We start from the raw sequence: 144,179 nt of genomic DNA on the forward strand, positions 1-144,179 counted from the left end.
TACAGATGAATACAGTTCTTTAATAGATATAAATTTAAAAAATATATTTGCAGAAACAATTAAGCAATATGTAAAAATATAATTTTAAAAGGTCAAATTGGATATAGTCCAGGAATTCAACACTAGTATAACATTTAAAAATCTATGTACTGTTCCACTTCAAATTAGAGAAAAAAATGCATAATTTTTGCAATAAATTTAAATTACTTGATAAAATTTATATCTATTTTTGACAAACAAAAATATTCTTTAAAACTACAAACAATTTAAAAAGTCTTTATCTAATAAATTTAATGGAAAAATGATGAAAATTTATCCACTCTTTGAAATAAAAAATGTGATAAAGGGCTTCCCTGGTGGCGCAGTGGTTGAGAGTCCGCCTGCCGATGCAGGGGACATGGGTTCGTGCCCCGGTCTGGGAAGATCCCACATGTCGCAGAGCAGCTGGGCCCATGAGCCATGGCTGCTGAGCCTGCACGTCCGGAGACTGTGCTCCACAACGGGAGAGGTCACAGCAGTGAGAGGCCTGCGTACCGCAAAAAAAAAAAAAAAAGTGATAAAGCTACTTGTCACTTCCCTTCTATTAAGAATTGTACAGGAGGTAAAATCAATAAAACAAGAATGAAATAAGAAGAAATGAAGTATATAAAAGTATAAATTTTAAAGTCTGCAGATGACATATTTGCTTGTAAAGTCCAAAGTAACATGCAACTAAACTATTAGAATGAATAAGGAAATATTCAAGGTCTCCAGGAAAATGAAAATATGCGCAATTATTTCTCTGTATATTAACAACAACAAAAATAGAAAGCAAATGTTTTAAAATTAATGTCTTTTCAAAACATTGAAATTTAAAAAATAATATCTTTTCAAAACATCAAAAATCAAATACTGGGACTTTGTGTTTCTAGTTCTGCATGTAAGGATCTTGGAATTTACCACTCTTTCTAACAAGTAAACATCTGAACAGACTGAAAAATTAACAGTTCTTCTTGGATTTGTAAGAGAGAGCAAGACAAAGGGCACATCACTGCTCCCAAGACTGAAGAGACTCACAAGTGGAAACAGCCTCAAGAATCAGTGTCAGGGTCAAAAATCATGAACTGTAATTGACAGATTGCTGAAGACTCAGTGTGGACAACTCTGAAAGTTCAAAACCCCAGGTGAATCCGGTCAACAATATTGTGAGATTTACCTTGTAGAGCTCCACCAGGTTCCCACAGTAAATATAAGAGAAAAAAACCCTATCCAGTTTCAGGTAGGGGAGAGGAAAGAAACCATTTTGAAATATTCCAGAGTATTCTGTTCTTCTTAACAAGTCCTGTCCTCAGGTGAAACTAGTTACCTTATGTCTGAGTGGGGGAGGGGGGGTGTTATCAGACTCTGACCTCAGGGAAGGGAAATATTCAACTCCAGCCCACTCTAGTCATCCTGGTCCATCTAAGGGGTAGAAAAAAGAAAAAAAATGGAAAAACACTTGTGAAGTTCACAGTCCAGAGTCATAGGCTTACTAAAAGACTGAGACCCAATCTTAGGACTATAGAATGCTGTTCCTCCCCACACACCTCACCACCACATTACTAAAGATCTTTTTACAACATTTCCCTTTAGCCAGTACATCATTTTCCAATATCAAAACAAAACAAAACAAAAAAATCCCAAACAAACTAAAACATATGAAAATGCCAAAGGCACAGTTTGAAAAGATAGAGCAAGCTTCAGAAACAGACATGGCAGAAATGTTGTAATTATTAATCAAGACTTTTAAAGATCTATGATTAATATGCTTTAATGGGCTCTAATGGATAAAGTAGACAGCATGCAAGAATAGGTGGGCAATATAAGCAGAGGTGAAAATCCTAAGAAAGAACCAAAAAGAAAAGCCAGAGATAAAAAAAAATAGGGCCTCATAACAGAAATGAAGGATGCTTCTGATAGGCTTACTAGTAGAAAGCACACAGTTGAGGAAAGAATCTCTAAGCTAGAGAATATATTAATAGAATCACTGAAAACTGAAAAGCAACGAGAACAAAAACTGAGAAAAACAGAACAGAATATTGGAGGACTGTGGGAAAACAACAAAATGTATAACCTACATGTAATGGAAATAGCAGAAGTAAAAGAAAGACAAAGGAACAGAAGAAATATTCAAAACAATACTGCCCTTGAATTAATGTCAGATACCAAACCACAGAAGCTAGAACAAGCAAGATAAGTGACAAAAAAAAAAAAAAAAAAAAGCCACACCTAGTCATATCATTTGTAAACTATAGGGAATCAAAGATAAAGAAAAAAATCCTCAAAGAAGCTAGAGGAGGAAAAAAAGCTTATCTATAGAGAATCAAGGGGAAGGGATAAATTGGGAGTTTGGAATTGACGTATACACATTACTATATTTAAAATAGACAACCAACAAGAACCTACTGTATAACACAGGGAACTGCTCAATATTCTGTAGTAACCTAAATGGGAAAAGAATTTGGAAAAGAATACATATATATATATTTATAACTGAATCACTTTGCTGTATACCTGAAAGTAACACAACATTATAAATCAACTATAGTTCAACATAAAATAAAAAAAAATAAAATAAAGGTTACATCTGACTTCACTTTAGAAACCATGCAAGCAAGAAGAGAATGGAGGAAAAAATATATAAGGTGTTGAGAGCAAAATAACACTAGCTTAGAATCCTGTACCCTGGAAATTATCCTTCAATAGTGAAGAAGAAATAAAGACCTCAGAAAAACAAAAATTGAAGAAATTTGTTTCCAGCATACCTGCCTTGCAAGAAATGTTAAAAGAAGTTCTTTAAAGAGATGAAAAATAATATTGGTCAGAAACTTGGATCTATATAAAGTAAGAAAAAACATAGAAAAAGGAATAAGAAGAGGTAAATTAAATCTTTTATTTGTCTTTTTCTTAATTGATCTAACAGATAATAGCTTGTTTAAAATAATACCAAAAATGTATTCATTTATGTATACACATTCATTTATGTATACACATAATTTATGTATACACAAACATATATATATATATATGTATATATGACTATGTATGCTTACATTGTATTATTTTATATAAGTAAAAGGAATGACAGCAAGGGACAGGAGTAAAATGAATTTTTTGTTATTGTAAGGTACTCACAACACCCATGAGGTAGTATAGTGTTATATGAAAATGAATTAGCTGTAAATGGTGCAAAGTCAAGGGCAACCACTTAGAAAAGGAAAAAAAAAAGTATATATTCTAAGAAAAGAGGGAAGTGGAATTATATAAAATGCTCCCTTAAAACCACAAAATGAAGAAAAAGAATAGAAGAAAAAATAGGAACAAAGGACAAGAGCAACAAATAAAAAAGAGGAACAAATGTAGATATAATCCAACTATGCCAGGAATCACTTTGAATATCAATGTTCCAAATGCACCAGTTAAAAGAGAGTAGCAGAGTGGATCAAGAGACAAGATTCAACTATATGGTGTTTACAAGAAACTTATTTTAAATTTAAAGACATATATGGATTAAAAGCAAATGGTTAGAGGATAATATACCATGCTAAAACTACTTAAAATAAAGTAGGAGTATGTATATTAATTTTAGATGAGCAGAATTCAAAGTAAGGAAAATTATCAGGGATAAAGAAGGGCATTACATAATGATAAAGGGGCCAGTTCTCCAATAAAACATAATTTTTACATGTATGCACCTAACAACAGAGTGTCAAACTATATGAGGCAAAAACTAACAGAATTGAAAAAAGAAATATCAATAGATAAATCCACTATCATAGTTGGAGACTTTAGTACCCTTTTTTCAGAAATGGACAGATCCACCAAGCAGAAAATCAGTAGGGACATAATTAACTCAATGATACCATCAGTCAACAGGATATAATTGACATCTATAGACTACTTTTTGTCCAAAGACAGCAAAATATGTAGAGATTAAATAAAACACAGATCAAAGAAAAAATCTCAACAGAAATTTTAAAATATTTTGAACTAAATGAAAATGAAAACACAACATCAAAATTTGTGGAATGCAGCAAAAGCAGTGCTTAAAAGGAAATTCATAGAATTGAGTGCATATATTGAAAAGAAGAAAGATTTAAAATCAGTAATCTAATTTTTTACCCAGGAAATTAGAAAAAAAAAGACCAAATTAAATTTAAAATAAGCAAAAGAAAAGAATAAGAGCAGAAGTCAATAAAATTGAAAACAGAAAATCAATAGAGAAAATCAATGTAACCAAAAATTAGTTCTTGAAAAGATCAATAAAATCAATAAGCTATTAGGATTAGGTGAGCTCTTAAGAGTGGAGTCCTCATAAATGATATTAGTGCCTTTATGAGTCTTGAGAAAGTTGTTTTCTCTTCTGCTCTAATGTCATGTTTTCTCTTCTGCTCTCTGCTCTCAATACCTTGAGAGAAATTGTCATTCTCTAACATATAAGAGGTCTGTTATTAGAACCCGATCATGGTGGCATACTGATTTTGGATGTCCAGGCTCCAGAACCGTGAGAAATAATTGTCTGTTGTTTAAAAGCCACCGATATTTTTGTTATAGCATCCTGAGCTAAGACATGTAGTGAACATTATTTTTCTACTTCTCCAAATTGCTCAATTATACTAATTTTCCTCCTGTATGTGCTTTTTTTGAATTTGTTTTACAATTTATTTTCTATTTCTTTTCTTTAATATATTTTTATATTTTTAATTAAAATTAAGTTGTATTTATAAAAGCAGATTTCAGTATACTTAGTGAGGCATGTAGTTAAACAGTTTTTCAATTGCAATATTCCTTATCACTAGATCATATTATTCCAAATACAGTCTTTTTTTAATGGGTACCTATTGCTAATTTTATCTTCCCTGCAGAACAATTATTAATAGGGCACTGTGCTTTATTACATGACACGTGCCCTCAACCTCTTTCAATGGCCTTCATTTTCCTATTCTAGTAACTGGAATATGATTCAGAAAGCATTAATAGTTTCTGTATTATTATAAATTATATCTCTTCAAGAAATTTGACGATTATCATACCTATTATGCACAATTTATTTATAGAGAATGCATCTCAAAAACACAGTCAGAGCTACTTCACATTTTAAATCTACCATATAGATGTTTATGATAATACTTTTCCCCCAAGTACTCTGAACTGTGAAATTATTGTCACATACTTTCTAATTCTAGATGTTTAAAAGATTACTTTGTATTAAGTTATGGCTGAAAGTCTCACATGCTTAAGTGCTTAAATTAAAATTATTAAAAATATATTATTTTTCTATGAACATTTTCAAGTAATAAATATTTTAGAACATTTAAAATACTTAAACAATATTCAGTGATATTTTTCTAAATTTTATGTATTTCTAATTTATTTTAAAAATTTAAATGTATATTATCTTAAATAAGGAGATTCTTTAATAAGAAAATTAAAATGGCCTTTATCAGAAATGAAAATAAACTTATTTTCAGAAAAAACAAACTACTAACATTTTGGGCTATGTAATCTCAGGATTATTTCCATCTGTATGAAACCCCTCTCCCCACTACACGATTTCTATATTCATAGGAATATAATGAAATGTCTTCAGTTCTTTAATGTTTTAAACTTAGAAACAAAATTTGAGATTCTATCAACAGATGATGGAGTGAAGCAGATTACAGGCTTACTCTCCCAATTATTGTTGAAATGCATTCAAAAAAAAAAAAAGAAGTAGAAGAAAGAAAAGAAACAGCCAAATAAATAGGAACAAACTGCATGCTGTGAAATCTGAAAAAGAAAAAAAAAGCATGAGCTAAAAAAATAGTATTCTGGCAAAGAATGGCAAGGCCCCTAACCCTAGCTCTGAAAAGAAGATGGAGTGTTGAGTGAGAAAGAGAAACACTCAGAACTGTCAAAAATTTCTCACAACTTTGAAGAAAGTAGAATTGGAGTCAGGGAGGTAAAGTATGGAAAATTATGCCTCTTTCTCCCCTATGATTTTTGTTCTGGGTTCCGGTGAGATCTATTAATGGAAATATCTTCTTAAAAAGGGCATGTCAAACAGTCAATGTGAACAAACACAAAGGTTGCCCCTGAAAGTATAGGTACTAGGCTCCACACATCCACTCATTTATTCATTTATTTAACATATCTTTACTGAGTGCTTTCTTAGTAATAGCAACTATTCTAGACATTAGTACTAATGACAAAAATGAGATATCATGGGTTTAAATTCTAGCGGGTGAGAGAGATAAAGACTGAAACTATAGAATATAGATTACTTCATGGCATGGTAAATGATTGAACTAGATCATTAAGGATAATGTGATAGAGACTAACTAGGATGAGAAGGTGGGCACCATTAGACAGGGTGGTGAGGCCTCTCTGAGATGATAATTGTTGAACTGTAGCCTGAATGAAGGATCCAGCAGGGCAAAGATCCAGCAGGGAGATAGACTGATACACACAGAGGTCAGAGGAAGAAAAAGGGCCTGAGGGGAAAACAGGTTCATCAAGTTCCCTGACTAGATAATAAGACATCCATAGCAGAAGCTTCAAGAGGGGAAAGAGGTTAGATAACACACACCACAGAAGAGCTGGGGTTTTATTTGAAGAGGAATTGGGAGTTTCTCCCAATGACCCTGCCCCAGGATGCAGAAAGGCAGCACTCCCGCGGGATTTGGGGAGACAGACTGACCACAGGGTGGACATCAGCTCTCAGCTCACCAGGCAAGGGCAACTGCATTCTCGCTCCTTGGACCCTCAGCATCATCTTCCTGCTTTTTGTGAAATGTACAAGCCTTTAATATGCTTTAAGTAAATGAAGAAGCTAGAAATTCAGAAACATAACCAAACACATATGGAAACTTGATACCATTGTTTTCCATTATTAGTGGGGAAAATGTACTATTCTTATTATAAACAGGATATAAAATTATCTTTCCACATGAATTAAATAAGATGAAATTATAATATATATAACTCCATACACAAATATGATTTGTGGTGACTTAAAAATATAAGAAAAGAATGAAACTTTAAGTTTCTTGTATTTTATTATTTATAACAAAAATCTGTTTTATAGAATGAAAATGTAAACAAAGTTAAATAACAAACCACAGAGACTGAGTATGTTTCCAACAAAAGCAAATAAAATTTAAAAAGATAAATTGTAATATACAAAGAATTCGCCCATAAATAACTTTAAAACAGACTAATTATGTAAATGACAGTTTCTAAGAAGGGGACACAAGCATATGCAAATATATTCAATCTGAAGGACGTTGGCCAAGACGGTAGAGTAGGAAGACCTTGAGCTCACCTCCGGCCATGGGCACACCAAAATTACAACTATTCACAGAGCAATTATTGATGAGAATGACCTGAAGATAAGTATAAAAGATCTTCTACAACTGAAGATATAAAAAGGAATCACAATGAAACTGGATAGGAGGGGTAGAGATTCAGTACAGTCAACCCCACATACCTGGTTAGGTGACCACAAATGAGAGAATAATCACAATTGCAGAGATTCTCCCCAGGGAGAGAAGGATCTAAGCCCCATATTAGGCTCCCCAGCCTGAGTATCCTGCACCAGGAAGGTGATCTCCCAGAATATCTGGCTTTGAAAGCTAGCGGAGCTGGCATTCAGGAGAGCCAGAGGGTTGTAGGAAACAAGAGACTCCATTCTTAAAGGCACACACAAAATCTCATATGCTCTGAGACCCAGGGAAGGACAGTAATTTGAAAGGAGCCTGGATCAAACCCACTTGCTGATCTCAGAGAGTCTCCTGGTAAGGAAGGAGGCAACTGAGACTTACCCTGGGGACATAGATACTGGTGACAGTCATTTTGGGGAGCTCATTTTACTGTGAAAACACTAGTGCTGGCAAGAGGGGTTTTGGCAGCCTCCCTCTAGCTTATTAGCACTGGAACTCAGCCCTGCCCACTAGACAGTTAATGCATGAGTACTGCATTAATGAAGTCACTGTACTTAAAGGGCAATCTGGCATCCTTGGAAACATGCTGTTCCACCTGAGCACTGTGGTGGCCACTTCTTCTCTGCACCCAATCTGCTATATCTACTGAAGGGTCATTGCTAGCATTCATACCTGATCATAGGGCATCAGCTTCCTAATTGCTGAGGGGGGGCGGTTGTCAGTGATTTATTAGCTGGGACATTGAAAACAGTGAGGATTGCCTCAGGCACTTGCAGGTGAACCCACATGTCCCTCCACACATCCTGACTCCACAAGGTTCCACACGTGAATCATCCACCCCTTGGCTTCCCGTTGTGCAAGCAATACAGTTAACCTCTTTAGAACAGCCCAACTGTTAGTGCAAAGGATTAATGGCCAGTGCTCACGAGTGAACACTAGTCAAACCCACTGGCTGCTGTGATTTATTCCTTCCTGAGAGGCTCAATCTGTGTTTGCTGCTAGGAGATGTAGCTCTATGGGGGTATATCATGTTTCTTCTCTCTTCCATAGCTGGGACCAAAATCCTATGGATACTCTCTCCTTCTGCTGTCCTTGACACAGTGCCTGAACCATAATTTCTGGAATTCACAGATACATCCAACTCAGGGTGATAACAAGAGACTTAATCTACTTCCCTAGTATTTTTGTCTTCTCAAAAGTGGTTGCTGCTCAGACTCCCAGTCTTACATGTGCCATCTCTTTACCAGGCAGTATAAGGGACAGAGACACTGCAGCAGGTAGGGAATAAAAGTCTTCCAAAACCCCCAAATTCCTACAAAGACTTGCAATGATTTCATGTTCTTAGGAGTTGGACAGGCTTTCACAATATCAATTACAGCTTTAATGACAACATGTATCTCACCTGACAAAATGACTCCCCAAAACTTACAGAGGTGCTTCGGTCTTGAATTTTCTATGGGTTTGCTGCCCATCTTTTCCCTGGCAAATGTTCCAGCAACGTCTGCATAGTGTTCTGCAGCAGGGGCAAGTTTTCACATGTTAACATTACATCATCAACGTTATGGGCCCGTTTTTACTAATGTGGGAAGGAGAATAGGGACAGGCCTCTGGCTACCAGCCTACAACATATCGTAGGGCAATGCAAGCAGCTTTGGGGAAGGATTTGAAATGTTTATTATTGTCCCTCCCACATGAAAGCAAATTAATCTTAGCTATCAGAAGCCTGTACTTGTCAAAGTCTTTTCCATGTATTTCCTTGAAGATGAAATAGTTTTACAGGAACACATTTTGCCAAAGCATGAGAGTAAAATAATAACTATTTGCAAGTGACAAAAGATTAAAAATGACTATGGTTAAAGGACTGATGAGAGCTCATTATAATGCATTTGACAAAGGAATTTGGTTATTCACATACATATTAAAATCATAAATGTTAACATTATACCAGGACATAGCAGAGTTTTAGAATTTCATACAAATATACCCTAAAGAAAGTTTAGCATCATTTTTTTCTTGTTTTTTCTTTTTTTTTTTTTGTGGTGCGTGAGCCTCTCACTGTTATGGCCTCTCCCATTGCGGAGCACAGGCTCCAGACGTGCCAGCTCAGCTGTCATGGCTCACAGGCCTAGCCGCTCCGTGGCATGTGGGATCTTCCCGGACAGGGCATGAACCCGTGTCTCCTGCATCGGCAGGCAGACTCACAACCACTGTGCCACCAGGGAAGCCCTAGTATCATTTTTTATTTGACAGTGTTTCCCATGAAATTTAACATATGCAAAATGTTATATAATTGTAAAAACTTAGCTCTTTTAAATGAGAAGACTCTGTTTTCTTAAATAATCAAAAACCTGATAAAGACAAAACACAGAATCTCTGTTGTCTAGACAGGTTCCATTGAAAGTAAGGAAAAACCTATGTTTACAATGTATTATTAACAGCAGACCAATAATCTAAGACAACTTTATCCTTTTAATGGAGAGAAAACAAGATTCTAATTTTTCGTCAGTGTACTTTTGATACTATAATTCTCTTTTTTTCTTTTTAACTTGAATAAACCTATTCTAATTTTAGTTTGATACACATAAAATTCCTTTCTCAATATTCCTTTTTTACCTTACAAACCTTCCGTATAACTGTCTATATCCATTCAGTTTTTGTCCTATCATTTTTTTTTATTTTGAAACAATCATTTTACTTTCTTAAAGAAAGGACAAAATTACTTTCTTTTTTTCTTATCAAACACACACACACACACACACACACACAAAATCCTATGTTCTTTATATTTTTCCTTATCCCTCCTCAAAAAAAAAACAAACAAAAAATACACATTCTATTTCTCTTACCTACTTTTTACATAGTCATTTCCTATCACCCTTATTACTTCTAGTAGTTTTGGGAGAAAAAAAAACATTCAGCATTTTAGAAATCTTTTACAAATATTGACAATACCCTCCATAGGTAGTAAAACATCACATATGCACAACCTAGGTAGATAGGTAGATAGATAGATAGATAGATAGATAAATAGCTAGGTAGATGTACAAAAGTATACATACAGACACAAATAGAAACCCCATAGTTGTCATTCCATATATTATATATTTTGCCTAGCATCCATGCTTATATATAATTATTTTCTTTATTTAAAAAAATTTAGTGAGTGAGAGAAAAATCTGGGATGGTGCAGTAAATGCTGTCAGTGTCTCTGACTCATAGTTGTCCTAATACATTTATAGAACTGTTCCTTGAAGCTTGGAATAAGCAATGGGCTATGGCAGTTGAAATAAAAGTTTCATAATTGAATCCTAAGAAGTCTTAAATCCTAAATCCTTAGAATCCTAAAACGAAGTCTTTCAGAAAAGTCAGAGAATTTTTATTACATTAAAGCATATTATAATGAATTTATTAGGTAAGACTAGATAACCCACCAGATGATCATGTTTTCTTCATTAAAGTAATGAGGAGTATGCTAATAAGATCTGAATAATATTGGTAGATTGTTTCAATGTCCATATTTTGCTTGTAATATTGTACTACAGTTTTATAAGATGTTACTGTTGAAGTAAACTTTGTAATGGATACAGAATATCATCCTGTATTATTTCTTACAAATATATGTGAATTTATAATCATCTCAAAATTAAAAGGTTAATTTAGGAATAGAAATTAGCTCCTGGTATACTACAAGGCCTAGGTAGAAACTAAGAATATTATCGGGAGACATCAAATAATTTTGTGCTCACAGTTGCTCATTACGAGTTCGGTTTTATAAAGCTCCATGTTATTAAGTCAAGCAGGTGCAAAATAGTCCATAATACAATGCAAATAGTGCATATAAAATTAAGACCAAGCAGATCTGAGGGTACATAAATGGGTGATCAAGACTCCCATTAACCTCAGTTATAATAATGTCTCTTCATTGACTCATGTGTATAGATAGCCTCATGAGTAGTTTTCTTTAACCAACAGGTGAAAAAAGAAAAAAAATCGGTCCTGCATTACAGAAAACTCAACATGTTACTGTGAAGAGAAGATGGAAAGACCCAGTAGGGGTTACCTGAAAGACAGGCTGAGGTGAAATTGTTCCAAAGAACATGGGCATACCTTGCCATTAACTTGGTGAATGAATCACTGAGGCTAATGGTTCAGGGGTCTGGGAAGAGCAGGATAGGACAATCCAAAAGAGAAAACTCTGTGATAAAAAAAAAAAAATGAGGACAAACCTAAGAAAGTACAGTGCTCACCAGACAGCATATCCTGCAGAGGAGGTATTCAACAAACAGAAAGAAAGAATGCCTCTCCAGTGGACGTCCCTTTCTCTGACCTCAGCCATCCCAAATGTGTTCACAATAGCACATGGACATCATAGTTATGGTATCATAATTATGGTATCAGGGATGAACGCTATACATGGATCCAACAGCCTGATCTACCACCATCTGCAGCTGCTAAATATGCAACCTGTCAGCAGTAGGGATGGACACTGAGTCCCTGGATATAGGACCTCTCAAGGAAACCAACCAATTTCTTACTGGCAAGTTGATTATATTGAAATGCTTCCATCCTGAAGAAGATAGTAATTTCTATATTGATTCATGTTCTATTAAAATGGATTTGTTGAACCTGTCCTCACAACTCTACCAGCACCACCATCACCATTACAAACATCTTATTTAACAACATAAGATCTCATATAACCTCACCTCAGCCCAAAAGACCCAGTTTTAGATGTGAAAATTACCATTTGATCACAATCCACTGGATGTGCTATATACTGCATCACTTGGAAATTTATGGCCTGACAGCACCTTGAAATCGCCTCTTCAAGGGTCAGATAATACCACATTAAAGATGTCACCCTAGGGTTAGAACACCATTATTCAGTATCGGTATGTAAGTTATAGTACTATGTCCTTAGCATCATAAAAAATTGGATCCATATAACAGGTGTAGAATTAGCAGTGACCTCTGTCACCACTACTCTCTGTGATACACTTTGGTTTTGTGTTTTACTGCTTTTAAATTTTTAGACTTGGTAGAATTACAGGCATGGGATTAAAAAGGTAGAATGTTTTCACCTGTAGACATAGGTTGCACTGAACCTAAGCAATGATGTCAAAGGGTCACTTTGGACTCCTCATGTTAGTTTTCCTACAGGAGAAAAAATAAATCAATACATTTGTGAGGATAATCAACCCTGAATATCATAAAAATGTAGGATTGCTACTAAGTAACAGGGGAAGGAATGAGTAGATTTGAAACTCCGGAGATCTACTAGGGTGTCTGTTTGTGCTCCTATACTCAGTAAAATGGAAAATTGTAGTAACTGTAGCCTGATAAGAATGAGGAGATTAGGGATTCAGAATTCCACTGGATAAGGATTTAGCTAACCCTACCAGGCAAGCAGTCTAAAACAGGAAAAGTGTTGCCTCTTTTTTAACCATTTATTTGTACTTCCTAAATATTAACTTTAATAATCAATTGTATATAAAGTATAATAATCTTTTATCTGTAATATGTATGGCATATAACTTGTGTGCATGATTAGTATTTGTCTGATGTGCCAAACATCCTCATCTGCTTATGGCTCATTTCATCCCCTAGAGGAAAGCTCCACTGGTCTGTCTGCTGCCACTACTTAAATTGAGGACCCTACAGATCCACCTTCCAGTTCTGTGTATGCATAGTAACAATGGAGATCTTGAGAGGTCGGCTGTTAATTGTCTTATGATTTTCCAGACCCTATCACGTTTATTCATCAGTGTGGGGAAAGTCCCTCTAAGATTTTTCCCACTCCCCATACCAGAATGTTCTATGCTTTACTGGGGAGGAGATAAAATTATGAGAAGAACAGTGACTGCCTTCAGTTTCACAGGTGATTATTACATTAATAAAAATGTTTGTAACATATTAGCACTGTACTGATGTATTTCCCTTACTTTTATAACCTTGTAGTAATTTTGAAACATATCTAGTAGCCACTGGGAAAAGGAGAGAGCTTTGAACTTTATAAAAAGTTTTTCATGAATTGGGAGATTGGGATTGACATATATACACTACTGTGTATAAAATAGATAACTAATGAGAACCTGCTGTATAACACAGGGAACTCACTGCTCTGTGGTGACTTAAATAGGAAGGAAAACTAAAAAAGAGGGGATATATGTACATGTATAATTGACTCACTTTGCTGTACAGCAGAAACTAGCACTACATTGTTAAGCAACTATACTCCAATAAAAATTTAAACAAATTTTTTCATATTTCCAAAACATTTCAGATTTTCTTGTTTATAGTGCATATCAATCTTGGATGACTTCCTTCGTATTTTTTAATAATTTTGTTGATATATAATTTATATACCATGAAGCACACTCATCAAAGTGTAAAATTCGGGACTTCCCTGGTGGCACAGAGGCTAACAATCCATCTGCCAATGCAGGGGACACAGGTTCAATCCCTGGGCCAGGAAGATCCCATATGCCACGGAGCAACTAAGCCCATGCACCACAACTACTGAGCCTGTACTCTAGAGCCTGTGAGCCACAACTACTGAGCCTGTGTCCTGCAACTACTGAAACCCGCACGCCTAGAGCCCATGCTCCGCAACAAGAGAAGCCACCGCAGTGAGAAGCCCGTGCACCACAACGAGGAGTAACCCCTGCTCGCAGCAACTAGAGAAAGCCTGTGTGCAACAATGAAGATCCAATGCAGCCATAAATAAATAAATAAACAAATTTATTTAAAAAACCCAAAGTGTATAATTCAATGATGTTAAGTATATTTACAGAATACATCACAAGAATCTAATTTGAAATGGTTTTCATCACCCACAAAAGAAACTTCATACCCAGAAAGAAACCTCATGCCCATTTGTAGTCACTCCTGTGGTCCCTCACAGCCTTAAGCAGTCACAAGTCTACTTTTTATCTGTACAGACTTAACGTTTCCAAACATTTCATGTAAATTAAATCATACAAAATGTACAATGTATGGTCTTTTGCATCTGCCTTCTTTCACTTAGCATAACGTTTTGAGATTGCTAGACATTTTATGAAAAAAGCAAGGAAAAAAACTACACTAAAATATAGAGACTCTTTGAAAAGGTTGATGCAAAAAATATAGCATAATGAAGAACAAAATTTAATTTAAGATGTCTCTTTAATAATTACATTTCTAATTTTATGGCAACACTACTATGAAGAAGAACATGGTGCTGTTATATACCAACCCAACACTATCATCTCACCAAAAAAGTATCTCATTTTATTTTATGAAATATTTCCAAGGTCCAGAATCCACTAATCATATATGTAAAAAAAATGACAGGCATTTAAGAAATGAAACCTGAAAAATATTTTATAATCAAAGGCCTTGAGAACTACCTGCACTCTAGAATAGCTAAGTAATGTAATTTACAAGTGATGCAAAGGACAATTATCTTTATCTACATCTAGTTAATGATACTTAAATTTGAAAGAGTGCTAAAAACTGTCAAAAATCTTCACAATGCAGTACTGTCCTAGGTCTTTTTTGACACCTTTGTAGAAGAGTATAATTTTGTATAATTTTTCATAACAGAATTATCAGGATGAGACTATTAAGTATAAAATCTAAAATGCATAAAGAAGGTAAGATTATAAAACACATAATATGTCTATGCTGAAATATTTTACTTTTTAAAGATATTCCCCAAGTTAACATTAACAGAATTACCTCCAAAATTACCTTTATTCTATACCTTATACTATACTTTCCCCAATATGTATACTGCAATGCCTGGCCTGCGGACTGATGTTTTGCTCCCTGACTGTGGCTAGTGCTAGCAATTCAGAGTGAATAGCTGTGCAATGAGCCCAGGCAGGAAAGAAGGAGCTGTAGGTACTTAGACTTGGCAGATTCCTGTGACTGAACTAGACTAACCAGAGCTGAGCCACTGCCCTTGTGGAGCCATGTGAACTTGGGCATGAAACACAACAGAATAGTAATGAGACACTAAAGCCTTGTGACCTGCACTCTTTTTTTGGCCTCAATCTTAGGATAAAAAAATATAACACATATAGAACAAAGATCAGGAATAAGTAACACAGTCAGCAAGAAGCACAATTAAATAAATACACAATAACAAATTCAAACAGCATATATGAATTTTACTCCACGGACGTTTTTGTACAAAAGCGTCAAATTGGCATATTTTCTTGTATCAGATAAAATCGTAATGGTCATTGCCTTAAATAAATGTGTGAAATTCAGTCATTGAATTGTTTTCTATTATGATTCAAGCAAAAGTTCATACAAAACCATAAAGTTAGAAAATTATAGAAAATCAACGCAAGATTTCTGAAGATAAAGATTGTCTCTGTAAACCATTTATCATGGGAAAATACCTTGATAAGAATTCAGCCAGGGCTTCCCTGGTGGCACAGTGGTTGAGAGTCCGCCTGCCTGATGCAGGGGACACGGGTTCGTGCCCCGGTCCGGGAAGATCCCACATGCCGCGGAGCGGCTGGTCCCGTGAGCCATGGCCGCTGAGCCTGCGCGTCCGGAGCCTGTGCTCCACAATGGGAGAGGCCACAACAGTGAGAGGCCCGTGTACCACAAAAACAAAAACAGAACAAAAAAAGAATTCAGCCATCTATTAGGTAATAAATTCAGTAGTCTACTGTTGTTTTAAAACATTAAATTTTTATCTCACCATGAGAAATGTGGAAATTATCCTTACAAAATGTCAAAATGTATTTAAGCAGTGACTGTGCTACTCTGAGAAGAATGAAGTTACCACAACTGTGTTAGCAATTACTAATGCAAAATGTGCTAGTTTCAACTGTATAACCTTGTTAATGAAGTCTGAGAAGCACAAGACAAAAAAAAAAAAACAAAAAAAAACTTTTCTTTGGATAACAGAAGGTAATAGAGGCAAACATATGTGTCTTATTGCTAACATGTTGAAACAAGAAAATATTTGAACTGCATATAAATCTCTGTCATACACTTTGTTTCTCTTAAGGAAAAGGGGCAAGCAAATTAGAGCCATTTGGATAACAAACTAAAATTTTGATTTTAATTGAGTCATGTATTCTTTCAACAAATATTTTATGAGTGTCTGTTATGTGGCATAGTAGTTTGGCAATGGGATTATAATATTCCAAATGTTGGAAGAACTTATATTCTAGTACGAGAGACAGGCAAACATTCATAAAATGTTAGTGCATAAGACAGTGCAATAAGATATTACAGAGAATACCAAAATTGAGAATATCATACTATTGAAACGAGTGTGGATTAGTACCAGTTACCAAACCAAAGGAAAATGTAGTGAATTTTCAATAACTAAAGGCATTCAACCTAGACAAATGACTTTTATCATTAAATTATGTTTCTAATTTGTGTTAAAGTATCCTTTGTTTTATGTGTAAAATATTAATAAATAGAAACCTCAATTAAATAGAGTCGGAGACCAGAAGGGGGAGCTCTCACACCCTGGAAAGATAGCAGAGCCCAACAGGCAGAAGAAAGACTCCTCTAATTCCTGGCAAGGACTCAGGCAATGAAAAGCCGTGCCTTTCTTAACTACAGTCCTCCCAGCTTCCCTTTTCTGTCTATAAAAGCATTTTCCTTCTTTGCCATGTGGGGATTTGCACATGGCTCGCCATGTTTGCAGACCTCAAATTGTAATTCTCTACTGATCCCAAATAAAAACATCTTTGCTGCAGAAACATCTGGCAGTCTATTTGTTTTAGGTCAACACCTGAACCTAAGTTAACTATGAATGATGATATTTTAATAGACTTACATGAAAAAATAAAATGTGGGTAATCTTCTTTCACCTCCCATCCTTCTATTTTTCATATATAAAATTCAGGGAAATACTGATTTGACATACAGTGTGTGCACTAGTTAATACCAAAATCATCCTCTCCCAGGAAACTTGACAGTATGTAAGTACCTGTGAGGAAAAACTCTATTACTGTTGAAGAGTAAACCATTAGACTTTAACCTTTTAGGTTTAAAGAAACTTTGTAGCAGATGATGTTTGTCCAGACTCTCACCACTCAGCAAAACACAGGTGGAGAACTGGACTCACTTCACAGATCACAAAAAATCTCTGCTACCAAGGACCATCATCAACATTTCACTTCCACCACTAATGAGACAGTTGTGAAAATGGCAGTGGAGCATAATGTCATCCTCAAAATTCACCTCCTTGTACACATATGGCCTGGAACTACATGTACAGCTCTGACTGAGGTGTTGAATTCTTACCAAGTCTAATTCATGAGCATATGTAATTATACCTGCATTTCCCAGAGGTTTTTGGAAATTTTGGAAATTTGTAGGAAATTCTGTAAAATTCCAAGTTAATATATAAGTGAAGGACAAGAGAACACAGATAGATGGGCCCTCCTTTAATAGGACTTCCTGAAATGAGACTGATAGTTGTAGTGGAATTGGGATATCAACATAAATGCCAACATAACTATATCACTGACTTTCCCACCCCACTAAATGACATTTCACACATTTTTATTTTTCTGTAAATGTTCCCACTAATAACCTTGTCTTATACTCCACTGAGAAAAGAGCAGTAACCTTAAGAAAATACCTTAATCTGAAAATTAGAGAATTTATTGATCTACCTTGTTTTCAAACTTTTCTCTCTGCCTTGTCTCCTGTTATAGAAGTAGCATTGCTTCTATTAAGTAAATCACCCTCTCCTAACTTACCCAGTACTTCCTAAGGACTTCACTTCTACTATACTCTTTCTATATCTACTTCATCATCAGTTTTTTTTAAATTTTTTTTAGTTCATAAGTTAATCATTCTATTCAGAAATACAAACATTCTTTAGAACCTCTACCATTGCAAAAACAAAAACAAATCAACCATAACTTGACATCTGCTTCCTGTTTTTCTGATCCCTTTACAAAATGACTTATCAGAAGAAATCCCTAAGCTCATATTTCCCCTGTCTCATTCTCATTCTTTCAGTCTCAACTCAATCGTCTATAATAAGGGTTTGGTCTTGTACATTTTGTTAAAACTTCTGGGTTTTAGGTCACCAATGATTGGATTAACACACTTCCCAATTTTCATGAGGCAGCTTGCTTTACACTTATTGCTCTAACTAAAGGTTAATAGTATCCCTTTTTATTCTCAAAATTACCTAGTTGGACAATAAGGTATATATGTAACTCTACCATGATATCTATGTTGTCATATAGAGTTTATTTTTGACCGTAAGTCAGTAGCAGCCAGCAAAGATGAACCTACGTTCTTTTAAAATTTTCTTTCCTTTGTTCCTATGACATCTCATGCTTCTGGTTGGTCGATTGCAGTAAAACTTACCAAATTTTCCCTCTGCTCTGTTACACTTTCCATGTTCTTTCAATTAGTGTCATGTAACAGGTTCTAGACAATAAAATGTGTGGAAAATAATGTGAGTCACATATATGACTCTTCAGTCCTTTTCTTATTAAAAAATAAATTCTTCAAATTGTGCATCTATGAGATGTTTTAGCATCCATCAATGAGGTTCCTAAGTGACTATATGACCATCACCTGATCACCTAGGTGGGACAGAAAGCATGAATGAGAAATAAGTTTTAGATGTTGAACACTGATATATTAGAGTTGTTTGTTACAGAAATAAACCCTGGCCTATTCTGAATAATATACCTAACTTAATTTTTTTTCATTTTCAATTTTTATCCTGGGTCTACCTCCTTTACTTGACATTAAATATATCACACTATCACATTACAGGATTTGATTTTCTTCCTAACACTACTTATCAATTTGTTTGCTTCTGTGATTGTTTAATCCCTACTTAGAATGCAAGCTTCATCAGAGATTAAAATGTATTTGCCTTGTTTATCATTTGATCATCAACTTTAGAACATTTCCTGTCACAAAGTAGTCACTTCCTATTTTCAACTGAATGAAAGAATCTGAGACATATAATTCAAAATACCTAAAATATTTTTATTTGTGTAGCTATTTTTAATTTTGAAAAGTTTTGACTAGAAAATGTCCAGCTCTTGCAATTTGCGTTAGTGGGTCAATAATTTTCATCCCAGGAAAGATTCCTCCCAAAGTGGCCCAATATGGATAATTTATTATTCCACTTGTTTTAACCTGTTTTCCAGGGCTACTAGTTAACTATATGCTATGATTTGAAAGTGTCTCCCCACTCCCCGCAAAATTTATGTGTTAAAATACTAACCTCCAAAGATGACGGTATTAAGAGATGGGGTCTTTGGGTGAGGCTTAAGTCGTGAGAATGGAGCCCTCATGAGATGAATTAGTGCCTTATAAAACAGACTCCAGAGAGCTCCCTAGCCCCTTCCACCACAGGAGGACACAGCAGAGGACGTGCTAGCTATGAAAAAGAGAGTGGGCTCCCACTCTCTGGGGAGTATTCTGGGGTTATATTCCCCAGAATATAACCATGCTAGAGCCTTGATCTTGGACTTCTCAGCCTCTAGAACTCTGAGAAATCAATTTTTCTTGTTTATAAGCTCCCCAATCTGTGGTATTTTGTTATAGCAGCCCTAATGGACTAAGACACCATAGTTACACAAAGATACCTTGAACATGTGTTTTCCAAGTTGCTAAATATCTGAAAACATCTTTATCTTTTATCATATATTATTGACAACCTAAGTTTAATATGGCTGGGTCACAACACTTTTCTTTCAAACCATTGTAAACTTTGCTTCATTAGCTTCTTTTTTTGTATTAGTACAGAAAATAATGAAGACACTCTGATTCCTATTCTCCTAAAATAAGCTCATAATTTTAATATTTTTATTTTAAAATATTTTATGTGTGAATTTTAAAAAGTAAAAATAATTTTGTCTAAATATGGATCTCTTTTCATTAAATTTGAGAGATGAAATGATATAAATTCTCATTGGTAGGAATAGGCTCTTTTTTAAAGAATAAACTTTTTTTTCCTTTGATTATACCTTTTATATGCCCTAATCAACTGAAAAAAATGCACAACTAAAAGTTGAGAATTATGTTTTATTCAGTGGGATTTCTGAGGACTTCAACCCTGCTAAGCAGCCTCTCAGACAGCTCTGAGGGACTACTCCAAAGAGATAAGGGAGGAACCAGGATATATGGGAGTTTTGCAAAAAGACCAGGTAGTCTGAACTTCAAAATATTACCTTTAATTTAAAAAAATCCAGACATCTCAAGTTAATGGATTTAGTGTTTTTCTACCTATGGGAAGATGCAAGAGTCTGAACTCATTGAAATCATTCATTTGATATGCACCTCAGCTGGCTAGTTGCAAAGAAACCTGTTATTTTCCATCCTGAGTCCCCTCAGAGTGCACTGTTGGGGGTGGCTGCAGTGGCCGAGGACTTGGCAGTGGGCAGCCCATTTGTCTCCATCCTGGGTTCCCTCAGTGCTCACCATCCAAGGTGGCTGTAGTCACTTGATGGCTGCAATATCCTTTGTTTATTGATATGGCAGGCAACATTTTTCATTCACACCCTCTAATCTCTTTTTAATATAGAAACTATTATTATGTATAGAACTCATTTCCATTTATCTTAACATTTTCCATATTTTATACTTTTATCATTTTCATATATGTTTATGGGAGATTCTTCTAGATTTTCTCCTCAGTCCAGGATTCAATTGTATTTATTTCCAACAGTCTTCATTTTCCTAAGTGTATTTGTTTGAAGACAATGATTATATTTTTTAATCCCAAAGCTTTCTTTTAATGCTTTCTTTTAACTTTGGTAATAAAGGCTTTGGTAGTTTCACAAATATAATGTAGACTTGCAATTTTAAAAGGTGAATAGGGTGTCATAAAATATTATCACTTTTCAGTCAGTAAATTTGGGAGAAACTATGCTTTAGTTATTCAGAAAATGTTAGTCCTCTCCTTTTCTACCACAATTTATTTTCATACATTGCTTAATGTTTACTTTTGTTAATTACTGCAAGAAGAAACTTTACTTGTATGAAATTGGCAGTTTTCTAAAAGCAATTTCTAATTTACATCTGTGTCTGTGTATGCCCAAATCTTTCACAGAGATATATGATAGTCAGGAAAATGGTAGGGAGATGGGGAGTTGCAATGAAAACAAACAAAAACAAAACAAGAAATAAATAAAAAAGAGAAACTAGACTATAACTGCAGAGTTCTACCAGTCTGGTGTGGAAATATTACTGTATTAGTATTAGTAATAAAAATGTGTTTTGTTTGTTTTGTTTTTCTTTTCTGCTTATTTCCATAGATACTCAAGATCAAGTGGCTCTCTGACAAATCAGATTTTCTGGTTAGTGAGCCATTTAGCAGAAGTATATTCCAAGGCCTCCTGAGAGTATGGTTGTGATTTTTGCACAAATCAGACAAATGAGAGAAAGGTCATGTGTGTGTCCATCTTTAGTCTTTTAAACTGTTCTTATTTTACAATCTGTCAACCAGAAGTTAATGGGGGGATGGTTCCCCTGCCTCATCTCCAAGCAGGCAAAACTAAAAAGGATGGTTTTCAGGGCTTCCCTGGTGGCGCAGTGGTTGAGAGTCCGCCTGCTGATGCAGGGAACGCGGGTTCGTGCCCCGGTCCGGGAAGATCCTACATGCCAGGGAGCGGCTGGGCCCGTGAGCCATGGCCACTGAGTCTGTGCGTCCAGAGCCTATGCTCCAGAACGAGAGAGACCACAACAGTGAGAGGTCCGCATACGGGGTGGCAGGGGGGGCGGGGGAAGGATGATTTTCAGACCTTAGGGAGTTTAGTTCTTCAGTACTCTATCTATTAGAGATTCCCCCAATTTTCAATCGAGAAAAATTATCAATTATCTTCAGTCCTTTTCTTCTGTTTGTATAGTATATGTTTATTTTAGTATAAACGGTTCACAAGCTATTTAATTCCTAAAGATAGCATGATTTTTCTTTACATGAAAGCATGATCATGTCACATAATTCAGTGGCTTCTCATTGCTGAGAATATCTACCCTATTTATGAGGCTGCTTTATTATTACACCCCTTTCTTTCATTCTTTGTCAATTTCTTTCTTTATTTTTTATAAATGTAGCATTTATCATTCTGCTCTTCTATCTTCCTCAGCACAAAATTTAGAAAGGTAAACACTAATCCATGGAGGAGTTAAATTTGGGGAATATTGGAATCTACTTCTTGGTATTTTGTCATTGAGAAACGTACATGTGTGTAGTTAGGAGTGAAAAAGTGACTACCGTAGAGTTAGTCTTTCAGGAGGCTCTGGGTTATTTGTGATTTTCAGCATTCTATAATTGTAAAATGTAGCTAGTTTTTGTAAATAGTTTTTATAGTTGTACAGTTTGCTCTCATTTCTATGTGACTTTAAGCCTTATATCACACAGGACGTGGGAATTTTTCCCCAGTGGGCCATGGAATCCTATGCTGGTTTTAAACACATCAGAGTGACTGTACATAAATAAACCTTGCTGGCTTTAAGGAAGTCTAAATGAGATTAAGAAAGTTTAAAACAGGAGAGTTCCATGAGCTTCAGCAAATGTATGTGGGCCTGGCATGGGAGTGGTGTTTTTTATAGAGGCTGGGACAACCTGATAAAACCACACAGAATCAGCAAGGAGGCAGAAGTCCAGCCTTGAAATGTTCAGACTTCAGGGTGTTCACTGTAACACTGTGCGCAAGGTGGGGCTGTTGCAACCTGGTATAAAGGACCAAATATTCCAACCTAGGGAAAAGTCTTCCCATACACATGTCTTTGATTTATTAAAGAGATGAAGTAAATATTTGCTTGTTTAACTTTGTTTTTTCAGCAGGCATGCAGCCTAGGATTTTAAACTGCAGTTAAGTCCTATCTATAAAGAACAAAAAGAATACACAAGAAAAATGGATAAACAACTTGAACAGGTACTTCACAGAAGAAATATAAATGGCCAATCAATATATCAAGATGTGTTTAATATCGTTGATGGCCAAGAAAATGAAAATCAAGACCACAACAAAATAAAATTCTAGATCCGTTTTATCAGCAAAAATTTAAATCCAATATTACCAAATGTTAGAGAAATGGTTGCAAACCATGATTTACAGTTTGCTGATAGGAGTATGAGTTGTTGCAACACCTTAGAAAAGTTTAAGATGATCATTCCATATTTCATACACTGTAGTCGATCAATGCTGTCCCTTATAAAATAGCAAAAGAGATATGATAATAGTATTATTAGTCTTTTCTTTCTTAATTGTTGACAGTCTTACTTTATATATTCGATATATAAGTCCTTTGGTTATTATAAGTATAAACAAAATTGTTCCTGCCATCCAGGATCAAGTCATTTGTTACTGGTCACCCAACAACAGTGTACCCTAAGCGGAATTCAAGATAGAAAAAACAGGAATATATGGACCCCTAGGTAGTTAATATGCATATCTAAGGAAGAATTTCAATGACCTCAGGTTCTTGCATTTTCCCTAATAGAGAAAAGCATTAAAATCACTACCTTGAGATGTCCGTTCTTCATGATTAGCTGGAATACTTCTTTGCTTGACTACATGTATTTCCCAGCCAAAATATTCATACATATACTGGCTTCTCCCCTACTTCTTCAGAGCAGTTCCTCAGAGCAATCTGAGAGGATGTCTCCTGGGCTACAGTCCTCAGTAAGACCCTGAATAAAACTTAACACACAACTCTCACATTGAGCATTTTTCCTTCAGTTGACTTAAGTATTGCATATAACTTCTTACACACTGTAGCTGGCTTTTCACTTATTTAATGGTTTATTTAATGACCAAACATCTCTAATATTAATATAATAATAGTGATTATTTTTTGTGGATAAGGCTTTCTGTGTGCTTTTCAAGATATATTTACTTTACCTATATAATAAATATATTGTATATTAATATGCAATTATGTAATTTATAATGTATATGTAATAAATTACATATAATTTATGGTTTCATTTGGTCATTTATAGACATAATCTACCAAGAATTGATTTTATGGCATAATTGATTTTATGGCATATCAAAAATTCATTTTGATAGAGCACTACATTAAATAAAATATCCTTTATTCTTATTATGTACATATTCTTTCAGTCTTTTTAAATGAGCATCCTTGTTATTTCCCTATTATTTCAGTATTATTTTAGTGGGTACCCTAGGATTGCAAAGCATATCCTTATTTTATTAAAGTTTAATATATATTAGAATTTTACTGAAGTGTTTTGACAATATTAATGCTATTCACTTCCCCCCAACTGTTTTTTAAAATTTAATTTTACACGATATTTTTATATAATTAATCAACATGCAAGACATAATTTTGCTTAATATAATCAATATTTAGATTGTGTAATATAGTCTGCTATTCTCTATTTTTCTTCTCTTCCCACTTTTATCTTATAGTTGTTTCAGCACACAACTTTTTTTTTCTCATACATTTGAGACTTTAAATACATAGTATTTTTCTTGCTTTTTCTCCTTGGAAAATTCATATTTCATTTTTCAGATATCAGTTCCTTAATTAGTTGCTGTATATTCTTTGATGGTTTTCAATAAGAAACATATTTCTCTCAGATATACTTACCATACTCTGCCAAATTTCCATTAGTGTAATAATTATATTGTATTTAATTATGTATTTTCCCAATTGTTTTCTCCCTAGGTATTTGAAGGCAAAGAATGCATGTTTCATGTTTTTATCTCTACTGCCTTGTGCATAACAATTATCTGGTAAATAATGGTTAGATCCACAAGTAAATTAACTCTCTGCCACAGATAATGCCCGCCACTTTATAAAGGATATCAAACAAATCCAGCTAACAGCAATGTAAAATTCACATTTTAGCCTTTCATTTTATCTAAAATTCTAGACTTGTAAAGAAGCAGTAAAATAGGAGAAAAAATTCTTGATACAAATAGATCAAGAATAATGAAATTAGCAGACAAGGATTTAAACCAGCTACTCTCAATAGTATAAGCAGACAATTATTTGAAGCAAAACATCAACATAATATATGCTATTAAAATAACACTTCTGAAGATAAAATTTTTAATATTTTTAGTTAAAATACATCAGATGAAACTAAAAGCAGATTAAAAAAAAACTGCAGAAGAAACAATATATATGTAATGTACCTGATGGTATAGCAATACTATCTATTCAAAATGAAGTACAAAGAGAAAAAAAGACTAAAAAACCATGAACAGATCATCAGAGATGTAGGGGACAATATCAAGCAATCTCTAGAAGAAGAGGTTTGTTGGTTGGTTGGTAGAGGGAATAAAAAACTATTTGAAGAAAAAAATAGCCAAATATTTTCTAAATTTGTCAAAACAATCTAAAGCTAAAAATCCAAGAGATTAAAAACCCTAAAGACAAATAAACTTAAGAAAATCAAACCAAGGCAAGTCATTCTCAAATTGCTGAAAATAAGTGATAGAGGAACATATTTCATACTGAGCAACATTGTTAAAGACTTCGTCAGACTCATCTGAATTTGTGCAAACCTACAGACCGCAGTACAGAAAGGAAAAAAGCAAATCAAAACTGTGTTGGTTGGCAACCTCAGGAGTTCCTCCAGATGAAATATGAAACAAACCCCCATACTTTGAGGGCAAGGAGAGACCCAAAAGAAAGGCAGGCCACTCCAAACTTGTAGGTGACAGGTTTAATAAGCAAGGGAACTTACATAAGAGGCTTGTTTTGGGCAGCTGCAAGAAGAAGATCTCCATACTCACATACCAAACCTTAAAATTTATATAGAGAACTTAACTGGGTTCAGCCAGGTATACTGTCCAGGGGGTCTCAACAGCACATTGCTCTCTCAAGGCTGTGTCCCTGAAACAGCTCTCAGCATGGGAATGGTGGACAGAACATATATGCTAAGGACAGGGGAAGGGGGAAGAACCTCCAATTGCCTGAGTCCAGCTCACAGGTCAACTGGCAATCACACTCTCTCTATGATATCTTCCAATAAACTATCTACTTAGAATTCTAGATCCAGTAAAAAATTCAAAAGTAAAAGTAAGATTTTTTAAGCTAAAAGTTGAGAAAATGTATCACTATTAGATCTGCATGACAAGAAATGTTATAGGAGGTTCTTCCACCCAGAAAGAAAATGATACCAGATATATATTTAGATCTACGCAAATCAATGAAGTGTGCCAAAAAATGTTAAAACAGGAAGAATGACACCAGTTAACACAACACTTTAAAGTAACATACATGGAGATGTTAGAAAAGTTTAGAAAAAAGGTGGACTAAACTTTTAATGAATTGATCTCTATTATAAGTACATTTCAAAGCAGGAATGTCATTCTTTACCAGAAGCAATAGGGAAATAAATAGACAAGAGTGACTGCCACTGTGTAATTTTCTAAATGTTTTATGAATTTTAGCTACAGTCATAAAAAGCCCTCCCTTTCTCCCTTTCCCCTTTCCAATCTTTACTTCATGTTGACATCATTGTAGCCTTAGTATATGCTACAAAAAAATCACCATGCTAGGCTTAGACCAAATAGTTGGCTACTGTTGTGAATGAATCTGGTATTATGGTCATTTTAAGACAAACTTAAAGAAAACTTTAATGCTGCCTCTATGATTATCTGATTTCTTTCCAATTAAATCTACATGTGCAGACACTTTCTTTTTTAATAAATATAATTTATATTTACTACAGAAAAATTAGTTTTAGAACTCAATATTTTTGACAACAAAATCATATTTTTAACAAGTTTCTTTGAATGGAAAAACAGGAAATATTTTTAATCTGCATGTTTCCTCATCATTCTTCATTTTTTGTTAACCTAACTTTATATACACAATTAAAACTACAAAAGTGAGACACCTCAGTCTGTCACTGACACCAAAACTTTTATTTTCCAAGGGCCAAATAGTAATATAAACTATATTTGTGCATGCAAAACTGGTTGTAAAGTATTATGACTACTCCTGCTTCTCAAGACAATGTACAATTTGGCTAACTGCTAGGGCTCATTCTTAGGAATTTCAGTTTTTTGGCTTGTTTTTTTCCTATATAGATTTTTTTAGAGTCATATTGAGAATGAGAATTAATCACTTTTGTCTTTCTTTTCAAATACTTCTGAATTATGTATAGCTAAAATTGTTCTTTTTCAGAAATATAAATTATTAAATTGATCTTTCCAGGGTCAGCAGAGATTGTCTTTACTTTGTACTTTAATCATGTTCTTAACCAAACTACTTAAAAATATTTTTTATAAATTTGTGAGGAATATGTTTTCAGAGAACATCTTTTTATAAGTCATAAAATTTGCTCCTATAACTTATTTCTAACTGACCAAAAGAGAAAGAATATAAAACTGCAGAAAATGTGGTAGAAATTTTATTGTCACTTTGTTCTGGTTTTACACTCCACATAATATGGAGCAACTTAGAGCATAAGAATCTAAAATCACCATCAATATCCCTTCTTAGAGATTGACTTTTATGTTTAGTATTGACTACAAAAATTTAAACTGACAGACGAATAAGTAGAGAAAGAGAGACAGATGGGAGGGGGGATGAGAGCGGGAGAGGAAGAGAGAATATCCATTGAATGAATAACAAAATTTACAACAAGGACATGTAACAAACAGAAAAATCAGTAGAGGCAATGGTGTGTGTGGGTGTGGATTGATCTTCAAGAAAGGATTATGTAAGCTACCAGAGTAGCCAAATTAGTGTATCATATATTAAATATTGCCTTGTTCTATGATAAAGAGAATATAGCAACAATTGAACAGCAAGTTTTGTTCTGATAATTTTGGTTTGCAAATATGTAGTATGTAATACTAAAGAAGCAAATATATTTTCTTTATTAGACTAAGTGTAAATCACCTTGTAATCTTGGGAATTCAGAGTTTTCAATTGTACTTATTTACTCGAAATCAATTTTTCACTACAAATCAATCAATTATTAAAACAAAAATATGATTATTTTCTCATAAATCAATTACTGGTATGTATACTAATAAGTATTGTGTTTTAGCTTGTTATTTGCATCTTAATCTTTTAAGACACATTTCAGAAAAATTACATTTCCCCCATTGTATTATTGCTAGACTCAGTAATATCTTCAATTTTAATACCTGTGTTATTTTGCAGCATGTTTTAAAAAATCCATGGCAAAAACGACGTTATTCTTATCTTTTGTTGATCAAGCATTCTTTAATGTAAATTAAATAAGTATTCAGTTTTAATATATACTAAATTTAAATAGCTCTTGTTAATGCGGAGTACTATCCTAGGCCATCAAACTAACAGATTAAAATAAAATTATGATTAGCCCTATAAATTGTTATGTTATATCTTTGCTTATTTAATTGTCTTTTAAAAAATATTTATCAAAATTTCAAGAATAAATGATGAATTCAGAGTTTATATTTCTCATTATTTTTAATAAAGTTGGTAATCATTTATCAAATAAACCATTAGATAAAACTCAACCAAATCAGTAGAAATCTGCTAATTTTCAACTGTTGACAAATATTAGCCAGTTGATGTATTTTTGTCAATTTGACTGGAAAAATATATTTGCCACCTTTTTAGCTAATAACAATGCAGATTTTCAAAAAGTACTTCATGAAAAAGTTGAGTCAGTAATTTTTTTCTTTATAGTTGGAGAGTTAACTTACTTACTGCCATAAATATTTCAGTTCATACACTGTGTATATTAGCACTTCAAAATATCCCTGCCCTTTGAAGTAATGTATATCCTCACCTCTTACAACTCCATCAGGAAGAATGAGACAAGGGTTCACTTTTAGTTCTGTGTTTTTTGTTTGTGATCTTAGGAGTTATTAACATGAGAAAAATCTGAATCCTAGTTTTGTTACCCAGAAAGTAAGGGGCTATATTATATGACTCTTCTCATTGTTTGATTTAATGATTAATCTACTAAGGTATGTTCTCTTTTCACTGAAATATAAATTATGATATATGAATGATAATACACTTTTTTTTCTGTCTGACTTTGAGAACACTTCTTATTATAATGTCTTTACATGTACAACAAAATTAAACATGGACTAAGTAAGACATTACTCTGAGTTATAAAGCTATATGTCTATCATGAAATCCTAGTAATATCATAAAAGATAAAAGCATGCTTTATTTTTATAGACTCACTATGACAAAAGATTAAATTATAGCCTAATAATTCATGTTTCCTGGCTGTTATGTCATTTATGTGGCATGCAATTATCAGATGTATTTTCAACATATTTTTGGTTCTTTTCTAATTTTATGAATGCTATAAAGCACTATTTTTGAATATGGAGGTCATTAACTATATATTAGAATATGAAGCTACTATTCACTTGCCAAAATTTAAAAGGCATGTAAAATAAATATGTACTGTAAGAAAGGATGAGTTTTGTTGATAGGCTCAAAATGATAGAAGGAGCATACCTTGAATTCATAACCATACAAAAATATTCAATACTTTCATTTAAATTATATCTACTGGGATCTGAGGCAGTTTGTGTTAAAACTAATGTAGTAAAAACCCTATATTTCCAAAGAGAAGATGATGTATTATATAGATTTCATTTTAGAAATCTGAAAATCTCCTAAAACATACCATAACACACACACCAATAAAATAATGTCATTCAACAGCAGTATTTAATAAATAGAAGCCACTGGGGATTTTTTTTTTTCTTTTGCGGTACGCGGGCTTCTCACTGTTGTGGCCTCTCCCGTTGCGGAGCACAGGCTCCAGACGCGCAGGCACAGCGGCCATGGCTCACGGACCTAGCCACTCCATGGCATGTGGGATTTTCCCGGATCGGGGTACGAACCCGCGTGCCCTACATTGGCAGGCGGACTCTCAACCACTGCGCCACCAGGGAAGCCCCACTGGGGATGTTTTTTAACCTCAGTTACCCACTGGTGAATACCTGCTCCCTGGTAAAGAAACATGGAAGGCTACTTCAGTCATAAAGCTCATTTGGAACTCATCTAAGACAAGTCAGGACATATGTGAATCAAATGTAAATTTACCTTAGGCTCAAACTGAAATCCTAGTTGTATAAGGAAAAAGAAAAAAAAAATTCTAGAAATAAACTCAATTTTGAGCTTTCTAAAATTATAAATATAGAAAATTGACACTTTTTTTTCTCACTTACATATTAGAGGTCTAACTTCAACAATTTACTAAATCTTAATGTAAATTGGTACATTCATCACTAAAACAACAGCAAATAATCCCTATCTCACGTGAATGTTGCATTCATTGAACCAAATTTACAAACACTTTAGCATCATTATTAGTCATAATTAAATGTTAATATATACACTGTCTTATGCATGTTATAGTTTCATTCCTTTCTTACATCAAAACTGACTATATCAAAGTTAAGAATGTCCATTCATCTTAAGATACTATTAAGAGATTGAAAAGAAAAGCTACCAAGAGGGAAAGATATTTATAGTATGTACATCCAACAAAATGCTCAAATCAATAACAGAACCACCAACAACCTTAAATTGGACAAAATTTTTGGGGAAAAAAAAAACACTTCAAAAAAGAGGATATCCAAAGAGTAATTAAACATATGAAAATGTTCTCAACATCATTGGTGTTCAGAGTATTTTCAATTAAAACCACAGTGAACTACCAAATGCACCATCCAGACGGAAAATCCCAGATGTTAGCAGCAATTAGAAGCAAATGGAAATCTCATATTCTTCTGGTGGATCTATTTATCAGTATAAAACAGTTCAAGAGTATCACATATAGTAAAAATACACATACACTGTGACAAACAATTTTATGCCAAGGCATTTATACAACAAAAATGTTTACATATATTTAAAAAAAAACATGGTAGCAGTATAAATAATAGTCATAATAGAAGCTACCTGAACCTACATCAATAAAATGAATAAATAAATTATAATGTAGTCTCATAATGAAACATTATACAACAATGCAAATGAAGAAACTTTTACTATATACATCAACACTGGATGAATCTCCAAAACAGTACTTGGAGTGAAAAAACTGAGCACAGAAGACTATATACTGTATGAGTTAAATTTTATAATATTCAATAGCAAGCAAAATTAATCTATGCTTTTAGAAGCCAGGATATTGTTTACATTTGGAAATGGAGATCATGTAGTGACTAAAATATTTCCTGAATCAAGATAATATCACTTGATCTTGTAACAGGTTATATAGATGAATTTTCAGTTTGTAAAAATTGTGTGCTCTATACTTATACTTTGTGTACTGTTATGTTTTTATATATTATGAAAAATGTATAAGAATTATAATAAATGGAATTAAATCTATTAAAAAATAAAGAGTATAGTCTTGCTTATCAAATATGATATACTAAAAATACAGTATAATTTTAAAGATATGGTACTGGCATAGGACTAGACAAATAGACAAATGGAAAAGAACAGAGACCCCAGAGACAGTTTTACATACAAAGGAACTTGAGATATAATCAAAATCATATGGCAAAATCATAAAGATAAATTAACAGCTTTAGCATTAAAGAAAAACTCACTTTTTAAATTTTGTTTTATTGTTTGCTTTTAGCAAATCCATCAAGTGAAGAATTTGATTCCTACCTTACTGCACCAAATGGATAAAAGAAAAAACTGGAAAGTAAGATTATAAATCTAGTGAAAGAAAATACTGGAGAATATATTTGTACCCTAAGGATGGAAGTAAGCTCAAAACACACAACAAAATATAAAAACAATTGGTATTGACAAGAATTTTGTCCTTGACCAAACTTTAGTCAGGTTTCTTTGAGCTCTCTTCTAGATGAAACCCGACTTTTGGCCTTCCATGTCTGTCTTTTTTTTTTTTTTTTTTTGCAGTATGCGGGCCTCTCACTGTTGTGGCCTCTCCCGTTGTGGAGCGCAGGCTCTGGATGCAAAGGCTCAGCGGCCATGGCTCACAGGCCCAGTCGCTCTGCGACATGTGGTATCTTCCCAGATCGGGACATGAACCTGTGTCCCCTGCATTGGCAGGTGGACTCTCAACCACTGCGTCACTAGGGAAGCCCCATGTCTGTCTTTGTATCACCCAATTTTAGCAACTATCTTGTTAAGTTGGTTTGTGAGAATTCCCCATCCTCAATATCTGATTATCCCTGATATCTGATCAAATTCCTAATCCTCCACCATCCCTCAGGTGATATCTGATCACCCTGGCCTGCTTTCAGCAATAATTCTATGAGATGTGTTTAGCTAGAATCTTCTCTTTCCCCTGATGTCTCCTCTGAATAATTTTCCATTTACCAACCCCTTACCACAATCTTTGGCTATAAATCCCCACTTTTCCTTGTCATATTTGGAATTGAGCCTAGTTCTATACTGAGATTTATTTGCTTTTATTACAATAGATCCTGAGTGAAATCTGTTTCTAACCATTTTAACTACTGTCAAGTTCTAGTTTTTCATTGACAGGTAGCATGATTAATTTTATCAAAATTTAGGTGATGAAGGACATTGGCAGATAACAGATTGAGCAAAGATATTTGTAACATTGAAAACTAAAAAGAGACAAAAATCCAGAAATGCAAGACATCCTAAAACCGAAAAAATATGCAAGGGATGTAACCAGGTAATCAACAGAAAGAAAACACAAATGGGTAACTATACAAAAAGAAGTACTCATATTCATTAGTAATAAGGGAAATGAAAACTAAACCAATATAGATACCAGATTCTACTCAAGAGATTAGTAAACATTTCACAATTTGGTAATGCTAATTTGGTAATGCTAACTGGAATAGAATTAGGACTAAACATGTCAGCCCTGCACAAAAATATTTGGAAGTGCTTGGGCAAATTGATCATTTTTATATCCTATTATATAGAAAGCCTTCTCCTGGGAAAAAATATCTTGTGAAATGCTTAGCAGATCTCTGATGGGACACACATTTATCTATTCCTTTTTGCACTGCTTTTTTGATGGGAAAATAGAGGGAAACTTGGTGTCCATCACTAGCAGAAGATAAAAGTACAATGCAACTTATACATGCCATGGAACACTTGGCAGACGATTAAAGCAATAAAACTAGATGCACACAGTAATATGGGTAGATTAAAATCTCTTGTTCAGTAAAAAAAAAGAAGCAGAATTTCACTTTCTGTATACTGAAAACATTCAAATATAACATATATTTTATACTACACAATATATACAAATTACAAAGGAATACACATTAATTCAAGGCACCAAACCAATCACATTAAAGTGGTTGTTTTTGAGAGGGTAAAGAAAGGAGCGAATGTTGTTATGAAAGAATAAATGAACAAAATAAATGGAACCCTCTATTGATCAATAATAATAGTTGCTCAATAACAAAGCAAGAATGAACTCAAAATTTTTAAATTTACATATAGAAGAGGACATTGATTTGACAGACAAGCTCTGCATGAAAGAAAAGCACTGAAAGAGGATGTAACAAACAACACAATCAAAAAATGGGTGTAATACCTAAATAAACATTTCTCCAAAGAAAACATAGAGATCACCAAGAAACACATGAAAAAAATGCTCAAATCACTAATTACTAGAGAAATGCAAATCAAAACTACAGTGAGATATCACCTCACACTGGTCAGAAGGACCATCATCCCAAAATATACCAACAAAAAATGCTGGAACGGGTATGGAGAAAAGGGAACCTTTTTGCACTGTTGGTGGGAATGTAAATTGATAGAGCCACTATGGAGAACAGTATGGAGATTCCTTAAGAAAATAAAAATAGAACTACCATGTGACCCAGCAATCCCACTACTGGGCATATACACTGAGAAAACCATAATTTAAAAAGACTCATGCACCCCACTGTTCATTGTTCATTGTAAATGTTCATTTACAATACCCAGGACATGGAAACAACATAAGTGTCCATTAACAGAGGAATGGATAAAGAAGATGTGGCACATATATACAATGGAATATTAGTCAGTCATATAAAGACTGAAATTGGGTCATTTGTAGAGATGTGGATGGACCTAGAGGCTGTCATACAGAGTGAAGTAAGTCAGAAAGAGAAAAACAAATATCATATATAAATGCATATATGTGAAATCTTAAAAATTGGTATAGGGCTTCCCTGGTGGCGCAATCGTTGAGAGTCCGCCTGCCTATGTAGGGGACATGGGTTCGTGCCCCAATTACACTCGCAATTTTATATTATATATACACACACACACACACACACACACACACACACACACACATATATAGTGTGTTGTTATGAATGAAGAGTACCAAGTACCAAAGATGTTATATAATAGGAATAAAATTAAAGATATCAAGAGAAAAATTAATAAATTAAGACCTAACAGCAGAAAATTTGTTACTCAATGCATTTGAATTAAAACTTTATTATTACTAATTTATAAAACTTCATAGCATACTTATTCAAATCTTTACTCGTTATAACTTTTTTCCTATCATGAAACAGATTTTCCATTCTTAAGATTCACTGAGCTAGAATCTTTAGAAATCTTAAATATAAATTAAAATTTTTAGAATTTTTTTAAAGCAGCCATTTGGTAAAATAAGATTATTTGCAACCTGCTACCAGTTTAGGATGCAGTCAATTTAAATTAAATTTAAAGCAATGTAAATTTAAACATGAATCAATATTTATAAGCTTACAGTTACATAATTATTCAAAATTTATCCACGAAAAGTCATATTAAAAATGAATCCCATATTTTACTATAATATAACAAAAATAAAGAACACATTGTCATCATTTTTAAGTGGTCAATAACTAAAAATAACAAACCAGGTTCCAATATACTTGAATTCTAAACATTTGTTGAGTAGATGTTCTGTGAAAGTGGTTCCACATGTAGATATATTTTTGATGTATCAGTGGAGAGAAGGTGAGCTCCACATCCTACTCCTCTGCCATCTTGATCCACTCCCCTAAACATTTGTTAATATTTCTGTGGTAATATTAGAAAAGATGGACATGCTCAAAGCTGTACACTTGACATATAAACCTTTACTACAGCCTTTACTTTTTAAAATGTTTTTCTTATTATAATTAAAATTTGTTCAACCCCCAAAAATTACTCAAGCAAAAAACTAAAACTACTTTTAGTATGGTTCTATAGTATGGTAGTAAATTGTGCATAAAGTGCTATTCTTTTAATTACAGGATGAAAAAATAGCCAAATTAGCCTCAGAAACAAGTTTGAGTAGATTCTTGAAATGATAACATATTTTGCTTTCCCTTCAGACATGAATTTATGCAAAAGTGAAAAGAGATCACAGTTACTACTTGCTTCAGGAGGCAGTAACATGTTCTACTAAGCTAACATCAATAGTTAAAATATTTTCTCGGTTTCAGTTAATTTACAGGAAGAAATTGAGCAAGTCTCAACTAATCTACATTAACTAAAATAACATTTCTATTTTATAGGATTTACTAGGGAAAAATTTAAAAGTTAAATCACATTAAGTGAATTTATCATGACATAGTGTTAATATAAAAGAAATGTAACAACATATATATGTATCATATAAAAGCAGTCCTAGAATACCACTTTTAACAAATGTATTATTTTATTTAGATATGATGGTAAGCTGGGACGAAGTGAGAGAGTAGCATTCACATATGTACACTACCAATTGTAAACTAGATAGTTAGTGGGAAGCAGCCACATAACACAGGGAGATCAATTCGGTGCTTGGTGTCCACCTAGAGGGGTGGGATAGGGAGGGTGGGAGGGAGACGCAAGAGGGAGGGGATAAGGGAATATAGCTGATTCACTTTGTTATACAGCAGAAACTAACACAACATTGTAAAGCAATTATACTCCAATAAAGCTGTTAAAAAATAAAATATATGTAACGCTAAAAAAAAAGATGGTAATTTAATTAAAAAGAAAAATGTCATACTCTGTTAATATTAACTTGTATTCCAAGACTAACTCACATTCAAATAATTGTAACATTCAAACTTCTTAATTAGCATATGTGATATCAGATAGATATTTAAAAACAAATGGTTAGAATTACATAATCGGAAAGAGCTATTTACTATTGAGTTCAGGAACTATTGTTTTTAATTACTAGATTATAACCTATGAGATTTGAAAAAATATCTAAGCCTACTCAGTAGGCAACAAACCCAATTCTAGGTAAAGAGGAAAGTCTATAAATAGTTCTGTAGAGGACTATACCTAAAAGAGACTGGAGTATTGGGTATATTGCAAATTTTATACCTCAGGAACATAATTGTTCTGGTGTTTCATGCAATCTAGAAAATCTATTCATACCATCCAGAGTTGATCCAGTAGATTTTGCCATAATCAAAAACAGTGAAAAGTGAAAGTAAAAAGCAAGGTCTTTAGAAGCAAGAATTAAATTGATACACAGAATGAAACATTTATAATAATAGAGAATTTTTTAGCCATACTTAAAAATATATGTGTTATGGAGTGAATATTTTGTGCCTCCACAAAATTCATGTGCTGAAATCTTAACCCCTTGGTGTGGCTGTAATTTGGAGATAGGACCACTAAGGAAGTAATTAAGGTTACATGAGGTCATAAGGGTGGTTCCTTGATACATTACAATTAATGTTCTTATAAGAAGAGACACAAGAGAGCTCACAAGAGCCCTGTGAGGACATAAAGAAGAATGCAATCATCTGCAAGACAAGAAGAGAGCCCTTACCCAAATCTGAATTGACTAGAACCTTATGCTTGGACTTCTAGCCTCTAGAGGTGTGAGAAAATAAATTTATGTTTTTTAAGCCACTCACTCTATGATATTTTGTTATGACAGCCGGAGTTGACTAATACAATGTCTGCTAATTGTGCATTTCAGATTTATGAGAATCTGTGAGTTGGTTAGATATATCCAATGAACTTGGAAATGAACTCAAAATGTTACTCAACATTATAGAAATTTTTAAAAAGAATGTTAAATATCTTAATTAACTTATTCAGTATGCCATTTTAAAATATAAATTTTTTAAAACAGGCATACTGAAAGCAACAATCACTCACTCACCAAAAGTGCTTTAATCTAGGTTTGGGGAAAAATAAGTAATCTAAGTAATCTTTGCCATCAGAAGTGCACTTTATATTTGGGCGCATAAATTTACAACCCAGGCTTTGGAGGTAGAGAGAGGAAATCAGGGGAAAAAAGCTTCTTTAAAATATTTTAATGCAAAGGACTTTGGGATGATCTTGCAGATATTGAGGAGACTATAAAGAACTTTAAGAAAAGGAGCAGCATGATAAAATTTGTGCCTTAAGACTCCTCTGACTTCAGAGAGAATAGACTGAGAGAGAAAAACCAAAACCAATAGCAGAGAGGCAAGATAGAACAATAATAATATCTATGTGTAAGAAAATGAAGGCCTGACACCATGCAACTGCCTATGTATTGAAGAAGAAGTGTAAGTCTTGATATATATTTAGCTTTAGAATCAATTTAATAGGCTCTATGCCTGAGTATATTTTAGAGAGATAGTTAATTAAAAGAAATATTTCTGGCTACTATGACTAGGGACTTTCTGGGACTGAAAAACATGGCAGATATAGTAGTAAATATATTAAATTAAATTTTAGAATTATTGATTTTAAGTTGTCAGATGTAAAAGTGGACATATTCATTACACATAGATATATAAGGTTAGAGCTCAGACTGGAGAAAATTATGATCTAGAGATTCATGTGTGGCTAAACACCAAATACAGTTGTACTTCAATATCCATGGGGTATTTGTTCCAGGAATCCCCACACCAAAATCTGAGGATGCTCAAGTCCCTCATATAAAATGGCATAGTACAGTCAGCTCTGCATATCCCTGGGTTCTGCATCCATGGATTAAACCAACGGTGGATCAAAATCTGTGCTTGGTTGAATATGCAGGTGAAGAACCATTCGAGACCAAGGGAGGACTGTTCATCAACTAGCAACATCTTATCTAGTGTGATATAAAGAAGAAAAAGTTACACTTCATAAGCTATTCACTCCATATTTATTAAGTATCCATTTCTGCAAATGAATAAGCCCAAAGTTACTGGTTTGAAACAAAAATAAGCACTGATTATTTCTAGTTTCTGTAGGCCATGATTCAAATAAGTCATATGAGTATGAAATATTTTATTGACAAAGTCTGTGGCACAACTGTAATATATGAAAGCTAGATCTGGAGTAATTTAATTCATTCACATGTCTGATAGATGACGTTGACTATCACCTGGGGGCCTAGCTAGGATTATCAGGCAGAACACCTGCATGTGACCTCTGTATATAACCTGATCTTTCTCAAAATATTTTGACTGTATTACAGGAGTAGCCTATCAGAAAAAAGAGTGTTTTTTTTGGGAGGAAGCCATGTTATCTTTTATAATCTAGCTTTGGAAATTAAGCAGTATCGTTCTATTTGTTTTAGTTACAGAGGTCCACCAAGTTTAAATATTATATCTTACTATTTGGTGGTCAACAAAACAATGAAAAAAAAGCATTGGGATATGAAAAAGGAAATAAAGGTGAGACCAGATATTGATGAAATTCAAAAGAGAAAAAATGTTTTAAAAACCTATGAGAATATGCCCAGTAGTGAGATTGTTGTGTCGTATGGTAGTTCTATTTTTAGTTTTCTAAGGAACCTCCATGCTGTTCTCCATAGTGGCTGTATCAATTTACATTCCCACCAACAGTGCAAGAGTATTCCTTTTCTCCACACCCTCTCCAGCATTTATTGTTTTGAGACTTTTTGATGATGGCCATTCTGACAGGTGTGAGATGATATCTCATTGTAGTTTTGATTGGCATTTCTCTAATGATTAATGATGTTGAGCATTCTTTCATGTGTTTGTTGGCAGTCTGCATATCTTCTGTGGAGAAATGTCTATTTAGGTCTTCTGCCCATTTTTGGATTAGATTGTTTGTTTTTTTAATTATTGAACTGCATGAGCTGCTTGTAAATTTTGTAGATTAATCCTTTGTCAGTTGCTTCATTTGCAAATATTTTCTCCCATTCTGAGGGTTGTCTTTTGGTCTTGTTTATGGTTTCCTCTGCTGTGCAAAAGCTTTGAAGTTTCATTAGGTCCCATTTGTTTATTTTTGTTTTTATTTCCATTACTCTAGGAGGTGGGTAAAAAAGCATCTTGCTGTGATTTATGTCATATAGTGTTCTGCATATGTTTTCCTCTAAGAGTTTGATAGTGTCTGGTTGATTTTTGTGTATGGTGTTAGGGAGTGTTCTAATTTCATACTTTTACATGTAGCTGTCCAGTTTTCCCAGCACTACTTATTGAAGAGGCTGTCTTTTTCTCCACTGTATATTCTTGCCTCCTTTATCAAACATAAAGTGACCATACGTGCATGGGTTTATCTCTGGGCTTTCTATCCTGTTCCATTAATCTATATTTCTGTTTTTGTGCCAGTACCATACTGTCTTTATTATTGTAGCTTTGTAGTATAGTCTGAAGTCAGGGAGCCTGATTCCTCCAGCTCCATTTTTCATTCTCAAGATTGCTTTGGCTATTCAAAAAGAGTCATGTACCAAAATGTTCATTGCAGCTCTATTTACAATAGCCAGGACATGGAAGCAACCTAAGTGTCCATCAACAGATGAATGGATAAAGATGTGGCACATATATAGAATGGAATATTATTCAGCCATAAAAAAAAGCAAAACTGAGTTATTTGTAGTGAGGTGGATGGACGTAGAGTCTGTCATACAGAGAGAAGTAAGTCAGAAAGAGAAAAACAAATACTGTATGCTAACACTTATATATGGAATCTAAGAAAAAAAAAAAAAGGTCATGTAGAACCTAGGGTAAGATGGGAATAAAGACACAGACCTACTAGAGAATGGACTTGAGGATATGGGGAGGGGGAAGGGTAAGCTGTGACAAAGTGAGAGAGTGGCATGGACATATATACACTACCAAACCTAAAATAGCTAGCTAGTGGGAAGCAGCTGCATAGCACAGGGAGATCAGCTTGGTGGTTTGTGACCACCTAGAGGGGTGGGATAGGGAGGGTGGGAGGGAGGGAGATACAAGAGGGAAGAGATATGGGAACACAAGTATATGTATAACTGATTCACTTTGTTATAAAGCAGAAACTAACACACCACTGTAAAGCAGTTATACTCCTATAAAGATGTTTAAAAAAGTAACATTAGAATAAAAGGTGGTTCTTTGAAAAAAGTTGATAAAATTTATAACCCTCTAGGTAAAATTGCTAAGAAAAAAGAGAAAAGACGTTCTCAATATCAGGAAAGAAAATGAGGGTACCATTACAGATCCAACAGTCATTAAAATAATAAAAAAAGAAATACTTTTAAAAAAATTAAACTCATAATTTTGAAAACTTAGATTAATTGGAACAATTCTTTGAAATAAATTTTAAAAAATTATCAAACTTAACTAAAAAAGAAACAGATAACCTGAATAGCTCTAGATAAATTAATAAAATTAAGCTTGTGGTTAAATCCTGCCAAAGAAGGAAATAAAGACCTCAAAATAGCTTCACTAGGAATTCTCCCAAGTGTTTCAGGAAGGAATAATTGCGATTTCACAAAATTGCTTCCAGGAAACAAAAGAAAAAATAATAATATATCCAAACTTTTTTATGATGTCACAATAACCCTGCTACAACTATCAAAGATATTACAGGAATTGTTAACTAAACACCAATATGTCTCATAAAAATAAACACAAACATTCTTCCAAAACATTACCAAATTGAATCTAGCAACATGTGTAAAGGATACTACATAATAGCAAAATAAGGTTGTCCCAGGAATGCCAACATGGTTCCATTACAAACTCAGTCTAAGAAATCATAATAAGAAGAGAGTAAAAAATAAAAGTCATATGAACATCTCAGTAAATGACAAAAAAGCATTTCACAAAATTCAACAACCATGCAGGATATACACTCATCAAACTGCGAATAACATTGAATCTATATAACCTTATAAAAAAGCATCTACAAAAATCCTACTACTCACATCATACATGTATGAAAAACTGAATGCTTTCCCCCAAGATCAAAAATAAGATTGTCCACTCCCACCACTTCAAAACAATGATGTAGTGAATGTCCCAGTTAGTAGAATAAGAAAAAATTAGTAATAATAAAGGGCATAGTGCTTTAAAGGGAAAAAATAAACATGTCTCTATTCTCAGATGATTTAAGTATCTATGGAGAAAATCTAAAGGAATCTTAATAATGTTTTAAAAGCTCCTGAAGTAATAAATGAATTTAAGAAAGTTGCAAAATACAAAGTCAACATAAAAAATCAATTCTATAACTGCACTATAAACAATTAGAAAATGAAAGGTAAAAGTATCATTTAAAATAGTTTCAAAAACATGAAATATTAGTTAAATATCTAATAATATATGCAAAATACGTATGCTGAAAACTGAAAAACCATGATAACACAAATTAAAAGATACCTAAATCAATTTCAGGGGCATAATTTGCAGTATTTTTGGTACATATTCATAAACTGAGTCCAAAATTTCCATGGAAAGGTGAAATAAATGTAATTTATTCTGTTTAGCCAAAACAGATTTGAAAAAGAGGAACAAAATTAGAGAACTTGTCCTCAAGAATTACTATAAACTACAGTAATCCTGACAGGGATTACTACTCCCATGTACTTGAAAAATACACATAAGAAAGAGTTGGCAGGTAGGTTGGACTCTTTTGGATTCTAATCCATTATAACATGAAGGTACTAAAAGTTTGTTAGAGGTTAGTTTTTTCTTTTTTTTTTCCTTATTCCCATCTATAGTAGATTTTTCTTCTTCCTGTTTTACCAGTTAATATATCAGCTGTAGGTGTTTTAAATCCTAGAGTTTTATTTAGGTGGCTTTAGTTCTGTTCTCTATTGAATTTTAAAGATTGTATTTTTGTAATTCACTCTTTTCTTTTTAATGGAGAGGGTGGCAGGTTTATGGTTTTTCATGCTGTTGTTGTTTTTCATAATGTTTTTCATGAATTTATGTATTCCAACCAGAAGTACATAATGCACTATTAGTCCGAGTTTTAAATTAAAAAAGTAAAACATGTTTCTCAGAAAGAGTATATTGAATTTTCTACATGCCACTGAATAAAGGTAAAATAAGGTTAGTAATGATGTTCTCCACATTTATTTAATGCTTACTCTGTGTCAGGCACTGTCATAAGCATCCCTAGTTACTCATGCACCAACTCTTACAGTATCTATCAAATGAAAAAGATGATGTTAATTTTTTTCCTCAATGTTACATAGTTTGTAGTTGAACACTTGTATTCTAATTACTGAGAGAGGTTTCTCTTCCAAGTTTCTGCTCGATCAAAATCTGGAAGTTGAAACAATAAACACATTTCACAGTCAATTTCATAACATTGAGCCATATTTCCTTCTTTTTGGTTGTTTTTACTTATGGAAGTAATATATCTTTACATAGTTACACTTAGGTAAAAATGTACTAAGGCAATCTCAGAAAAATACATCTTCATCATCTTATGGTTCTGTTCCTCTAACAATAACATTACAAAGCTTAAATATTTTACCACAGTCAACAGACATTCTGTCAAGCATTTGTGTGTGTCTGCATTCATTAATTTCACCTCACCTCCATTTACTAATTAAATATACAGCAGAATTTGTACTTATGTTCCTCTCCTTTGACACTTTAATGCCAGTAGAATGTCATTCCATTCTCATCCCTATAAATTCCAGTTCCAAAAATGTCATTTTTAAAAGGTCATTTCTGGTCTGTCACTCTGGGTAGATGTACCTCCTTTCTTGAAAAGGGAAAGTTAAGTAGATTTCTTAAAGGTATAATGATTCATTTTTTTCTTAAATTCTTATATGCAAAACATGGTCAAATGAATCGTTTGAAAAGCTTAGATATTCTCATTAGCCTTGAAACATGTAATATATAAGAAAGTTTCTATAATTTATTATTTCATAATTTTCATGAATTCTTATGTAACTTTCTTGGTGAAACCCTAAGCTGGCAAATTGTACTGAAAAGTACTATGAACTCAACAACAAAGATATGTTCAAAAAAAGTTGTCAGTACTAAATCAGAAGTTCTGAAATTTTGCCAAAATTATTATTCAATAGTCTCCTTTCTTTAACAAGGTTATAATTTTAGTTTTAAGGAAGCAAAAAAAAATTCATCCTTTGACTTTCACTATACACAGCTTTGGATATCCTTGTTTATGAATGAATAATTATGTTATTTGTTAAGATTTTTGGTATTTAATGACATTAATGTATTTAAAATACTTTCAAAGCATAAGCAATTATGTCATCCAAACTACTAATTCCACTGAGAATTCAATGAATAAAGTCATCAAAACTGTTTTAGGTTTACATATTTATGAATGCCTTATGTCCACCTTCACATTCTGATCAATTCAAAATTACTTCTCTCTCTGCTCAGTTGTAGCCACTACATTTAAGCTAACTATATAATGGAAGAAATGTGTATGATATCTGTGGTAGGCAGAATTGTAAAATGGTTACCTAAGATTCCTGGCCCCTGGTTATTTAATCAAACAATAATCTAGATACTTTTGTAAAGGAATTTTGCCAATATAATTTAGGTTACTGGTCAGTATTTGTTTGAGAGATTATTTCTATGGGTCTAATGTAATCACAAGCAAAGTTCTCTCCAAGTGGCAGCAGAAGAAGTCAAAGAAATTCAAACATGGAAAGGATTTGATATGCTGCTGCTGGCTTTAAAGATGGAAAGTATCACATGCAAGAACTGGAGAGTGACCTTCAGATGATGAGAGCAACTCCTTGAGATTGCCAGCAAGGAAATGGAAACCAGAGCCCTACAACTGCAAAAAACTAGATTTTGCCAAAAGCCTGAATGAAGTAGATTTTTAGAAGTGGATTTTTCCCTGAGCTTCCATGTGTGAACCCAACATTGCTGACACATTAATTTCAGCCTTGTGAGGCTCCAAGTGAAGAAATGTCAAGCCCACCTCTACTTCAGACCTAAGAAACTGAGACTAAAACAAAATGGGTGTTGTTCTAAGCTGCAAAGTTTTTGATAAATTTGTTATGCAGCAATAGAAAGCCAACAATATATTTAATTCCATCAGTGTGACACAGTAGATCACAAGGCACAAGATAATTATTTAAACATTTTGCCAGTTCTTCCATCAGTTCATTGTAATTTTGTACTTATTGTGTTCTTCTCTTCCAATTATTATTTGGAATAATTTGGAGGTCAAATAATAGATTTTAATTAGGTTGAACTGGAATGTTCTAGATGCAATGGAAGTCATTATCTATTGTTCATCTTATGCAAATTATTGTAATTTTTAAAGCATGATAGGCATTTTATCTTATGTATTTATTATGACTATTGGTCCAATAAATCAGAAACTTAGATATTTATATTTTAATACTAAGTTAAGTTATTCAAAAAGTATCTGTTCTCTAACTAGAACCCTCAAAGCACTACAACAGGTACTGGACTTAAAATGTTGAGCACAAAATATAAGGTCCTGAATTAAATCATTCAATAAAGTTATTATAAAAATAAATATATAACTATAATTGTAAGAACCCCTATGAAGAAAAAGAATATACTGCTGTGAAAGTATATAATATTGAATTGTTCCTAGTTTAGGGTTTTAGGAAAAAGCTTCTCTGAAGAAATATATATCAAGCTGACATTGGAAAGATGAGGAAGAACCGTATAGATGAAAAAAGGGGGAAAATTATTCCAGATAGAGAGAACAACGTGTGCAAAGCTTTTTGGTGGGATAAAGCTTAATTCCTTTAAGAAACTGTGAAAAGACCATTGTGCTGAAGTGGTAAGAATGTATTGGGTTGGCCCAAAAGTTCGTTTGGTTAATGAATACATTGTTCAATAAAGTTCTTGGTGAAAACGAAAAATGTGTCTTCTATTTTTTACTTAAAACCAAAGGAACTTTTGGGCCAACCCAATCCCTGGGGATGAGACTTAAGATTTATAAGCAGGAGGCTAATCATAGTGTATTGGAGGTTTTGTTAAGGATTTTGGTGTTCATCTTAAATGAAATTGAGGGAATCAAATCAGAATTATTTGGCAAATTCAAAACAGAATTTTTAAAATTCTGCTTTGGTTTGTGATTTGATACTATGTTGGAAGGAGCTGGTTAGAGAATGAAAGAGTGGTAGGAAGAAATTAAAGTATTCTAGGCAATAGATTATGCTTAACTGGATTAAGGTAGTAACAGTGAGTGTAGAAAAAAGTACCTGAGTAATTAGAGGTACTCAAAAGTTATATATATATATAACTCTTTGATATATTGAATGTGGAAGCTCAAGGAATTCTTTATGATAACTTATATATTTCTTTTTTAACAACCTGGATATACAGGGGTGACATTTCATGAGACAGATAACGTAGGAAAGAGTCTATCAAGAGAGAGAAAGATTATGAAGTGACCTAGGGTATATTAGATTTGTTGTTTTATTTGGGACATCTAGATAAAAATTTCAAGTAGTGAGTTGGCTGCATTGTTCAGAATTTTAGAGAAGAGTTGAAAGTCTATGATGGGAATCTTGAAGTCCTTGACATATGTATAATATTGGGGACAGTGTACATAAATGAGGAAATAGGACTCTATTTCCCTCTAGTTCTCTACATTCAGGGAGAGATATAAGAAGCTAAGAGGAACTGAGACTTGTTGTTGAATATACACACTGTTTAATGACAGAATAAAGAGTGAGACTAAAACAGATTTACAAAAGAGATGGGAGAAAACCCAGCAGAGAGTAGAGTTGTGGAAATCCAAGAGAGTACATGTTTCCAAAAGGAGCAGGAGAATAACACTGTCAAATATTTCTGAGAGTGCAAGTGAGATTATATATATATATATGGAAACTATGCTTGGAACCACCATGATTGAGAATTCTGTTATTCATCTTTTAGAAAAGCTATTTAATAGTTACGTATGGGGGATAGCTTCAAGATGGTGGAGGAGTAAGATGTGGAGATCACCTTCTTCTCCACAAATACATCTACATGTGGAAGAGCTCCTACAGAACACCTACGGAATGCTAGCAGGAGATCTCAGACTTCCCAAAGCCAGGTGGCAAACAGAGTTTTGGTGTTCCAACCGGGTGTCAGGCCTGAGCCTCTGAGGTTGGAGGGCTAAGTTCAGGACACTGGTCCACCAGAGACCTCACAGCGTCACATAATATCAAATGGTCAAAGCCGTCTCAGAGGTCCCCATCTCAATGTTAAGACCCAGCTCCACTCAATGACCAGCAAGCTACAGTGCTGGACACTCTATGTCAGACAACTAGAAAGACAGGGAAACAACCCCCCCCCTTAGCAGAGAGGCTGCCTAAAATCATAATAAGTTCACAGACACCCAAAACACACACCGGATGTTGTTCTGCCCACCAGAAAAACAAGATCCAGCCTCATCCACCAGAACACAAGCACCAATCCACTCCACCAGGAAGCCTACACAACCAACTAAATCAGACTTACCCACTGGGGGCAGACATAAAAAACAGCAGGAACTATGAACCTGCAGCCTGCAGAAAGGAGATCCCAAACACAGTAAGTGAAGCAAAATGAGAAGACAGAAAAATACACAGCAGATGAAGGAGCAAGGTAAAAACACAACAGATCAAACAAATGAAGAGGAAATAGGCAGTGTACCTGAAAAAGAATTTAAAGTAATGATAGTAAAGATGATCCCAAATTTGGAAATAAAATGGAGAAAATACAAGAAACGTTTAACAAGGACCCAGAAGAACTAAAGAGCAAACAAAAAATGATAAAAAGCACAATGAATGAAATTAAAAATTCTCTAGAAGGAATCAATAGAAGAATAACTAAGGCAGAAGAATGGATAAGTGACCTGGAATATGAAATACCGGAAATAACTAGTGCATAGCAGAATAAAGAAAAAAGAATGAAAGGAATTGAGGACAGTCTCAGAGACCTCTGGGATAACATTAAATGCCCCAACATTCGAATTATAGGGGTCCCAGAAAGAGAAGAGAAAGAAGAAAGGAGCTAACAAATATTTGAAGAGATTGCAGTTGAAAACTTCCCTAATATGGGAAAGGAAATAGTCAGTCAAGTCCAGGAAGCACAAAGAGTCCCATACAGTATAAATCCAAGGAGAATTACAGCAAGACATATATTAATCAAACTATCAAAAATTGAATACAAAGAAAAAATATTAAAAGCAGCAAGGGAAAATCAACAAAAAACATACAAGGGAATCCCCATAAGGTTAAGAGCTCATCTTTCAGCAGAAACTCTGCAAGCCAGAAGTGTGTGGCAGGACATATTTAAAGTGATGAAAGAGAAAAACCTACAAACCAAGATTACTTTACCCAGCAAGGATTTCACTCAGATTCAACAGAGAAATTAAAACCTTTATGGACAAGCAAAAGCTAAGAGAATTCAGCATCACCAAACCAGCTTTACAGCAAATCCTAAAGGAACCTCTCTAAGCAGGAAACACAAGAGAAGGAAAAGATCTACAATAACAAAACCAAAACAATTAAGAAAATGGTAAATGGAACACAAATATCAATAACTACCTTAAATGTAAATGGATTAAATGCTCCAACCAAAAGACATAGACTGGCTGAATGGATACAAACACAAGACCTCTATATATGCTGTCTATAAGAGATCCAATTCAGAACTAGGGACACATACAGACTGAAAGTGGGGGGATGGAAAAAGATATTCCATTAGAATAGAAATCAAAAGAAAGCTGGAGTAGCATTCTCATATCAGGCAAAAGGGACTTTAAAATAAAGACTATTACAAGGGACAAAGAAGGAAACTACATAATAATCAAGGATCGATCCAAGAAAAAGGTATAAGAATTGTAAATATTTATGCACCCAACGTAGGAGCACCTCAATACATAAAGCAACTGCTAACAGCCATAAAAGGGTAAATTGACAGTAACACAATAATAGTAGGGGCTTTTAACACCCCATTTTCACCAATGGACAGCTCATCCAAAATGCAAATAAATGAGGAAACACAAACTTTAACTGACATACTAAACCAGGTGGACTTAATATATACAGGACATTCCATAAAAAAAAAAAACAAAAACCAGAATACTCTCTCTTCTCAAGTGCTCATGGAACATTCTCCAGGATAGATCATATCTTGAGACACAAATCAAGCCTTGGTAAATTTAAGAAAATTGAAATCATATCAAGTATCTTTCTGACCACAATGCTATGAGACTAGATATCAATTACAGGAAAAAAATCTGTGAAAAATACAAACACATGGAGGTTAAACAATACACTACTTAATAACCAAGATATCACTGAAGAAATCAAAGAGGAAATCAAAAAATACCTAGAAACATATGACAATGAAAACACGATGATGTAAAACCTATGAGATGCAGCAAAAGCAGTTCTAAGAGGGAAGTTTATAACAATACAATCCTACCTCAAGAAACAAAAAACATCTCAAATAAACAACCTAACCTTACACCTAAAGCAGTTAGAGAAAGAAGAATAAAGAAACTCAAAGTTAGCAGAAGGAAAGAAACCAAAGATCAGATAAGAAATAAATGAAAAAGAAATGAAGGAAACAATAGCTGAGATAAATAAAACTAAAACCTGGTTCTTTCAGAAGATAAACAAAATTGATAAACCACTAGCCAGACTCATCAAGAAAAAAGGAAGAAGACAAATCAATAGAAGTAGAAATGGAAAAGGAGAAGTAACAACTGACACTGCAGAAATACAAATGATCATGAGATGTTAATACAAGCAACAATATGCCAATAAAATGGACAATCTGGAAGAAATGGACAAATTCTGGACAAAATGGACAAATTCTTAGAAAAGCACCACCTCCTGAGACTGAACCATGAAGAAATAGAAAATATAAATGGACCAATCACAAGCACTGAAATTGAAACTGTGATTAATAATCTTCCAACAGGGGCTTCCCTGATGGTGCAGTGGTTGAGAGTCTGCCTGCTGATGCAGGGGACACAGGTTCATGCCCCGGTCCAGGAAGATCCCACATGCTGTGGAGCAGCTGGGCCCATGAGCCATGGCCACTGAGCCTGTGCATCCGGACCCTATGCTCTGCAACGGGAGAGGACACAACAGTGAGAGGCCTGCGTACCGCAAAAAAAAAAAAAAAAAAAAAAAAATCTTCCAACAAACAAAAGCCCAGGACCAGATGGCTCCACAGGTGAATTCTATCAAACATTTAGAGAAGAGCTAACATCTATCCTTCTCAAACTCTTCCAAAATATAGCAGAGAGAGGAAAACTCCCAAACTCATTCTATGAGGCCACCATCACCCTGATACCAAAACCAGACAAATATGTCAAAAAAGAAAACTACATACCAATATCACTGATGAGCATAGATGCAAAAATCCTCAACAAAATACTAACAAACAGAATCCAACAGCACGTTAAAAGGATCATACACAATAATCAGTTTGGGTTTATCCCAGGAATCTAAGGATTCTTCAATATATGCAACTCAACCAATGTGATAAACCATATTAACAAATTGAAGGAGAAAAACCATATGATCATCTCAATAGATGCAGAAAAAGCTTTTGACAAAATTCAACACCAATTTATGATAAAAACCCTCCAGAGTGCAGGCATAGAGGGAACTTACCTCAACATAGTAAAGGCCATATATGACAAACCCACAGCCACCAGTGTTCTCAACAGTGAAAAATTGAAACCATTTCCACTAAGATCAGGAACAAGACAAGGTTGCCCACTCTCACCACTACTCTTCAAAGTAGTTTTGGAAGTTTTACCCACAGCAACCAGAGAAGAAAAAGAAATAAAAGGAATCCAAATTGGAAAAGAAGAAGTAAAACTGTCACTGTTTGCACATGACATGATAAAGTACATAGAGAATCCCAAAGATGCTACCAGAAAACTACTAGAGCTAATCAATGAATTTTGTAAAGTAGCAGCAAATAAAATTAATGCACAGAAATCTCTTGCATTCCTATACACTAATGATGAAAAATCTGAAAGAGAATTTAAGAAAGCACTCCCATTTACCATTGCAACATAAAGAATAAAATACCTAGGAATAAACTACCTCAGGAAACAAAAGACTTTTATGTAGAAAATTATAAGACACTGATGAAAGAAATTAAAGATGATACAAATAGATGGAGAGATATACCATATTCTTGGATTGGAATAATCAACATTGTGAAAATGACTATACTACCCAAAACAATATACAGATTCAGTGCAATCCCTATCAAACTACCACTGGCATTTTTCACAGAACTAGAACAAAAATTTCACAATTTGTATGGGAACACAAAAGAACCTGAATAGCCATAGCAATCTTGAGAAAGAAAAATGGAGCTGGAAGAATCAGGTTCCTTGACTTCAGACTATACTACAAAGCTACAGTAATCAAGAGAGTCTAGTACTGGCATAAAAACAGAAATATAGATCAATGGGACAAGTTAGAAAACCCAGAGAAAAACCCACAAACATATGGTCACCTTATCTTTGATAAAGGAGGCAACAATATACAATGGAGAAAGACAGCCTCTTCAATAAATGGTGCTGGGAAAACAGAACAGCTATATGTAAAATAATAGAATTAGAACACTCCCTAACAACATACACAAAAATGAACTCAAAATGGATTAAAGATCTAAATGTAAGGCCAGACAGTCTAAAACTCTTAAAGGAAAACATAGGCAGAACACTCTATGACATAAATCACAGCATGATCCTTTTTGATCCACCTCATAGAGTAATGGAAATAAAAACAAAAGAAATAAATGGGGCCTAATGAAACTTAAAAGCTTGTAGAATCAAAGAAACCATAAACAAGACATAAAGACAACCCTCAGAATGGGAGAAAATATTTGCAAATGAAGCAACTTACAAAGGATTAATCTCCAAAATACACAGGCAGTCCATTCAGCTCAATATCAAAAAATCAAACAACCCAGTCCAAAAATGGGCAGAAGATCTAAATAGACATTTCTCCAAAGAAGATATACAGATTGCCAACAAACACATGAAAGGATGCTCAACATCACTAATCATTAGAGAAATGCAAATCAAAACTACAATGAGGTATCACCTCACACGAGTCAGAATGGCCATCATCAAAAAATACACAAACGGTAAATGCTGGAGAGGGTGTGGAGAAAAGGCAACTCTCTTGCACTGTTTGTGGGAATGTAAATTGATACAGTCACTATGGAGAGCAGTATGGAGGTTCCTTAGAAAACTAAAAATAGAAATACCATACGACCCAGCAATCCCACTACTGGGAATATACTCTGAGAAAAGCATAATTCAAGAAGAGTCATGTACCACATTGTTCATTGCAGCTCTATTTACAATAGCGAGGACATGGAATCAATCTAATTGTCAATCGACAGATGAATTGAAAAAGAAGATGTGGCATATATATACAATGGAATATTACTCAGTCATAAAAAAATGAAATTGAGTTATTTGTAGTGATGTGGATGGACATAGAGACTGTAATACAGAGTGAAGTAAGTCAGAAAGAGAAAAACAGATACCATATGCTAACACATATATATGGAATCTGAAGAAAAAAAAAGATTCTGAAGAACCTAGGGGCAGGAAAGGAATAAAGATACAGACATAATGAATGGACTTCAGGACATGGAGATGGGGAAGAGTAAGCTGGGATGAAGTGAGAGCATGGCATGGACATATATACACTACCAAATGTAAAATAGCTAGTGGGAAGCAGCCCCATAGCACAGGGAGATCAGCTCGATGCTTTGTGTTCACCTAGAGGATTGGGTTTGTGAGGGTGGGGGAGAGTCGCAATTGGAAGGAGATATGGGGATGTATGTATATGTATAGCTGATTCACTTTGTTATACAGGGGAAACTAACACGCCATTGTAAAGCAATTATACTCCAACAAAGGTGTTAAAAATAATAAATAAATAAATTAAATTAAACACAGGGAAAACAATAAAATATGGAATGAGATAAAAAATGTCATTGGTAATCATAGAAAAAATTAGTTTTCTATAGGATGGGATGGGAAATTATATCAGATGAGTTACAAAGTGATTGTAGAAGGGGAAAAGTTTCAGTGATTAATGCCTATACTAAGTAGCTGTTTGTGAAAAAAAATGTGTAGAAAATATGCATAGTAGCTGGCATAAAATATGTGGTTAAAATTTACTCTCTCCTTTTTTTTAAGGTAAGATTTCAAAAATTTAAAATGTTTTTTTAAGATATTCTAGGAATGTCATCAAAAAGAGATATTGAATATAGAGAACAATGATGTAAGAGTTCACTTATGTAAGATAAGAGTCCATTCTTTTGCATGTGGATATCCAATTTTCCTAATATCAATTACTACAGAAACTATCCTTTCTCCATTGTGTATTCTTGGCACCCTTGTTCAAGATCAGTTGACTGTATATGTGTAGGTTCTCTATTCTGTTCCATTGGACTACAGGTCTGTTTCTATGCAAGTACCATACTTTTTTGATTACTGTAGCTTTGTAATACATTTTGAAATCAGGAAGTGCAATGCCTTCATCTTTGTTCTTCTCTCTCAAGATTGCATTGTCTATGTTGGGTCTTTTCTAGTTCATATGAATTTTAGGATTTTTTTTATTTCTGTAAAATATGCCATTGGGATTTTAAAAGGGATTTCACTGAATCTACAGATAACTTTGTGTACTATGGATATTCTAACAATATTAATTCTTCCAATCCATAAATGTGGGTTTCTTTCCATTTATTTGTGTCTGATTTAAATTCTTTAATCAGTGTTTTATAATTTTCAGTGTACAAGTCTTTCACCTCCTAGGTTAAGTTTATTCTTTTTGATGTTATTGCATTGCTTATATATATATATTACTGTTATATTATTTTTATTGTTATTGTTTCTTAATTTCTCTTTCAGGTAATTTGTTTTCAGTGTATAGAAACACAATTGATTTTTGTGTGTTGATTTTGTATCTTGCAAATTCGCTAAATGCCTTTATTCTAACAGTTTTTGTGGAATCTTTAGGGTTTTCTGGGCTTCTTGTTACATGGTGGCTTCAGGGAAGTCACATTGCTCACCTGGTAGCTACTTTCCAATGAAGATTAAGGCAGAAGTTCCAGTAGTCTTACAAGCAACACCCATAATGAGCACAGTGTCACTTCCACTGCACATTATTATTCAAATTGTTCATCAGCCTGCCCAGCCCATGTAAAAATATACATGTTCATTTAATATATATGCAGATGTGTATATGTGTTTTTCACATGCATGTATGTACTCACACACTACATATATAATCAATTTAATTGCATTTTATGCACACTTATCTATGTCTTATTTTCATTTTACTTAAGAATATTTTGTGGAAATCCATCCACTTTCTGATATATTTATAATTAGTCTTTTTTAAAGCTACATAATATTCCATATTTTGGATGCCATAATATATTCAGACATAATCTTATATTGAACATTGACTTTGGTCTAAGTTTTCCAATTGTGTTTGTGTGTTTTTTTATCACTACAGATGATGTTACACCAAACATTCTTTACATAGGACTATCATACTTACTTTGTAGGTTGTCCTGTGGATAAGGCTCCTTGCCAAGGAAACGAGTGAGGGCTGAAACACAACCCATGTTCTACTCTGTAAATCATGAGGTTGGCATCTGCTCTTGGGGGTGGGGAAGAGGGTAGGCATTATTTTCTGACAAAACTCATATTGCTAAAACAAATTGCTTCTATATAATGTGGTACGCAGAAATAATGGTCTCCCATCCCTGACCTCCCCTCTTGCCCAAATCTAAAATGACCACATTCTAATACCTGGTACCTGTGAATATGTTACCTTACATTGCAAAAGCAACTTTGAAGATGGAGTTAAGTTTGTTAATCACCTGACCTTAAAATAGAGAGTTTATCTTCAATTATCCAGATTAGCCCAATGTAATCACAAGGGCCCTTGAAAGTAGAAGAGAGAGGCAGAAGAAGAATGAGAGGGAGACATAACTGTAGAAGAAATGAGCAGAGACGTAATGTTGCTGTCTTTGAAGAAGGAGGTAGGGGTCGACTAGACAAGGAATGAGAGAGCCCAGTAGGAGTTGGAAAAGTAAAGGAATGAATTCTTCTTTCAAGCCTCCAAAATGGAATGCAGTTCTACCCAAACACCTTGATTTTAACCCAGTGAGATCCATTTCAGATTTCTGACCTACTGAACTGTAAGATGATATATTTGCGCTGTTTTAAGCTACAAAATTTGTGGTAATTTTGTATGGTATCAATAGAAAATCAATCCTATACATCTATACTTAATAGTGCTTTTATTTTTATGAGCCATATTCACAACAGTGGGATTGCCTGTCCAGAGTATTTTTAATTTATTGACTAATTACCTAGACTTTGATTCCAACAACTTTCAGGACTCCTGGCTGAAATATGTCCCTAAAGAACTGTGTTGAAAGAACTGAAAAACCATATGTCCTTCACTGACATTATAAAAGATGTTCCAGGAGATCTGAAGCTGATAGAGTATAATTGGAATGAGAAAACCCACTTCTGAGTCAGCATTCTCAGATAGCTGTTCACTGACCTGTGTTAACGCATATGAGAATTCCTTGTTTTTCTAGAAAGAAAAAAATCACTGTCCTTGTATGTTACTTGAGAATGTTATAATTAACACATTTAAAAATAAAATTTTAAATAACATAGCTGTTTGTAACTGTTGACATGGTAGGAATTTTAAGAAATTTTACCTCAAATTTTATTTACTTTAAAATGTGAAAATATCTCAGTTACCAAAATATATGTACTATTGTATAATTTTATAGTGATGCTATTCTTAACAATGACCAGTGCTTACAAATGATTATCTCTATAGTATTTATTGTGTATTCCTAAAAGTAAAATATGAAATACATCTACTTTGCACAAATAAAAATTATATAAGTATAATTTGTGATGTGAAATTGACAAAGTACCATTTTTAACATTTGTGGATTTCATATGTGAGACAATTAAGAGAAACACTGAGAATCCTTCGTCATTGTGACATTTTTTTTTCAGGCTCCAATGATGTGAAAGTTTTATTTTTATTTCACCTAAACATTTTGAGATTTACAAAACACAACTCATGTTTTTACCTGTATATTTATATCAAAGGTGAGTACTCATAAGTGGATGCTTGTTTTGCAGCAATTAATGATGAAGCACTATGTTCTGCTTTCCTTCATAAATGTGTTTACTTGTACACAAAGGGCAATACTAATCTCTTTTGTAGTGTACTATTTTTCTATCCCAAGAGTAACTGATTGTTTCTTGGTTCACAGGTTTCTCCTCTCACTATGACAGTTTTAAAACATTGATGCATTGATGTGCTTAAGACAAACGTATGTGGGCTTCCCTGGTAGCGCAGTGGTTGAGAGTCCGCCTGCCGATGCAAAGGACACGGGTTCATGCCCCGGTCCGGGAAAATCCCACCTGCCGCGGAGTGGCTAGGCCCGTGAGCCATGGCCACTGAGCTTGCGCGTCCAGAGCCTGTGCTCTGCAACGGGAGAGGCCACAACAGTGAGAAGCCCCCATACCACAAAAAAAAAAAAAGAAAAAAAAAAGATAAACGTATGCTATTTTTCTTATTTTTACATGTTTTCAGTGTTTAGGGTTTTTTTCCCTCCATGGATATGTGATTTTATGACTAGATAAGAAAATTATGTTCCCAAATTCACAAGCTACATGATTAATAAAGTTCTGAATGATGTTTTCATTTAAAACTTTGCCTTAGTTATTTCTTTAAGGTGCAAATAAATAACTGGGGAATATTTTGATATTGATTTATATACTTTAATTTTGTGTCTTTAATTGTGTGTATGGTGTCTGTCTCTGTTCAAGATGTTTATATGTGTGACTATAACTTGTTATTAGATAGTTGAACTTTTCAACACATCACTGAAATTAGTATTTGAACCATAAAATACCACAATATTTAGTTCTAAGATCCACTATGATCTTCTTGAAATAACATGGGTACATAGTTTCTCTTCTTTTATTAATTCAGAATTCTCTCATTCTTAAATAAAGTTTACAGTTCTAAATCAAAATATTCAATTAAGTATGAAAACAAAATCTGAGATTCAAGTACTTTAGTCTCTTTCTTATGCCAGAGGTAAGGGCATGGTTACCATTTTCTTGTTTTAATTACTACTTAAGTACAAAAATTTTGTTATTTAGGGTTAATGGTTTCACTGAATTAAATTAATATAGATTTTTCTTTATTTATATTTAAGCTACTTTGACATCAAGTCCAAATATATTTTTGCAAGGAGGAAAAAAAATCAAGGCTCAGCAAAATTTTTTGACTTGCCTAAGTTTAGTAAATAGAAACATTCACAAAGAATTGATTTACCTCTTTACTTTTACATGTGAACCTTAGGCAAATTTAATATAAGAAGTACTGAAAGAATAATGAGTTTAGAGAATTGTTATCCACTATACAATGTGTGTGTATAGCATTTAAAATTGAATTTCATATGTACCCAACTTTTCAGGCACCCAACATTTTTTTTTGTTTCAGGTACAAGTCTTTCAATTAGATCCATTATTTTTTTAAACTAATTTTGTAGCTTATTGAAACATGAATATTATTTATTTATAATATTTGTGGAGAATTCTACAGAATGTGATAATGTCATTCTATTTTATTTTGATTTATTAACCTTTTGATGCATATGCTATGAACTTCTTATTTCTAAAGCTAGCAGTCTGCGAGTGTTTGTGTGTGTGTGTGTGTGTGTGTGTGTGTGTGTGTGTTTAGGAATGGCAGTGTGCATATATTACATGGGCAGCATTTGCATTTAGGTAACTCAGGCTAAAGAAAGCAGGATCATGAGTAAGCACACACTAATCCTTAATCAAAATTTTTATAAAGCTCAAAGCAAATATTTAGATGTCAGCCCCAAAGCACCCAGGACCATAAACCAAATCCTCCAGAATCCTAGCCTTAGAAAACAGATCTCATAGTCAGGAGAAATGGGAAACTCATTTAGGAATTAAATCACAATATATTTTCCAGTTCATAGCTTTCTAAACAAAACACAAAGTATCTCCAAATGTGGTTCACAGGCTAAAAAAGAGACAGAGGCAACAACCAACAAATTAGCTGTTATCTGGAGATAACAACACAGTGTCTAATAATGAAAGATACACTGCTATATTAAATTTCCTAGTGTCCAAATACTGAAGGAAATATCTCCTAACAAGCACTCAACATTTAAGGGAATATTATTTCAAAGTTTCAAATTGTGAGAAATAATTAATATAATTATAATACTAAAATTCCAAGAACAACAATCACCACAAAACCTCAAAAACAATGTTAGCATATGGTCTTTGTTATTAACCAAGGATATTCATTTCAACTATTTATTAGTTTAAAGGCTATGTAAATTTTGAAACACAAAACATGCCCAAAATACTCAATTTGAATAAGATTAGTAAAATGCTTAACCTCTTTCAACCATATTTTGCTTATGCTCTAGCATCAAGGAAAAATATGATAGAGGAATATTACGCTGACCAGAGAGTCAGAAAAGGGGAAATTAATGGCAAACCAAGATCTGAAACATGCCATTCTTCAGAGAAAGAATCGAACACCCTTGACAATGCTTGATAGAGATTTTTTCTATGCACAGAGTCGCTGCACAGATAGACCTATTTTGCTGTTAGCTGCCTGATGCTTCAGAATGAAGAATGTGGCTGCAGGATGAAACAGCTAATTCTGGGAGAGTGGCCAGAGGGAAATCGAATTTCCCTCATGGGAATTGTTGGTAGTGCAGTCCTGGATATATAAAGAATTATTTAGGTAAAACTTCTCTTACAGCCAGTCTTTTGCCCTTACCCTATAAATTTAATTTTCTACATTAAACACATTTACACACTAAATAGTATTGTAAGTACATGTGTGGTTTTCTTCTAAGAAAAAGTAAGGAATATGCAATCTTATTAAGCTTCCAGGTTGCAAATTCTATCAGTGAAGAAAAGAAAAAGCACTTGTTAAAAATATGTGCTATTGTTTAAGATCTAAATAATGTGGATACTTAAAATACAAGTGCTTTTCTAATTGTTGACTTTGGCAAAACTCTCTCATTAACAAAAAAAATGTAGCATGGCCCCAGACAGAAAATTAAAATTTGTTTTTGAGCTTCAACCTCTAATTAGTGCCAAGATGCTGTTTGTGACACGGCACGTTCATATTAATAGTATGCAAGATACTTAATTTTGAAATAAGTGCTTACTGTCAGTGTATCAATGTGACATGTACAGGCTGCATGTACGTTTGCAGCAAGAGAGAAAACTTATAAGCATTACAGTCTTTCCCTGAGAAATGAGTGCAGGACAATGCATATCTCTCTTGAGTAAAGCTTTGAGAAGTGGTAGAAGACTAATCTTCACTCATCTAATTGCCTAATAAGAGGACTTTTTGATATGTTACCTACATGTGAATATCTTTCCTAACTACTTTAGGCAGCATTTTGTTGCTTTACACAGTTCTCCAAGACAACACATGACTTGCTAAAGAGTGTCAGATTCTTGCCTGAAACAAGTTATAGCTATCATATTAAATAAATCACTGAACAATTATGTTCTACAGGGAATGAAAAAAGTGATGCAATTCATGCAGGCCTGCTTCTACCTGAATCCAGGAATTGATGGTTTGATGTGTATTCTTTAGTTCAAACAGAAATAAAAATCTTAAGAGGAAGTTTATAGTCACTGATATAAATAAAGGAATTATTTCTCTTATCAGTACATTTAAAGCATACCATAATGAAATATAAACACATGAAGGAGTTAAAGGCTTGCAGATGACCAAATTACAGCCATATTCCATGGTAGCTTAGCTTCTGTGTTCTGCAAATGTGGAAGTAGTAATAGCACATGAAGTTTAACAGAAATATTTCCCATAGACATAACACAGACAGAAGTTAAATATTGTCTCCTGCCATGCAACTGACTACATTATGGGCTTGTTTTAAATAAAAAGAAATTCATTATGAATGTTTGTCACTTTTAATTCAGCAACTATGAACAACTATAAACAATTCTGTTTAAAAAACAAGTTTCAAAATCTGTCTGTATGATAACACACAAAATTGCTTGGGACATAAATTAAAGAGAGCAAGTATGTCCCATCAGCATACAGTAAAAAATGCAATAATGACAATGGCTAATTTTTTTAAAGTCAGAGATTCATGCACTAATTCAAAGTTTTAAATTTGCTAATTTTTCATAGTATCATCTTGAATTACCATACACCATACACTTTCTACTGAAGTATTTGATTTATGCCTAACTAATTTCATAATTTATTAAAAATTAATGTAATAAATCTAGATGATAATTTATAAGCACATTTATATATATTAATTTTTTGATTTTCATCTTCACAATAGCCATGTGACAAAATCATGTATGTGAATTTGATCATGGAAACTGAACTCTGAGGCTTGAACTGTTCCATCTTTATACCCATCAACAATCTCTCTCTTCCTTATCTCTCTTTCTCTATGTCAGTCACACACACGCGCACACACACACACACACACACACACACACATTTGTGCAGAATAGATAATAATGAAAAAATCTTCCAAGTTTAAAAAGCAACCATCTATTTCCACACACACTCTTGTAAAGTTTTTTAGTCCAAATTTTGGTAGCTTCTAAAACAATTTATGGAATCAAAGAATAGTTACAAGCCCACACCAGGTGCTAACTAGGCAGAAATGGAAGGATTTAAAGCAAATGATAAGAAAACAGCACAACTACAAGCTCCCAATTTGCAGTGGGATGATGGTCTAGGACCAGCATAATGAACAGGGTCCTGCTCCTTAGCGAATCAGGAGCCAACTTTGGAGGGCCATGTCCCTTCTTTCTGGATCTCAAAGGCAAAGAGCTTGAGCCTTTTAACTAAGTCATATATTTATAGTTGAGAAATATTTGAAATATTACAGGGTGGTCCTTGGAAATCTCTAGATACACTTTTTCCTTTGGTTCTGTCTAAAAATTAGACTTTCCTTTAAATACCTGCTGGTATAATTTACTGATGTCATGAGCAAAATTTGATGAAAACTATCTCCATTCTACTCCCTCATTTTAAGTGTTTCTCAGAAAACTTTCATCATTAGTATTAAAATTTACTCCATATTATATAATATGTTTGCTCTAAGTGTAATAAGAAGCACTATGATTATATAATGAATTTTTGTTCTTTTTGAAAGTTATGATGGCATAAATTCTAATAAAGCAAAAGTTGATTTTTAACTCAGAGAAACCTGTTTGTTCTCTGATTATTGTGTATTGTATGAATAAGTATAACTTCTGACAAAGTAAAATTTCTTCATTTGTAAGGTGAGCAAGAGTATTGAGTGCCAAATATCTCTTAAAACTACTAATAAGTGATTAAGCAAGAGTTTTATCTAGAAACTTATGTAGATACTTCAAATATTTGTGGTGTCCTACAATTAAGCAGTCATTCTACACTTTAGGATTTACATGTTGATTAATATGGAAACTTTATTAATGAAATTAAATTTTGGAATATGAAGGTTATTTATGTGTAAGAGACAGCATCCTGTCCCCTAGAATTCATTTATCCTCTCTTTGATTTGGTAATAGACACCCTCTGCCTTTGAGTGTCAGCTGGATACTTGATGATCCAGCTAGAGTGTACATTTTCCAGCCTCCCTTTCATTAGCTGTATCCTTATGGATAAGTTTCGAAGAGTGGAATGTGAGCAGAAATAATGTGTATTAATTTCATATTTAATTAATAAAATTGATTATGTTCAACTTTTTCCTCTTTTCTACTACAGGAAGTAGCAATAATTGGAGTAGCCACCTTAAGTTCAGACATGGAAGCCATGTGATGAAAATAAAGGACATTCTGCTAACCTGGATGCCTGAATGACCATGTGAATAAAAGTCACAAATCCACCCAGGACCACTTACTTACCTCTGGACTCTTGAGGGAGAAATACAATTCTGTCTTGTTTAATCTCATTATTATTGGATCTCTTTGTAATGGCAGCCTTACTAACCATACATTGTCCCAGATTTATTTACTAAAAGCACATTTTCTAAAGTCTTTTGAAGTCAGAATATTCACCATCATCATCAACACTCATTATTTAGATATGCAAACATAACAAGTTGAAACAAGACTATGAGTAGATTACTGTGCATATAGCAAAGACATGTAGCACTAACTTATCAAATATTTTATAAACATTAAAATATTTATAAAATGATCTTTAATAATATCTTGTGTATGCTATTTATAATTAAAATTCCCTTCAAATGCAATTCTTAATGAAATCTGACATTTTAACAACAGACTAAATGCCTATTCAGGAGATTAACTATGTATCTCAGACCGTAATGAACTTTTAATAAAATTATGTCTGTAGTAAGGCAGAATGATATTGCCAACAGAATTCATATGGAGATGTGTAGAAGAGCTAACAAGTAATATTTATGGAATACCAGCTTTGTACCAAACATCCTTCATATGATATTTTATTTAATTCTCAAAACAAAATCCTCATAAGGTTTTTATTATCATGGATGCTTTGCTTCTAAGGAACTCTCAGATGTAGATGGCTGCCTCTCTCCCAACCTTTATCAGTTATCATTGTCCCAAAGCCTGCTCTTAGAGTAGAATATCTCAAATGGTTACAGCTTGAGCAGCCCCTTAACCTATGCCTTCTCTTCTTCTTAAGTAAAGGGTGTAATTCAATTGGAGGTTGAGGGAGACAATTTTTTCATCTACTCAATGTTTCTGCATTATCAGTTGCAGGATAGTGTAACAAAAGTGCTGACTTCAGGACTACCTGTATTATAAGGAAACAACTTTCTTGATGGTGAATATACTAGGTACATGCTTGACTCTCCTTTTGACTTTATTCAGATCATGACTAATAGTGACAGAGCTCAGCTTGGGGAGTGAAGGAAAAGTAAGTATTATTTCTTAACAGTAATCATGTTATCTATGAATAAGTATATTTGACAAGCACTCAATCACTGACTCTTGGAGGAGGAAAAGGGTGAACTTATTATAAAGGGTTGGGTAAGTCATTAAACTTACCTTCACAGCAGATATAATTTTCCCCTAAAGCCATGGTCTTAGGGTAGGTAAATATAGTAGCTATTAGGGAGAAAAGTCAGTTAAGTTCATTTTTATGAAGTCTGAGGAAATTTCTATAACAAAAGAATAATTATCTCTTTTTTCACAACTTAAGTCCTAGTAGCTCACTCCTGAGCAAAAGGGAAAAGTCGCAGTGAATATAGATTATCTAGTAAATCCATGAAAATTGCTTCTGAATTTTTTTTTTGATATTGCAATATCAAACAATTGAATCCAAGTCATTCAAAATGTGAAAAGATTTTCTGTAAACATTACCAAACAATCCCTTAGATCACTTTCTTAGAAAAAGAACACACATAGAGGGGTGTCACTGTCATTTTAGCTGAATGTAAAGATTGTACAAATTAACTTTTAAATTAGTTAATTTAATAATATTGTTTTGCTATCTCTCATAAACCAGTGTATTGTTGAGATTATAATTGCAGGAATATGATTCAATGGTTCATTTTGGATCATTGCTATACTTTGGTATTTTTCACAGAACTAGAACAAAAAATTTCACAATTTGTATGGAAACACAAAAGACCCCGAAAAGCCAAAGCAATCTTGAGAATGAAAAACATAGCTGGAGGAATCAGGCTCCCTGACTTCAGACTATACTACAAAGCTACAGTAATCAAGACAGTACGGTACTGGCACAAAAACAGAAATATAAATCAATGGAACAGGATAGAAAGCCCAGAGATAAACCCATGCACATATGGTCACCTTATTTTTGATAAATGAGGCAGGAATGTACAGGGGAGAAAGGACAGCCTCTTCAATAAGTGGTGCCAGGAAAACTGGACAGGCATATGTAAAAGTAAGAGATTAGAACACTCCCTAATACCATACACAAAAATAAGCTCAAAATGGATTAAATACCTAAATGTAAGGCCAGAAACTATCAAACTCTTAGAGGAAAACATAGGCAGAACACTCTATGACATAAATCACAGCAATATCCTTTTTGACCCACCTCCTAGAGAAATGGAAATAAAAACAAAAATAAACAAATTGGATCTAATGAAGCTCCAAAGATTTGCACAACAAAGGAAACCATAAACAACACCAAAAGACAACCCTCAGAATGGGAGAAAATATTTGCAAATGAAACAACTGACAAAGGATTAATCTACAAAATGTACAAGCAGCTCATGTAGTGCAATAACAAAAAACAAACAACCCAATCCAAAAATGGGCAGAAGTCCTAAATAGACATTTCTCCAAAGAAGATATACAGACTGCCAACAAACACATGAAGGAATGCTCAACATCATTAATCAGAGAAATGCAAATCAAAACTACAATGAGATATCATCTCACACCGGTCAGAATGGCCATCATCAAAAAATCTAGAAACAATAAATGCTGGAGAGGGTGTTAAGAAAAGGGAACACTCTTGCACTGCTGGTGGGAATGTGACTTGGTACAGCCACTATGGAGAACAGTATGGAGGTTCCTTAAAAAACTACAAATAGAACTACCATATGAACCAGCAATCCCACTACTGGGCATATACCCTGAGAAAATCATAATTCAAAAAGAGTCATGTACCAAAATGTTCATTGCAGCCCTATTTACAATAGCCAGGAGATGGAAACAACCTAATTGTCCATCACCAGATGAATGGATAAAGAAGATATGGCACATATATACAACGAGATATTACTCAGACATAAAAAGAAATGAAATTGAGTTATTTGTAGTGAGGTGGATGGACCTAGAGTTTGTCATACAGAGTGAAGTAAGTGAGAAAGAGAAAGACAAATACCATATGCTAACACATATATATGGAATCTAAGAAAAAAGTATATCATGAAGAACCTAGGGGTAAGACGGGAATAAAGACACAGACTTACTAGAGAATGGACTTGAGGATATGGGGAGGGGAAAGGGTAAGCTGTGACAAAGTGAGAGAGTGGCATGGACATATATACACTACCAAAGGTAAAATAGATAGCTAGTGGGAAGCAGCCGCATAGCACAGGGAGATCAGCTCGGTGCTTTGTGACCACCTAGAGGGGTGGGATAGGGAGGGTTGGAGGGAGGGTGACACAATAGGGAAGAGATATGGGAACATATGATTATGTATAACTGATTCACTTTGTTATAAAGCAGAAACTAACACACCATTGTAAAACAATTATACTCCAATAAAGATGTAAAAAAAAAATAGCTTAACTATACATGTGTATGCATGTTGGGTGTTTATATATCACAAACACACAAAGAGACACAGTGAGAAAGGGGAGTTTTTGTTTTTGTTTTTACTTTTAACTTTTAAAGGTCATAAATCTCAACATCTACTTGTGAGTTAGAGGCTTGATATTTTGAAACTAACTTTTACAAATAATGTGTAATGGTTTCCGTGGGTTCATGGTTAACATTTAAGTAATATTTCCATGCATTTTATTGGTACTCATATCAGATGTTTACTTCAAACATTTAAACCAGAATTCTTGTTTAGAGGAACAAAATTATTGCATTAAATAATACTTAATATATTTTTCTCATACTTATTTTTAAGAAATAAATAAAATATTGTATGCCACTAAAAAGATCAAGAAAATGAATACGATCCATGTTTTACTGTATTGAGAGGTTTATATTTCCAACAGTAAAATTAGAATTTCTGTTATATTTGGTGAAAACTGTAGAGCCAGTAATATTTTGCTTTTACGATCTGAAAACACACTGATTATTTTTTAAAAGAGATATTTTGTACGTGAAATTTAATTCCCTTGGCTCTTTACCAGTTGCACTGATGATAACAGTACATAGTGTTTCGCTAAAATTGAGACTTCATGAAAAATGCAAGAACTCTATGCAGAAGTCACTTTTTATCCATACACAGATTTTGATGGCAATCACCTTATTTTGTGATCATTGGGGTAAGTATAAGTAGAATTATATTTTGCACAGGTTTAACAACAGTTGATCCTTATACATCAGAAAATGAAAAAATAGAAAATTAGCATCTTTTATCACGTATCTTTTGAAGATGAGTAAATTTTTTTTTTTAGCATTTCTGTGGTCCTTGAAATTCTACAGTGCTTGAGAAAAGCACAGCTAGATAGAATTCTAAGTGTGTGGTACCCAATTCCAACCTTGACCTTACAATAACTAGGGACATATAGTTAGTGAATAAATTATTATTTTTTCACAAAAGCAAATATTTTGAGATCTGAAATACCTGGGCGTAGCTGCAAAGGTGTACAATTAGATGTTTTTAAATTATAAAAGCACTGCTAACAGATCTGACATCTCCTAACAATTCTTATTATGCTGTTATCATCCAGTTCTCTATCATTCTTCTTATTTCTTGCTACAATAGATCAGAAATATGGATTTCTAATTTTATTCTAATGACAATGTTAAAACAACATTTTCAGATTTGTGAGTGATAAAATAGGATTTAAATTTTAGAAGAATCTCTCTGCTTGCATGTTAGAAAATTGACTGTAGTTGGAGAAAATAATGAGGAAAATCAATTGAGAGGAAATTCAGTAGTCAAATGGTAGGAAAGATGGTGATATGGACTAGAGTCATAGCAGGAAACCAAGAAGTAAAAAAAATACTTAAGGTACATTTGGAACAAAGATGAAAATATATGGTGATGAATATGGTTTAAGGGAAAGAGAAGAATGAAGGATGATTCCTATGATGTTTTTGGTTAGGAAATCTAGACAGATTATGGGCTTATTTTCTAAATGAGGAAGACTCAGGAAAAAACATTTAGGAGAGGAAGCATATGAACCCAACAATTCTGTTTTAGACAAGATCAAATTGAGATGATAATTAAATATTCACTTAAGGTATAACTGAAACAATTGAATATAGAAGTCCAGCCCTCAAATAGGAGGGCAGGGCTAGGGAGACACACTAAAAGGTCAACATTATATGGGAGATATTAGGCTTGTTGATTTGACTGAAAAAAATTTATGGTAATAATGTAAATAGAGGGAAAAAAATCAGAGGAGTAAGTTATGGGGATACAAACATTTTAGGGATCATATAAAAGGGCATTTGTATAAAAACAGACAAAAAGTGTGAGGTGTCATGAAAGTCAAAAAAGAAAAGAAAAGTCAAAAAAGAATAAAATTAGAAAAGGAAATCTACTGTGTGGAATAAAGTGAATGGTTGAGTAAAATGAGGATACAGTGGTATCCATGGAAAAGGCAAATGGAGGTCATTGTTGATCTTAACAAGAGCAAATTCACCTAGGTGAAGGTTTTTAGGGGATATAAGCCTGACAGAAGTGGTTTTAATAAGTGGAAGATGAGAAAGAAAAATAAATGAAGTGAGGAGTATTATAGAATTATATATAATGTTTTTTTAATGAAGGATGATAACAGTACATTTTTGTGAAGAAATGTAAGTCTACAAATAACAGGTGTATTTTTCAGTCACTCTTTTACTTGGTGGTTGACAATGATGCTTTTACTATTTCTGATTTTTTCATTGTGTATGACGAGTAATCATCAGCTAAATAGTGGGAGAGGGCAGAAGGAGATCTGGATAAAGAAGAAAAACATAAGATAATTTTCTCAGAGAGTAGGGAAATTATATTGGAAAATATATGGGACTGACAGGTAGTATAATATGACAATGTAAGTCCTGTAATCATAACTTTAAATTAATCTACCTAACTAACAGAGGAAATTTTCTGAGATGGATTTCAGAAGAAATCCTCCCAAATGCATGATCAGTCAGATCTACCACTCTTAGCTTTGACAATTCTATGAGAAAACTGACCATTTCTACAGCCTTTAATTACTTCATCAGGTATTTGTAGACAAGCTAATGGATAAACAATAACTTTACTTTTTAAAGCTGCATCAGAGTTTAATATTATAAAGACATTTTAAGCAATAATGAGACATGGGCTTAAATTCATGTTAGTCAAATGGTCAAAAATCATATGAAAAGATACTCCACATTAGCAGTTGTCAGAGAACTATAAGTTAATAACTCAAGGCAATATCACTATATACCCACCAAATGGCTAAAAAGAAAAAGACAGAAAAACAACTATTTTGGTGAGCATATGGATCAATTGAAACTTAGAAACATTACAGGTGGGAATGTAAAATGGTAGTATCACAATGGAAAACTATTTCAGCTAAGATTTTTGGTAGTAGTCTTACTTAACACATCCCAATTTCAAAAGTATTGTTACTGTTAAACATGCAATTTAAGATTGAGAAAATAAGTTAAAATAAATTATATTTGCTGTTATGCGTAAACCAGCCATATCTGGAGAAGCTACCAAGCTCATAATGCTTTTTTTGGTTTTCTAGCAATAGATCTTTACCTAGATACACACAGTTAATTATGGGCTACCAGCAGTTATTTTATTCCATGTACTTGTCCTATTCGCCAGATTTGATTGGATTCCAACAGGGAATCAAACAATTTGTTAATTATGACTTTGGAATTGGAACTAAAAACATCCTGTCCCAGTCTGACTAATATTTAAACAGAGGATATACATTTTTACTTTAAGACATACAGACTAGGAAGGAGAAAATGAAGTTCTGCAATGAGGGAAAAAATCCAAACCAAAACAATGAAAAAAATGCACAGATGTGAGATGCAATGTGATACTGCTTGTACTGAAGCCATTTCATTTCCCAATTTTTAGTCCATTTATTGTTGTCTGCAAACAAAAGATTATTAATAAATGTACATGAGCAGAAATGGGGAAGTCTGAGTATGAGACACTTAAGGTTCATGGAAAGGAAGAGAAATCACTCCATGTATGTGAAGCAGAAATGTGTGTAACAATGTGGATTTAGATACTTACAGATTTATTGGATGGGCTGCAGTCTGCAGACATTGCAGAACTATTGTATTCAGGGAAATATGACAAAGTTCTAATCTTAAGGTCAGGAATCTCCTGCTGTTGCTGCTGCTGCAGCTATGATTATATTACATAACCACAAACTGATAAGTAGATATAAAAGTGTTGAGTCTGGTCACTGAAACTGCTGGTTAGCACCCATATGTTTTTGTCCTTGCTTGATAACGTCAAAACAGATGGCCTCAACCTCAACTTTGCATTCCAAAACCCACGTGTGTGTATCTTATGAGAGAAAAGAAATGTATATACAGAACCGCTATTGCAGAGATTAAAATATGTGATTTTAGGGGTCAAACTATAGTAATAACAGTAGGATCAGTTGGGTATTAATAAACCAATTCATAACGTGTATCACATATGTGATTAAGGGAGTCATATTCACTGTAGAAAGTCCTACCTGTCTTCTGAGAATTTGGACAGTCACTACGAAAATTAAAAATTGAAATTTTTTCTATGTTAGGCAAAATGGCAAATAAATGTAATTTTTTACACCATTGATATTTTTTCTCTTTATAAATATTCTGTTTACACATTCCTCAAATATTTAATGAGAATATACTGAGTACCAAATACTTCCTAAGTGCTGAACAATCAGCATTAAAAAAAAAGACCAAAAAAAAAAAAAAAAAAGAAAGAATCTCTACTGTCTTAGTTTGCATAATCTAATGGGACAGGGGTATATGTTAATCCAATGCTCCAGGAAATATGATTAAAAATAAAAGAAAATGCCAGACAGGAATTGTACATCGTGTAGTTATTATAAGGTCTTATAATAAAATACTCTGTTTCAGGGAGGACTTTCTTGAAGAAATAACAATTTAGCAGAGCTCTAAAAAAAGAAAATGAATGAATACAGGTCTAAGCTTAGGAAATAGTATGTGCAAAGACCCCAAGTTTTTGGAACCAGTTGTGCAAAGGAGCACACTCAGACTTACTCAGGTAAGCTAATTGTGTGACTCTTTTCCCAACTCTATATTTCTTTTATAACTTTTTCCAGCTTCTTTGGGATATAATTGACAAATAACACTCTGTAAGTTTAAGGTATACAATAAAATGATGTGCAATATTATATATTGCAAAATGATCACCATAATAATGTTAATTAACACATCTTTCACCTCACATAGTTACAATTTTTTGTGTGTATGTGATGAGAACTTTTAAGATCTACTTTCTCAGTAACTTTAAAACATACAATACAGTATTGCAAACTATAGTCACCATGCTGTACATTACAGCTCCAGAAATTACTCTTCTTACAAATTGAAGTTTATACCCTTTGACTACCTTTACACATTTCCTCCACAACGTCCCTATCTGTGACCTCCCTATCTGTAACTACTAATCTTCTCTCTCTTTCTGTGAGTTGGTCTTTTTAGATTCCATAAATATAAGTGAGATCACACATCTCTTTCTCTGTCTGACTTATTAAAATTAGCATAATGCCCACAAGATTCATCCATGTTGTAGTAAATGGCAGAAGTTCCTTATTTTTATGGCTGAATAAAATACCATTCTATATATATACAACACATTTTCTTTATTGATTCCTTGAATCGACAGGGTTTTTTTTCATATTTTGTTTATTATAAATAATGTTGCAATGAACATGGTGTTGCAGATATCTCTTTGACAGTACATGTATGGATTTATTTCTGGGTATAAGTCCTGTAGACTTTCTTCAATACTTTTCATTATTTTTTTTCTTTTACACTCTGACTAGATAATTCCAAATACCCTTTCCTCTAATTCATTCATCCTTTCTTCTGATTGGTCAAGTCTGTTGTTGAAGCTCCCTACTGAAAATCTAAATTTGTTGATGTCATGTTAGCTGGATACCAGTCATGGTGAAAATATTTACACCACAGAAATTATCAAACACTACAAATCATTATTTTATTTACCCCAGAAAACTGGTGTTAGCCATTTTCCAACACACCACTAGTATGAACATCAGAAATAAAAAGCAATAATAGTATGAAATAAAGCTAGGGATGTAGGCAAGTGTTCAGAGCAATAGCCCTTACACGGGAGTTTTAGGCATTATCTTAACAAAAATAGAAAGACTCTGATTGCAATTCAATTGGCATATGGCATTACCAATTTGCAATTTGAAAATACCACACTAGTTGAAATAGGAAGAATGAATTGCATTGAGAAACTAAAACCTGCAGAGAAATCCGTTGAGGGGCCTAGAGTAGTCCATGAGAATAAGAATATTAATTTAGGCTAGACTGATGGCAATGAAGATACAACAAAGTGAATAGTTATAATAGCTATGTAGGTGGTAACATAGCCTAAAATCATAATGGATTGGATAAGGGAGTGAAAGGAACTGTGATGTAATGGGTAACTTATTTCACAATTTGACAGATGGTAGTGATATACAATGAAAATGAAAGAGTGTAGAAAAGTGACCAATTTGAGAGAAGGGGGAGTAGGGGTGTTTATTTATTTATTTTTAAATTAATTTTTTTTGGAATATAGTTGCTTTACAATGTGGTTTAGTTTCTTGCTGTATAGCAAAGTGAATCAGTCTTAGGTATATATATATATATATCTCCATTCTTTTTAGATTTCTTTCCCATTTAGGAAACAACAGAGCACTGAGTAGAGTTCCCTGTGCTATACAGTAGGTTCTCATTAGCTATCTATTTTATTTATTTTATTTATTTATATTTTTTTTGTGGCACACAGGCCTCTCACTGTTGTGGCCTCTCCCGTTGCGGAGCACAGACTCCGGACGCACAGGCTCAGTGGCCATGGCTCATGGGCCAAGCCACTCCCGTGGCATGTGAGATCTTCCCGGATCGGGGCATGAACCCGTGTCCCCTGCATCAGCAGGCAGACTCTCAACCACTGCGCCACCAGGGAAGCCCGCTATCTATTCTATAAATAGTAGTGTATATATGTCAGTCCCAATCTCCCCATTCATCCCCATGACCACCTTGGTAACCATAAGTTTGTTCTGTACATCTGTGACTCTATTTCTGCTTTGCAAATAAGTTAATCTCTACCATTTTTCTAGATTCCACATATAAGTGATATTATACAATATTTGTTTTTCTATTTCTGACTTACTTCAGTCTGTATGAGAATTTCTAGGTCAATCCAAGATTCTGCAAAAGACAATATTTCATTCCTTTTTTATGGCTGAATAATATTCCATTGTATATATATACCACATCTTCTTTATCCATTCCTTTGTTGATGGACATTTAGGTTGCTTCCATGTCCTGGCTATTGTAAATAGTGCTGCAATGAATATTGGGGTACATGCATCCTTTTGAATTCTGTTTTTCTCCACATATATGTCTAGGGGAGGGATTGCTGGGCCATATGGTAGCTCTATTTTTAGTTTATTAAGAAAACTTCATACTGTTCTCCATAGTGGTTGTATCAATTTACATTCCCACCAACAGTGTAGGAGGGTTCCATTTTCTGCACATCCTCTCCAGCATTTATTGTTTGTATATATATTTTTTATTATGGTTACTCTGACCAGTGCGAGGTGATATCTCATTCTAGCTTTGATCTGCATTTCTCTAATAATTAGTGATGTTGAGCATATTTTCATGTTTTTGTTGACCATCTGTATGTCTTCTTTGGAGAAATGTCTGTTTAGGTCTTCTGCCCATTATTTTTTGATTGGGTTGTTTGTTTATTTGATATTGAGCTGCATGAGATATTTGTATATTTTAGAGATTAATCCCTTGTCAATTATTTCATTTGCAAATATTTTCTCCCATTCTGAGGGTTGTCTTTTTGTTTTGTTTATGGTTTCTTTTGCTCTGCAAAAGCTTTTAAGTTTAATTAGGTCTAATTTGCTTATTTTTGTTTTTATTTTCATTACTCTAGGTGGTAGGTTGAAACAGATGATGCTGTGATTTATGGCAAAGAGTGTTCTGCCTATATTTTCCTCTAAGAGCTTTATAGTATCCAGCTTTACATTTAGGTCTTTATTCCGTTCTGAATTTATTTTTGTGTATAATGTTAGGGAGTGTTCTAATTTCATTCTGTTACATGGAGCTGTCCAGTTTTCCCAGAACCACTTACTGAAGAGACTGTCTTTTATCCATTGTATATCCTTGCTTACTTTGTCATATATTAGGTGGCCATAGGTGCATAGATTTATCTCTGGGCTTTCTATCCTATTCCATTGATCTATATTTCTACTTTTGTGCCAGTACGATACTGTTTTGATTATTGTAACTTTTTAGTGTAGTCTAAAGTCAGGGAGCCTGATTTCTCCACCTCCGTTTTGGTTTCTCAAGATTGCTTTTGCTATTCAGGGTCTTTTGTGTTTCCATACATAATGTACAATTTTTTGTTCTAATTCTTTGAAAAATGATCCTGGCAATTAGATGGGTATTGCATTGAATCTGTAGATTGCTTTGGGTAGTACAGACATTTTCACAATATTGATTCTTCCAATACAAGAACATGGTATATCTCTCAATCTGTTTGTGCCATCTTTGATTTCTTTCATCAGTATCTTATTGTTTTCTGAGTATAGGTTTTGGTCTCGTTAGGTAGGTTTATTCCTAGGTATTTTATTCCTTTTGATATGATGGTAAATGAGATTGTTTCCTTAATCTCTTTTTCTGATTTTTCATTGTTAGTGTATAGAAATGCAAGAAATTTCTGTGCTTAATTTTGTATCTTGTGTCTTTACTAAATTCACTGATGAACTCTAGTAGTTTTCTGGTAGCACCTTTAGGATTTTCTGTGTATAGTATCATGTTATCTGAAAACAGTGACAGTTTACTTCTTTTTTTCCAATTTGGACTCTTTTTACTTCTTTTTCTTCTCTGATTGCCATGGCTAGGATTTCCAAAACTATGTTGAATAAAAGTGCAGACAATGGATACTTTTGTCTTGTTCCTGATCTTAGAGGAAATGCTTTTAGCTTTCAATCATTGAGTATGATGTTAACTGTAGGATTCTCATATATGGCCTTTATAATGTTGAGGTAGTTTCCCCCTAGTCCTACTTTCTGGAGAGTTTTTATCATAAATAGGTGTTGAACTTTGTTAAAAATTTCTTCTGCATCTTTTGAGATGATAGTATGGTTTTTATTCTTTAATTTGTTAAATTGGTGTATCACATTGATTGAAGAATCCTTACATCACCATGATAAAACCAACCTGATCATGGTGCATGATCCTTTTAATGTGCTGTTCGATTCAGTTTGCTAGTATTTTGTTGAGGATTTCTGTGTCTATGTTCATCAGTGATACTGACCTGAAATTTTCCTTTTTTGTTTGATATCTTTGTCTGGTTTGGGTATCAGGGTGATGTGGGCCTCTTAGAATGAGCTTGGGAGTATTCCTTTTCTGCAGTTTTTTGGAAGAGTTTCAGAAGTGTAGGTGTTGACTCTTCTCTAAATGTTTTATAGAATTTGCCCATGAAACCATCTGGCCTTGGAGTTTTGTTTCTTGGAAGATTTTTAATCACAATTTCAATTTTGGTACTTGTGATTGGTCTGTTCATATATTCTATTTCTTCTTGGTTCAGTCTGGGAAGGTTGTACCTTTCTAAGAACTTGTCAATTTCTTCTAGGTGGTCCATCTTACTGGTGCTGGTGTATTGTTGCTTATTGTAATCTCTTATGATCCTTTATATTTCTGTGATGTCCACTGCAACTTCTCCTTTTTCATTTCTAATTTTATTGATTTGAATCCCCTCCCTTTTGTTCTTGCTGAGTCTGGCTAAAAGTTTATCAATTTTGTTTATTTTCTGAAAGAATGAGCTGCTTTTAGTTTAATTTACTTTTGCTGCTGTTTTCCTTGTCTCTATTTCATTTATCTCTCCTCTGATCTTTATGATTTCTTTCCTTCTACTAACTTTGGGCTTTGTTTGTTCTTTACCTAATTGCTTTAGGTGTTTATTTGAGATTTTTCCTGTTTCTTGAGATAAGATTGCATTGCTATATACTTCTCTCTTAGAACTGCTTTTGCTGTGTCCCATAGGTTTTAAATTGTTGTGTTTTTGTTGTCTTTGTCTCTAGGTATTCTTTTTCCTCTTTGATTTCTTCAATGATCCATTGATTATTTAGTATACATTGTTTAAACACAGTATGTTTGTGTTTTTTACAGTATTTTTTCCTGTAACTGATTTCTAATCTCATAGTTTTGTGGGTGGAAAAGATGCTTGATATGACTTTGATTTTCTTAAATTTACATCTGTGGAGAATGTTCTGTGTGCACTTGAGAAGAAAGCATATTCTGCTGCTTTTGAATGGAATGTCCTATAAATATCAACTAAATCTACCTAGTCTAATATGTCAGTTAAAGCTTGTGATCCCTTATTAATTTTCTGTATTGATGATCAATCCCATGCTGTAAGTAGGGTGTTAAAGTCTCCCACTATTATTGTGTTACTGTCAATTTCCCCTTTTATGGCTGTTAGCATTTGCCTTATATATTTAAATGTAGTGTATGTTGGGTGCATACATATTTACGATTGTTATGCCTTCTTCTTGGATTGATCCCTTGATCATTATGTAGTGTCTTTCCTTGTCTCTTGTAACAGTCTTTATTTTAAATTTATTTCATCTGCTATTAGTATTGCTACTCCAGCTTTCTTTTCATTTTCATTTGTATGGAATATCTTTTTCTATACACTCACTTTCAGTCTGTATGCGTCCCTAGGTCAAAATTGGGTCTCTTGTAGGCAGCATATATACTGGTTTTCATTTTGTATCCATTCAGCCAGTGAGTGTCTTTTGGTTGGAACATTTAATCAATTTACATTTAAGATAATTATCAGTATGTATGTTCCTATTGCCATTTTCTTAATTGTTTTGTGTTTGTTTTTGTAGGTCATTTTTTTCCCTTGTGTTTCCCTCTTAGAGAAGTTCCTTTAGCATTTGTTGTAAAGCTGGTGTGGTGGTGCTGAATTCTCTTAGCTTTTGCTTGTCAGTAAAGCTCTTGATTTCTCTGTGGAATCTGAATGAGATTATTGCTGGGTAGAGTAATCTTGGTTGTAGGTTTTTCCCTTTCATCACTTTCAATATATCATGCCACTCCTTTCTGGTCTGCAGAGTTTATGCTGAGAAATCAGCTGTCAACCTTATGGGGATTCCCTTGTGTGTTACCTATTGCTTTTCCCTTGCTGATTTTAATATTTTTCTTTGTATTTAATTTTTTCAGTTTGATTAATATGTTTCTCAGCTTGTTTCTCCTTGGGTTTATCCTGTATGGGACTCTCTGCAGTTACTGGATTTGGGTGACTATTTCCTTTTCCATGTGTGTGAATTTTTTGACTATAATCTCGTCAAATATTTTCTCACACCCTTTTCCTCTTCTTTTTCTGGGACCCCTATAATTCAAATGTTGATGCATTTAATTTTCTCTCAGAAGTCTCTGAGACTGTCCTGATTTCTTTTCATTCTTTTTTCTTTATTGTGCTTTGCAGCAGTTATTTCCACCATTCTATCTTCCAGCTCACTTACCCATTTTTCTGCCTCAGTTATTCTACTACTGATCTCTTCTAGTATATTTTTCATTCCAGTTACTCTGTTGTTCATCACTGATTGTTTGTTCTTTACTTCTTCTAGGTCCTTGTTAAACATAATTGTATCTTCTTGATCCATGCCTCCGTTCTATTTCCAAGATCTTTAATCATCTTTATTATCATTACTCTGAATTCTTTTTCAGGTAGATTGCCTATTTCCTTCTCAATTATTTGGTTTTATGGGTCTTGACCTTGCTCCTTTGTCTACAACATATTTCTCTGTCATCTTATTTTGTCTAACTTACCATTTTTATGGTCTTGTTTCCACAGGCTGCAGGATCATAGTTCCTTTTGCTTCTGGTGTCTGCCCCTGGTGGGTGAGATTGGTCCACGTGCTTGTGTAGGCTTTCTACACAAGGTGGAAAATACTGGTGTCTGTGCTCTCATGAATGGAGCTGAGTCTTGTCCCTCTAATTTGCAGGGCCACAACAGGGAGTGTGTTTTGCAGTGTCTGTGAGCTTAGTAGGACTTTAGGCCACCTGTCTGCTGATGGGTGGAGCTGTGTTCCTGTTTTGCTGGTGTCTTGTCTGAGACATACAGCACTGGAGCTTGCAGGATGTTGGGTGGAGCCAGCGATTGGTGCCAAGATGGGGACCTCTGGGAGAGCTCATGATAATCAATATTCCCTGGGGCTGGGAAATCTCTGGCAGTCCAGAGTCCGGGACTTGGTGCTCCCACTCTTAGGGCCCAGGCCTGACCCCTGGCTGGGGGAGCAAGACTCCACAAGATGTGCAGCATGCCCCCCCAAAAAGGAAAAGAAAACAAACAAGCAGTCAAACAAAACCCAAGAGAAATAACAAAAACTAACAAACAACAAGAAAAGAGAAGAAAACAAAGAAAACCCATGACAAGTAATGAAAACCAAACCAAATAATAACAAAAAGAAAGAAACAAACAAATTAAAATAAAAAGAGAAGAAAAATGAAGAAAAAAAAACAACCAAAGAAACCAAAGACCAGAGCAAATAATAAAAATAAAACTAATAAAAATAAAAAAATAAAAACAGAAATGGAAAGCAAACTAAATAAAGCAAAGAAAACAAAAAAGAAACACACAAAAATGACCATAAAAAAGTTAAAATAAAACAGAACAAAAAAAAAATCAAACAAACAGAAAATAGCCAAACAAAAACATAAAATAAAAATAGAAAAATAAAAATATATATTTAAAAATTAAACAAATAAACAACAAAACAAAACTTTTCCTGCGGCCTCCACTATCAGTGTCCTTGCCTTCATGGTAAGCCACAGCTAACCCCCACTTCCCAGGAAGCCCTCCAAGACACCTAGGTTGGTCTCTGGGTTTGCTGTGTGCACTGTGGGGGCAGCTCAGACTCTGACCTGGCCCAACTTCCATGTATACTTGCCCCCCAAAACCACAGCTGCTAAAGCTAGACAAATCTCTGTTGTGGGAGCACTCATTGTCCTTTCAGATATTCCACAGATGCAGGGTTGACCAAGCTGATCACCTGGGTTTGATTCATGGCTTGTGCAGCTACAGGGAGAGATTTCAGTTTCTCTTCCTTAATCACACAGCTCCTGGGGCTCAGCTTTGGTTTTGGCCCCACCTCTGCATGTGGGCCACCCTCAGGTGATTGCAGCACCTGAGTGGGGCATGTTTGCTTGCTCAGGCAGGAGAGAGATAAGATGGCCATGACTGGGGCACTCATGTTTGCTCCAATGGGATCTCCCTCTAGTGCCTACAGAGTCAGGAGCTGGTGTGTGGGGAGAGAGTCTACAATGGTGCCTCCACCCCTTCCACACTACTCAAAAATGGTGCCTCATTTCCAAGGCAGACCCTGCTTCCTCCAGGAGAATTTCCAGCTGTGGATCTCCTCACTCCCTTCCCCTAAGGCAGTCTCTGAGCAGCCAACAGCAATCCTCCCTCTCTGTCCCAGCAGATTTCCCCACCATGAGGGGACAGCTCTAAGTGTGGGAAACTCTCCTCACCTTCAGCTCCCCACCAGGGGTGCTGGTCCCTTCCCATTTCTTCCTTTTTTTTCTTTCTTTCTTCCTACCTGGCTGTGTGGGGATTTTTCTTGTCCTTTTAGGTGTCTGAGGTACTTCACTAGTGTTCACCTGGTGCTCTGTGAGATTTGTTCTATTTGTAGATGTATTCTTGATGTACTTGTAAGGAGACATGAACTCCATGTCCTCCTATTCTGTCATCTTGACTCAGCCCCCTCTAGGGGTCTTTCATGTGTTTTACGTACTATATCTAAGGTCTCTTTGAACAGCTCAAGTGTTATTGAGTAGGTTGTTACTTTGATTTTTTTACTCTCTGGTGATCTGAAGGAAGACAAAATTACCTGTAGATGATCTAATATTGTAAATACTGCCTATTTTCTGGAAATCCTATATTTCCCAAAATCATATAATTCTTCCCAAACATCTTGGTATTTTGGAAACAAAATAATAATCAAAATAGTGTTGTAAACCCACATTCAGAGAAAGAGATTATTAATAAAGGTAAATTAGACTTTATTCTACATTTTATATGGCCATAATTTCATCTGAATAGCAACTTTTCAGTTACTGTAAGAGAGAAGGCCATAGTAGATAGTGGGTGAATTTTGTCAGATTTTTGAAGGAATGTTTCAATCAAGCCACAAAAAAATAAACTGGTTTAAAGTAAAATTAGGCTTAAATATTCATATTTAGCAGACAGAAAAAATTATCATTCTTGTTTGGAAAATGGCTATATAAACATTGATAAACGTTTACCCATTTACTCTCCATTTTCATGGGTGGATGCAATATATCACTTTGCTATGGGAGAGCACAGAAAAAAAAAGTCACATGTGTTGCAAGCCATTTTACATCACTTATACCTCAGTTCCACTTTCCTCAGGTCACAGTATTAGAATCTTTCATTAAACTGTAATAATGACCATGGTTTTCTTATTTGACTTGGGAGATAATAAGTTTCCATCAAAATTTTGCTTATAAATCTTTTCTGTAGCATGTAGCAAATAGCACTGACAGACATCTGAATTGTTTCATATCTAATTGTGTTTGATCCATGGTCCTCACAGCAGTATTACTACATACACTGAGGTTTAGAAAATAGGATCAGATAATTCAAAATGTTTGCCCAATATTTGAATATCCACCCACTTTGAGAATTCAGACTACCATATTTTTATTATGTCACAACTGACAGAACATTGTTAATCCAAACTAATTGTGTTATTTTACTCATTTCAAAATCAGAAGTCTATTTCATGTTGTAATTTATTTCCAAAACTTTGAGATGATTAGTAGTAAATGCACTGAGAGATAAGTAGACTCAGAATATGATAGCCTTCAATTTCAGGCTAAGTGGGTTTTTTATGTTTTATCCTTAAGTGGAGGGAAATAACTGTAAGATTGCAGTGATGAAATACAAAATGAAATCTATATTTTAGGAAGCAAGTTTGTGAATAATACATAGGTAATTTACAGTGTCCATGACAACTGGCATTCAAACAGTGTTAATGTGAATAAAAAGAAAGTTAGTAGTCATATATCATGTAAGAAATGAAGGACTTAATGGATGAATATATTTCTAGAGTAAATATTTAGAGGAAATAAAGATTGATAGATGAGGGAAAACACTTCCAGAGTTGGAAAAAAGATGTATGAAAATTCACCACTCAATAAAAGCAATAAGAACACGGAAAAAATTTATCAAAATCAATTTTTTTCAGAATTGTTCAAATTAATTAAAGAATCCCAACAGTATAAAGAGTATTTATTCAAGAAAAATAATTAAATCTAGGTAAAAACAGCAAGCTTGATAGCATTTTACAGTGCCTTAATCTCATCTCCCTCTTCCCAGGTCCACTGTATATTTGAATACCTTTATCCTAGTAACAGCTGTAGCTGTGCAAACCTGGAGCCAAGAAGCCACTAAAGGGGGTAAAACGGTCTAGAATTCTCCCAAAAGCTAGGTTTCCAGAGGATTACCACTATTTGAGTTATCTTTCTATAAATCTCTTTTCTCAAGGCTTGTTTTACCTGACTCAGAGCTTGCTCTATTTGAACAGTGCTATCACCAGAATGCTTGAGGGATACAGTCAGGAGCAAATGTTAATACTGTAGCTACCTTAACTGCCCTTATTAGTTGCCCAACTGACCAAAACTGAAAAGGAGTAACTAGGAAATGAGATGTCCATGAGTGGGTTTATAAATCTCCAACATATTTCTGGGAATCTATAATTCCAAAAGCATGTCCAGAGCTGTGTGCATGCCAGGAATGACCTAAGAAAATGTTAATCTCTCAATTCTGGCTGACCTTGAAGGCTTGCACAAGAAGCAAGTAAATGCCAAAGCAGAGTTTCAAGCTGCCTGCTGGAATATGGAAAAGTATGGACCCAAACACACAGAGCCACTCAACAAAGTCTAGGAGATATACACATTCAAGGCATTTAAAAAATCTCTGTCCAATCATTAGCTAATCACTAAGCTAAACAAGTATACACTTTACTGGCTACACATAAACCCACAAAATACACACTTTGCAAATTAGACAGGGAAGATATCTAAACAAACAAACAAACTGGCAGAGGGATTTCATTTTCAGAGTTGTCACTAGATGTTAGACTTAACAGAAACTTTAAATCAACGATTATAAATATGTTCAAAATACTTTAAAAACCATGTCTAAAGAATTAAAGGAACATATGAAAATGATAGTTCATCAAATAGAGACTATCTGTAAGGAAATAGAAATTATAACTATAACCAAACAGAAATTCTGGAGGTAAAAAGTACAATAAAAGAAATTAAATAATTCACTAGAGTAGCACAGACATAGATTTGAAGTGATAGAAGAAAGAACAAGTGAAAATGAAGAAAGATCAATAGAAATGATCTGGTCCCAGGAACAGAAAGAAAAATAATTTTTAAAAAATGAACAGAGCCTGAGAGTATTGTGAGACATCATCAAGCATATCAACATAAGCATATTACAAGGCTCATACAGAGAGAAGTTTCAGGAAGATTGTTTGAGGATATAATGGTATAGTACTACTCAAATTTGTTGAAAAATATTGATATAAACATCCAAGACATGGGATTAACTCAAAGAGATTCAAAAACAGACACATCATAGCAAAAATATTGAGGAAATAAAAAGCAAAGATAATTTTGAAAGCAACAAGAGAGAAAAGTCTCATCATGTACAAGTGAACACCAAAAAGATTTATAGCTAACTTCTCATTAGAAACAATAGAGGACAAAGGAAAAGTGATGATATACTGCTCAGGGTTCTCCAGAAACAAAATCAATGGGATATCTATCTATCTATAAATCTATCTATTGATCTATCTATCGATCTATCTATCCACATATATCTATCTAAATCTATATGTATTTATTTATTATAAGGAAAGGATTTATGTGATTATGGAGGCTGGGAAATTTAAAATGTAAATTTTGGACAAGCAGACTTGATACCCTGGAGAGTGAGCAGTGCAGTTATAGTCTGAATGCTGACAGGCAGAGATGCAGGAGAGATGATGGCACAGATGAAATCTGAAGGCAGTATGCAGGAGAATTTTTCTCTTGCTCCAGCAGGACACCCTTTTTGTCCTATTCAGGCCTTCAGTTGATTTGATGAAGCTTGCCCACATCATGGAAGGTAATCTGCTTACCCAAAGTTCATTGATTTAAGTATTAAGCTTATTTAAAATCATCCTTCAAGTTTACACAAAAATTAACTATCACTGGATGGACATAGAGTCTGTCATACAGAGTGAAGTAAGTCAGAAAGAGAAAAACAAATACTGTATACTAACACATATATATGGAATCTAAAAAAAAAAAAAAGGAAGGTTCTGATGAACGTAGGGGTGGACAGGAATAAAGATGCAGACATAGGAGGTTGAGGAAGATGACAGAAGAGTAAGATGTGGAGTTCACCTTCCTCCTCACAGATATATCAGAAATACATCTACACATGGAACCGCTCCTATAGAACACCGACTGAATGCTGGCAGAAGACCTCAGACCTCCCAAAAGGCAAGAAACTCCCCACATACCTGGGCAGGGTAAAAGAAAAAACAGACACAAAAGAATAGGGATGGGACCTGCACCAGTGGGAGGGAGCTGTGAAGGAGGAAAGGTTTTCACACACTAGGAAGCCCCTTTGCAGGCGGAGACTGTGGGTGGCGGAGGGGGGAAAGCTTCGCAGCCACGGAGGAAAGCGCAGCAACAGGGGTGCGGAGGGCAAAGCAGAGAGATTCCTGCTAACCCCGTCCTGTCTGAGTGAAGAAAAGATGGCCTCAGGTGACCTACACACAGAGGCAGGGCCAAATCCAAAGCTGAACCCCAGGAACTGTGTGAACAAAGAAGAGAAAGGGAAATTACTCCCAGCAGCCTCAGGAGCAGCGGATTAAATCTCCACAATCAACTTGATGTACCCTGCATCTGTGGAATACCTGAATGGACAACGAATCATCACAAACTGAGGAGGTGGTCTTTGAGAGCAGAATACATGATTTTTTTCCCCCCTTTTCCTCTTTTTGTGAGTGTGTATGTGTATGTTTCTGTGTGAGATTTTCTCTGTATAGATTTGCTTTCACCATTTGTCCTAGGGTTTTTTCCAGCCATTTTTATTTTATCTTTTACTTAAAAAAATATTTTTCTTAATAATTATTTTTTAGTTTTTATTTTAATAACTTTATTTTATCTTACTTTATTTTATCCTCTTTCTTTTTCTTTCTTTCTGTCTTTCTTTTTTCTTAATTTCTTTCTTTCTTTCTTTCTTTCTCCCTTCCTTCCTTCCTTCCTTCCTTCCTTCCTTCCTTCCTTCCTTTCTTTCTTTCTTTCTTTCTTTCTTTCTTTCTTTCTTTCTTTCTTTCTTTCTTTCTTTCTTTCTTTTTCTCCCTTTTATTCTGAACTGTGTGGATGAAAGGCTCTTGAAGCTCCAGCCAGGAATTAGTGCTGTGCCTCTGAGGTGGGAACATGAACTTCAGGACACTGGTCCAAAAGAGACCTCCCAGCTCCACGTAATATCAAACAGCGAAAATCTCCTAGAGAACTCCTAATCAACACCAAGACCCAGCTTCACTCAACAACCAGCAAGCTACAGTGCTGGACACCCTATGCCAAACAACTAGCAAGACAGGGACACAACCCCACCCTTTAGCAGAGAGGCTGCCTAAAATCATAATAAGGACACAGATACCCCAAAACACACCACCAGAAGTGGACCTGCCCACCAGAAAAACAAGATCCAACCTCAACCACCAGAACACAGGCACTAGGCTCCTCCACCAGGAAGCCTACAAAACACACTGAAACAACTTTAGCCACTGGGGACAGAAACCAAAACCAACAGGAACCATGAACCTGCAGCCTGCAAAAAGGAAGCCCCAAACACAGTAAGATAAGCAAAATGAGAAGACAGAAAAACACACAGCAGATGAAGGAGCAAGGTAAACACCCACCAGACCTAACAAATGAAGAGGAAATAGGCAGTCTACCTGAAAAAGAATTCAGAATAATGATAGTAAAGATGATCCAAAATCTTGGAAATAGAATAGAGAAAATGCAAGAAACATTAAACAAGGACCTAGAAGAACTAAAGAGGAAGCAAGCAGTGATGAAAACAAAATAAATTGAAATTAAAAATACTGTAGATGGGATCAATAGCAGAATAACTGAGGCAGAAGAATGCATAAGTGACCTGGAAGATAAAATAGTGGAAATAACTACTGCAGAGAAGAATAAAGAAAAAGAATGAAAAGAACTGAGGACAGTCTCAGCGACTTCTGGAAAAATATTAAATGCACCAACATTCGAATTATAGGGCCCCAGAAGAAGAAGAGAAAAAGAAATGGTCTGAGAAAATATTTGAAGAGATTATAGTTGAAAACTTCCCTAATACGGGAAATGAAATAATTAATCAAGTCCAGGAAGTACAGAGTCCCATACAGTAAAAATCCAAGGAGAAACACGCCAAGACACATATTAATCAAACTATCTAAATGTAAATATAAAGAAAATATATTAAAAGCAGCAAGAGAAAAACAACAAATAATACAAAAGGGAATCCCCACAAGGTTAACAGCTGATCTTTCAGCAGAAACTCTGCAAGCCAGAAAAGACTGGCAGGACATATTTAAAGTGATGAAGGAGAAAAACCTTAAACCAAGATTACTCTACCCAGCAAGGATATCATTTAGATTTGATGGAGAAATTAAAGTCTTTACAGACAAGCAACAGCTGAAAGTTCAGCACCACAAAACCAGCTTTACAACAAATGCTAAAGGAACTTCTCTAGGCAAGAAATACAAGAGAAGGAAAAGACCTAAAACAACAAACCTAAAATAATTAACAAAATGGCAATAAGAACATACATATCGATAATTAGCTTAAATGTAAATGGATTAAATGCTCCCACCAAAATACACAGACTGGCTGAATGGATACAAAAACAAGACTCATATATATACTGTCTACAAGAGATCCACTTCAGACCTAGGGACACATACAGACTGAAAGTGAGGGGATGGAAAAATATATTCTATGCAAATGAAAATCAAAAGAAATCTGGAGTAGCAATTCTCATATCAGACAAAATAGACTTTAAAATAAAGATTATTAGAAGTGACAAAGAAGGACACTACATAATGATCAAGGGATCGATCCAAGAAGATATAACGATTGTAAATATTTATGCACCCAACATAGGAGCACCTCAATATATAAGATAAATACTAACAGCCATAAAAGGGGAAATCAACAGTAACATATTCATAGTAGGGGACATTAACACCCCATGTTCACCACTGGACAGATCATCCAAAAAAAAAAATAAATAAATAAGGAAACACAAGCTTTAAATGATACATTAAACAAGATAGACTTAATTGATATTCATAGGACATTCCATCCAAAAACAACAGAATACACATTTTTCTCAAGTGCTCATGGAACATTCTCCAGGATAGATCATATCTTAGGTCAAAAATCAAGCCTCGGTAAATTTAAGAAAATTGAAATTGTATCAAGTATCTTTTCCAACCACAACACTATGAGACTATATATCAATTACAGGAAAAGATCTGTAAAAAATACAAACACATGGAGGCTAAACAATACACTACTTAATAACGAAGTGATCACTGAAGAAATCAAAGTGGAAATCAAAAAATACTTAGAAACAAATGACAGTGGAGACATGTCGACCCAAAACCTATGGGATGTAGTAAAAGCAGTTCTAAGAGGGAAGTTTATAGCAATACATCTTACCTTAAGAAACAGGAAACATCTCAAATAAACAACCTAACCTAGCACCTAAAGCAATTAGAGAAAGAAGAACAAAAAAACCCAAAGTTAGCATAAGGAAAGAAATCATAAAGATCAGCTCAAAAATAAATGAAAAAGAAATGAAGGGAACGATAGCAAAGATCAATAAAACTAAAAGCTGGTTCTTTGAGAAGATAAAGAAAATTGATAAACCATTAGCCAGATTCATCAAGAAAAAAAGGGAGAAGACTCAAATCTATAGAATTAGAAATGAAAAAGGAGAAGTAACAACTGACACTACAGAAATACAAAAGATCATGAGAGATTACTACAGACAACTCTATGCCAATAAAATGGACAACCTGGAAGAAATGGACAAATTCTTAGAAATGCACAACCTGCCAAGATGGAACCAGGAAGAAATAGAAAATATGAACAGGCCAATAACAAGCACTGAAATTGAGACTGTGATTAAAATTCTTCCAACAAACAAAAGCCCAGGACCAAATGGCCTCACAGGTGAATTCTATCAAACAATTAGAGAAGAGCTAACACCTATCCTTCTCAAACTCTTCCAAATTATAGCAGAGGGAGGAACACTCCCAAACTCATTCTATGAGGTCAACATCACCCTATACCAAAACCAGACAAAGATGTCACAAAGAAAGAAAACTACAGGCCAATATCACTGATGAACATAGATGCAAAAATACACAACAAAATACTAGCAAACAGAATCCAACAGCATATTAAAAGGATCATACACCATGATCAGGTGGGTTTTATTCCAGGAATGCAAGGATTCTTCAATATACGCAAATCAATCAACATGACACAACATATTAAAAAATTGAACGAGAAAAACCATGTGATCATCTTAATAGATGCATAGAAAACTTTCAACAAAATTCAACACCCATTTATGATAAAAACCCTCTAGAAAGTAGGCAGAGAGGGAAATTCCCTCAATATAATAAAGGACATATATGACAAACCCACAGCCAATATCGTCCTCAATGGTGAAAAACTGAAAGCATTTCCACTAAGATCAGGAACAAGACAAGGTTGCCCACTCTCACTACTATTATTTAACATAGTTTTGGAAGTTTTAAACACAGCAATCAGAGAAGAAAAAGAAAAAAAAACTAAAAGGAATCCAAATTGGAAAAGAAGAAGTAAAGCTGTCACTGTTTGCAGATGACATGATACTATACTTAGAGAATCCTAAAGATGCTACCAGAAAACTATTAGAACTAATCAATGAGTTTGGTAAAGTAACAGGATACAAAATTAATGCACAGAAATCTCTGGCATTCCTATACACTAATGATGAAAAATCTGAAAGTGAAATCAAAGAAACACTCCCATTTACCATTGCAACAAAAAAGAATAAAATATCTAGGAATAAACCTACCTAAGGAGACAAAAGACCTGTATGCAGAAAAATTATAAGACACTGATGAAAGAAATTAAGGATGATACAAATAGATGGAGAAATATACCATGTTGTTGGATTGGAAGAATCACCATTGTGAAAATGACTCTACTACCCAATGCAATCTACAGATTTATTGCAATCCCTATCAAACTACGACTGGCATTTTTCACAGAACTAGAACAAAAAAATTCACAATTTGTATGGAAACACAAAAGACCCCAAATAGCCAAAGCAATCTTGAGAAAGAAAATTGGAGCTGGAGGAATCAGACTCCCTGATTTCAGACTATACTACAAAGCTACAGTAATCGAAACTGTATGGTACTGGCACAAAAACAGAAATATAAATCAATGCAACAGGATAGAAAGCCCAGAGATAAACCCACACACATATGGACACCTCATCTTTGATAAAGGAGGCAGGAATGTACAGTGGAGAAAGGACAGCCTCTTCAATAAGTGGTGCTGGGAAAACTGGACAGGTACATCTAAAAGTATGAGATTAGAACACTCCCTAACACCATACACAAAAATAAGCTCAAAATGGATTAAAGACCTAAATGTAAGGCCAGAAACTATCAAACTCTTAGAGGACAACATAGGCAGAACACTCTATGACATAAATCACAGCAAGATCCTTTTTGACCCACCTCCTAGAGAAATGGAAATAAGAACAAAAATAAACAAATGGGACCTATGAAACTTCAAAGCTTTTGCGCAGCAAAGGAAACTGTAAACAAGACCAAAAGACAACCCTCAGAATGGGAGAAAATATTTGCAAATGAAGCAACTGACAAAGGATTAGTCTCCAAAATTTACAAGCAGCTCAATAACAAAAAACAAACAACCCAATCCAAAAATGGGCAGAAGACCTAAATAGACATTCTCCAAAGAAGATATACAGATTGCCAACAAACACATGAAGGAATGCTCAACAACATTAATCATTAGAGAAATGCAAATCAAAACTACAATGAGATATCATCTCACACCAGTCAGAATGGCCATCATCAAAAAATCTAGAAACAATAAATGCTGGAGAGGGTGTTAAGAAAAGGGAACACTCTTGCACTGCTAGTGGGAATGTAAATTGATACAGCCCCTACAGAGAACAGTATGTAGGTTCCTTAAAAAACTACAAATAGAACTACCATACGACCCAGGAATCCCACTACTGGGCATATACCCTGAGAAAACTATAATTCAAAAAGAATCATGTACCAAAATATTCATTGCTGCTCTATTTACAATAGCCAGGACATGGAAGCAACCTTAGTATCCATCATTGGATGAATAGATAAAGAAGATGTGGCACATATACACATGGAATATTACTCAGCCATAAAAAGAAACAAAATTGAGTTTTTTGTAGTGAGGTGGATGGACCTAGAGTCTGTCATACAGAGTGAAGTTAGTTAGAAAGAGAAAAACAAATATCGTATGCTAACACATGTATATGGAATCTAAGAAAAAAAAAAAAAGTTCATGAAGAACCTAGGGGCAAGACGGGAATAAAGACACAGACCTACTAGAGAATGGACTTGAGCATACGAGGAGGGGGAGGGGTAAGCTGTGACAAAGTGAGAGAGTGGCATGGACATATCTACACTACCAAACATAAAATAGATAGCTAGTGGGAAGCAGCCACATAGCACAGGGAGATCAGCTCGGTGCTTTGTGACCACCTAGAGTGGTGAGATAGGGAGGATGGGAGGGAGGGAGATGCAAGAAGGAAGAGATATGGGAACATATGTATATGTATAACTGATTCACTTTGTTTTAAAGCAGAAACTAACACACCATTGTAAAGCAATTTTACTCCAATTAAGATGTTAAAATAAAAACATAAAAATAAAATAAAATAAAATTTAAGAAAAGATGCAGACATAGAGAATGGACTTGAGGACACAGGGAGGGGAGGGGTAAGCTGGAGCGAAGTGAGACAGTAACATTGACATCTATACACTACCAAATGTCAAATAGATAGCTAGTGAGAAGCAGCTGCATAGCACAGGGAGATCAGCTCGTGCTTTGTGGCTACCTAGAGGGGTGAGATAGGGAGGGTAGGAGGGAGAGGAGGGTATATGGGGATATATGTCTACATATAGCTGATTCACTGTTATACAGCAGAAACTAGCTCAACATTGTAAAGGGACTATACTCCAATAAAGATGTTAAAAAATAATTAACCATCACAAGTCCACCCCTTATCAATTTGGCACGAAAATGTATATCTTTAAATCATACTTATTCTCCAAATAAAGATAATCACAAGGTTACACTTCCATTTTACATGGTCCCACTACTATTCATACAACCAGAAACATACCATCCTTTATCCCAGAAGAGGAAGCAAAGTTCTTGGATGATGTACTGTTCTTGGTATCTCATAACTAAAATATAAAGTTAATAATACTTAAATACTATGATATAAAGTCAATATATATTTTGTTATATGATAAGGGGATAAGAGAGAGAAGAAAACAAAGATATATGTTTTAACAGAATTATAATAAAATAAAGAGGATATATGACAATTACAGAATTTGATTCTGTAACTGGTCATATGGTCATAGCTGGCATTCATAACTACAAGTTCCCACTCTCCATTCTATATTACCTTTTCCTTCAGTAAGTATCTTAGCTGATCATGGTTCTTTACCTGGTAGTGTGACCCAAACCTTCACTCCTGAGAGCTCTGTGCTATTAATAGTTCTATCTGAATTGGGTTGTTGTAGATTTTCATTGGCTTTAACCACAGAGCATGATAACAGTAAGATACTCTAGTATGCCTATATTTCAGACATACTCTTCTTTACCTCCATTTTGAAATAGTAGTCCAATTTCCCCTTGATAGTCAGTGAAAATAACCCCAGCCAGCATTGTAACTCTTTTCTTTATCTGTTAATTCAGAGGCATGAGGAATTCAAAATGGCTGAGTGGCAATATTTACTTTCAGTTCAATTCCTTTCTTTAGATCTAAGATCTCTAGGCCAGCAGAGCATAAAGTTGTGAGAACAGGAAGCCAAACTTGTGTTTCTTGGACATTAGGGATAATAGTGAATAGTGCCACTACCATTTCCACCTCTTGATTCCTGGACCCATGGATCCTGGCTATTGGAGAAACAACACTATATATTAGGCACTGATTCAGAGCCTCTTAAAGAATCTTGCCTCAGCCCTGCAAGGTATTGCCATCCAGTTGGTACTATAACTGAGTCTTCAAAACACAGTTCCACCGTTATAACAAGTAAGCTGCTTCATGATGGTGAAGAACACTCTAAGAACATGAGCTCATTGCCATGCTTCATTTGTTATGAAGTTAGTTGCATAATCAGATGCAATGCTATGTGGAATACATGATAGTGGATAAGATATTCTATAAGTCTATGAATGGCAATTTGGGCAGAAGCACTGCATGCAGGGAATGCAAATATGTACCTATAGTAAATGTCTATTTCATTAAGAACAAAATACTTCCATTTAAATGACAGAAGTGGGCCAAAGTAGCAAACCTGCCATCAGGTAGCTGGCTGATCACCCCTGGAAATGGTGCCATACTGGGGACTAAATGTTGGTTCCTGCCTCTGACATCTTAGACACTCAATAGTGACTGAGTAGCCAGGCCATGCTTAGTTAATGTAAGCCCATGCATAACCTCCATCCCTGCCACCAGGGCCACCTTGTTCGTGAGTCAATTGTGTAATGACAGGGGCAGCTGTAGAAAGAGACTGACTGATATCCACAGAAGATGTCACCCTATGAACGGATTTAAAATTCTCTTCTTCTGAGGTTACCCTCTGGTGAGCATTGACATGATATCTTGGTGATTTTTGCCCATTCAGAGAGGTCTATCTGTATTTCTTTTCCCCAGACTTTCTTCTCACCAATTTTCCCATTGTATTTCTTCTAAGTCCCTGATAATCCACCCAAATCATTGCCACAAATCATGAATCAGTATATAATAACACGTCTGGCCTTTTTTCCTTCAGAGCAAAATAAACAACCAGGTGCACTACTCGAAGTCCTGCCCCCGGGATGATCTCTCCTCACTACTGTCCTTCAGGGAGGTCCCAGAAAGGGGATGTAGAGCTGCAGTTGTCCACTTTCAAATAATGCCTGCATATTATTTAGAATCACTTATAAACCAGGCCTGAGTGTTCTCTTCCTCTGTCCTCTTATAATAAGGAACTCTGCATGGTCATGGGTACAGACTTAGGAGAGGGAAGGTATGTGAGGCAGGGACCAGGACCCTGTGCATTTGGGCCACTTCTTCATGTAACTTATTGTGCCTTCAGGGCCTTCTCAGGCCCAATCTCATGAATACCATTTCTATTTGATGATGGATTCCTGCTTTGCATGTCCAACTTTATGACTTGGTAGGTCAGATAACACCCAGTTCATGATGGGCTCAGGTTGCATGGTAACTTACTGGCCCATGATTAAGCATTCAGTCTCTACCAAAGCCCAGAAGCAAGCCAGGAACTATTTCTCAAAAGGAGGGTAGTTATCTGTGGATGACAGAAAGACCTTTCTCCAATATTCTAAAGACCTTTCTCCAATATCCTAAAGACCTGTACTTGATTCACCCATGGAACTGTCAAAGGCTCCAAACAGCATCCCTATCTGACATTGACACTTCAAGCACCATTGGATCTGACAGATCATGTGACCCAATTGGCAGAGGCAGCCTGGATCTGTTGTGGATCCTTCTTTTGTTCTGGGTCCCATTTCAAGAAACTAGGTAAATAGGTAGGCCAGAGTAACATATTTAAATGAATATGTTGCTTCCAATATCCCAAGGGGCCCACCAGGCATTGTGCCTCCTTTTCTGTTGTAGGAGGGGCCATCTTCAACAACTTATCTTTTACTTTGAAAAGGATATCTCAATATGCCCCACACCATTTGACTTCTGGAAATTTCACTAAGGTAGAAAACTCCTGAATTTTTGTCAGATTTATTTCCCACCTCCTGACATGTAAATGTCTTATCAATATGTCTAAAATAATTGCTACTTCTTCCTCATTAGGTTCAATCAGTATAATGTTATCAATGTAATAGACCAGTGTGTAATAGAAAGGGGATCGAGATCTTAGCAAAACTAAATTATGACAGAGTTTATAGAGTTGATATACTCCTGAGGTAGGACAGTGAAGAGGTATTGCTGGCCTGGCAAGCTAAAACTCAATGCTTCAGGTGGTGTTTATTTACAGGGATTAGAAAAAAAAAGCATTTGTCAAATTAATAACTGGTACTAAGAGTACCAGTAGTGGGTACCAGAGGATGTGTTAATGTGCTCAAGCAATAAATCCACATCTGGTACAGCAGCTGCAATTGAAGTCACTGCAAGATTAAACTTACCATAATCCACTGTCATTATCAAAGATCCATCAGTATTCTGCACAGGACAAATAGTCATATTGAATGGAGATGAGGTGGGAATCACCACCTCTACATCCTTCAAGTGGTGGCCTTAATCTTGGCAAACCCTCCATGAATATGGTATTGTTTTTGGTTTACTATTTTTCTAAGTAGAGGCAGTTCTAGTGGATTCCTCTTGGCTATTCCTGTCATATTGCCCTTACTCCACAGGTCATGGAACCACACTGGGGATTCTGCCAGAGGTTAAATACATCCAGCATTCCAGAACTGGAGAGAAAACCACAAGATGAGATCAGGGACCCATGTGCCCACTAGGAGGTAGATCTAACTAATACTCCATTGGTCACCTGACCTCTATAACCCACACTTCTGAGCCATGAATGATATTGATGTTTTGTGTCTCCTGGAATTAGTGACAGTTCAGAGCCAGTGTCCAGTAGGCCTCCAAAGGTTTGATGATTTTCTTTTCCCCAGTGCAGTTAACCTAGTATAAGGCCTTAATTTCCTTCAGGAACACTGGGGGAATGATTAACAGTGTAAACTTTTGGCAATGTACCAAATTCTTTTCTCAAGGGGTTTTGGCATCCTCTTTATTCAAGAGGTTCTGTGTCTGTAAACTGGCTCAAGTCTGGGAATTGATTGATGGGCCATGACTGTCTGTTTTTATGATTTAGGCTAGTCTTTTCTTCACTTGACATAGAACTTTTCTGCTTATACAGGCAAGAATTTAGTAGGTTTCCTAACTATTGCCTTTGTAGGAACACCATGATCAACTAGCCAATCGCATAGGTCTGAGAGAGTCAGACTATTCTGATTGCTGTTTGGGCTCTATTGTCCATTACAGTAACCACACCCACCCTGCATTTGGCAGTTGAGTACCACCACTTGGCTCCTGTCACCCCAGGATCCAATTATTCCCAATTCAGTGACCCAATCCAGTGACCCCAGTTCCCGTTGTAAGGTCTAGCCTTCAGAAAAAAGCAATCACATAACTCTTCAAGGATGCTGGGGCTCCGCTCACAAAGTTATCTTCTTACAAGTCATGGTGAGAGGTGTGTCTTCTGAACCCTGTGAGCGTGGGTGAGAGGTCTTAAATGACTAATCCACTCTAACATTCTAATATGCTTAGCCTTTGAATTACTTCCTCTACAGTAAACCATGGCAGGTCTGGCCTTTCTAGCTCACTCACTCTGGGCCACCTTCTAGTCCTTGCTTAAGCCAAACAAACTGTTAAAGCCCTCTCTAATTTGCCAATCTATACTATTAAATTTTAAATCTCTGTTCAGTGGACACATATCAATAAATTTGCCCTGATCCAATTTTATTTTCCTTTGAATATTATGCCACACCCTTAATATCCATTCCCACACATATTCCCCAGATTTCTGTCCATATAAAATAGAAAATTCTAGTAGTTATTTTGGAGTGTAGTTCACCTTCTCATGGGTCACATTTTATACCTCTCCTTTGGGGGTCTGCTGGAGTCTAGTAATAGTTCTAAAAGTAAAACAAGTTGTTGTGGGTGGTTCCTAACTAGAATCAGCATTGTCTTGCATGGCAACTGCCTCGGGGGGAGCCATTACAGTTTCTTCAGGCAATGCAGAATTAATCTCCTCACAAAGGAGTGGAGAGGCTGCTTGTACTATAGGTGGATAGGCTGTTTCTACTGGCAAAGATTCCTCATAATTTAGGTGCTCAATTGCTCAATGTCCTCAGCTTCATTCAACATCTTTCTACAAATCATGATTCTAACTTTCAGGATCCCATTCCTTCCTAATCAAGGCTCTCAAACAGTAGACACCCTGTGAGACTGAGAATTCACTTTGCATTTTAAGTTAGTCACTTAACAAGATAAGTTTCTGGGTTTGTTTTTCAGCAGTCTCAACACTGTGGATACAGAAAAAAAAAAAAAGGCATTTTTCAGTATAGGCATAGAAGTTTTCAGGTCATTTATGAGTCCTTGAGCTGGAAATTTGAATTCTTGAGCTCATTATTTGGTTTTCCCACTTTGTCTAGTGATATTAGTAGAAACTACCCAATTCCATTATACTCCTTAGTTTGAGGAAAATGTTTGAAAGTATCATATACATGGTCACTCACCTTGCTTCTTACAAACGTTTGATAAGAAGTTTCCAATGGTGATATTTTGTTTATCTCTATTGCTTATCACACCGTGGATGTGCTCTCTTTACACTGGAAATAGAGTCATTATTGTCTTTAAATCTAGTCAGGTTAGACAGTCAATTCCAGAAACTCCAGAACTAGTCTAGAAAATTCATCTTTAAGATCCTGTTTCTCTAGAATTACTCTCAGTACCAAAATCTGTAATCAAAGTTATTCAGAGAAATAGAACAAATAGGATGTGTGTGTGTGCATGCGTGTGTGTGTGTATTTCACACATATCTATTAAGAGACTTATTTTAAGGAATTGGCTTATGTGATTATGGAGGTTAGGCTGTCCAAAATCTGTAGTGTGGGCTTGACAGGCTCAAAACACTATAGAGCTGATGGTGCAGTTCCAGTCTGAAGGCCAGCAGGTGGAGACTCAGGAGAGCTGATGGTGCAGATGAAGTTTGAAGGCACTCTGCTGGAGAATTTTTCTCTTGCTTGAGGAAGCTGAACTTTTTGTTCTATTCAGGCTTTCAACTGCTTGAATGAAGCCCATTGATATTATGGAGGACAATCTGCTTTACTCAAAGTTCACCAATGTAAAAGTTGTTCTCATTTAAAAACATCTTCCAAATTGAAACAAAATGTTAACCATCAGAGATGACATAATCTAAATGCTAAAAAAAAAGTCAACCAAGAGTCTTAAATAAAGCAAGAATATCTTTCAAAAATGAAAGATATATATTCTATATTCTCAAATAAAGTAAGCTGAGGGCACCTATTGTTTGCAAACTTGTCCTACAAAAAACATCAAAAGGAATCCTTCAAACTGAACTGTAAGGACACTAAACAGTAACTCAAATCTACACAAATCATTGTACAGAAAACACAAGAACTACACAGGAAAACGTAAAAGGTAATATAAATACACTCTTGTAACTCTTTGATCTGTTTAAAGAAAACTTCATTAAGCAGTAATTATAAAATAACATTTATGGGCTTAAAATGTATAAAGATGAAATTTGTATGTCAATAATAGCACAAAGGAAGGGGTACAGAATGAAGCTGCATTACAGCAAAGTTTTTCATATATTTTTGAAATTAAGTTGGTATTTATCTAAACTAGATTGTTTTGAATTAATATGTTAATTTGAAAACCCAGGGCAACCACTAAGATAATAACTATGAAATATAGTTAAAAAGTAATAAGAAAAATATAAGTATAGAAAAAAAAATCTATTTAACACAGAAGAAGGCAATACTGGAGGAAAAGAGAAAAAAAAAAACAACTGACATAGGTCATATATAGCACAAAGATCAAAATTGTAGAAGTAAATTGTATCATATCATTACTTACATTAAATGTAAATGAAATACATACTCAAATAACATACTGGTAAACATTTTACATTTATTAATATTTCCAATAATCATTAAAGTACTTATGAATTATGTGCTATTTTATCTCCATTGCACGAAAATTTAAATTGATTGAGGATCTTTTCCAAGGTTGTATAGACACCCTTAAGTTATAGTTTTACCACTCTTAACCCGAGAGTTGGTGTATCTACAATGAAATTTCTAAAGTACTTTATGTAATAATTGATCCATGGACTAATATTACAACTCACAATATTACTTGATATATTAGGAATAAAGTCTATTTAATTAATCTACTATTTACTTTTAATTGACAATAGCCACATGTAAGGGAAAGAAAAATCAAAGTTTATTTTTAACAGTCAAAACTATAAACAAAAAATGTAACTGATAATAAATCCCATTCTACTGAGTCAATTATTTTTTTAGACCTTTATTTTGCTGTTGACAACAAAATGTCATCATAACCTGATTCTAATGTCACCATTTAAAAAATGTGAATTGATAGGTGGTGGTAAGGAATAGTTATAAAGGAGAGCAGAACACTTTGATAGTGTCAAAAAGGAAGAAATTTCTTTGTGTTTCAGATGATTCTTATTAAACCCAACCTATTATTTAATCTAAATGTCATTCAGCAGCTTATATCTCTTTCTGAGAAAGGGGGCCTGTGGGTAGTGTGATCACTTAGCATCAAATGGGGGTACATTAGAGAGTAAAAGTGAACATTATTAATAAATCTGCACAAATAGCAGGCATAAATCAAGACTGTTCCAGGGAAATGAGAAAACACAGTTTCTCCTACTTAGCTATGGGCCACTAATAGCTTTTTTCAATGAAAGGTATAACCTGCCTTTCAATGCATAAGACTTGTGTTGATCACTATTACACACTATGCAGAAAATCAATTCAAAATGGATCATAGTTTATATTGTAACCTTAAAATATAAAAATTCTAGAAGACCACATAGGAGGCTAATCATGGCACTGGGATAAGTAAGATTTCAAATTGGTTCATTTTTTCTCCCAAGCCCTATAGGTATGTCACAAAACATTCTTCCTACTTCCTTTCCAGCAAGATAATTTTTCTTACTCTTCAGTTAAAATGAGCTCTCCAAGTGGTTTTTCTCAGGATAAAAATCTGCTTAGTGCAACTTTTAATTTTTGCTTAGAGTAGAAGTTTTAAAACCCCTGCCTTACCTGATATTCAGTGTCCTTAAAAACATCTCTTTTGTGGGTCATCACTCTTCTTACTAAAAAGCTGGTGCTTTTTGGGCACTGATGACTATGAGAGTTGTTATAGACTCCATCAGTGACCAACAACTCTGTCCACATCATTCATGCTTTACATACCACATGGATGCTCCTCTGTGGAAACAGTGAACATTGGTCTGTAACCCTGAGTAATAGCTGCCTGCCTGACTTCATTTAGTCAGGATTACAAAAGCATAACTGCTTTGTTCTGGAAAGGACTTTTAAACACCCTTGCTGTGTTAGACTTACACATTCTCTTTCCTTTTATTATGTGTGTGTGTATATATACATCTGTATACACAAAAATGCACTTTAAGTAAAATATCATGCATTTATTCCCTTGGGCAAACTAAATTTATCTTATAAAAGTAACAATACAGTAAAAATAACTTATTTTTCACTTATTGTCATGGTGAGGTAATAGAATTGTGAGTTTGCAATTAACCTACTTGAGAAAATGCAAGAACCAGAGGAAAACGAGGAGGAGAAGGAAGACTCTGATGCTTATGGAAAGTAAGCAGAATCCTATAGAATCAAGAAAGATCTGTTTCACTGTACAGTCACGTAATGGACTGCTTTTACACAGTCTAATGTAAATGAGCTAGCTTTATTTGGACTCGTAAGGAATAATCTCTAGGACATAATGATAAAGTAAGGTGCAGACAAATGTGCATAATATAATAAAATGTCTGTTTTTAAAATAATATATATACATATATGTTTATCTGTATGTTTCTGTAAAGATACACAAGAATTATATCTGTTGTAAACTCTAGAAGGAAGGGTTTTAGTGTGTAAAGAAAGCAAGCTTTGCTCTAAAGTTTTTGTACTGTTTTATTTTCTTACCATGTATATGTATTGTTTTATATATATATTTTTTTTGTTTGTTTGTTTGTTTGTTTGTTATTTTGTGGTACGCGGGCCTCTCACTGTTGTGGTCTCTCCCGTTGTGGAGCACAGTCTCCGGACGCGCAGGCTCAGCGGCCATGGCTCATGGGCTTAGATGCTCCGCGGCATGTGGGATCTTCCCCGGACCGGGGCATGAACCCGTGTCCCCTGCATTGGCAGGCAGACTCTCTACCACTGCGCCACCAGGGAAGCCCTATATATACATTTTGTTTCTTACAAAAGGACCCATTGCACAAGCACAAAATAATATAATTTCTCAAAATAGGAAAAAAAGAAATTAAACCTTACTTTTATTCCAATTTTGATTCTATGCTTATTTTCAGTGGAGAATAATTTGGTTACAACTATTAGCCTCCACAAACTTCTTGGCAGTGGTTAAGAGTAAAATTTCAATAGAATATTTAATGACTATGATACTGTCATTATTGGAAAGGTGGTTAGTTGCATCTCACATTACATACCACAAAGATTTTGGAACCAGATGAAATGCCAGTATGCAGATGGAATTGGGAGTATGCATGTCCTCCCTTAATGCTTTCAACGTTTTTTAAAATATTTTGTTGGCCAAAGAAACCACACACACAGCTACACTCACCCCATATTCCTAGATTTAAAATCCCAGTCTAGAACTAGGGCTGTGTTTATACTTCTTGGTCTTATTTTCAAGAAAGATGGATTAAAGTTCAATAAAAGTGAATACGAAATTTGAAAACAGAAGAAGTAAAAAATGTCAAGTATTTTCTACTACAATTTCTGCTGATGAAGTTAGAAACAGTGGGACTAAATTTGCCATCTCATGAAAAATATGGCCAAGTCTGAGGCAATGAAAATCTGTATTCTAGCAGTTGATACAGCTACAGAAAATGAAAAATAAGAATGAAAGAAAAATTTTATTATTTCACATACTCTGAACATTTTAAAATGTACCCTTATGTTTATTAAGTATCAAACCTATGCATTCATGCAAAATTCAAAATATTAACCATAGTTTTAATTTAATCACAATGTAAACATCAGAAGTGTTGTATATTTTTAGCAGAGTCAATATATCCAAGCAACGTCTTTTTTTTTTAATTTTTGAATTTTATTTTATTTATTTTTTATACAGCAGGTTCTTATTTGTCATCAGTTTTATACACTTCAGTGTATACATGTCAATCCCAATCTCCCAATTCATCACACCATCATCCCCAACCCCCCATGGCTTGCCCCCCTTGGTGTCCATACATTTGTTCTCTACATCTGTGTCTCAACTTCTGCCCTGCAAACTGGTTCATCTGTAACATTTTTCTAGGTTCCACATACATGCATTAATATACGATATTTGTTTCTGTCTTTCTGACTTACTTCACTCTGTATGACAGTCTCTAGATTCATCCACGTCTCAATAAATGAGTCAATTTCATTCCTTTTTAAGGCTGAGTAATATTCTATTGTATATATGTACCACAACTCTTTATGCATTCATCTGTCAATGAGCATTTAGGCTGCTTCCATGACCTGGCTATTGAAAATAGTGCTGCAATGAACATTGGGGTGCATGTGTCTTTTTGAAATATGGTTTTCTCTGGGTATATGCTCAGAAGTGGGATTGCTGGATCATATGGTAATCCTATTTTTAGTTTCTTAAGGAACCTCCATACTGTTCTCCATAGTGGCTGTATCAATTTACATTCCCACCAAAAGTGCAAGAGGATTCCCTTTTCTCCACACCCTCTCCAGCATTTGTTGTTTGTAGATTTTCTGATGATGCCCATTCTAACTGGTGTGAAGTGATACCTCATTGTAGTTTTGATTTGCATTTCTCTAATAATTAGTGATGCTGAGTGGCTTTTCATGTGCTTCTTGGTCATCTGTATGTCTTCTTTGGAGAAATGTCTATTTAGATCTTCTGCCCATTTTTGGATTGGGTTGTTTGTTTCTTTATTTTGCAGATTAATCCTTTGTCCATTGCTTCATATGCAAATATTTTCTCCCATTCTGAGGGTTGTCTTTTCGTCTTCTTTATGGTTTCCTTTGCTGTGAAAAAGTTTTTAAGTTTCATTAGGTCCCATTTGTTTATTTTTGTTTTTATTTCCATTACTCTAGGAGGTGGATCAAAAAAGACCTTGCTGTGATTTATGTCAAAGAGTGATCTTCCTATGTTTTCCGCTAAGATTTTTATAGTGTGCGGTCTTACATTTAGGTCTCAAATCCATTTTGAGTTTATTTTTGTGTGTGGTGTTAGGGAGTGTTCTATTTTCATTCTTTTACAAAGCTGTTCAGTTTTCCCAGAACCACTTACTGAAGAGACTGCCTTTTCTCCACTGTATATCCTTGTCTCCTTTGTCATACATTAGTTGACCATAGGTGCGTGGGTTTATCTCTGGGCTTTCTATACTGTCCCATTGATCTATATTTCTGTTTTTGTGCCAGTACCATATTGTCTAGATTACTGTATCTTTGTAGTATAGTCTGAAATCAGGGAGTCTGATTCCTCCAGCTCCGCTTTTCTCCCTCAAGACTTCTTTGGCTATTCAGGGTCTTTTGTGTCTCCATACAAATTTTAAGATTTTTTGTTCTAGTTCTTTAAAAGTGCCATTGATAATTGGATAGGGATTGCATTGAATCTGTATATTGCTTTGGGTAGTATAGTCACTTTCACAATATTGATTCTTCCAATCCAAGAACATGGTATATTTCTCCACTGTTCATGTCATCTTTGATTTCTTTCATCAGTGTTTTATAGTTTTCTGAGTACAAGCATTTTACCTCCTTAGGCAGGTTTATTCTTAGCTATTTTATTCTTTTTGTTGCAATGGTAAATGGGAGTGTTTCCTAAATTTCTCTTTCAGATTTTTCATCATTAGTGTATAGGAATGCCAGAGATTTCTGTGCATTAATTTTGTATCCTGCAACTTTACCCAATTCATTGATTAGCTCTAGTAGTTTTCTGGTGGCATTTCTAGGATTCTCTATGTATAGTATCATGTCATCTGCAAACAGTGACAGTTTTACTTCTTCTTTTCTAATTTGTATTCCTTTTATTTCTCTTTCTTCTCTGATTGCCGTGGCTAGGACTTCCAAAACTGTGTTCAGTAGTAGCGGTGAGAATGGGCATCCTTGTCTCATTCCTGATCTTAGAGGAAATGCTTTTAGTTTTTCACCATTAAGAATGATGTTTGCTGTGGGTTTGTCATATATGGCCTTTATTATGTCGAGGTAGGTTACCTCTATGCCCACTTTCTGGAGAGTTTTTTTTTAATCATAAATGGGTGTTGAATTTTGTCAAAAGCTTTTTCTGCATCTATTGAGATGATCACATGGGTTTTATTCTTCAACGTGTTAATAGGGTGAATCACATTGATTGATTTGCATATATTGAAGAATCCTTGTATCCCTGGGATAAATCCCGTTTGATCATGGTGTATGATCCTTTCAATGTGCTGTTGGATTCTGTTTGCTAGTATTTTGTTGAGGATTTTTGCATCTATATTCATCAGTGTTATTGGTCTGTAATTTTCTTTTTTTGTAGTATCTTTGTCTGGTTTTGGTATCAGTGTGATGGTGGCCTCATAGAATGATTTTGGGAGTGTTCCTCCCTCTGCAAATTTTTGGAAGAGTTTGAGAAGGATGGGTGTTATCTCCTCTCTAAATGTTTGACAGAATTCACCTGTGAAGCCACCTGGTCCTGGACTTTTGTTTGTTGGAAGATTTTTAATCACAGTTTCAATTTCATTACTTGTGATTGGTCTGTTCATATTTTCTATTTCTTCCTATTTCAGTCTTAGAAGGTTATACCTTTCTAAGAATTTGTCAGTTTCTTCCAGGTTGCCCATCTTATTGGCATAGAGTTCCTTGTAGTAGTCTGTTAGGATGCTTTGTATTTCTGTGGTGTCTGTTGTAACTTCTTTTGCATTTCTAATTTTATTGATTTGAGTCCTCTCCCTCTTTTTCCTGATGAGTCTGGCTAATGATTTATCAATTTTTTTTTTCTTCTCAAAGAACCAGTTTTTAGTTTTATTGATTTTTTTTTTGTTTATTTGTTTGTGGTACGCAGGCCTCTCACTGTTGTGGCCTCTCCCATTGCAGAGCACAGGCTCCGGACGCACAGGCTCAGTGGCCATGGCTCACGGGCCCAGCCGCTCCGCGGCATGTGGGATCTTCCTGGACCGCGACATGAACCCATATCTCCTGAATTGGCAGGCGGACTCTCAACCACTGCGCCACCAGAGAAGCCCCAATTTTATTGATCTTTGCTATTGTTTTCTTTGTTTCAATTTCATTTGTTTCTGTTCTGATCTTCATGATTTCTTTCCTTCTGCTAACTTTGGGTTTTGTTTGTTCTTCTTTTTCTAGTTCCTTTAGGTGTAAGGTTAGACTGTTTATTTGAGATTTTTCTTGTTTCCTGAGGTAGGCTTCTATAGCTATAAACTTCCCTCTTAGAACTGCTCTTGCTGCGTCCTATAGGTTTTGGATCATCGTGTTTTCATTGTCTCTCGGTACTTTTGGATTTCCTTCTCTGATTTCTTCAGTGACACTTGGGTATTCAGTAGCATATTGTTTAGCGTATTGTGTTTGTGTTTTTTACTTTTTTCCCCCTGTAATTCATTTCTAATGTCATAAGGTTGTGGTCAGAAAAGATGCTTGATATGATTTCAATTTTCTTAAATTTACTGAGGCTTGATTTGTGACCCAAGATGTGATCTATCCTAGAGAATGTTCCATGCACACTTGAGAAGAAAGTGTAATCTGCTGTTTTTGGATGGAGTGTCCTATAAATATCAATTAAATCTATCTGGTCTATTGAGTCATTTAATGCTTCTGTTTCCTTATTTATTTTCGTTTTGGACGATCTGTCCATGGGTTTCAGTGAGGTGTTAAAGTCCCCCACTATTATTGTGTTACTGTTGATTTCCTCTTTTATAGCAGTTAGCAGTTGCCTTATGTATTGAGGTGCTCCTATGTTGGGTTCATATATATTTATAATTGTTATATCTTCTTGGATTGATCCCTTGAACATTATGTACTGTCCTTCCTTGTCTCTTGTAACATTCTTTATTTTAATGTCTATTTTATCTGATATGAGTATAGCTACTCAGCTTTCTTTTGATTTCCATTTGCATGGAATATCTTTTTCCATCCCTTCACTTTCAGTCTGTATGTGTTCCTAGGGCTGAAGTGCGTCTCTTGTAGAGAGCATATATATGGGTCTTGTTTCTGTATCCATTCAGCAAACCTGTGTTTTTTATTTGGAGCATTTAATCCATTCGCGTTTAAGGTAATTATCCATATGTATGTTCCTATGACCATTTTCTTAATTGTTTTGGGTTTGTTTTTGTAGGTCCTTTTCTTCTCTTATGTTTCCCACTTAGAGAAGCTCCTTTAGTATTTGTTGTAGAGCTGGTTTGGTGGTGCTAAATTCTCTTAGCTTTTGTTTGTCTGTAAAGTTTTTGATATCTTCATCAAATCTGAATGAGATTCTTGCCGGGTAGAGTAATCTTGGTTGTAGGTTCTTCCCTTTCATCACTTTAAGTATATCATGCCACTCCCTTCTGGCTTGTAGAATTTCTGCTGAGAAATCAGCTGTTATCCTTACGGGAGTTCCCTTGTATGTTATTTGTCATTTTTCCCTTGCTGCTTTCAATAATTTTTCTTTGTCTTTAATTTTTGCCAATTTGATTACTATGTGTCTTGGCATGTTTCTCCTTGGGTTTATCCTGTGTGGGATCGCTGAGCTTCCTGAACTTTGGTGACTATTTCCTTTCCCATGTTAAGCAAGTTTTCGAGTATAATCTCTTCAAATATTTTCTCTGGTACTTTCTCTCTCTCTTCTCCTTCTGGGACCCCTATAAAGTGAATGTTGTTGCATTTAATGTTGTCCCACAGGTCTCTTAGGCTGTTCATTTCTTTTCATTCTTTTTTCTTTATTCTGTTCTTTAGCAGTGAATTCCACAATTCTGTCTTCCAGTTCACTTTTCCGTTCTTCTGCCTCAGTTATTCTGCTATTGATTCCTTCTAGTGTAGGTTTAATTTCAGTTATTGTATTTTTCATCTCTATTTGTTCTTTAATTCTTCTAGGTCTTTGTTAAACATTTCTTGCATCTTCTCGATCTTTGCCTGCATTATTTTTCTGAGGTCCTGGATCATCTTCACCATCATTATTCTGAATTATTTTTCTGGAAGTTTGCCTATCTCCACTTCATTTAGTTGTTTTTCTGGGGTTTTATCTTGTTCCTTCATCTGGTACATAGCCCTTTGCCTTTTCATTGTGCCTATCTTTTTGTGAATGTGTTTTTTTCCCCACAGGCTGCAGGATTGTAGTTCTTCTTGCTTCTGCTCTCTGCCCTCTGGTCCAAGCAATGTCTTTCATAGCATGTAAATGAGGTTGCAATCCTGCTGCCCAATCTGTTCCTTTAAAATCTTCACAATGGTTACTGACTACCAGGACCAAATTAGCCATGCATTTGTAGGTCCCAGTCATTCTTAACAGTTGAAATGAAAAGGTAAGTTGTTCCATTTCTATTCACTTCATGTGTATAAATGTGCCTTTGGATAAGAAATATGATTCAATAAGACTGTGAGGAAGAGCTTCTGGTGAATAAGAAAACTGTTTAACTTGAAAGCCTTAATGAAAATGCCAGCAAAATTTATCTTACACTTTTCATTTTTGTTCCACATGATGCCAGATTATTTTGGTCTCTAAAAGCCACACACACTTGTAGCATAATACAGTTTAAAACAGTGATATCAAAGTAGACCAGGGTAACCCACTTCCTCTGAAATGGATATTGAAGAATTCACTGCATGCTTCATTATATTCACTTAATCATTATGATATAATCACAGACATTGCCATTTAATTCATTCTTTTCAAAGAGCAAGCTCTTATAGTTCATTACTCCTGCTTCTCATGAGCAGAGCTGTATAGTGGCATTTATAGGTTGCTGACATTGTTATCAAGTGGGAGAGTAAAAATATTATTATATGTATTTGTGCTGTAAATTGTCCATGAACAGTACCATATGATGCTCTTTACTTAATTATTATCTTACACAGTCCAATGAATTATATGATAGACCTATTGAATAATTTATATTTGAGTTTACCATTTGAAAAAAGAGTGGATAAATTAACATGATTCTATTCAAATAGATTTGACCTTAAAGAAGAAAATCACATTTCATCATTTCTATAAATCATTTCTTTTATGCCTTATGCATTGTTCAAATGATACTCCATAAGGAAACTGCTCTGCAGAATATAAAATATAACAAAAAAGCTTTTTTTGAGTAAAAATTTTTTTTCCCAAAATATCTTACTGATCAAATAAATAAAAATAAACTGATCAAATAAAATGCATAATAAACTGACATTTATTTACAAATAGTAGAAAACATTCACTTTTTTTCCATGTCTCAGTTGTTGAATTTTCTTGGCATATACCTGCAACCATTGAGTTTTATCTCTTTTTCTATTGAATTATGGCTTCTCAGGTTTCAGTGCATTGATAGGAAAAACACAGATATGTTCTGCCTTCAGATACATGGGGAAGTTGAATTCATCTTACTTGGTAAACAATAAAAAGTGAGATTTTTATTTATAATAATTGGCACATTTTAAAGATATAATTACATATTACAAGAAAGCTTATTGTACTTTGTATTGTATGAGTGAATATAGGTTCAATATTTTGTATTAGTCTAATTTAACTTGAAACATCCTTTTAATCCAAATTTTATACACATAATAATTAGTCACAATACAACTAGACTTTATTTGACAAATAAGCAAGAGGAAGCTGATAAAATGTAGAAGCTGTTAGCTCCAAAACAATTGGTCCTCTGAATAAGTTCCCTAACTCTTTGAGACAGCATGTCAATAACATTTTACTCTTAGTAAGTGTTTTCTTGGTACATTAGGTTGAATCCAGTTTTCATGGTCTGTTCTGTTCCCTTCACCTTCAAGGTTGTCTGTTTTTTATTTGATTCTAGTTAGGGCTTAGTGTAGCAATCTTTGAATAAAAACAGGCAATACTTTATGATGAATTCAACAATTGATGAGACAAAAAAATATGTCTCAATTTTATTACAAGTGTATAAATGTGTAATCTTGTGGAAATCTGGAAATTTCATTTTAAAATTACTAAATTATGCTATATAAAATATGGTTTTCTTTACTTTTTTTAATAGATATTTATTGGAGTATAATTGCTTCACAATAATATGTTTGTTTCTGTTATACAACAAAGTGAATCAACCATATGAATACATATATCCCCATACCCCCTCCCTCTTGAGACTTCCTCCCACCCTCCCTATGCCACATCTCTAGGTCTTTGAAAATCATCCAGCTGATCTCCCTGTGCTATGCTGCTTTTTCCCACTAGCTAACTATTTTACATTTGGTTGTGTATATATGTTGCTGCTATTCTCACTTTGCTCCAACTACCTCCTCCCCTCCCATGTCCACAAGTCCATGCTCTATGTCTACATATTTATTCCGGCCATGCCACCAGGTTCATCGGTACCATTTGTTTTTGTTTTTTGTTTTTTTTTAGATTCAATATATATGTGTTAGCATATAGTATTTGTTTTTCTCCTTCTGACTTAATTCACTCTGTGTGACAGACTCTAATCAATCCACCTCACTACAAATAACTCAATTTCTTTTTATGGCTGAATATATTCCATTATATATATGTGTCACATATTCTTTATCCATTCTTCTGTCGATGGATATTTAGGTTAACTCCATGTCCTGGCTATTGTAAATAGCACTGCAATGGACATTGTGGTACATGTCTATTTCCGAATTATGCTTTTCTCAGGGTATATGCTCAGGAGTGAGATGTCTGGGTCTTATGGTGTTCTACTTTTAGCATTATAAGGAACCTCCATACTGTTCTCCATAGTGGCTGTATCAATTTGCAATCTCACCAGCAGTACAAGAGGGATCCCTTTTCTCCACACCCTCTCCAGCATTTATTGTTTGTAGATTTTTTGATGATGGCCATTCTGACAGGCATGAGGTGATACCACATTGTAGTTTTGATTTTCATTTCTCTAATAGTTAGTGATGTTGAGATCTTTTCATGTGCCTCTTGGCCATTAGTATGTCTTCTTTGATGAAATGTCTATTTAGGTTTTCCACCCAGTTTTTATTTGAATTGTTTGTCCTTCTGATATGGAGCTACATGAGCTGTTTGTATATTTTGCAGATTAATCCTTTGTCTGTTGTTTCATTTCCAAATATTTTCTCCCATTCTGAGGGTTGTCTTTTTTTCTTGTTTATGGTTTCCTTGGCTATGCAAAAGCTTCGAAGTTTAATTAAGTCCCATTTGTTTATTTTTGTTTTTATTTCCATTACTCTAGGAGGTGGGTCAGAAAAGATTTTGCTGTAGTTTCTGTCAAAGGGTGTGTTTTCTATGTTTTACTCTAAAAGTTTTATAGTGTCTGATCTTACATTTAGGTCTTTAACCCATTTTGAGTTTATTGTTGTGTATGTATGGTGTTAAGGAGTGTTCTAATTTCATTCTTTTACATGTAGCTGTCCAGTTTTCCCAGCAACACTTATTGAAGAGGCAGTTTTTTCTCCATTGAATGTTCCTGCCTCCTTTGTCATAAATTAGGTGTCCATATGTGTGTGGGTTTATCTCTGGGCTTTCTATCCTGTAGCATTGGTTTATATTTCTGTTTTTGTGCCACTACCATACTTTCCTGATTACTGTAGCTTTGTAGTATAGTTTGTAGTCGGGGAGCCTGATTCCTCCACCTCCATTTTTCTTTCTCAAGAATGCTTTTGCTATGCAGGGTCTTTTGTGTTTCCATACGAATTGTAAAACTTTTTGTTCTAATTCTGTGAAGAATGCCATTGGTAGTTTGAAAGGAATTGCACAGAATCTGTAGATTACTTTTGGTAGTATAATCGTTTTCACAATATTGATTCTTCCAATCTAAGAAAATGGTTTATTTCTCCATCTGTTTATGTCATATTTTATTTCTTTCATCAGTGTTTTATAGGTTTCTGAGTACAGGTCTTTCACCTCCTTTGGTAGGTTTATTCCTAGGTATTCTATTTTTTTTGCTGTGATGGTAAATGTGATTGTTTCCTTAATTTCTCTTTCTGAATTTCCATTGTTAGTGTATAGGAATGACAGAGATTTCTGTGCAGTAATTTTGTATCCTGCAAACTTACCAAATTCATTGATTAGTTCTAGTAGTTTTCTGGTGGCATCTTTGGGATTTTGTTTTTTTTTTTTGTATCTTTAATGTCCAGTGTTTCTTTAATTTTTGTCTTACTCCAGTTCCATTTTTTTAAACATCTTTATAGGAGTATAATTTTTTTATATTGTTGTGTTAATTTCTGCTACATAACAAAGTGAATCAGCTATACATATACATATATCTCCATATCCTCTCCCTCCCACTCTCCCTATCCCACCCCTCTAGGTGGTCACAAAGCACCAAGCTGATCTCCCTGTGCTATGCAGCTGCTTCCCACTAGCTACCTATTTTACATTTGGTAGTGTATATATGTCAATTCTATTCTCTCACTTCGTCCCAGCTTACACTTCCCCCAACCCATGTCCTCAAGTGCATTCTCTACATCTGCATCTTTATTCCTGTCTTGCCCCTAGGTTATTCAGAACCTATTTTTTTATTATTTTTTTTAAGATTCCATATATATGTGTTAGCATATGGTATTTGTTTTTCTCTTTCTGACTTACTTCACTCTGTATGACAGATTCTATGTCCATCCACCTCACTTCAAATAACTCCATTTTGTTTCATTTTATTTCTGAGTAATTTCCATTGTATATATGTGCCACATCTTCTTTATTCATTCATATGTTGATGGCCTCTTAGGTTGAATCCATGTCCTGGCTATTGTAAATAGTGCTGCAGTGAACATTGTGGTGAATGACTCTTTTTGATTTATGGTTTTCTCAGGGTATATGCCCAGTAGTTGGATTGCTGGGTCATATGGTAGTACTATTTTTAGTTTTTTAAGGAATCTCCATACTGTTCACCATAGTGACTGTATAAACTTACATTCCCACAGAAAGTGCAAGAGGGTCCCTTTTCTCCACACCATCTCCAGCACTTATTGTTTGTAGATTTTCTCATGATGGCCATTCTGACCAGTGGGAGGTGATACCTCATTGTAGTTTTGATTTGCATTTCTCTAATGATTAGTGATGTTTAGCATTATTTCATGTGTTTGTTGGCAATCTGTATATCTTCCTTGGAGAAATGTCTGTTTAGGTCTTCTGCCCATTTTTGGATTGGGTTGTTTGTTTTTTTGTTATTGAGCTGCATGAGCTGCTTGTAAATTTTGGACATTAATCCTTTGTCAGTTGCTTCATTTGCAAATATTTTCTCCCATTCTGAGTGTTGTCTTTTCATCTTGTATATGGTCTCCTTTGTTGTGCAAAAGCTTTTAAGTTTCATTAGGTCCCATTTGTTTATTTTTGTTTCCATTTCTCTAAGAGGTGGGTCAAAAAAGATCTTGCTGTGATTTATGTCACAGTGTGTTCTGCCTGTTTTCCTTTAAGAGTTTTATGGTGTCTGGTCTTACATTTAGGTCTTTAATCCATTTTGAGTTTCTTCTTGTGTATGGTGTTATGGAGTATTCTAATTTCATTCTTTTACATGTATCTGTCCAGTTTTCTCAGCACCACATTTTGAAAAGGCTGTCTTTTTTCCATTGTATATTGTTGCCTCCTTTATCAAAGATAAGGCAACCATAGGTGTGTGTGTTTATCTCTGTGATTTTGTGCCAGTAGCATACTGCCTCGATTACTGTTGCTTTGTATTATAATCTGAAGTCAGGGAGTTTGATTCCTCCAGCTCTGTTTTTCTTTCTCAAGATTGCTCTGGCTATTCGGGGTCTTTTGTGTTTTCATACAAATTGTGAAATTTTTTCTTCTATTTCTCTGAAAAATACCATTGGCAGTTTGATAGGAATTGCATTGAATCTGTAGATTGCTTTGGGTAGTATAGGCATTTACGAATGTTGATTCTTCCAATCCAAGAATATGGTTTATCTCTCCATATGTTTGTATCATCTTTAATTTCTTTCATCAGTGTCATAGTTTTCAGCATACAGGTCTTTTGTCTCCCTAGGTAGGTTTATTCCTAGGTGTTTTATTCTTTTTGTTGCAGTGGTAAATGGGAGTGTTTCCTTAATTTCTTTTTCAGATTTTTTATCATTAATGTATAGTAATGCAAGATATTTCTGTGCATTAATTTTGTATCCTGCTACTTTACCAAATTCATTGATTAGCTCTAGTAGTTTTCTGGTAGCATCCTTAGGATTCTCTACATATAATATCATGTAATCTGCAAACAGTTACTGTTTACTTCTTCTTTTCCAGCTTAGATTCCTTTTATTTCTTTTACTTCTGTGATTGCTGTGTCTAAAACTTCCAAAACTATGTTGAATAATAGTGGTGAACGTGGACTCCCTTGTCTTGTTCTTGATCTTAGAGTAAGTGGTTTCAGTTTTTCACCATTGAGAACAAGGTTGGTTGTGCATTTGTCATATATAATCTTTATTATCTTGAGGTAAGTTCCCTCTATGCCTACTTTATACAGAGGTTTTTTAATCATAAATGGGTATTGAAAGCTTTCTCTGCATCTATTGAGATGATCATATGGTTTTTATCCTTCAATTTGTTAATATAGTGTGTAACATTGGTTGATTTGTGTATATTGAAGAGTCCTTGCATTCCTGGGATAAAGCAGACTTTGTCATGGTGTATGATCCATTTAATGTGCTGCTGGATTCTGTTTGCTGGTATTTTGTTGAGGATTTTTACCTGTATGTTCATCAATGATATTGGCCTATAATTTTCTTTTCTTGTGACATCTTTCTCTGATTTTGGCATCATAGTGATGGTGGCCTCATAGAATGAGTTTAGGAGTGTTCCTCCCTCTAATTTATTTTGGGAGAGATCGAGAGGTATAGGTGTTAGATCTTCTGTAAATGTTTGATAGAATTCACCTTGGCTTTTGTTTGTTGGAAGATTTTTAATAACAGTTTCAATTTCAGTGCTTGTGATTGGTCTGCTTATATTTTCTATTTCTTCCTGGTTCAGTCTCAGAAGCTTGTGCTTTTCTAAGCATTTGTCCACTTGTTCCAGGTTGTCCATTTTATTGCCATGTAGTTGCTTGTGGTAATCTCTCATGATCCTTGGTATTTCTGCAGTGTCAGATATTACTTCTCCTTTTTTCATTTCTAATTCTATTGATTTCAGTCTTCTCCCTTTTTTTTTCTTGATGAATCTGGCTAATGGTTTATCAATTTTATCTTCTCAAAAAAAAAACAGCTTTAATTTTATTGATCTTTGCTATTGCTTCCTTCATTTCCTTTTCATTTCTTTCTTATCTGATCTTTATGATTTCTTTCATTCTGCTAACTTTGGGGTTTTTTTTGTTCTTCTTTCTCTAATTGCTTTAGGTGTAAGTTTAGGTTGTTTATTTGAGATTGTTCTTGTTTCTTAAAGTAGGACTGTGCTGCTATAAACTTCTCTCTTAGAAATGCTTTTGCTGCATCCCATAGGTCTTTGGTCATTGTGTTTTCATTGTCATTTGTTTCTAGGTATTTTTTTATTTCCTCTTTGATTTCTTCAGTGGTCTCTTGGTTATTTAGTAGTGTATTGTTGAGCCTCCATGTGTTTGTAATTTTTATAGTTTTTTTTTTCTGTAATTGATATCTAGTCTCATAACCTTGTGGTTGGAAAAGATAACTGATATGGCAATTTTCTTAAATTTATCAAGGCTTGATTTGTGACCCAAGATATGATCTATCCTAGAGAATATTCCATGAGTATTTGAAAAGAACATGTATTCTGTTGTTTTTGGATGGAATGTCCTATAAATATCAATTAAGTCCATCTTGTTTAATGTATCATTTAAAGCTTGTGTTTCCTTATTTTTTTTTATTTTGGATGATCTGTCCAGTGGTGAAAGTGGGGTGTTAAAACCGCCTATTATGAATGTGTTACTGTTGATTTCCCCTTTTATGGCTATTAGTAGATGCTTTATGTATTGAGGCGCTCTTATGTTGGGTGCATAAATATTTACAATTGTTATATCTTCTTCTTGGATTGATCCCTTGATCATTATGTAGTGTTCTTCTTTGTCTCTTGTAATAGTCTTTATTTTAAAGTCTATTTATCTGATATGAGAATTGCTACTCCAGCTTTCTTTTGATTTCCATTTGCATGGAATATCTTTTTCCATCCCCTCACTTTCAGGCTGTATGTGTCCCTAGGTCTGAAGTGGGTCTCTTGTAGACAGCATATATACAGGTCTTGTTTTTGTAGCCATTCAGCCAGATTATGTCTTTTGGTGGGAGCATTTAATCCATTTACATTTAAGGTAGTTATTGATACGTGTGTCCCTTTTACCATTGTCTTAATTGTTTGGGTTTGTTATTTTAGGTATTTTCCTTCTCTTGTGTTTCCTGCCTAGAGACGTTCCTTTAGCATTTGTTGGTAAGTTGTTTGGTGGTGCTGAATTCTCTTAACTTTTCCTCCTCTGTAAAGGTTTTAATTTCTCCTTTGAACCTGAATGAGATTTTTGTTGGGTAGATTAATCTTCGTTGTAGGTTTTTCCGTTTCATCACTTTAAATATGTCTTGCCACTCCCTTCTGGCTTGCAGAGTTCCTGTTAACAGATCAGCTTTTAACCTTATGGGGATTCCCTTGTATGTTATTTGTTGCTTTTTCCTTGCTGCTTTTAATATATATATTTTTTTCTACTTAATTTTTGATAGTTTGATTAATATATGTCTTGTTCTGGTTCTCCTTGGATTTAACCTGTATGGATCTCTCTGTGCTTCCTGGACTTGAGTGATTATTTTCTTTCCCATATTAGTGAAGTTTTCAACTATAATCTCTTGACATATTTTCTTATCCCTTTCTTTTTCTCTTCTTCTTCTGGGACCCCTATAATTTGAATGTTTGTTTGTTTAATGTTGTCCCAGATGACTCTGAGACTGTCCTAAATTCTTTTCATTCTTTTTTCTTTATTCCACTCTGAAGTAGTTATTTCCACTATTTTATATTCCAGGTCACTTATCTGTCTATCTCCTCAGTTATTCTACTATTGATTCCTTCTAGAGAATTTTTAATTTCATTTATTGCATTGTTCATCATTGTTTGTTTGCTCTTTAGTTCTTCTAGGTCCTTGTTAAACATTACTTGTATTTTCTCCATTCTATTTTCAAGATTTTGGATCACCTTTCCTACCATTACTCTGAATTCTTTTTCAGGTAGACTGCCTATTTCCTCTTCATTTATTTGTTTTGGTGAGTTTTTTCCTTCTTCTTCATCTGCTGTGTATTTCTCAGTCTTCTCATTTTGCTCAACTTTCTCTGTTTGGTGTCTCCTTTTGCAGGCTGCTGTTTTGTATTTCCCATTGTTTTTGGTGTCTGCCCCCAGTTGGTAAGGTAAGGTTGGTTCAGTGGGTTGTGTAGGCTTCCTGGTGGAGGGGACTGGTGTCTGTGTTCTGTTGGATGAGGCTGTATCTTGACTTTCTGGTTGTCAGGACCATGTCCAGTGTGGTGTTTTTGGGTGTCTGTGAACTTATTATGATTTTAGGCAGGCTCTCTTCTGATGGGTGTGTTTGTGTTCCTGTCTTGCTAGGTGTTTGCCATGGGGTGTCTAGCACTGTAGCTTGCTGGTTGTGAGTGAAGTTGGGTCTTAGTGTTGAGATGGAGATCTCTGGGAGAGCTCTCACTGATTGATATAATGTGGGTCTTGGAGGTCACTGGTGGTCTAATATCCTGAACTCACCTCTCCAACTTCAGAGGTTCAGACCTGACACCCGCCTGGAGGACCAAGACCCTATTAGCCACACAGATCAGAATAAAAGGGAGGAATAAAAGAAAGAAAGAAGAAAAATAAAGTTTTTAAAATAAAACATTAAAAAAAGTTAAAATAAAAAAATACTAAAAAAATAAAAAGTATATAGCAACCAAACCAAAAAACAAATCCACCAATGATAACAAGCATTAGAAACTAAAGTACAATAAACACATAAAACAGAAACTAGCCAGTCACATAAAGCAAACCCCAAGTCTACCCTTGACCCCAAAGTCCACTGCTTTAATTTTGGGATGATTTATTGTCTATTCAGGTATTCCATAGATGCAGGGTACATCAAGTTGATTGTCATGATTTAATCCACTGTTCATGAGGCTGCACAGAGAAATTTCCCTTTCCCTTCTTTGTTCACACAGATCCTTTGGTTCAGCTTTGGATTTGGCCCCACCTCTGCATGTAGGTTGCCCTCTGGCATCTGTTCTTCACTCAGACAGGAGGGAGTTAAAGGAGCTGCTGATTAGGGGAACCCGGTTCACTCAGGCTGGTGGGAGGGAGGCTTACGGAATGTGGGGCAGCCTGCGACTCCAGAGGCCAGCATGATATTGTACCAGCCTGAGGTGTGCCATGTGTTCTCCCGGGGAACTTTTCCCTGTATCATGGGACCCTAGCAGTGGTGGGCTGCACATGCTCCCAGGAGGCGAGGTAAAGAGAGCACCTGTGCTTGCACACACACTATTCTTGGTGGCTGCAGCAGCAGGGTTAGCATTTCATGTCCGTCTCTGTGTCCGCACTGATAGCTGCGGCTCATGCCCATCTCTAATGTTCATTTAGGCAGTGCCCTGAATTCCCTCTCCTTGCACACCCTGAAACAATGGTCTCTTGACTCTTAAGCAGTTCCAGACATTTTCCCAGATTCCATCCTGACTAGCTGTGGCACAGTAACCCCCTTCAATCTGTGTTTACGCAGCCAACCTCAGTCCTCTCCCTGGGATCTGACCTCTAAAGCACTTGCCTCAGGTCCCAGCCCCCATCTGCCTTGGCGGATGAGCAGACTAGCCTCTCAGGCTGGTGAGTGTTGGTTGGCACCAATCTTCTGTGCGAGAATCTCTGCATCCCTGTTGCTGCACTCTCCTTCATGGCTCAAAGTTACCCCCCTTACCACCCCCCTGTTTCTGCCAGTGAAGGGACCTCTTAGTGTGTAGAAACTTGTACTTCTTCACAGCTCCCTCCCTGAGGTCTAGGTCCTGTCCGTATACTTTTGTCTCTGATTTTTTTCTTTTTTCTTTTGCCCTATCCAGGTATGTGGGGAGTTCCTTCCCTTTTGGGAAGTCTGAGGTCTTCTGCCCAAGTTCAGTAGGTGTTCTTTAGGAGTTGTTCCACATGTAGATGTATTTTTGATGTATTTCTGGAGAGGAAGGTGATCTCCACGTCTTACTGCTCAACCATTTTTAAGGTTCTCTCTAGGATTTTCTATGTATAGTATCATGTCATCTGCAAACAGTGACAGTTTTACTTCTTCTTTTCCAAATTGTATTCCTTTTATTTCTTCTTCTTCTCTGATTGCTGTGGCTAGGACTTCCAAAACTCTGTTGAATAAGGGTGGCAAGAGTGGACTTCCTTGTCTTGTTCCTGATCTTAGTGGAAATGCTTTCAGTTTTTCACCATTGAGTATGATGTTTGCTGTGGATTTGTCATATATGGCCTTTACTATGTTGAGGTATGTTCCCTCTATGCCCATTTTCAGGAGAGGTTTTATCATAAATTGGTGGTGAATTTGCCAAAAGATTTTTCTGAATCTACTGAGATGATCTTATGGTTTTCATTCCTCAATTTGTTAATATGGTGTATCAGATTGATTGATTTGCATATATTGAAGAATCCTTGCATCCCTGGGATAAATCCCACTTGATCATGGTGTAAAATACTGTTAATGTGTTTTTGGATTCTGCTTGCTAATATTTTGCTCAGGATTTTTGCATTTTTGTTCATCAGTGATATTGGTCTATAATTTTCTTTTTTCATGATATCTTTTTCTGGTTTTGGTATCAGGGTGACTGTGGCATTTTAGAATGAATTTGGGAGTGTTCCTCCCTCTGCAATTTTTTGGAAGAGTTTGATAAGGATCAGTGTTAGCTCTTCTCTAAATATTTGATAGAATTTGCCTGTGAAGCCATCTGGTCCTGGACTTTTGTTTGTTGGAAAATTTTTAATTACAGTTTCTATTTCATTACTTGTGACAGGTCTTTTTATATTTTCTAATTTTTCCTGGTTCAGTCTTGGAAAATTGTACCTTTCCAAGAATTTGTCCATTTATTCGTTGCTGTTCATTTTATTGGCATATGGTTGTTTGTAGTAGTCTCTTATAATGCTTTGTATTTCTGTGATGCCAGTTGTGATTTCTCCTTTTTCATTTCTAATTTTATTGATTTGCATCCTTTCCCTTGTTTTCTTGATGAGTCTTTCTAAGAGTTTATCAATTTTTTTAATCTTCTCAAAGAACCAGCTTTTAGTTTTATTGATCTTTGCTATTGTTTTCTTCATTTCTATTTCATTTTTTTGTGCTCTGATCTTTATGGTTTCTTTCCTTCTACTGACTTTGGACTTTGGGTTTTCTTTATTCTTCTTTCTCTAGTTGCTTTAAGTTAGGGGTTAGATTGTTTATGTGAGATTTTTCTTGTTTCTTCAGGTGCGATTGTATTGCTGTAAACTTCACTCTTAGAACTACTTTTGCTGCATCCCACAGGTTGTGGGTCATTGTGTTTTCATTGTCATTTGTTTCTATGTATTTTTTGAATTCTTCTTTGATTTCTTCAGACATCTCTTGGTTATTTCTTAATGCACTCTTTAACCTCCTTTGAGATTTTTAGACATTTTTCCTGTAATTGATTTCCAACCTTATAACATTGTGGTCAGAAAAGATGCTTGATATGATTTCAATTTTCTTAAATTTTCCAAGGCTTGATTTGTGACCCAAGATGTGATCTATTCTGGAGAATGTTCCACATGCACTGGAGAAGAAAATGTATTATGCCAGTTTTGGGTGAAATAGTCTATAAATATCAATTAAATGTATCTGGTGTATTGTGTCATTTAAAGCTTGTGTTTCCTTATTTATTTTCTGTTTCGATGATCGGTTCATTGGTGTAAGTGGGGTGTTAAAGTCCCCTACTACTTTTGTGTTACTGTTGATTTCCCCTTTCATGGTTGTTAGCATTTTCCTTATGTATTGAGATGCTCCTATGTTAGGTGCATAAACATTTATTATTGTTATATCTTCTGCTTGGATTTATCCCTTCATCATTATGTAGAGTCATTTGATGCCTCTTGTAATAGCCTTTATTTTAAAGTCTATTTCATCTGATACGAGTATTGCTACTCCAGCTTTCGATTTCCATTTGCACAGAATATCATTTTCCATCTCTTCACTTGCAGTCTGTATATGTCCCTAGGTCTGAAGTGGGTCTTTTGTAGACAGCATATATATGGGTCTTGTTTTTGTATCCATTCAACCAGTCTGTGCCTTTGGGTTGGGGCATTTCATCCATTTACATTTAAGGTAATTATCGATATGTATGTTCCTATTACTATTTTCTTAATTGTTTTGGGTTTGTTTTTGTGGGTCTTGTTCTTCTCTTGTGTTTCCCACTTACAGAAGTTTCTTTAGCTTTTGTTGTAAAACTGGTTTGGTTGTCCTGAATTCTCTTAGATTTTGCTTCTCTGAAATGCTTTTGATTTCTCCATTGAATCTGAATGAGATCCTTTCTGGGTAGAGTAATCTTTTTTGTAGGTTTTCCTTTTTTATCACTTTAAATATATCCTGCTATTCCCTTCTGGCTTGCAGAGTTTCTGCTGAAAAATCAGCTGATAACCTTAAGGGGATTCCTTTTTATATTATTCTTTGTTTTTTCCTTGCTGCTTCTAATATTTTTTCTTTGAATTTAATTTTTGTTACTTTGATTAATATGTATCTTGGTGTGTTTCTCTTAGGGTTTATCCTGTATGGAATTCTCTGTGCTTCCTGGAATTGGTTGGCTCTTTCCTTTCTCATGTCAGTGAAGTTTTCCACTATAATCTCTTCAAGTACTTTCTCACACCCTTTCTTTTTCTCCTCTTCTTCTGGGACCCCTATAATTCAAATGTTGGTGTGTTTAGCATTGCCTCAGAGTTTTCTGAGACTGTCTTCAGTTCTTTTCATTCTGTTTTCTTTATTCTGTTCCTCAGCAGTTATTTCCACCATTTTGTCTTCCAGCTCACTTATTCATTCTTCTGCCTCAGTTATTCTGTTATTGATTCCTTCTAGTGTATTTTTCATTTCAGTTATTGTGTTTTTCATCTCTGTTTATTTGTTTTTTAGTTCTTCTACATCATTTTTAAACATTTCTTGTATTATCTGTATCTGTGCCTCCATTCTATTTCCAAGGTTCTGGATCATCTTTACTATAATTATTTTGAATTCTTTTTCAAGTAGATTGCCTATTTCCTCTTCATTTATTTGGTCTTGTAGGTTTTTACCTTGATCCTTTATCTGTGACATATTTCTTTGCCATCTCATTTTTTTTGTTTGTTTTTATGAATGGGATTGTGTTCCTGTCTTACTGGTTGTTTGGCCTCAGGGTTCCAAAACTGCAGTTTTAGGCTGTTAGGTAGGGCTGGGTCTTGGTGCTGAGATGAGGATCTCTGGGAGACCTCACTCCAGTGAATATACACTGGGGTCTGAGGTTCTCTGTTATTCTGGTGGTTTGGACTTTGAGCTCTCACTGCAGGAGTTTCAGCCCTACCCCTGGCTCATGAACTAAGATCCACAAGCCATGTGTGGCACCAAAAAAAAAAAAAAAAAAAAGGAGAACAATAACAAAGTAGAAAATAAAATTAGACTAGGAAACTAACAGCTATGTTAGAAAAAATATAAAATTAAACATATAGATGAAACAAACACCAGAAGGTAAAACAGAACCACAATAGTAAATAAGACTTGGAGGGAAAAAAAAAAGGTGGACAGGCCTTGGTTGTTGATGGCGGGACCTAAGCAGCAGTGAGTTTTAGGTGGTGAGTGGGGCCTAATCTTAGTACCTACAGGAAAGGGTGGAGCAGGCTTGGGAGGTGGGGCTTAGGCTCAACTGAACAGAAGGGGCCCAGGTGTGCCTCCTGCCTCCCATCTCAGAGCACAGGAGACCCCTGTGCTGGGAGCCCAGCAGGATTCCTGGGCTCAAATGGACAGAGCAAATGTCCTCTGCTGCTCTCCCTCTCCTCTTATCCTCAAGGTCCCCTCCCACCTATGTCTACTGATCTTCTTGGGCTCCTTCCTATGCCTCCAGAGCCCACATAGCTAGAGGGGAATTTGGAGGGCTGAGGACTGGCCTGGGAACTCAGCAGCCTCCCCAACCCTGAGTAGGAAGAGCAAACGCCCTCTGCTCCTCTCCCGCTCTTCCCATCCTGGATGTCCCCTCCTATCTACCTGTCCTGATCTCCCTGGCCTCCCTCCCATGTCCCCAGGACCAATCTAGCCAGGAAGGGACCTCTGAGGGCATAGGACCCAGCCCAAGAGCCAGGCAGACTTCCCTGGCCGATTTGGCATAGGAAACACTGGACCCACTCCCCCCAATCCAAGCCCTCCCGAGGCAACACCTCCCCTATCCATCTTCCACTTCTCCTTCACCCTCAGTCCCCCCACGGCCTACCAGTTTGCTTGGCAGTTCTTCGCATCTCCTTGGACATCAGGGTCCCCCACCAGCGTCCAGCCAGAGCCCTAGTTGTGGGGAGATGCAAACTCTGCATCTTCCCACACTGCCATCTTGACTCCTTCCAAATGTATGGTTTTCTTAAGAACTCTTTTGTGATATTTCATCAGAACTAAACTCCAGACCTTTTTTTTTTCTTTTTGGCAATTGTTTTTCTAAATGTTCTCATTTTTTTGTAGAATGTAAGAATTTTTTTATGCTATTCTTCCCATAGATATTTATTTATTTAGATTTCCCTTGATTTTATATAGATATATTTGAATAAGTATTCTGGGGTTCTTTGTGCAATTATGTTTAATATCTTTGCTTTATGACATCAGCTTCTCAAACAATTAAGGCAAATATTTTCATACTCCAGGGGGAAAAAAAACTCACACATTGAATTTCCAGATTCTGGGAACCAGAAACTTGCTCATCTATTCTGTGGTGTGGTGTGTGTGTGTGTATGTGTGTGTGTTATATAAACACTTAACATGAGACCTAACCTTTTGACATATTTTTAAGTGCACAATAATATCTTTAACTATAAGCACAATGTTGTACAAAGCAGAAATCTAGAACATATTCATCTTACATAACTGAAACTATATGCCCCTTGAACAGCAACTCCCCATTCCCCTTACCTTCTAGGCCCTGGAACCACATTTTATTCTCCTCTATGACTTTACTATTTTAGGTATCTCATATAAGTGGTATCTTGCAGAGTTTGTCTTTCTGTGACTGGTTTATTTCACTTAGTATAATGTCCTCCACATTCATCCATGTTGTCATCATATATGACAGAATTTCCTTTTTTTTTTTTGACTGAATAATATTTTATTGTATGTATATACCACATTTTCTTTATCCATTCATCTTTCAATGGACATTTAGTTTGCTTCTATATCTTGGCTATTATGAATAATGCTGCAGTAAACATGAGAGTACAGATATCTATTCAAGGTCCTGATTTAAATTCTTCATAAATATATATAGGTGGATAAAGAATCATATAATATACTCATCATGCCTTCAAGAAATTTGAAGTATTTAAAGAGATAAAACAAATACATATAAATGCAAGTGAACTGGGTAATTTATAATTGATAATATCTAGGCAATAAGAAATTAACTCAATAGATCATAGAAAGAAGAAATAAGAATTTGACTATTTGGGAGTATATTCTAATATAGGTCAGAAAGAATTTTGGAAAAGGCAGACATCCAAAATAACTAATTTTGTAAGATAAATAAGATTATCTATAAAAGAAATCATGCTTCACAAATTTATATGATTACTATCCTGTCATGTACTAAGAATAAAGTAGTCATTCAGGGAAAAAGCCTAGGAAGTATAATTTAACAAGGTTTTATGTAAAAGTTTTAAGAAAAATATTAAAACAAACTCCCAGTGACTGTTTTGTCACTGAAGATTAATTCAACCAATATTTATTAAATGCCTGCTACATTCTAGGCTTTAGGAATTGAATATTTTTCCCATTCCATTTTTCTCTTCTACTAATGGAGCAGCCAACCGCCAACATGCCCTCAGTGATTCCTGCCTCCTGTTATTCATTTCCTGTTTAACTCCCCTGTGTAACTGTTATGCATGACAAATAGAATATTGCAGAAATCATGATATGCTACTTCTATAAACTTTTTATTTCATATTGGAGTATAGCCAATAAACAATGTTGAGATAGTTTCAGGTGCACAGCAAAGCAACTCAGCCATACATATACACATATCCACTCTCCCCCAAACTCCCCTCCCATCCAGGCCACCACATAACATTGAGCAGTTCCCTGTGCTATACAGTAGGTCCTTGTTTGTTATTCATTTTAAATACAGCAGTGTGTACATGTCAGTACCAAACTCCCTAACCATCCTTTCCCCCACCCTTCCCCCCAGTAACCATAAGTTTATTCTCTAAGTCTGTGAATCTATTTCTGCCTTGCAAATAAGTTCATTTGTATCATTTCTTTTTAGATTCTGCATATAAGCAATAACACACGGTATTTCTCTTTCTCTGTCTAACTTACCCCACTCAGAATGACAATCTCTAGGTCCATACACGTTGCTGCAAATGGCATCATTTCATTCTTTTTAATGGCTAATTTTCCAATGTACATATGTACCATATTTTCCCTATCCATTCCTCTTTCGATGGACATTTAGGTCGCCTCTGTGTCCTGGTCATGGCAAACAGTGTTGCAATGAACACTGGGCTGCATGCATCCCTCTGGACCATGCTTTTATCTCGAAAATTGCCCAGGAGAGGGACTACAAGATCACATGGGAGCTCTATGTTAGTTTTTTAAGGAACATCCATACTATTCTCCCTAGCGGCTGTACCAATTTATATTCCCACCAACAGTGTAAGAGAATTCCCTTCTCTCCACAACCTCTCCAGCACTTACTGTTTGCAGACACCTTGATGATGGCCAATTCTGACCAGTGTGAGGTGACACCTTATTTCTCAAAGTTGAGAAAGCTTCAACTTTCATTTCTCACATAATTAGCGATATTTAACATCTTTTCATGTGCTTTTTGGCCATCTGTATATCTTCTTTGGATAAATGTCTAGTTAGATATTCTGCCTTTTTACAGATTGGGTTGTTTGTGTTTTTGATATTGAGTTGCATGAGCTACTTGTATATTTTGGAGATTAATCTCTTGTCAGTTGCTTCATTTGAAAATATTGTCTCCCCATCAGTGGGTTGTTTTGTTTTGTTTATGGTTTCCTTTGCTGTGTGGAAGTTTTTGAGTTTAATTAGGCCCCATTTGCTTATTTTTGTTTTTATTTCCATTACTCTGGGAGACAGATCAAAAAAGGATATTTCTGTGATTTATGTCAGAGAGTATTCTGCCTATGTTTTCCTCTAGGAGTTTTATAGTTTCCAGTCTCATATTTAAGTCCTTAATCCATTTTGAGTTTATTTTAGGGTATGGTGTTAAAGAATGATCTAATTTCACATTTTTACATAGAGCTGTCCAGTTTTCCCAACACCAATTGTTGAAGAGACTGTCTTTCCACCATTGTATAGTCTTGCATCCTTTGTCATAGATTAATTGACCATAGGTATGTGGGTTTATTTCTGGGCTTCTATCCTGTTCCATTGTTCTATATGATTATAACTTTGTAGTAGTCTGAAGTCAGAGAGCCTGATTCCTCTTGCTCCTTTTTTCTTTCTCAAGATTGCTTTGGCTATTTGGGGTCTTTTGTGTCTCCACACAAATTTTAAGATTTTTTTGTTCTAGCTCTGTGAAAAATGCCAGTGGTAATTTGATAGGGATTGCATTGAATTTGTAGATTGCGTTGGGCAGTATAGTCATTTTGACAATATTGATTCTTCCAATCCAGGGACATGGTATATCTTTCCATCTGTTTGTGTCTTCTTTGATTTCTTTCATCAGTGTCTTATAGTTTTCAGAGTACAGGTCTTTTGTCTCCTTAGGTACATTTATTCTTAGGTATTTTATTCTTTTTGATGTGATGGTAAATGGGAATGTTTCTTGAATTTCTCTTTCTGGTTTTTTGTTGTTATCGTATAGAAATGCAACAGATTTCTGTGTGTTAATTTTGTAGCCTGCAACTTTTCCAAATTCATTGATGAGCTCTAGAAGTTCTCTGGTAGCATCTTTATTATTTTCTATGTATTGTATCATGTCATCTGCAGTGACAGTTTAACTTCTTTTCCAATATGAATTACTTTAGTTCTTTTTCTTCTCTGATCACTGTAGCTAGGACTTCCATAACTATGTTGAATAAAAGTGGGGAGATTGAACATCCTTGTCTTGTTCCTGATCTTAGAGGAAATGCTTTCAGGTATTCATCACTGAGTATGATGTTAGCTGTAGGTTTGTCATATATGACCTTTATTATGTTGAGGTATATTCCCTCTATCTCCACTTTCTGGAGAGTTTTTATCATAAATTGGAACTGAATTTTATCAAAAGCTTTTTCTGCATCTATTGAATGGTCATCTGATTTTTATTCTTCAATTTGTTGATGTGGTGTATCACACTGATTGATTTGCAGATATAGAAAAATCCTTGCATCCTGGGATAAATCTTACTTTTTCATAGTGTATGATCCTTTTAATGTACTGTTGGATTTGAATTGCTACTATTTTGTTGAGGTTTTTTGTGTTTATGTTCATCAGTGATATTGGCCTGTAATTTTCATTTTTTGTGGTATCTTTGTCTGGTTTTGGTATCAGGGTGATGATGGCATAATAGAATCAGTTTGGGAGTTTTCCTTCCTCTGCCATTTTTTAGAACAGTTTCAGAAGGACATGTGTTAACTCTTCCCTAGATGTTTGATAGAATTCACTTGTGAAGCCATCATGTCCTGGATTTTTGTGTGTTGGGAGTTTTTTAATCACAGTTTCAATTTCAGTTCTTGTGATTGGTCCATTCATATTTTCTATTTCTTCCTGTTTCAGTCTTGGAAGGTTGTAGCTTTCTAAGAATTTCTTCATTTCTTACAGGTTGTCCAGTTTTTTGGCATACAGTTACTTGTAGTAGTCTCTTATGATCCTTTGTATTTCTGTGGTGTCAGTTGTAACTTCTCTTTTTTCATTTTTAATTTTATTGATTTGGGTCTCCTCCCTCTTTTTCTTGATGAGTCCGGCTAAGGGTTTATCAATTTTGTTTATCTTTTCAAAGAACCAGCTTTTAGTTTCATTGGTCTTTGCTATTATCTTCTTTTTCCCTATTACATTTATTTCTGCTCTGATCTTTATGATTTCTTTCCTTCTACTAACTTTAGGTTTTGCTTATTCTTCTTCCTCTAGTTGCTTTAGGTTTAAGGTTAGGTTGTTTATTTGAGATTTTTCTTGTTTCCTGAGGTATTGCTATAAACTAGATTGTATTGTTATAAACTTTCCTCTTAGAACTGCCTTTGCTGCATCCCATAGGTTTTGGATCATTGTGATTTCATTTTCAGTTGTCTCTAGGTATTTTTTGCTTTCCTCTTTGATTTCTTCAATGATCTATTGATTGTTTAGTAGCATATTGTTTAGCCACTACATATTTGTGTTTTTTATAGTTTTTCTTCTTGTACTTTATTTCTAATCTCATATCATTATGGTTGGAAAAGATGTTTGATATGATTTCAATTTTCTTCAATTTACCAAGGCTCACTTTGTGGCCCAGCATATGGTCCATCCTGGATAATGTTCCCTGTGCACTTGAGAAGAATGTGTATTCTGCTGCCTTTGGATGGAATGCTGTATAAATATCAATTAAGTCCATCTGGTCTAATGTGTCATTTAAGGCCTGTGTTTCCTTATTGATTTTCTGTCTGGATGATCTGTCCATTGTTGAAAGTGGGGTGTTAAAGTTCCCCACTATTTTGTTACTGTTGATTTCTCCCTTTATGGCTGTTAGTGTTTGCCTTATATCTTGAGGTGCTCCTATGTTCAGTGCATATATATTTACAATTGTTGTATCTTCTTCTTTGATTGATCCCTTGATCATTATGTAGTGTCCTTGTCTCTTATAACAGTCCTTATTTTAAAGTTTATTTTTTCTGATATGAGTATTTCTATTCCAGCTTTCTTTTGATTTCCATTCTCATGGAGTACCATCTTCCATCCCCGATATGCTGCTTCTGTAAATAGGTTATAATACACTGTAGCTTCTGTCTTGAACCCATTCTCTCTTTTGCATTATTTGCTCTTTTGGAATAGATAATATTAGCAGTCAGATTCATAGGTCCATGTGTCAAGAACTGAAATCTTGAAAAAAAAGAATACAAAATGAAAATATGATTTTGACTCCCCAAATTCTATTCCCAGAAGCTGCTGAGAAAATTCCACAGCTGCAAATACATGCTACCTGTTATAAAAAAGGAATGTTGAATCAGAGAGTAGAACAGAGAGCTCAAAAGAAGACAAATCCTAGAATCTTGGAGAATTATTCACAGGGCTTAAGACATACTCAAAGATATCCAATATTTACTTCACTGAATTTTAAAACTGTGATGACCCCCAATGTTTCCCTTCTTGGAAATGTTCTTTCCCAAAGTCAAGCCTTTAAATGAGACCACAGCCCTGACCAACACTTGCATTATAAATATCTTTTAGATTCTAAAACAAAGGGCCCAGATAAGCTGTGTCCAGGTTTCTAGGATGCTTATCAGTCAAAGTCCATTGACCCTATATATTAACCTAAGACTTACTTCCACTATTGTCAGAGCCTCACAGTTTTCTTCTGACTGACATATGGCCTTCAGTAGTCCTACATAATTGTCTATACATTTTACTCTGGGATCAAGTACTTATTTATTTTTTTAATATATTGAGAATTCTTTATTTCAAAGCAGTAATTATGTTATTCTGTCTAGAGTTCCAAACATGTATCAAAAACTTTCCAAATCAAGGCTTCCCATACAAATCATCTGTAGAGCATTAAACCCCCTGAATCTGTGCTGTGTGTGTGTATGTTTGTGCATGTACATTTAAATGTGTGACAGGTATATAAATAAAGGCTCATATATAAACATTTTAACATTTTCAAGGATATTTAATATAAGCCACTTATCAATATTTCAGAGAGTATCCCAGTTATATCTTAGAGAATAGTTTGCTTTGGACTCTTGCAAAGCATCAGTCTTAATGATCATAATATGTGATTTCTTCCTGGAAGCTTCCATAGATTCTCTTTGAATAATCAATTAACTTAGAATAAAAACAAATAATCCAGATTGATATTCTTATGTGAATTTAATAATTGTGTCAAAATAATGATACAGAATAAAAAAAGAAAAGAAAACAAAGAACCCCCACTACAATATACTATGTAGCAATTGGAAATTTGAGGAATGTATTTCTGGCAAAATGGTGAAAGAAGACAACAAAGTTGTTTATTCAAAATCCTAGGATAATCTTTTCAAAATTTAATCATTAACATTAGCTGCCCCCACCTATCAATTCAAAGGAAATCATAGAACTGATAACATTTTCTTTGATGAGACACAAATAAAGTGTCATCTTTTATTAACTAAATATATAAATTCTTCAATTTGTTTTTAAAAGCAAATATAGACAGTTTTTAATAATTACTATACTTCAAAGTTCTTAATTTTTAATTTAAACTCTTCTAAATTTTATTTTATTTTCTGATATTTTAATTGTATACTCTGACTAAATTGATATATTGTGAAATTAAAAGTTATAAATATATCAGGTCACATACTTTTGTGATGTATATGTATATATTTGAGATCTGTAACTCAATACACACATATACATATGTAAATATGTATATACATATAAATTTCTCAATTTATTTACCTATTTACTTATCTGAAGCAAATTTTGTATAATTGTCTTCAAACTCTATCTAGAAATTTTTTAAAGATACTTCAATTTGAAAGTATGAAAAGGTAGAGTGAGTGGTACAAATTATACTATTTAGATTTTTTAAATATGTAGATTTATTTATATGTTTTTATTTAACTATTATGTCTGAGAGGAATAAAAAGGAAAGTTAAAAGAAAATTCCTGTTAACTCACCTGTCCACATGAGTACCCATATAACTGCACCTTCCCTACTGCTCTTCCAATGTCTATTTAAAGTGGCCAAGACCCTGGCCAAAAGTAATCTCTTCATTTTTCAGCAGATCCCTGTTACCCATACATAATCAATGACTATTTTTATTCTAGCAGTTCTTTCTAATTTCTAGAAATAATTAATTTTTCTCTCTACTTTGAATCATTCATATCAAAATAAAATCTATAATATCTCCTCTTATGTTGTTTTTTTGGTCCCATATTCTATGCTATCTACCATCCACTTTCTATCCTCCCCATTTATGTCATCTGGCCATGGAGACCAGAAGAGAGTGGTGTGTACATTAAAAGTACTAAAAGGAAAAATTAACCATCAACCAAGAATTTAGCAAAATTTTCCATCAAGAATAAGGGAGAAACTAAAAAGGAAACCATCAACAAAACAAAAAGACAACCACTGGATGGGAGAAGATATTTGCAAATGGTATGGTTGATAATGGTTTAGTATCAGAAATGCATAAGCAGTTCATACAACTCAATATTTAAAAATATGATTAAAAAATGAACAGAAGACCTGAATAGACATTTTTCCAAAGAAGCTATACAGATGACAAACAGATACATGAAAAGATGCTCAACACTGCTATTCATCCAAGAAATGCAAATCAAAACTATAATGAGATATCACCTTAAACCACTTATCAACAAAAAGTCTACAAATAACAAAGGCTGGCAAGGATGTGGATAAATGGGAACACTTGTTCATGGCTGGTGGTAATTCAAATTGGTGCAGCCACTGTGGAAAACAGTGTAGAGGTTCCTCAAAAAAATGCTATAATATGATCCAGCAATTCCACTCATAAGTATATATCCAAAGAAAATAAAAACATGATTTTGAAGAGATACATGCACCCCAATGTTCATAGCAGCATTATTTTCAACAGCTAAAATATGGAAGCAGCCTAAGTGGTGGCAATAAATAGATGAATGGATAAAGAAGTTTTATATATTTATATATATATATATATATATATATATATCTCACAGTAATGGAGTATTACTCAGCCATAAAAAATAATGAAATTCTGCCATTTGCAACAGTGTGGATGGACCTAGGGGGTATTATGCTTAGTGAAATAAGCCAGACAGAAAATGACAAATACTCTATGTTATCACTTATATGTGCAATCTAAAAAAATAAATCAAACAAATGACTATTACCAAACAGACTGGGACTCACAGATATAGAGAACAAACTACTTGTTACCAGTGGGGACAGGGAAGAGGGGAGGGGCAAGATATAGATGATTAACAGATGTAGAGGATTAACAGATACAAACTACTATACATAAAATAGATAAGCAACAAGGATTTATTCTATAGCACAGGGAATTATACGCAGCATCTTGTAATAACCTATAATAGAACATAATCTGCAAAAATAATGAATCACTATGCTGTACACCTTAAACTAACACAATATTATAAATCACTATATTTCAATTTAAAAAAGAAGAAATGAGGGATAAATTAAAACATCCTCAGATGAACAAAAACTGAGGGAGTTTGTTATGACTAAAACTGCCCTACAAGAAATGCTAAAGAGAGGACCCCAAATTGAAATGAAAGGACACTAGACAGTAACTTGAAGCAATATGAAGACATAAATATCTGTAGTAAAGGTAAATATGTAAACATAAATATAATCCATTATTATTCTACTTTTGGTTTGTAACTCTACCTCCCACAGAATTTAGAAGAGAAATACATAAATAATTATATATCTATATTATCATACACACAATAAAGATAACAATTACAACATAAGGTGGTAAGAAAACAGAGCTGTATAGAGGAAGAGTTTTGTATACTATTGAAGTTGTTGGTGTCAATTTTAACTAGACTATTATAAGTTTAGTTTAAACTATTACATTTAGATCTTAAATGTAATCTCCATGGTAAGCCCAAAGGAAATATCTAAAAATTATACACAAAATAAAAAGAAGGGAAACAAAATGGTTCATTATAAAAAATCAACAACCAAACAAAATTCAGTAATGAAAAAAATTAGAGACAAATTTATAAGACATACAGAAAAAAAAAACAAAGTTGTAGGAATAAATCCTCCATTACTAGTCATTACATTAAATGCAAATACATTAGCCTCTCCATTCAAAAGGCAGAGATTAGTATAATGGATACAAAAATTACAACTGTATGTAGTCTACAAGAGATTCAGTTTTAGATTGAAAGATATAAATAGATTGAAATTGAAAAGATGTCACTAGGGAGAATAGTATGGGGGTTCCTTAAAATCTAAAAATAGAGCTAACATATGATCCTGCAATCCCACTCCTGGGCATATATCCAGAAAAAAACATGGTCCTAAAGGATATATGCACCCCAATGTTCATTGCAACACTGTTTACAATAGGCAATACATGGAAACAATCTAAATGTTCATCTACAGAGGAATAGATAAAGAAGATGTGGTACATATATACAATGAAATATTGCTCAGCCATTAAAAAGAATGAAATAATGCCATTTGCAGCAACATGGATGAACCTAGAGATTGTCATACTGAATGAATCAAGTCAGAGAAAGAGAAATATTGTATGATATCACTTATATGTGGGCTCTAAAAAGAAATGATACAAATGAACTTATTTACAAAACAGAAACAGACTCACAGACTTAGAGAATGAACTTATGGTCACCAGGGGGGAAAGGTGGGGGGAAAGGATAGTTTGGGAGTTTGGGATTGACATGTACACACTGCTATATTTAAAATGGATAACCAACAAGGATGTATTCTATAGCACAGGGAACTCTGCTCAATATTATGTAACAACCTAAATAGGAAAAGAATTTGAAAAAGAATAGGTACATGTATATGCATAACTGAATCACTTTGCTGTACACCTGAAACTTTCACAACATTGTTAATCAACTATGCTCCAAAGTGAAAGGATGGAAAAATATTGTATGTAAATAGTAACCAAAAGAGACCTGGAATGGCTATATAAGTATTAAATACATATTAAGTAATATTAAGTAAATTTTAAAGCAAAACCTATGACAAGAGACCAAAAGATCATTATTATGTATTGTTAAAAGGGTCGAATTGTCAAGAAGATAATAATTATAAACATGTATGCACTCTTGTACATTGATACTGGGAAATATAAATGTTGCAGCAGCTATGGAAAACATTTCATTGTTCTTTAAAAAGCTAAGAAAAGGCACTTCATGGTAGCCATGAGTTGTAAACAAGCCAAATACCCATTGACAGATGAATAAATAAATAAAATGTGGCATATACATAAAAGGAATATTATTCAATAATAAAAAATAATGAAGTTCTGATACATAAAGAACTTTGAAAACATTATGCTAAGTGTAATAAGACAGACATAAAAGGACAAATATCATTTGATTCCACTTATAAGAAATATACAAAATATTCTAATTCATAGAGGAAGAAAATAGATTAACCAAGGGTTGGGGGAAGGGAAGAATACAAACTTACTGCTTCATGTTTATAGAGTTTCTATTTGAATGACAGAAAAATTTTAGAAATAGATCATGGAGATGTTTTCTCAATACTGTAAATATTGAGATATTTACTGTATATATATATATATATATATATATATATATATATATCCCCAATAAGAAAAATTCAAACATCTGCTTTTAGCTTCACATTTATTTTCCAAGAGAAGAGCAATATCTAAAGCAAATCTGAGCTTTCCCAATAGCTCTTAAAAGTATCAGGCAGGTCTCACATGAGTAATGTTCTGTATACTAAAACAATCGCATTGATCCTGGGAACTGGGTATTCTAAATGGACAGGACTGGCTCTTAAAAGGAAACCTGTTGTCAGAGAATAGATTCTACTGCCTGTAAACAGATGGAATTAACTGCTGATAGAAAAGAGAAATTCTATTATCAATAAAAGGAGAAGTGCCATAGGCAGATCAAAATAACAAATTGCTACAGCAGTCTTTACCATATATCTAAAATTAAACATAAAACTGTAAATTACAGAAGAAATTCCGAAGATGGTAGAGTAAGAGTACATGGAACTCACTTCTTCTCACAGAAAATACCTTGAGACAAATAAAATGAAAACACAAATTTCCAAAATCTATGGGATCCAGCAAAAGTAGTTCTAAGAGAGAAGTTCATAGTGATACAGACCTTCCTTAAGAAACTAGAAAAATCCAAAATAAACAACCTAATCTACCACCAAAAATAATTATAAAAAGAAGAACAAGGCTAAAGTCAGCGGAAGGAAGGAGACAGTAAAGATCAGAGGAACTAAATAATAGAGATCAAAAAACAGTAGAAAATATCAATGAAACTAAGAACTTTTCTTTGAAAAGATAAACAAAGTTGATAAACCTTTATCCAGGCATAACAAGAAGAAAAGACAGAGGGCCCAAATAAACAAAATAAGAAATGAAAGAGGTAAAATAACAACTAATACCACAGAGATGCATAAAAATCATAAGAGAATACTATGAAGAGTTATATGATGAGAAATTGAACAACGTAGAAGAAGTGGACAAATTTCAGGAACATGCAAGCTGCAAAAACTGAGTTAAGCAGACAATTGGACAATTTGAACAGACTAATCACTAGAAGTGAAATTGAATTTGTTATTGAAAAATTCCCAGAAAACCAAAGTCCAGGAACAGACTTTTTCACTGAACTAGAACAAATTATCCTAAAATTTATATGGAAACACAAAGGACCCCAAATTGCCAAAGCAATCCTGAGAAAAAAAGAACAAAGCTTGAGGTAAAATCCTCCCAGACTTCAAACTATACTGCAAATCAACAGTAATCAAAACAGCATAGTATTGGCACAAAAACAGATACATTGATCAATGGAACAGAATTGAGTGCCCAGAAATAAACCTATGCACTTTTGCTCAATTAAACTATGACAAAGGAGGTGAGAATATACAATGGATAAGACAGTCTCTTCAACAAGTGGTTCTGGGAAAACTGGACAGACACATGTAAAAGAATGAGATTAGAACATCCATCACCCCATAAACAAAAATAAACTCAAAATGGCTTGATGACCTAAATGTATGATCTGAAACCATAAAACTCCTAGAAGAGAACATAGACAGAACACTCTTTGGCATAAATCATAGCAATATTTTCTTGGATCAGTCTCCTAAGATGAAAGAAATAAACACAAAAGTAAACAAATGGGGCCTAATTAAACTTCAAAGCTTTTGCACAGCAAGGGAAACCACTGACACAATTAAAAGACCACCTACAAAGTGAGAAAAATATTTGCAAATGATACGACCAATAAGGGGTTAATATCCAAACTATATAAACAGCTCATACAGCTTAATATCAAAAAACAAACTACCCAATCAAAAGATGGGCAGAAGACCTGAGTAGACATTTTTTCAAAAGAAGATGCAGGCACATGAAAAGATGCTCAACATTACTAATAAAGAAGTGCAAATCAAAATCACAGTGGGGTATGACCTCATACTGGTCAGAATGACTATCATCAAAAAGTCTACAAATAACAAGTGTTGGCAAGGATGTGAATAAAAGGGATCCCTTGTACAATGTTGGTGCAGCCACTCTGGAAAACAGTATGGAAATTTCTTAAAAAAAGAAAAATAGAACTACCATATGACCAGTATTACACTCCTGGGGGTATATCCAGAAAAGCAAAAACAAAGACAAAAACACTAACTTGAAAGTATACATGCACCCCAATGTTCATAGCAGCACTGTTTACAATAGCCAAGACATGAAAGCCACTCAAGTACCCATCAACTGACAAGTGGCTTAAGAAGAAGTGGTGTGTGTGTGTGTGTGTGTGTGTGTGTGTGTGTGTGTGTGTGTGTATAATGGAATATTATTCAGCCATTAAAATAATGAAATTCTGCCATTTACATCAATGTGGATGGACCTAGAGAATATATGTTTAGTGAAATAAATCAGACAGAGAAATACAAGTACTATATGATATCACTTATATGTGGAATCTAAAAAATAATACAGATTAATGCATATGAAAAACAGAAATAGACTCACAGATACAGAAAACAAACTTGTGGTTACCAAAGGGGAGAGGGAAGGGGGAGGGACAATTAGGGGTTTGGGATGAACAAACTACTATATATAAAATAGATAAGCAACAGGGATATATTAAATAGCACAGGGGATTATACCCATTACCTTTTAGTAACTAATAATGGAGTGTAATATGCAAAAATACTGAATCCCTATGCTGTACACCTGAAATAATCAGAATATTGTAAATCAACTATACTTCAGTTTTAAAAGAACCTGTAAGTAGTAGGGAAATAAAAATTTAATAAATATCAAAAATTGTTCAAGTGTTTTTATTTATTTTTTATTTATTTATTTATTTTTGTGGTACGCGGGCCTGTAACTGTTGCGGCCTCTCCCGTTGCGCAGCACAGGCTCCCGACGCGCAGGCTCAGAGGCCATAGCTCACGGGCTCAGCCGCTCCGCGGCATGTGGGATCTTCCCAGACCGGGACACAAACCCGTGTCCCCTGTATTGGCAGGTGGACTCTCAACCGCTGCACCACCAGGGAAGCCCAATGTTCAGGTGTTTTTAAATTATTTATAGTGATAGGGACATGTTTGTTTCTCACAATTTTGTTAGTAATCTGTTGTACAATAAAATTTCTAATATATGACACTGTATTCAGTAAATGAACTGTTACCTTAATCTCCTATTTGAAGTAATTTCAGAAGATAAGAATAGTTAAATGTTTAACAATCGTCTCGCAGTGCTTAATAAATTTTAGAAGTTGGTTGCATTGGTTAGCTAGGATAATGTCATTTATCTCTTTTTTTTTTAAACTGTGTCCTGTTTTATGATATTATCCTCAGAGACATGCATCCTCATCACAGCCTTGCAAGCTCCCTTGTACCTTCATATTTAAGAGAACTCAGTCTCAGCAGTGGAACACTGGTTTTCTGGCAAATACCTTGCTAAAAAGTCCATTCAATTTTAAGCACTAATTAGTAAGTGGCTGAATATAACTATCCCTGTTAGAATTCAATTGGAACATCCAGAGCTCCATAAGGAAACCTATTTGCAGCTTTTAGAGTAATGGATTTGTTTGTTGGGTCACCATCGAGAGTACACTTCTGTTTTCGGTCTCATGTTGAGACTGCCAAAGACAAGGATTTCAGAACATTTTGGAAGGGGAAAATATTTAGAGATAGATGTGGTCTTGACATCCTCCAAATCATGTTAGGTTAAAATATTTTGGAGTAGTATATGCAGGGTAAAATAAGATTACTGAAGTGCTTGACACACTCCAGAAAAGAATATGCCTCTGGACATGATGCTAAAATAATGGCAAAATGCATTAGAATTCTACCTGTTGTGAGACTAAGTTTATAAAATGTAAAGTACTAAATTGGCCAGTAGAAAATTGTTCTCAGTGTGTTCACATATTATAAATGCTACTGTCAGATGAATTCAAATGTAAATTTCAAGAGATAATTTTGAAAATTGTGTGACAGGTTTTAGAGGAAAACAATGATTTATCCAACACCAGAGTAGCACAATTTACTATTGAGGTATTCTAGAAGGAGTAGTTATATTGTTTTTAATTAGTTGTCTTCTTCTTTCTGGAGGATTTGGAGTTAAAATATTTCCATTAATGAGATTCCACTAGTGAATTCAACTTGTAGAGCAACTCCTTTTAAAATCAGGTCATCCCCAAGATCTTTACCCTTTTGGTCAGTTAACCCTAATACTGCTCTAGGAAAAAGTACAGCTTGAGAACTGAGGATGGGGTCCTTTTGCTACCACATAGCCACTTAGGGTGATTGAGGCTGTTCATCATAAAAACCCTGTAGCTAGAATAATGAGCAGCCATTTGAATTATCATAGTGCTTATTTATATAACCCCAAAGGTTTCACACCTATTTAACCAGCACAATAAATGGTGCCCTTGTGGTATAAAAAATTGAATGCAGCTTTAAACTGCTTAACTTCCTCTCCTGAGGTAGTTGATACATTGGGAGTCTCTGGCTTGCATTATCATTATATGCCTGGTTATCAGACATGGTTTGCAGACAAATAGTTCCATTCTGGGAAAATTTGAAATATGGGGGGAATCTAATTATGGGCTCCCTGACTAGCAGTAAATCATGGTATTTTACTCTTATTTCATGCTCCCTCTGCTAGAATGTCTTCAAACATTTTATTAGACAACTTTGCAATTTCAACATCATGAAGAAAATTCCTAGAAAGAAAGCAGAGGCCCATTGCTAGAGGAAAAAATATAGTTGGCAACAACAAGCCCAAGGATTATCAGCAAGTGTGTCTCATATTGACTTTACTATGGTTTCTTGTCCTTTGCCTAAAGTTTGCTGAAATTTCTCCATCCTGAAAAACTAAACAAAACTAAAATTTCCTTTAAAATGTCTTTTTTCCAAACCACAGTTATAAATATGTTCCTAATCCACTATTTAAAATATACTAATTGAAGAACCCAGCTCCAGAGAGTCACTCAGAATTCTGTATAAAACTTAAATGAACCCTCTAAAATCTTGTGTCTTCTATCTTGCACTTTCAATCCCCTTTCACTCAACTTTCCTTTCACACAAACACAGAGAAGTTCTAGACCTACTGCTCAAATTCATGGATAGATGTCATTTAAGTCTAGTTGACATATTTTATTTTTAATTTAAAAAAAATTAAAATAAATCATAGAGAAGAGAGTATAAATTATGTATAGAGAATCAGTAAGAATTTATTTAATCATGTTGGTTAAAAAAATAGTCCCAAGATTGTAGAAGACCCCTGTATAAATTATCTCTCTCTCTGTTCTCTAGATATAACCAGCATATTGACTTATCTGATAAAATTCTCTTGCTTTTTAAAAATGTAGTTTCTTTACATATTTGTGCATCCTTGAACAAAAATAGTTTAATTTTTCCTTCTTTCCAAATTTGTGGAAATGGAGTCATTTGTGGACTATACCCGAATCAATGCATGATTCATTTGTTTTCATTGCAATAATAATCCACTGTGTAGACATATGATTTACTTTTCAGTTCTATCCAGGACTGGCTATATAATTTGTGAGGCCCAATTCAAAATGAACATGTGAGGCTCCTAGTTCAAAAAGTATTAAGAATTTTAATATGGTGATAGTGGAGCATTAAACCAAGCATAGGGACTTTTTAAGCGTGGTACCCTATTCAACAGCAGAGATCACATGTCCATGAAGCCGATACTGATTCCATCATTGATTTACATGTGAATTATGTCTTTGTTTTTCTTTTCTTTTAGTTACTAACACAGATGCTACAAACATCTTGCTGAATTTCTCCTGGAGCACCCGTTCAATTCAATAATTTTTCTAGGATATGCACACCAGAAACTGTTGACTTTTAAGGGACGAGCATTTTTACAAAATCAGTAGCTGATGGAAGATGCTTAGTACAAGTTACATTACAATACAGTAGATTAGATTTCCTTTATTTCACATCCTTACTAGTGTATTATATACTTAATCATGTAGGATAGTATCTCCTCGTGATTTTAATTAGCTTATTAATAAAATAATGATTAATCACCCTTTCATAACCTCTTGTGATAATAATTGGGATATAATTTCATTTATTGTTTCAATGTGAGAAAAATTAATATCTTGCAATGTGTTTTCTAATCATTGAACATTGTATATATTTCCATTTAAAATATTTTTAAATGTCTCACAATTATATTTCATTTTTTGTATGTAATTTTTATAGATTTTAAATTAGAATTTCCCTTAGTACATAATAATTTTCATTTAAGACTTTTATGTCATTTTAGTTATTTTCAGTGGAATGTTATTCTGAATAGCTAGCTAGTAGCTAATAGCTAGTCTGTGAAATAATGGAAAATTATGGTTTCTATTTCCTGCTATTAATTATCAAAATTTTCAAAAGTAATCTATATTTGCTCTTTATTTTTTGATTCCTCTATTTTCCTCTATTTTCTGATCATATGAATTTGTAATTTCATTTTTTATTTGTTCATCTACTAAATGTAGTTCTTCTAAAAGATCATTGACCATCTAATTCTAAAGTCAGCTACATTTCAATCTTTTAAACTCGGTTACTGTTTGTCATCTCTCCACATTTTATACATTCCTTTTTAAAGCTCTCCTCTCTTGGCAATAGTGCACATTCTTCATTCCCTTCTTTCTTTTCAGCATGATTCCAGAGAAACACTAATAAAATTATTCTCCTATGTTGTGGCCTTGATCATTTGCTTTCTTAAAAAATAGATTTTCAGTGGTGGACTTCAGTATTTCCATAGCTTTAAGTGCCATATCTAGCCAATAATTCTCAATTTTACATTGAAAATATAACTTTCCTTTTTAACCTGGAATTCAATTCCCAGTTATTTGCCATATCCATATTTCTTTCTATACAAAATGTCATATATTTCATTGATGGCTAAATTTACATATTCCTTTTACATTCCTCATGTGGTTTATAGTATCACTTTTGTCAAAAATGTGACAAATTATTCTGTCAGGAAACAGAACGCTTTCAGTAACCTTAAAACTCTAAACTAGTTTGTAGCATTTACATGATTTTGTCAGTGAAACTCTATTACTTCCTGGACAGTAAGTCATGGATTCATTAATTTTTTTTTTCACTTCCATGGTAGTAGATGTATTTTTTTTCAGCAGATTAACATAGTTTATTAAACAGAAAATAAAAATCCTAAATAATTTCTATCTAGCTTATTTCTAAATTTTCATGCATCTCTCTTGGCTTCAGAATCCAGCTGAGAGTTTGTTTCTTTTCTTCTCAGTATATACTCTCAGCATTTTGCTCCCATGTAAATTTTCACATTGGTTGTCCTCTATATTGATTATGAATAAATCATATGAATTTCAGGGTCTGAAAGTTCAGCAAAATCAAATAATGAAAAACAATATGAAGTTTTAAAGTGTTTTAGTTGAATTATAAGAACAGGAAATATTTATGGAAAGTTTATTATATTCTAGGGACTGTGTGAGACATTTTTCATGCAGTAATTCATTAAAGCTTCAATAGATTGTAATGATTTCCTAATCATAGAGAAGGAAAACTGAAGCTTAGAGAAGCTAAGTAATTTATCTAAGATTACTCAAAGGGGTTGAGCCACTTGGCTCAGAATTGGAAGATTAAAAGATGTGCATTTAAATGGTATTCCTTCTGTCTCCGTTTCCCACGTAAAGAAATGCATGAGCACAGAAGGCTATAGCTTTATCTAATTCAAGAAAACAGTGAAAAGGAAATATTTTCCAGACATCTGTGAAACAAGATTCCTTCAGTGTATGAATCCTAAAAGGACTTTCTCAATTTTGATTGAAGTTACTTTGAGCACAAAAATTCCAGGACATGAATCTAGATACAGTACTCAAATTCCTCATCTCTTTCTAAAACATCTATTCAATATTTATATCTCATATGTTTTCCCTCTTGTATCTCAAATCCATCATATTCTTTTTATTACTATTGCACCAGTGATCTTCTTGGGAATAAGTGAATCATAGCTAGACTGTTTGAACACCAGCAATCTTTCTAATAACTATTGCTATGGACTGAATATTTTTGTCCCCCCAGAACTCATATGTTGAAATTATAATCCCCAACGTGAATTTGTTAGAGGTGGGGCCTTTGGAGAAGATTAGGTCATGAAGTAGAGCCAATTCATTTTGGACTTGCTCGGGACCTGTTACACTTTTCAATTTCTCTCTTTTGCAAGGGGCACATGTATCTATTCCAAACCTTTCTCAACATTGTATTTTGGGAGTATATAACAAGTTTGATTTCACAGGTTTACAGCTAGAGGAGAGCAGTTTGCCTCAGAATGAAACATACCTTAGTTTCATCCATTTGCATTTTAGCTCATTTTTAAGTGACACTTTGTACTTAAGCTTTAAAATTGATTCTGGAATAGTTAAAACTTTTGTGGTTATTGAGATGAATGAGTGTATTTTGCATGGGAGAAGGTATGAATTTTGGGGGTGGTCAGTGGGGGGAATGTTATATATTGTGCCCTCCCATTCCTATATTGAAATCCTAACCCCCATATATGATGGTATTAGGAGGTGTGGCCTTTCGGACCTGGTTAGGTTGTAAGGGTGGTGTCCTCAAGAATGGGATTAGTGCCCTTATGAAAGAGTCTCTGTGGAAAGAGCTCCTTCACCACATGTGCCAGGAGAGAACACAGCACAAAAACCGTCATCTATGAACCAGATACTGATTCTGCCAGCACCTTGATCTTGTGCTTCTCAGACTTTACAATGATTAGAAATAAGTTTAATCCTCTTTATCATTTAGAGAAAGATAAGATAAAGCATGCCTCTGAAAAGATTTACAGATTGTCCTTAACTATCTAAACAATAGGGAAGATGAAAACATAAAAATTATATTTCATATACCTAAATGTGTAAAAGAAAGGAAACGACAAAGAGCACTGCACATTTAGAAAGTATAAAATAAGAAATATACTTATTAAAATTAATGAAAAATAATGTAAATTTATCTTATTCATTATGACTTAAACATACTATTGGGAGGGCATACTATTATTTTTTGTAATTATTTCTATTTCTTCCTGTGAGAGAATTACACTTCTTTGCCCTAAGGACTTCAGGATTGGTCATGTGACTTGCTTTGCCACTGAAATATAAGCAAATGTGATACTTCCAAGCAGCAGATTTAGGAATTAGCACATGGTTAGCCAAGGTTTCTTTTCTTTCTTCCACTAGGAAGGGCAAAATTATTGAAAGAAGACTGATTGATATCCTGGATGACAGTGATGTGGACAGAACCATACTGACTCATTATGGATATCTGACCATCAGCTAGAAATAAACCACTATAGTTGTAAACCACTGAGATTTTTGGATTGATTTTACTGGCACATAGTTTATCTTATCCAAAATGATAGAATACTATCTAGAGATTATTTAATTCAGATTAGCAGAATCTTGTATAAAAAATATTCTATAGAAGATTTTAAGAATCATATATAATCCCTTTGATAATTTACCTACATGTTTCAGCTATTATGTACCCAACTCTGTTGTTGGGATCATGACTGAACCACCAAAAAAAAACCCCAAAAAAAAAACCACTGAACTGATCTCCCTGTGCTATGCTGCTGCTTCCCACCAGCCAACTATTTTACATTTGGAAATGTACATATTTCGACGTTACTCTCACTTTGCCCCAGCTTTGTCCCCCCACCCCATGTCCTCAAGTCCATTCTCTATGTCTACCTCTTTATTCCTGCCCTGCAACTAGGTTCATCAGTACCATTTTTTTTTATTCCATATATATGTGTTAGCATATGGTACTTGTTTTTCTCTTTCTGACTTACTTCATTCCGTATGAAAGACTATAGTCCATCCACCTCACTACAAATAACTCAATTTTGCTTTTTTTATGGCTAATATTCCATTGTATATTTGTGCTACATCTTCTTTATCTATTCATCTGTCGAGGGACATTTAGGTTGGTTCCATGTCCTGACTATTTTAAATAGTGCTTCAATGAACATTGTGGCACAAGTCTCTTTTTGAATTATGGTTTTCTCAAGGTATATGCCCAATAGTGGGATTGCTGGGTCATGTGGTAGTTCTATTTTTAGTTTTTCAAGGAACCTTCATACTGTTTTCCATAGTGGTTTTATCAGTTTACATTCCCACCAACAGTGTAGGAGGGTTCCCTTTAAACCACACCTTTTCCAGCATGTATTGTTTCTGCTTTTTTGATAATGGCCATTCTGACCAGCATGAGGTGATAGCTCATTGTAGTTTTGATTTGCTTTTCTCTATTAATTAGCAATGTTGAGCAACTTTTCACATGCCTCTTGGCCATCTGTGTGTCTTCCTTGGTGAAATGTCTATTTAGGTCTTCTGTCCATTTTGTAACTGGATTGTTTGTTTTTTTGATATTGAGCTCCATGAGCTGCTTGTATATTTTGGAGATTAATCCTTTGTCTGTTTTTTCATTTGCAAATATTTTCTCCCATTCTGAGTGTTGTCTTTTTGTCTTGTTTATGGTTTCCTTTGCTGTGTAAAAGCTTTTAAGTTTAATTAAGTCCCACTTGTTTATTTTTGTTTTTATTTCTGTTACTCTAGGATGTGGGTCAGAAAAGATCTTGCTGTGGTTTATGTCAAAGAGTGTTTTTCCTATGTTTTCCTCAAAAGTTTTATTGTATCTGGTCTTACATTTAAGTTTTTAATCTATTTTGAGTTTATTTTTGTGTATGGTGTTAGGTAGTGTTCTAATTTCATTGTTTTACATGTAACTATCCAGTTTTCCCAGCACCACCTATTGAAGAGGCTGTCTTTTCTCTATTGTATGTTCTTCCCTCCTCTGTCATAAATTAGGTGCCCATATGTGTGTGGGTTTATCTCTGGACATTCTATCCTGTACCATTGATCTATATTTCTGTTTTTGTGCCAGTACCATACTGTCTTGGGGAAGATGGGAGGGAGGCTTAAGAAGGAGGGGATATGGGGACATGTGTATGCATATGGCTGAGTCACATTTTTGTGCAACAGAAACTAACACGGTATTGTGAAGCAATTATATTCCAATAAAGATCTATTAAAAAAATAAAAAACAGTCAAAACCTCTCCCCTCATAGAACTTACATTCTAGTGGAAGGAGAATGGTAATCAAATACTTAAATTTTATAGAATGTTAGGTAATAAATATTGTGGGGAAAAATAAAGCAAGGAGATTTGATGGAGAGTCTAGTGGTTGGGAAGGCACTGAATCTTTAAAGTTCTCAGGGAAGATGTCACCGAGAGGGTAACATTTTAGCAAAGACTTAAATGAGGTGAAAGGGCAAGACTTGAGGATATCTTGGAGAGAAGAATATACACAGGGAGAGCTGCCTGGACAAAGATTGTGAGCCAGAAATATAATCACAGCAAGGAAAACAAGTCCAGACCAAAGTGAGTGAGAGAGAGAAGAGTAGGAGATGAGACCAGAAATGTAATGTTATCCAGATCATGTGAGGTCCCCTGATTTAGGCTTTTATACTGAGTGAAATTGGCAGCCAATGTAGAGTTTAAACAGAAATTCAGTGACATGTAACCATGGTGGCTGTTGTATTTTCAGTGCACTGTGGGGTTAGAATCCAGTTGAACCATTGGGAGGTTTTACCTATGGTCTGGAAAATAGATGGAGGTACCTGCAACACAGTAGTAGCAGTGCAATTTGGTTAATTTCTGGACATAATTTAAAGATAGAGGCATTTGGATGTGATGATGATTAGGAAGAGTTAAAAAATGTGTGAGGGATGATCCACGTCTTTACCTGAGTGACTGGAAAACAGGAATTTCTATTAAATTAGAGAAATCTAGAGAAGTTGAGGATTAGGAGGTGATGAAAATCGGGAGTCTTTTACATTAATGGGCATATTACATTAATGGGCATATATTAATGGGGATAGGAGGTGATGAAAATCGGGAGTCTTTTATATTAATGGGCATAGAGATGTCTATCAGGTGTTAGTTATCCATAGTTAGCATCTCCAAGTGGACATGCTAACTATTGAATTCATGGTCTGGAGTTTAGGAGAGTTGACAAGCTACAGTTAAAAATTTAGGAGTCAAACAGATTGATTTAAAGCCATGAGAGGTGTGAACATATCTAAGGAAATGAGAGTTGAGACTTGATTTATAAATGAGTATAACATACTCACTTACATCATAATTTCTGCTAAAGAAAGTGATAACGTGTAGGATTACAGTCACAGTTTCAGAAATCCTAGTTAGGACAGAAATTAGACTTAAGAGTATAAATATGTTGATTGCAAGAGCCATTATCTGACATTCATTATGTATTCAAATCAACCAAAATATATGTAATATAAATTTCTCTTCTTAACAAGATGATATTGTCAATTTTTTATAGGAAAATGACCATATGTCATCACTCATCTAAGTTGTTTTCCTCAGTTCCCTAATAGAATGATAAAAATATTTTAAGAAATTACTACATAGAGTTGTTTATTTATTAAAAAAATAAATACATGACAAACATAATAAAGTAAAAAAGAGAGGGAAACATCATGTTATTTGAAATGACAAAAGAATTATGATTATATTGAGGTGATTTTTTCAAATTATTGTATTACTCTGTGTTCTGGGAAAAAGTTCATCATTAATGATAATCTTAAATTACAACAGCAACTCAAGGATATCAGCAAATGAGCTAATATTAAGAACAATAAAAATAAAAAGTATAAAAATTCAATTCAATCTAAACCATATGATTTTTCTGGGGGAGATTCAAAACACCTTCAGGTGAAAGATAATCTATACAAAATATAGAAAAAAATTTAAAAAAATACATATTCCTTTTACCAATCTACAAAAACATTCCTCTCTTCCTTCCAAAAATAAAAGCAAACAAAAAAATATCAAGGGACAGACAGCAATAAACAACCCTGACAGCTGTCAACTCATAGCTGACATAGCATTAACTGTTAGACTATGGTATTCTGTTGAACATAAATAATTTCACAAACTCACAATATCACATGAAATCACTCTATGGTCCTGGTGGAAAGAAAGAAACAAACAAAATTTCTCTGTAATCACCTCTGAGCACAAACAACAACAGCAACAGCAACAACAAATAGCCCCCTTTTCAGGATACTGCAAGTGACTGCTACTTCTATTCCATCTACAGTTTTAGCCTTGTTCTGTTTTTCCACCCTCCTAGAAAACAATTATTAATGTACTAACCAAGAGGACTTTAATGTTCCCCTCAGCTTAACTTAACTGTAGTAATCTTTCGTTTTGATGATAGGTCTCTGACCTCACTTTTCTCAGAGGCTTTACTTTAGAAAACTTTTAATTGTAAATTCTTTCTCTGTTCTTTGAGATGTAAATCTTCTACCAGTCTTGCCAGTTTCACCACCCAAGAATGCCTTACTCAAGGACCTGGGAGCCATATTTTTGAAATATAATCATCAAGAAAGATAGCTCTCCTATTTCCTAATCTCTGTGGAAGGATAGGATCCTAACTTTATCAGTAAGCACCAATTAACAAACATGGATGACCTCATCACCTTGACCAATCTCCTGCCTAATGGCCCCAGCATTTAAAAATTCTCCTGTCTTGTTTCAGTGGTGTTGAATTCAATCTCACTCCCCAGTTGCAAAAGCTTGAACTTCTACTACAATAGTCATTTGTTGTGATTTTTTTTTGGACATTACTTAATAGAATTACCAGTGCCTTATAATAACATTCAATTCTGAATGTAATCTGGTTTATTGAACCCTTCCCCAAATCACCTAACAGAACCACAAATCTTACAAAAAGCACCTGCTAACATCTTCTTACTAAGATGTCCCTTAT

The sequence above is a fragment of the Orcinus orca genome, chromosome 18 (genome assembly GCF_937001465.1).
Source record: "Orcinus orca chromosome 18, mOrcOrc1.1, whole genome shotgun sequence".
Classification (NCBI taxonomy): Eukaryota; Metazoa; Chordata; class Mammalia; order Artiodactyla; family Delphinidae; genus Orcinus; species Orcinus orca.